This window comes from Fringilla coelebs (genome assembly GCF_963513975.1).
Source record: "Fringilla coelebs genome assembly, chromosome: 12".
NCBI lineage: Eukaryota > Metazoa > Chordata > Aves > Passeriformes > Fringillidae > Fringilla > Fringilla coelebs.
This window is the reverse complement of record NC_140038.1, coordinates 5,174,846-5,312,077: the sequence shown is the minus strand read 5'-3', so window position 1 is coordinate 5,312,077 and position 137,232 is coordinate 5,174,846. Positions and strand designations below refer to the sequence as shown.

The following is a 137,232-nucleotide window of genomic DNA, read 5'->3' as shown; positions in this document are numbered from 1 at the left end:
AAGGCTGGGCTGGATGGGCTTTGAAGCAACCTGGGCTAGTGGGAAGTGTTAACTGCCCATGGCAGGGGGTGGAACAAGCTGAGCTTCCAACCCAAACCAGCCTATAAACACAGGAAAGGGCTGGAAACTTCTGAAACAGGAGTCTCAACATATAAATCTAATGCCTTGAGGAATGCAACAAAATCCTTCTTTTTGTTAACCACAAGCCTTCACTCTTGTCCATACTAGCGGGTATTTATAGTTTTAGCGGTGTGTGCCTTGTCTTTCCTTCCTAATGGATTGCTGGACCACAAGTGGGTGGAAGATTTGTTTGTTTTGGCACAATATTCCCTTTAGATAGGCACGTCTGGAGTTCAGAGCACACCGAGCTGGGCCGTGAACTGTGCAAAGTCCTTAACAGGAGGGAAAGGAGAGAAGCAGGAAGAGTTGTCATGTAAAATTACCTCTCTGAAACTGAACCATCCCTTCAGTTTATTTCCCTGCTGCCTTACAGGCTGCTTCCTCGAGCTGACGTTGCTCCATGGGATGCACCGTGAGCCTGAACGTTTGTGTCAGCACTGCCTGTTCCTGCCACCTGCCCTCCCTGGGTGTGCTGTGGGTTGGTAATCCAGCATCCCTCCTCCAGGGCATGCAGGAGCTCCCTCTGGCATAGATTGTAATGGCTGTAACCAAAACAGCAAGGTGACCTCAGAGAGGGAGCTCAGGTGTTCACTTGCTGTTGAAGTGCCTGTGATTGACCTGTCAGATAAGCATCAGGCAGTGACACCGTGCTGAGGTGCACATAAAGGGTTATCAGTGTCAGTGACAGCAGCTGACATGAATTAAATCCACTGCCATGACCTTAACACAGCAGCATTTCCAAAATTCAGCTTTATAATGAAAATAAATGTGCTGTTGAAGCTGGATATGGCTTTGGAGTTATTGCTTGTGACTTGAAAAATCATGGCTTGTGGAATATCCTGGGTTAGAAGGGACCCACAGGGATTATCAAGTCCAGCAGCTGGCCCTGCACAGGACACCCCAATAATCCCATGTCCCTGAGGGCATTGTCCAAACACTCCTTGGGCTGTGGCAGCCCTGGGGCCAAAACCATTCCCTGGGGAACCTGTTCAGTGCCTGACCACCCTCTAGGGGAAGAATTTTTTCCTAATATCCAACCTAACCCAACCCTACCACAGCTCCATGGTATTTTTCTCACCATGCAGGGATTTTGGGGATTGTAGATGTCCTTGTAGGCATGAACACCCTCTTGGGCACATTGTCCATCACCCAGTGCAAAGGCAGGTGATGTCTGACCACCCCTGTATGTTCAGAAGGGATAGTGATGTCCTAACCAGGCTGATCCTTCACAAATTTAAATTTGTCCTTTTACTGTGAGCTTGAGGGGGGAAATTTGATGACCTTGGAGATGCCCATGTGAGAGTTGGATGGGTTTTGGCAAGAAGATGCCTCTGAAACTTCTCCAGACTGTCACTGTGAGAAACCAGAATGTGTTTGTTGCCATCTCTGGTGCTGCACATGCCACCCAGACGTGTTCTGGTGTGTACAATGGTTTTACAGGAGTGCCAGTGCAGAGACTCCATCTCTACTGATGCTGCTCCACCTGGAGCTCATGGACCTCATCTTGGCATCATTCTACAAAGAAGCTGCACCTGTGAAAGCACAGGTAGAAGAATAACAGGTGTGGGATGGTGCTTCCTAGCACACCTGGAAGGAGCTAAAATACCCATCCAGTGTGGGAAGACTTCTAAGGAGCTGACAGCTTCAAATTTGAGGAAGAATAAAACCAGAAAACCGACCAACAGCACAAACCTTCAAGTATTATGATTTTTTTTAAAGCCATGTGGCTGCTCCTGGAGTGTTGGTGGCTCCTGCTTGGCTTCCCCCTGCGGGCAGGTGCCATGGGCCACTTCTTTGCCAGATTGAGGAAGGAGCTCAGCACAAACATTTCATTTCTGTGAACAAATGCAACTGTTTGTCTGTGTATTTTGGGGTTACAGTGCCTAATTGCCCTACTGAGGAAGTGCAGGTTTTTATGGAGCTGATGGTGTTTGTGTGGGTGTAGCCACCAGCACAGAATTAGACCAGTAACCATGACTGGACCTTGCACTGGGGAGGAGGCAGCTCAACTGCCAGCAAACAGAGTGACCTTTGCTTCATTTAGAAATAAATGAAGAAAAATAAATTGTAAGAAATGAAAATTTAAAAGGCAAGAGATGGGATCTGAACATCTTCTGGGCTGCCTGCAAGGGGGTGTTTTGCTTGGTCTGGATGTAATTCCTTGCACCTTTCAGTTGCATAGGTAATCCAGATCCTTCTGACAGCTGAGATGCCTCATCAGGACACAGAGCTGGGAGATCTGGGAATTACAGGGAGTCTTATCAGAGAGGAAGGAAATGATGGCTCTTTATGTGCCATAAGGATGCTGCCTTGTGGGATAGGTGGGTTTTGGGGTGGGACAGCTTGTTTTGGGGCTGCAGTGTTGACATCATGGAGTTTTTATAATCCCATACCAGGAAGGTGATTGCTGTAGAAGATTTCAGGCTTTGAGTGTAACAGTGCCTTAAATATAAAATTCTGGCAGTTTTTAATGGACATTATCTATCCCAATAAAAACCTTCCTCTCCCAAAACAGATGTGGCAAGTAATCAGGGTGCTGGCAGCAGCATTGGGTTGCTTAGGCTGAAGCATTGATTTATTAAGTCCAAATTAGCAGGGTTTATTACTTAGGGGTTGTGGTTCTTACCTTTCCATCTCCCCTGTGCTCTAAGCCTCATAAGCAGGTGAATGGTTAATCCACCCCCATCTGACAGCAATTCACCTCCACAAAAGCAGCCCATTGAAGGCTGGGGCAGATTTCTCTCCCTGTGTATGTTTCAGGTACATAGTTTCCTCTTCAAGACATGGTTTAATTGCAAACAAAATATGTAGATGATGTCAGTCAAATTCCTGCCAAATGTCTCATTCTATGAAGAGGCAGCGTGGTCTGCTCCTCTCTCCTTGACTGCTGGAAAAGGCAGTATCTTGACAAAAGAGAAGGTAAAGTTCAGGCATTAAAGGGAAAAAACATGTCCATTAAATCATGGACTATCAGGTTTTCTTGTGTTTTCCCTTAATACTCTCCCTCTCTCTCCTGGTGGCATCACCATTACTGTTTTTTTATGAAGTGCTGCTGTTCCAGCTCTTACATCACCATGTTTCCAGTTTATTCCCCAGCTCTTACAAGGAGTTTCTAGTGATGAGAGCCTTGAATGAAGTCTGTTGGGCACTGTCAAGAGTCTGTGGGATGGAATGACACAGACTTGGCAGAGTTCTCTTCTCCATTTGCTGTGGGGCATTTGAGCTTTGCCTGCCAGGCCAGGTCTTAAAGTTCATCTGCAGAGTGTACTTGAGACTTCTACCCACTCCACTGTTCTTGGGCATGTTCCCTTCTTATCTTTTCATCCTCTCTTTTTATGAGGCTGTGTGGTGGTGAAGAACAGCAGCTTGAGTTACTGTGGGGTCATCCTTGGAATCACAGAAGGACACGGATGCACGGTCTCCTACAGCCACAGGAGCTTTGGCTGGTGGCTGCTGTTCATCCCTGCAGGACACACCTGAGCCAGGCTGAATTGTGCCCAATTTGTGGTGCATTTGGCACTTGGTGACTAAATCATCTCACTAAATTAGGTACTTGCATGAAAATCCCTTTCTGAAGCCACTTACTTCTGGTGCACCCTCGTAACTTCGTTCCTGTTGCATGGAAGTGGAATCTTCTCCAAGGCTTTGCTGCTCTGTGGTGCACACCTGGACACTGAGAGAGCCCTTGCAGCATGTTTAGAGCTCAGTGCTGTGAGAGTCCAGATGTTTTGCTGCCTCCTGAGCCACCAGGTACAAACACTGAGCACCAGGAGGCTGATCCTGAGTCTAACCAGTGGTGTCTGAAGATCATTTTAGGAGCTGGTGAGAGATGTAGCAGAAGTTTGGTGTCGTTTTGAGCTGAGGCAGCAAAGAGACCGTTCTGCTTGCTTGTCCTCAGCTTTTGGAAGTGCTCTAGGTATTGGTGGGACAGAGAGGGGACAACCTGTTCCCATCAGGTAACCACAAGCCAAGCCTGGGAACCTGGGGCTTTCTTAAGTTGGAACACAAAGACCCTGCATCTGAATCCCACCTCACTGCTGTTCTGTTAGGACAGTTTTTATGGATACTGGATAGCACTTGACAGGAATGTGTCCTTCCATAGGGGAAACACATACCTGTTGGGTGTTGGATTAACTCTGGACAGGGCCAGAAGGCTCTCAGCACCTCAGGGCTCCCTGTTATCCCAAGCTGGGTTCCACCAGCACAGCTTCTACCCATCCTTGCCATTCAGTTTTATTTGACCCATCTCCTCAACTTCACAAGGACTTGTCTTCTGGTGAGAGGCTTTTCCCCACCCCACACACACTGTGAAAGCTGCCTTGGCTCTAAACTTGATATTTGCATTCCTTTCTGAAGGAGAAGAAAGCACTTCATGGTTTGGAGGCTACCAAGGCTTTTGGGGGTGGGGGGAAGTTGTGTTTGGCTGCCAAGTTCACCAGTCCTTTCAGGCTGTCTGAGCCTGTCTGCAGTTTATCCTCTGTGCTGCTTTTCCTTGCCAGACAGAGTGCAGATAAAACAGTCGTAGATGATTGAGGTGCATCTGTGTTAAATTAGGCTGTAAATCTGTAAAAGTGATGTTGCTGCCAGTGATCCAAGGCTGCTCCAGAGCCTAAGCTCCTGTGGTGGTCTTGTCGAGGACTTTGATACCATTAACTGCAAACTACATCCATCAACCACCATGGATGCACCTGAATCCATGTGCTGTGGATTATTCCTTGATGATGGATGCACATGGTTGTCTAGAAGTCATCTTTGCCCTTTTCTTCTTTAAGAAGAAAGGAAGGGGATGGTATAGGGACATCTGCACCTCTCTTTTTGCTGTTAAACAACCTGGTATTTTAAGAGGAAAAATAAACCTACATGTTTATGATGCCTGGATGTCAGAGAAGGGAAGAGAACTTCTGCAGGGTCTGTTGTAGAGCTTTTGCTGCTGGCAGGTTTTTCCTCATTTCCTCTGTAGCATCCCCATAAATACATATTTCTGCTGAAACCTGATCTTTTGTGGCCTTACACAGCCTGTTTTGCCAGCAGAGATGGTATCCTGACCACCAGGCTCTTTGAGAAGCTGTTCCAAGATTGGACTTGATGATCTTGGAGATCTTTTCTGACCTTAGTGATTCTAAACACTGGATGGTAAAGGTGGGGTCAGTTGCTGTACTGTCAGGAGGTAGATCCCAAAAGTGCTGTGGGTGTGAGTCCCCTCCAGGCAGGGACAGCAGGACCCCTGGGATGCAGGGAATGCTGCCCTGGGGCTGGTGGGGGGTATGGACTGAGCACCTGCAGGGATCACAGGGATGTGAGTCTCAGTCTGCTCAAGCCTCACAAGATACAGAGGCACTGATCTGGCAGTTGCACTTCAGCTTTTACTCTATCCAGCCTAAAAAAAACCCCAAAATATGTAGAGCTCAGGTTTCATTAGGGGATTTTTTCATTTTATTCCAGCATTCAGCTGTTTCTTTAGCTGTTCCAGCGTAACCTCCCTCTTCATAGGCAGCACTAACTCTCCTTTTCTGACAGATTATGGTCTCTAGTCCTTTTTACATCTGTAGGAATGTGCATCCCTGTGTGCTGGCACACGTTTGGCTGGGACTGAGTTCGGGGAGAGAAGTCGATGAATTGATCTCACATCACACAATCCACTTCCCTGGAAAATGCTCTATGCTTTGTTTTGACTCTGCTTTGTTTTGACTCTGCTCATGTGGAAGAACTGAATTTCCAACTAAATTAGTTTTTCCCTTGGAAACATTCCTGGCTTTCGTGCTGAGCTTCTGTAGAGAGGATTGGGAGCAAAGTTCAGGAATGAACTTAGAGAATGGGTGTTTGGATCACTCTCAGTGAAACAATCAACTGAGATCACTTGGAAAAGTAACTTGCCAATGTATTTAGTTAGGGATTATACAATTAATGTGTTTTAGCATGTTCAAAAGGCCTTCAAGGAAAAGAGCACTTGGAAGTTCGCTTCGCTCGGCTGGAAAAAGGCACGAGTTCGTTTGGCTTCATCCCTGTTTGTAAAAACTGTAATTGGAGGATGCAAACTTGACAGTCCTGGGCATCCATGAGTAGTGAATGAGTGTAGTGATCCACAGTTGTCCATCCTTCTCCCTTCCCAGCAATATAGACTTAAATATTATTTGTGTGCCTCCTTATTTTCCTTCTGTGAAGCACTGAGCAAAACTAACTGCACAAGCTGAAGATTAAATTGTTGGGTCAAATGATTCAACAGAAGCAATTCATAATGTTTAAAAGGCATCTGCAGCCTCCAAGGCTGGGAAGAATCTCCCAAGTGAGGGGCATCTGATGTGCACCTGCTTGCTGTAGTTGGCAGCCAGCTTTGTCACTGCTGTTCCCAGCTCTAAATTGCAACAGAGAATTTTGACCTACTTTTTCAGTTTTTCTGTTGTTTTGCACAACATTGAGGACACTGAAACCAGGTCAGCGTAGTGCTGGTTGGGGAAGCACAGATAAATGCTGATCTCTGTGTAGAGGTGCTGCTGGGGTACAGCGAGGGAGTTGGAATACATCCAGTGGAAGATTCTTGAAGTAACCAGAAAGTTCTTGAATGGGAGATGAAAAGGCAAAAAAAACCCTTTTCAACCTTATGGATTCTGTGATTCTAAGATAGGATGTTTGGTAATCTGTTCATTTGTCTCCTCAGGAGCAGGGCAAATCTCAGAACTCTTTATTAGAACAGGAGTAAGTAACAGGAAGGCTGCAGAAGAAGAAAATTTTGTTGTGGCCAGTTGGAAGGACAGAAGCAGGATAAGAAATGCAATGTCATGAAAGCAGGGAGACAAAAGCAGTGGGATGAGAAGGCTTTAAGGGATGTGAAGCCTGTGGAGATGTGTCCATGCAGAAGAGAGCAGAGCTGGGAATGAAGGCTTTCCTAATTGCACTTCATTAAAGGCAGAGAGAGCATTAACACCTTGGAAGCTGTTAAGGCACACAGCGAGGCAGAGCACACAAAGCCAGCTTGATCCTCTAAACTTAGGAGTGTAAGCATAAAATGAGTTGGGAGATGCTAAAAACACGAGCAACACATTGTGTATGTCCTGGTTTCAAAATGTTTCTCCTTACCTGCAGCTTGGCTGCTCTCCTTTTCCAGAGGGTGAGTGCTTTGTCCCAGTCTGTGGCAAAGCCAGTGAAGTTTTCTGCTGCTGAAGGCTCTACTTTTTACACAGTGTGAGGGTGGAAGCTTGGTGAGCTCATATCTGTGTGTTTATAACATGTCAGTTTAGAGCCCTGGAGGATTTTCTAGTCTTTGAAGTCATGTGGGAAGTAGCAGATCTTGTCTGGAAACTGCTCTCCACATCAGGAGACTTACCAGATGTATTTACACAGGCACGTGGGGTGGATGTTGGAAAACCCAGTGGGAAGGCATGTGCCTTGTCCTAAAGCAATGATCTTAGAGCTGCTTTGAGGAGTTGTGGTCCTGTGTCTGTAGAGAGCAGGGTGAGTTCACCCATCCCAACAGAAAATGGGGCTTTCTTGGATGTCTCTTCTTAAAAGATTTTAAAAGGAATTATGGGGCTGAATTCCTGCTTTTCAGGGTGTTGCTTCATCCACCAGGCCTTTTCAGTTTTATTTCTGCCATGTAGTGACACCTCCAGGGATCAAAACCACACACAGACCTAGACCAGGCCTGCTTGCTTCAATTTGAAGAAGGGGATGTTCATTGACTACTTCAGTTTGGACAGATTTCTGAAATTGTGCTACAAACCAAGACTTTGAGAAAACTTGTTCCTGTCATGGAATGGTCTCCAGAGTAACTCAAGGAGGTCAAGGAAGTTCAAGGGAAGTGAGCTTTTCCTTTGGGGAACAAGGGAAAGGGGGAACAAGAATGGCTTTGGCTTCTTTACACCAGTCTCTCATTTCTGATGTACTTTCCTACATCTGAAGGGCTCCCCTGAAAAATTGTGAGGCTGTGGGTTTATCAGTGGAGGAGAGGTTGTGACACAGATTTGGGTCTAAGTGTTTGGGAGCATGTAGGATACAGTGCTGTTGTTTTTTACTTAGCTAACTGTGCTGCAAATAATTTCCTTTCAAGCCTGTTTCTTTCATTAAATAACTGCTCCTGTGTCTCCAACTGTATTGTAGTGAAATCAATCCTGGAGTTGGGCTGATTCACCATTAGGGAAATATCTTCATGCAGCTCTGTTCAAATGGAAGTAACTTTGAGGAGCAATCTTGCTGAGTGGGTGGAAAGGTAGGAAGGAATCATTATAAAAAAGTTTGAATCATGGCAGGAAGTCATCCTGGTGTTCTGAGCAGCCTTTAAATATTAATGTGAGTGACAGTCTGGTCTTCATTCTTCTGCTGCTTCCCCTCCAAAGCCGAGTTCTCTGCTGGTCCTCAAAGGCCATATTTGGTGCCATATTTACACTTTTAGTAGGTGGTAATGATGGTGTAAGATCTTTGTGTGATCCCGTGTGCCGGTGGCTGGGCTCTGCTCCTCGGCTGGGCTGTGATAAAGAGCTTCTCAGAGGTGTGGTTCATTTACCTATTGCTGCTCTGAAATCCTGTTTGCAGGAGAGAGAGGATGGTTAGTGTTTGCAGACTGCCAGGCGTGACCTTTCCATTCTTCTCCCCAGGGAGAGCTGATCCAGATGGGGAGCGAGGGAAGGACGGAGCCGGAGGAGCTCGTACCCGTTAACATCTTCCTTTGTGAGCCACAAGATGTGTGGTGGGATTTGTGCTTTATTTGCCTGAGGATAATGGGGTTGCTTGTCCCATCTGAAATGTGCTGAGCAAGGTGTAAACTCGGCAGGGTTTGTGCTCTTGCTGGAGATTTTTTTTCTGTTTCCATTTCTGTGGTTGTAGGTAGTTCTCTGTCATAAATTATTCAGTCTTGATTGAAATAATGACTTTGGTCTCCAGGGGGAAAAAATTCTTCTCTGGCTTTGGCGGGTTTGAGTGTGTTTTCCAAAGTGTTACTGGGTTTTTACTCATAGAATTCCTGTGTCCTGCTCATCTTTCTTAGTGATCCAACCCTAGGAACACTCCAGCATCATGGAATTATTTAGGTGGGAAAAGCCCTGTGAGATCACTGAGTCCAGCCATTCTCCCAGCACTGCCAAGTCCATGTCCCCAAGTGCCAGACCCATGTGTTGTATTACATGGAAGATGATAGCTTTAACTGGAAATAAAACATGTGGCTGGAATGTTCTGTGTCTACTTCTCTTGCCATAGCAGAGATAGACCAAATAGACAGATAGACTGAAAGTTCCCATGCTTCAGTTTTATTTTTCCAAAATTGTATCAGAAAGACCTGTGTGAGTAAATCTAGCTGCTACTAGAAGTCATTCTCACGTTTGGTGTGAGTTCAGCAGTAAACCTCTGTAGTTTCACTGATGGTTCTTTCTCATGTTGTTTGTTTTGAAGTCAGTCTCTCCTCCCAGGACAGCCTGGGGTGGAGTCCAGTCCAAGTGATTTTCTGATATCTGATAGAGCCTCATCACTGCTCCTGCTGACTGGTTTCACAGGGCAAACACAGCTCTGCTGTGTCTGTGCCAAGCGTGGCAGCTGAGAGTGTGTGGGGATGTCTGTGATGAAAAACCAGCTCAGCCAGTTCACTGGTAACGGATGCTTCCTGCTTATCCATATTCAGTTCTGAGTATTAAACCTGGAATTAATTTGAGGGACAAGTAAAGCTTGGTAATGCTAAATAATTTCTTGTACATGAACATCTCCAGCTCTTTTGTCTAGGCCAGAGGTACAAATGGTGTTTCACACATTGCTTGGGAGCTTCCCACTTGGGTTGATGGCCAAACTGGTGGTCTGGCTGAGACATGGAGGTTCTCAGGTGACCTGGTGATTGTCAGACCTCCTGAACATGCTGCAGACATGCTGTGTGACATTTTCTGTGGGGATCCACAGCTGTCCCAAGTGACAAGGAGAATTCCAGTACCTAAAGGGGACAGACATACAGAAAGGCTGAGGGGCTTGTTACAAAAGCAAGTGATGGGACAAGGGGGCTTTAAGCTGAAAGGATGTGTTTAGATTGGATGTTAGGGAGAAATTCTTCCCTGTGAGGGTGGGGAGGCCCTGGCACAGGGTGCCCAGAGAAGCTGTGGCTGCCCCTGGATCCCTGGAATAGTCCAAAGCCAGGTTGGACAGGGCTTGGAGCACCCTGGGCTAGTGGAAGGTGTCCCTGCCCATGACAGAGGATGAAATGAAATGAGATGGGCTTTAAGGTCCCTTCCAACCCAGAACGTTCTGTGGTTCTATAAATACTCAAGAACTGGAATTTCCAGCTGGTAGTTCCCTGCATTTTGTGGATCCAGCATGAGTGACCCCCACCTTCTATCCTGGTGCCTTAGGTCAAACAAAATGTCTCCAGAAATAGAAGTGTTCCACAGCTAGAGGCCAGGGAAAGCGTCGTGAGATTTCAGAAGGGCTCCTGTTTCTATTCTGTGTGGATGGGTAAAAATCCTTGGCTTTTCTTTCTGGATAACTGGAAGTAGCTTAGCTTCATCCTCTGATGGACCAGAGGATCATCACTGAATGGGTTAATGGTTGGACTCCATCATCGTGGAAGTCTTTTCCAACCTTAATGATTTCATGGCAAAATGAACAGAAGGAACCCTTGCTAAGAGGTATTGTTGCAGGAGAACTGAGCCAGCTGCCTGAGTAGAGTAACTTCTGAGCCCTTGTTTATGTGTTTGTGTCCTTCCATGGGACTCTTGGTTGGGGGGGGTCTCATTGAGCACTTGTGTGATTGCTTTGGAGGCATTGGAAGTAGGACACAAATTTTACTTGTTGGTAAAATTATACAGGAACTGTTCTATTCACATCTGGGAAATCTGAATGCAGCAGTGTTCCTGTACCTTTATATCCTGGGATATGGGGGGTAGTTCCAGGTATGTTTATTCTAATTCTTGCTTGAGAGCTGCACCCCAAGAGTGCCTGATACCATCTCCTGATACAGAACCACTACAGACAAAACACCCTGCAACCTTTCCCTTTATCATGCTGATTTCTTGGGAAGCAAGGGGAAGCTCAAACCACCACGAGGGGAAGCTCAAACCACCACACTGGTACCTCTGGACTGTCCTTGTGGGGCAGGACCTCCTGAGTCCTTGCAGCTCCTGCCAGTCTCCTTTGGTCTTGTTCCTGAGCTCAGAGGAACCACCTGACCTGCAAGGGTTGAGAAGCATCTGTGTTTTGTCCCCTTTAGACTGAGTTACCAGCTTTTAAAAAATAATTAATCGTGCTTTGGCTCTTCATTTTGGTCATCTCTGTAGGACAGCAGTTTTAATGAGCAAAAAATATCTGAGGTCAGTTTGGACTTCAGTGATCCTCATAGGTCCCTTCCAACAACTTAGGTTATTCAAGATAATCTAGATCAATTTGAAAAGAGGTAAAAGGAAGGAGAATTTTATTTAAGTGCTACAAAATTTTCTTCTTCTCTTGGCACCTTTCATTTTCCCCTTTGCATTTTTTGTCTGGCTCTTCTGTAGTACTTGATGAATGTATGAAGTGAGGAAAAACCAAACCTACACTTCACAGGGGCTTTAAAGGTGGGATGTGGTTTCCTCACAGTGCCCACCTCATGTGCTGCTGTAGTTGGAACGGCTTTGGTTACTGCTCGTGGTGTCAGTCCTGATAACTCCAGTGGAATCATGCAATTACAGACTGGTTTGGGTTGGAAGGGACCTGAAAGCTCAGCTGGATCCACCCACAGCCACGGGCAGGGACACTTTCCACTAGACAGGTTGTTCCAAACCCCATCCAACCTGGCCTGGGATACTTCCAAAAACAGGGCAAGTAGCGACAGTGGATGGGCAGCACTTACATTTCTTCATGGCATCAGGGCTTTTTATCAGAAAGTTGTTAAGAAAATGATAAAGTTTTCATATAGCTGTTAAATTCCTTGAGGCCAGGAAAGTTCTGGATGTTGTACCTTTCTCACTTGGTATTTTAAAATAATGATTTTTATTTCATGCATTTCTTCTTTTCCCCAGGTAAGAAACCAAAAGCAACCTGCCTTTATAGAATTCTCAAGAACACAGCCGACCCTTTGGTACATTGTCAAGATGCATTAGGAAACTGGATCTGGTGCCAAAAGAACTCCATGAGTTTCCATGACTCTCTTGAACTCCAACGCGGATACTTTTGGATATAAATTTCTGTTCTAAGGAGGAGAGTGTGTACTCCAACTCCTTTCTGCCAGCTTGCTGGCAGAGGTATTTCACTAAGATCATGGACCATCCTAATAGGGATAAGGATGAAAGGCAGCGGACGACGAAAGGAATGCCGGGAAGGAGCGGGCACGGATCTCGGCCAAGCTCGTCGGCGTCCTCCGGCGTCCTTATGGTGGGACCCAACTTCAGAGTGGGCAAGAAGATTGGGTGTGGGAACTTTGGAGAACTCAGACTAGGTAAGAAGCAAGCATTTTAGTGGCCTGCATTCTGCAAATTAGCATTTCACCACTGGAATATGAATAGGTGAAAACTTACCCTGGCTCGGGAAATGCGTGCGCTGTCTTGTTTCCCAAGTGTTGAGCTGTCTTATCCGAAGCTTCTGACTCAGAAGATGTAACTCTTAGAATGATTTTGATTTGCATAAAGTCAAAGGGAATACACTGGAGAGGCCAAAGATGCAAATTTTGAACAATCCCAACAAATGACGACTGTTCATAGCGCTGAATGTCTTGCCTAAGGTGAAAAAAAAAATCTTAACTGTCAATTGCTAAATCTTGCTCTCAATTTTTTGTTTGTAAGCTAAAACACCCATTTAAAGGGATGGATAAGACTCTTCCCAGTGCTCAGACTCAATTCCATGTCCTTCTCTAACCTCACTGCCCTAATTTCAGCCCCATCACTCTCTCCCTGCTCTGTCTGTGTGTTGGATTTGCTGGCGAGGAGCAGGATGTGCCGAGTGGCCATCTGGCTCCCTCAGCCAGCCCCACACTTGTTCATGGTCTGTTGGTTTCCTGACCACGTCTTGCAGCTGGTTGCCCAAAACAGATGGTTCCACTGATGCATTGTTTGTTTAGGACTACTTAAGAGACCAATGCAGAGCAGTGCACTGGGCTCTTAAGTCATCCTAAAAAAACAATGATTGTGTTTTAAATGAGATGGGGGAAGCAGCTGGTGTTGCTTCACATTACTCAAGGGTCATAACACTACTGATAGTGTCTTTGTAGATTTCTGCTCAGAATCTGTCATCTTAAATGAATCTGTGTGATTTCCCACTCTGAGGTTGGTTATTGCATCAATACATGTGCTGCTGTTCCATGGTGTGAAGATCAACCAGCTCACTTCTGGTGTGTCTCAGTAAATAGGTATTTTGCTTTCAGCATTGCATCAGAGAAGTTTTATTGATTCATCCGAGCAGAGATAACACTCCTAAGGTGGAGAGAAAACAAGGGCAAGGGTGGAAACTCCCACCTTCCTGCACATGAGTATAATTGGCAGCTAAGATAAATTTGGATCCTTACAGTGACATAACATGAATTGCTCTGTTGGATTCTCACAGCTCCCCCCGCCCCAGCAAACGTCAGGATCTCAGGATCCCCAGGGAGATGTTGAACTGCTTTGTAATCCAAGCTCTGCTCTGAGGTTTAGCAGCTGTAGTGGATCCCTCTGGCTCTTGAGTTTATTCAGCTGGTGCCCAAATCACAGACTGGTTTGGGTTGAAAGGCATCTTAAAGCTCATCCCATTGCACCTCTGCCATGGGCAGGGACACCTCCCACTAACCCAGGTTGCTCCAAGCTCCATCCAGCCTGGCCTTGGACACTGCCAGGGATGGAGCAGCCACAGCTGCTCAGGGCACCCTGTGCCAGGGCCTCACCATCCTCAGACAGAAGAATTTCTTCCCAATATCAAATCTAACCCTGCTCTCTGGCAGTGGGAAGCCATTCCACCAAGTCCCTCTCCAGCTCTCCTGGAGCCCCTTCAGGCCCTGGCAGGGCTTTGAGGTTTCCCTGAGCCTTCTCTTGTCCAGGTGAGCACCCCCAGCTCTCCCAGCCTGGCTCCAGAGCACAGGGGCTCCACCCTCAGAGCATCTCCACGGCCTCCTCTGGGCTCTCTCCAGCAGCTCCACATCCTGCTGCTGTTGGACCCTGGGCTGGAGGCAGCTCTGCAGGTGGGGTCTCACCTGAGTGAGGCAGAGGGACAGAATCCCCACTTGCCCTGCTGCCCCCACTGCAGGGAGGCAGCTCCTGCTTCTAGGGTTCTTTTTCACATTTCTCAAAATTTTAATGCTGTTGGGTTTGTGACTCATGTAAAGTTTCATGGCATGGACTTTACAGAAGAGATTTCACTTCTGAAAAAGTGAGTTTACAGGGAAACTTAATTTTAAATTGCAGCACCTGTTAATTGAGTGTTTCTTCTTTTTAATGATACATGTATTGTTAATTCTAGTTTACTAAAAATTTAGGCAATTAGCCACACGTACTGATACCAATTTGTTGTAAGGTTCTTACAGAAGCTGTGTTAACTTTTTTTTTTTTAAATTCCTCTTGCTTTGTGCCAGTCACTATCACTTTAAGAGCTCCTGTTTGCTCAAATAGCAGCTTTTTCTCTTGCACAGCCCATGGTAATTATCGCTGGGGGGAAGGAGAAGCAGCAGCTGAAATCCAAGCACACAAGTCTCTGATAACAGTTTTGTCCTGTGAAGATGAATGATGTGCCCTCTGCTTTTTGCCTATTTTTTACATGGTTTCAGAGCAGTTAAGCAGCAATATCACAGGCAGAACAAAGGCATGCACTGATAAGCAAAGGGAAAAGAGGCTTTTCCAATTCCCTGAAGAATTTCTCTTTTTTGAGGTGTTGTGTTTCTGTTTAAGCTCCTCTTGTTTGATTCTTCAGGGAGGAGATGGCACTCACCTAATGAAGCTGTTTGCTGAATATATCCAGCTCAATGCTCAGGGTTGATCTTTCTTCCTGAAAATGCAGATCACCCAAGGACATGACTTTTTTGGAGCATGTGGGAGCAGCACAGTTGGATTCCAGCCCTCAAGGAGCTGAGATGGGGAGCTGAACACAAAACTTAGCATTTGATAGGACACGGGAAACAGCCACAAGTTTTACCAGGGGAGGGTAAGGCTAGGTATTAGGAAAAAATTTCCTCACTGAAAGGGTGGATGAGCATTGAAGCAGGCTCCTCAGGGAAGAGTTGAAGCCACCATCCCTGGAAGTGTTCAGAAAAGGAGATGTGGTTTAGTGGGAGTGGTGGGACTTGTTTGAATGTTGGCCTTGATGATCTTGGATGTCTTTTACAAGATTGATGATAGTGTGATCTGGCCCGGAGTGATAGACTGAAATGGAGTAAAGCAGTGGCTGTTTCTTCAGACAGCTGCAGAGCAGAGGGTCTACAGGAGCTTTGCTTTCCAAAGTGGCTCAGTGTACTAGCAGGAATATTGTGCCAGTCCCCACATCAGACCCTGCCTGGATTTGGGGGTTCACAGGGATTTGACCCATTGTATGGAGTGCTGTGATCAGCCTTGACATCCAAGATTGGGGTAAATCCCCAAAATCTCTCTGCTGGCTTGCTCCAGACAGCCATCTCCCCTTGGTTTTGCTGTCACTCTGCCCAAGCTGCAGTGGATTACTCTGCCTCCTCCTCCCAGGCAGGACAGGTTTGCACAGAGGAGCAGAGGCTCAGAGGAGACAGTGCCCTGCCCACTGAAACAAGCCCTGAGCAGGGGCTGCACCTTCACTTAGCACAAGCACAGATCTCTAGCACAGTGAGGGGATGTAACTGTGCTGGAAAAAGCCTTTCAAGCTGAGGGAATGCTTTTGATGGAGCAGTAAGTCCATGGCTCAGTTTTGGGCAGTTCCACTGACAATTCCAAAGGAGAAGGGATGCATTATGTCACCAGCATTCATGTGGGAAACCTCCCCAGGAGGATTTCTCAAGGCATTGGCAGTGAGAGGTGGTGAATGTACAGATGGATTGGAGACAGCAGAGAAGCCCAAAAAGATCCATGTCCAAAATAATGCATCTGCACAGGGACCAGATCACTGGGCACTTGGGACATGCCTGATTTTCAGCAGGTGTGAAACTAACAGCTCCTGGTGTGGGTGCTTCCCAGGACCTGCTCCTGCCCTGCCCTACACATCTAACATTATTCCAGTCAAATCATGACTTGTTATTTTGGAATTACAGCCCCAGTATCAGATGCTAAACCAGTACTTATTTTACTGGTTTGCTTGTTTTAAAGCAGAGTTCCTGGCTTCAAACTGCAGCCTTGGGGGCAGCTGAGTGATTCTCACTTTTGGGAGCACCTTCCCAGTTGCAATGGAACTGCTCTGACCTGGCAGCCTACACAGAAGCAGCTTTTCTGCTGGTTTGGGGCCTGCTGCTCTTCTAACATTTTTTCCAGTTTCAAGCAGGGCGAAAAACTGTGTTAACTGCCATTTTTAAATGGTACCTGAAATAATTTTTAAATTCTACACTGTTTTGAAAATTCTAGATAATGTTTCAATTAGAGCAAAAAGATCTAGTCTCCAGTCCACAGCTCTGGGACCCCCAATAGCAGCAGGACATGGAGCTGCTGGAATAATTCCAGAGGAGGCCATGGAGATGCTCTGAGGGCTGGAGCCAGGCTGGGAGAGCTGGGGGTGCTCACCTGGAGAGGAGAAGGATCCAGGGAGATTTTGGGGCCCCTTCCAGTGCCTAAAGGGGATCCAGGAGAGCTGGAGAGGGACAGGGGACAAGGACCTGGTGTGCCACAAGAAGGGGGAATGGCTTCCCACTGCCAGAATGGAATATTGGGAAGAAATACTTTCCTGTGAGGGTGGTGTGCCCCTGGCACAGACTGCTGCAGAATGTCTGCTCCTGGATCCCTGGCAGTGTCCAAGCCAGGCTGGACAGGGCTTGGAGCACCCTGGGCTCGTGGGAGGTGTCTGTGCCCATGGCAGGGGGTGGAATGAGATGGGCTTTAGGGTCCCTCCAACCCAAACCATTCTGGAATTTCCATCTCAGGAGGGGCAGAGGTGCTTCCAGGGAGCAAGATAAAGCTGGAGCTGCCAGTGGGGCTTATTTGCTGGTAGCTAATGCAGAGCAGATAATCCAAGTGTATTTAGATTTCCTTCCCTTAATGTCCTCACATCTTCTTCCCCCCAGCTGCTGGCTGGAGCCCTGGTCTGTCTCAGAGGGTGGAGGGGTTTATCTGCCACCTGCTTTTCCATGGATTTGGCCTGTGAGCTCTTTCAATGCTTCCTGGTGTCAGTGGGTTCCTGATAAAACTGCAAAATCTCCTTTCTACCCTCAAGTCCAGTCTGGGCATAATATTATGTCTTTTTCTAAAAGATGGAAAGAAATACATTGACAGCCACCCTGTGTGTGAGGGGTTAATGCTGGGGCTCAGCTTTCAGCTCTGCTGGCAGAAAACACCCCCTCTGAAGATATTTAACCTCACATTTAAATCCCTGTCCTGTGCATCACCAGGTACCTAAACAGGTTGGAGCTATGATGTCTTCCATTACTGAGGGATGTTAGAAAAATATGCTTGGTGCAGGGAAAGCATCAAAACAAGTTAAATGCAGAAAACATGAAGCTGTTATAAAGTAAACTGAATTTCCTCTGATATTTCAGGATTTAAAGATGACTGTGTGTCTTCTCCCATGTTCATAATGTCTTTAATTTTACTGAGTCTCCCTGTGCTGTTGTATCCTGTGCTGAGGAGGACATGGAAAGGTTTTTAATGCTGCCATGTGGATATGGAAGAGCTGCTCCAGCTCCTGCCTGCTCTGAATGATGTCACTCCATGTCCTGGGCTTTCTCAAGAGCTGGGCTGTCCTGGCATCAATATCTCCATTACAGGAATTAGAAAATAAATGAGTAAGAGCGCTGAGCAAAGCTGATGCTACAAATAAGCCCTGATAGCTTCCCTCCTGGGTTGCTCCTGAATTTTGGAGTTGCTCAGTAAAAGCATGACTTGTGCTGTGACACTGATGACAGAGGTCAACATTTCCCTAAATAAATCCACAGGGAGCTTTTGTGGAGGGGGCTTCCTTTCTCCAAGGGGACAGGGGGACTGGGACAGAGGGGGTCCAAGCATCTTTCCCTGTGGCATCTCTTCCAGGAGAGTTTGCTGTCAGGCATGAGGCAGGTGGAGGTGGAGGGGAGTGATTGCTCCAGTTCCCTGGCAGGGGGAGCAGAGGACGTTGAGTGATACATTAAGTGGCAGTGTCAGAGCACAGGGAGAGATGCTCTGTGACACAGAGCTGTGCATCACTGCCTCAGGTCACTGAGGAGACACAGGGCTGGCTTCAAACACCAGACAGGCTCCTGGAGGAAAACTCCCCTGCAGCTGTAGCACACATGGGTCCCAGCTCTGCTTCAGTGCACCTGGATTTGAGCTCAGCTTGTTGTGCTCATCTCACACTCCTGCCCTTCCTGCTTCCCAGGGCATCATCAACCCAGTGGAACTCCCTGCACATCCCAGGATGAAATTGTTCCCTGTCCAGCAGATCCAAGGCATTTCCAAAAGCAATGACACTCTGACTCTTCATTTTTTGTTCCCCAGACTTTTTTGGCACCGTGGATAATGAAGCCTAGTGTGTCTGGGATACCTCCTTTAACACCTGCATGGAGCAAAAGTGCTGCCATAAAATACAATTACCTTGTGCTGAGTGGAAGGTGTTATTTGCCTGCCCTGCTAAACTGCTGCAAACTGTTAATTATTTTGATTATTTTCAGGCTTATGCTTTGTTAAAGGCAGGAACTTTGGGGGAAATTGGGAAAACAGCCTTTTGGCATCAGTTTCATTATTTCCCTTGAGCTGCAAGTGTTGAATGTGGAGCTAAAATATTTTTTTCTCCTCCCTTTGCAGGTAAAAATCTCTACACCAATGAATATGTAGCGATCAAACTGGTAAGTACTAGCTTCAGGTGTCTTTAAATGACTTATACTTCATCTTAAAAATTCAGACCAAAAGCAAGTTTTTCAGTTTGGGCTCCATGCTGCTCCCACCCTCAGCTGGGAATTACTTGTTGAAACTAAAATAAGTTCTTAAAAGCAGGGAAAAAGCCCATCCTTCCAGCTTTGGAAGGTTTTTGGTACCTAAAGGATCTGTAGCTGCCTTAGAGCAGTGACAGCCTTGTTCCTCTGCCCAGGTCCCAGTGAAGGACACTGCTGGTGGGTTTGCACCTCCTGCTGCTCCATGGCTCAAACCTTTCCATTCAGGATTCTCCAGCTGTCAGAATGTTTGGTTAGGAGCTGTGCAGCCTGGTGGTCCATGTTTTTGGAGTCAAGAGGCAGGAAAGAGGGTGTTCCTTTGGTTAAAATTCCCTGGGGGAGCAGGGAACAGTTTGGTCTGGTGTGGGACTGAGATCCTGCAGACGCAACAGGCAAAACAAGATCCAGTGTGGTGAAGGTCAGACCTTCCTCTGGCTGCCTTGGGTTGCAGAGAAGATACAGTCTCATCATCTGTGGAATCTGGGAGATGGGGAACTCCCTAACTTGTAGCTCTTCAGCACTGATAAACTTACAGCCCAGCAGTTTGTGTTTAGGTTTTTACTTTTCCTATCTGTAAACTCAGACTTTCATTGGTCCCTTGGGGTTTCAGATTCCATGTCTTCACCTGATGGGCTGAGTTCTCATGTGAACACTCTGTAAACATAACCCAAGCCCTAAAATCTGAAGTTAAAATTGTGGTGCTATATTGACACTGCAGCAAACCCCTCCCAGTTTGCCCAGTTGATGGGATCTGGCAGAATGACAGGGACCACTCTGGTGACAGAAAATCAGGATGGATTCGGTGCATTAATTGTGATCACATTTGAGTGCCTCAGATTCCATATTTCTGGCATTCCCCTTATGATGTCTAGTAGATAAAAAATAATTATAGGAGGGACTTGTTTCCACACCTGTTGGCAAATGTGAGAAGATGTTCCCTGAAGTAAATAAATAAATGTCTGCAGAGGAATTCAGGAACACAGCATCCCTCACAGGTTTGGGTATCCTGGAAGGGATCTTAAAGTTCTTCTCATTCCACCCCCTGCCATGGTGGGACACCAAGGTCACCTCCCACTGTCCCAGGTTGCTCTAAACCCCATCCAGCCTGGCCTGGGACTCTGCAGGGATGGAGCAGCCACAGCTGCTCTGGGCACCCTGTGCCAGGGCCTCACCACCCTCACAGAGAAGGATTCCTTCCCAATATCCCACCTAACCCTGCCCTCTGGCAGTGGGAAGCCATTCCCTGTGTCCTGTCCCTCCATCCCTTGTCCCCAGTCCCTCTCCAGCTCTCCTGGAGCCCCTTCATGCCCTGCCAGGGGCTCTGAGGTTTCCCTGGAGCCTTCTCCTGTCCAGGTGAGCACCCCCATCTCTCCCTGGCTCCATAGGAGATGCCCTTGATATGGATGCACATCAGAAAGGAGAATTGTTGCTTTTAGGCCATAGAAAATGTGCTGTGTACACAGACAAGGTGTTTTATTGAGGCAATAATGCTTCTAATTTGCTTCCACAGATAATCCCACAAAGTTGTTGCGCTGGAAACCATAAGTTAAAACAGCTGTACCAGTCCAAAGGGTGCTTTTTTTCTCTCAGAAAAGTGGCTGCAGTGACACCTCTCAGTAACCTGAAGCTTTTCCATATGGCAGGACTCAATGGCATTGCCTCATGGCTGTCTCAGCCTCTTTTTCTGGTCACATTTTCATTTTTCTTACTATTTTCCCCCCCAACCCCCCCAAATAACTGAGTGTTAAAGTTACACTGCACCACTCTCCAGTTTCATTTGCCCTGTTGTGATCCAGGCTTAAAAATCTCAGGTCCTTCTTGTGTGAGGGGCTGGAATTGCTATCTGATGGCCATCCAGGTGTCCATATACTTGTTCTGTTTTGGAGAAGTTTAAGGAGGGGAGCAGTAGGAGAAATGGGGGTTTCTTGATCTCCTAATCTTAGAGAAAATTCCACAGGAATAAGAATGACTCAGCCTCCTCAGCAGCAAATACACTTCTTTTACATGTGGACTTAACTGCTCTTTTCTTTATCCTTCAAATAATTTGTGGATTAGTGGTGGAGTAGCTGTAAGATGTACTTATAGGCAACATTTTCTTTTTTTTTCATTGTTGGACCGAGTCAAAGCACTGCTCCAAGTCCTTCAAGCTGTGAGATCCTCTTCCAGCACTGCAGCCCTGCTGTCTCAGCTATTCCTGCCTCCTATCATGACATTAGAGCTGGGAAATGAGGGAATTGTGTGATGGATACCAAGAGCCCATCAGAAAGTGCTGTGAAATTCCATGCTAATGCCTCATGGTTTCTTTTTGGGACTGAGGCTACACCTTGGAAAACTGCTGGCAGTGGAGTTTGGTCCTTGTGTTGATTGGGGTGTTGTCACCATGTAGCTTCTGGTCCTGCTCTTCAGCTGACTTACTTGGTCAGGGCCATCTGGTTTGTTCTTCTGAGGGTTTTCAGAGCTGCTCTGCCCACATTAGGAATTTCTTCCCTGGGAGCAGCCAGCCTGGTGCCCTCCAGCTGCAGTCAGAGCTCAAGTACCAGGCCATCCCCTGGCAGCAGTGATGATGCCATTGGTTCGAGCTGTGGATTTTCTCTGTTAGGCAGCAGCAATTCAGTTATTTTTACTACAAACACAAAATCTGCCATGATCCCTAAGCCCTTGGCCTACAGGACAACCATCTGTGCTGGTATGATCTTCTCAGAAGCTGCCATGACTCTGGCAAGTGTCCAGAGCTCTGGCTCCAGCAGCTCCTGATGCAGAAGCGGCTCAGGGCTGCCTCCCCTGATTTTGTCACGTCCTGCTGCATCAATCCTTCCCCTTTACATGTTTGCATAAATAAATACTCCCTGAACATGCTGAGCTCCTGTTGCCCTGAATCCCTGTGCTCTGTAGACCCTCCCTCAAGCCACCAACAATTATCTTAATTTTTATATAACAAACTTGTTTGTGTTGCTTTGTATTTGCCTTTGGTGCAGGTTCAGTTTTTCCTCCAGAATATTTTTTCACATTGTTTGCTGAGTATTTGGTCATATTTGTCTTCTGGAGCTTTAAAACATCAGGAATTTGATGACCTTGGAGGCCTTTTCCTACCTCAATGATTGTATGATTAAGCTGAGAAGTAACCAGGAGCATTTGTTCTCCTTGCTGGGAAATGCATGGGATGACTTGAGCTGATGAGGAACAGCTTGGCTCCAAGGCAAATTGCCTGAATTCCTGTACAGAATTTCTTCTCCACACTTAGAAAGAAGCCTTGACTGTGGAGTTCACACCCAGAGCAGACATCAGTCCTACAGTGCAGACTAAAGGTCAACAAAAATTGAGGCCAGTATTAACTCCTATCTCCAGGCTGCCTGGGCTGTTGGTAAACCCACATCCATGCCTATCCCAAGTGCACAGTTTTATTGCAAATGTAATTACTCCAGTCTCTTAATCCTCTCCATATTAACTTTATATTTTTAGAACCTCTGTAATCTTGCACGTTAATGCCTTGATGGATTGTAGGCATTAAGTGTTGTATGTAAAACACAGATGAGTAACAGTTAATGAATGGGATGGTTTGGGTGCATTGCAGACTCACACTTTTATTTTTTTTGTATTTTGTGGATAAAAATAGAATATTATGGAGTGTTTCAAGATGTTTGACTGACAGCTGCCACAAGGAGGGGGAGATTTCTTCATTTTTCCCAACTGCCTGGCTGCACTGTGGTGCTTGCTGTGAGCAACTGTGGTCTGATCTAAAACACACTTGTATGACTCAACATTTTTCAGAAATACAGGCTGGAGACCAGCAGAAGCACTGTGGGCAGTCACAGTGCCCACAGAGTGAGCTGGGGCTTGAGCTTTTGCAGCCTTGACTTCCCTCTGCCAATGCCCAGGGTTGTTCTTCAAGGACCAGGAGCTCTATGGAATGATCCTTGAATTTCACTGCAGTGAATGAGCTTTGTATTTAAATGAGGATGTTATTTCTCCTCCAGAGAGCAAATCTTACTGCCTTTTGTTCTTTTCTTATTTAAATGACATTTAATGGTGAAGTCTGTTGTTAGAATTTCAATTTGGGGTGTTTTAATTATGCACAAATCTTCAAGTATAGGACAGAACTTCTTTTAGTCAAACTGATTTTAACCAATTTATTTATTCCTGTTCTAGGAACCAATTAAATCCCGAGCACCACAGCTTCATTTAGAATACAGATTTTATAAACAACTTGGAAGTGCAGGTGAGTAAACCTACCTTAAGCTTATCAAAAGTTTTATTAAATTTTCCTTAATAAAGGGATTTCTTTATTAAATAAACACCACCATAGTATTTGTTGTGTAACTCTGACTTGAACTTGGGAATCTGGGCCAATTCTTTTTAGCCTCACACAAGTTTTGGAAGCAATTTGGTGAGAATGGGATCATTGGGTAATTGTGTGCACCTAAAATGTTGAGTTTGTGAGGATTTGCTGATATGGAAATACTCCTGTAAGTGTGTTTGTAAAACATAGGAAATGTCAATGGATGGAAAGTTATTTGTGTATAGAACAACACCCCTTAAGTAGGTGATCAAAAGTTTAAACCTAGGAAATTGTTTTCATTTTTACTTGTTAAACCATAAGAATGTCCACAAGCCCCATGGCTCCTCTCTGCAATTATGGTCTACAGCAAACAGGAGAAAAACAGAACAGGATCATCCAAAGGTGGAATTTTTTATACTTTTTTTTTCTGGTAGTCTCTGATTTCCCCGATACAGAGCTTGAATTGTGTCTAATAGTATTTGGATTTTTCTTCCCTGAATTTGTGGTTGTTTTTTAAGCCTGAAGAGCCTTTTAGCATGTGCTGTTTCCCATGCCAAGGATTTCCACAGCCTTGTGCAGGGTGTTCCACTGCTCAAGGAAGTCTCTGTGGAGCAACAACAACCTTCTCTGCTCCTTCTGTGCCTTGATCATGTATTGACTTTGGGTCTTGACAAGTTTCTTACATTACTCTAGTGTTTTTATACTTCTGATTTTATTTTTTCCTGTTTTCCCTGAATGGACCCAGCTTCCATTTGCAGAGGATGTCTGATGGACATCCAGAAATGCTTTGGTAATAATATCAAAATACTAAACTGAACTTCCTGCTGGAGTTCTGTTGGTGCTTGTGATTTCTGGGATACCCCAGCCCACATGTCTTGTGACACATGAATGAATCCCAGTCTGCTTTTTCTACACCACTTGGCTTCCTTCCACACTTTAAAGATGTTATTACAGAATTATAAAATGATCAAAGTTGAAGGAGTGGCTTTATTTTGGTCAGATTAAGTATTTTTAGGTTTTCCTCTGTTCCTAAAGGATTTAAGATTTCCATCCTGTAATACTTACCCACTCAGAGCATTCATGGAATGGTTTGGGTTGGAAGGGACCTTAAAGCTCATCTCATTCCACCCCCTGCCATGGGCAGGGACACCTTCCACTATCCCAGGGTGCTCCAAGCCCTGTCCAACCTGGCCTTGAATCCTTCCAGGGATGGGGCAGCCACAGCTGCTCCGGGCACCCTGTGCCAGGGCCTCACCACCCTCACAGGGAGCAATTCCTTTGTAGTCTTGAATCTGCACTCTTGGAGCATTTGCCAAGGGACTGTTGAGAAGCCTCCTGAGTGGAGGATGTGAACTACAATTCTGGTCTCACCATGAAACCTGGAATCCCAGCAAAACAGATTTTGGTGGAGTCAAGCTGCCAGGAGCAGGGAGACTTGACTTGGGAAGAGAGTCTGGCTGGAAAAACAGATAAATAAGTGCCAACACTGGGGTAATAGAGGGGTTTGTTCTCAGTGATGTTGCTAGTAATGGTCCTTGCTCTGGAACTGCTCAAACAGCCAGGCTTGAACTTCCAGTAGGGATGTCTGGTTACTTGGAATTGTCCTGCACCTGCCAAACCAAGACGAGAAGTGTCCGAACACATGGTGTGCATGACTCAGAGAGAGCAACAGTAGCTTTGCATGTGACATTCTGCTCAATAAATTAGCCAATTAATCCTGCCAAATGACGTGTCTGGCTGCAGCTCCCACTGTCAGCTGAAGGAGGGAGAGCAGAGGGAGCCTGGTTGTGGCACCACGGGAGCCACCTCGTCCCCTCGGTGGCAGCTCAACTGCCTGTGCAGCCAGATGGTCCCAGTGAGCTCTGAGATGTCAGAATTGTCATCACCTGCAGCTTTGGGAGAAAAATGGGGGTTTTGTTCCTAATAAGAAAAGTTTTAATGGTGATTTCCTTCTTGGAAGTTCAGAATAAACATTTTTAAATGGGTTAAATGTGTCTTGGGTAGTAGTCAGAGGAAAACTTAGGCTGGAAGGGACTGACCTACAGTAGCTACTGTACCTGAAGGATGTATGTGGGTATTAATAACCTCCTGCACTTGACATCATCAAAAACTAGTGAAAATAGTCTTTTTTCCCCCTTTTTCTAAGCTATTCAGTCAAGCTTTGCATTTCCCTTGGTGTAGTTGGACAGAGGAGCAAATAACCCAGAGTAGCAAATAGCCCAGCAATTCAGAAGCTAAATCCTGAGGTGAGCTTCCATGTGAGATTTTTCCACATGAACAGAGGATGGGATAACTGCCTCTTCCTTAGCAGTGCCTCTCTGGCTCCCTGTGCCACGTGCTCCATCAGCTTCCATGTTCCAAGACTTTCTGACAGAGCACTGAAGTTGCATCTGTTCCCTCCCAGCAGCTCCAGTTCCTCTGCCTGCCACGTGGCTTGGATGAGGATCCCTAGTCAGCTTGGATTAGCAAAGGAGCAGACTGGATTTCATGTGTCTCAGACATCTTAAGATGCTTCACACTAGATTAAGTGATGGAGCAGGGAGAAGTTTGTCTAAGGGATCTAAACTGTAGGAATGTGGCTCCTCTTGGTGCTTCTCAGAACAGCTCAATACTGGTGGATGGATCCAGTGGATTCAGAGAAAGTCCTGAGTAACCAACTAACAGATGTCTCTGATGTGCTGCTTCAGATATTTGATGCTGTCTCTGATGTTTTAGGGAAACCAACAGCTCCCCTGTAATTCCCTTCCTGTAACTGGAGGAATGTTTGCCCATAGAAATGGATTTTTGTGATTCTTCCTCAAACATTTCCCTCTGCAAAAGTCGAGGAAGGCCCTGCTGCACAGTGACCATCTGCTAGCTGCTTCTTTCTCACTGTGGAATTAAATATCTAACAACCTAAAATAGTGTCTGAGTGCTTTAGCCTCATGTGAGCAGCAAAACAAAACAGCAAAGCTTGGGCATGGAGTCAGAGACCTGATGGTCAGTCCATAGGGTGTCTCAGGAAAGCACATTTTTCCTTTAGGAAATGTAATTCATTTAGGTTTTGGGTAGTCTGGGATAGGATCCATTTGCTCACCAAGGTAATTGAAGGAGTTTTAATCATCTCTGTGCAATCTAGTTGTGTTGCTCTCATCAGTCCCTCTAATGCCAGTGTTGTACTGAACTGTTTAATGACTGGGTTTTGTCCTAAAAGCCACATTGCTCCAGCATCCTGACTGGAGTCAGGATCATTCAAGTCTCCAACACGTTTTTGGTACTGGATAAATCATTTGAGCATGTCATTTGTCCCCTCTACTTTGGAGTTTGTGAAATAAACTGAGTTATTTGTCCATGGTCAAACAGACCAAGATCCTGGAATAATTCAACTTCTTGGGCAATTGCAAAAGGACAAAGCTTTGGCTTTGCTTGGTGTGGGATGTGTAAAAGCAACTGCTTTTCCCATGGCTTGCAGGAGTCCTGCACCAGTCCTGCTGGTGGTACACCAGGGTCTCAGTGATTCCACTGGCTGTGTCCTGTGGGCTCTGTTTGCCTGTGGATAACAGGAATGGTCTTTTTGTTTTGAGGCTGATTCCAGATTAGAAGAATCTAATCTTCTTTTCAGGAGCTGCTGGAACAAGTCCAGAGGAGAGCACAGAAATGTTTCAGGGGCTGGCGCCAGGCTGGGAGAGCTGGGGGTGCACACCTGGACAAGAGAAGGCTCCAGGGAGGGCTCAGAGCCCCTGCCAGGGCCTGAAGGGGCTCCAGGAGAGCTGGAGAGGGACTGGGGACAAGGGATGGAGGGACAGGACACAGGGAGATGGTTTCCCATTGCCAGAGGGCAGGGATAGATGGGATATTGGGGAAGGAATTCTTGGCAGTGAGGGTGGGCAGGCCCTGGCACAGGTTGCCCCATCCCTGGAAGTGCAAGGCCAGGTTGGATGTGGCTTGGAGCACCCTGGGCTAGTGGAAGGTGTCCCTGCCCATGAGGGGGTAAAATGAGATGGACTTTAAGGTCCCTTCCAACCCAAACTATTCTGGGATTTGTTACCACATTTCAAAGCACCTCTGGCATCTCTCCCTGTCGAGGCCATATGGAATGCCTTCCCTGACAGCATCACCTTTGGAAGGTGAAATGGAGCCCTGCGTGCTTGCAGCTTTCTTCTGGCTGCACGGAGCCGATGCTCGAGCTTCCACATAGTGACAGTCTCTGCCTGTGCACATCGTGTACAGAAGTCATGCATTTTTGATTCAGTAGTAGTTTATTTTTACATCAGCTGGCAGATGAGTCACACCTTCCCCCACCCCTCACGGTCCCACCTTGGCACATGGGATTGATTCTCACACGTGGCAGCCGCGCGCTGCGTTCTGTGCCGCGGCTCCGGAGCCAGCGGTCATTCCCAGCACGGGCAGGTGGCACTGGGATGTGGATGTGGGACGTCACAAACCTCCAGAGTGGCGTGGTGGGGAGCAGGAGAGGAGTCTGATAGGCTGGAGAATCCCAGGAAAGCGAGATCTCTGCAGTCCCCAGCCCACGCAGGGGATGAGTCACAGTGTAGGAGCAGAACGTTCTGAGTCAGGGAGGGCTGTGTCAGTGCATATAGAATATTGACGGATTCTGTGGTTTTGTTTTAATTCCTGCTCCGTAAACAAGTTCACCTCTAATGAAGTATGGAGTCTGTGTATTTACTTTGGGATCTCTCTGTGTTGCACAACTCGCCAGAGCGAAGCAGTCTGTTTACTTGTCAGGAGGTAGGACTGAGGGAAATGAAGGTGTTATAAATAACCAATCCTTTGCATAGTCTAGTCAATATTTGCATATATATTCCTCAGTGTGGCTGAGCTGTCTGCTATCCATGCTGCCTATGGAGTTCTCCTGTTGGGATTGCTCGTGGTGAGCAACCTTTTCCTGTGTTGCTCTTGCTTTAGCCACACACACTTTGTATGTATCGGTGAGCTTTATGAAGAAATTCTTTCCGTGCCAGTTGCACAATGCTGTCATTCACATGGCAATTATGGGTCATTTTGGTAAAGCTCGTTATGGGATGGATGTAAACAAGTCTCCGTGGCGGAGCTGCCAACACCACAATTTTATGGGGAGGTCGTTGTGCACAACTCTCTTTCCCGAGGGAGCAGGAGTAACTCCAGGCCATGTGAGGGAGGGTTAGTGCGAGTGGTCCCCACCCTGTTTAATTAAGAAGTGTGAACATACCCATTAACAGTGGCTACAGTCACTGTAATCTTCAGAATTCCCACTGATATTTGCCACCTGGATGGAAACATTGCCGTGTCCAGGAGCTGAGCCAGATCACTCCTCAGCAGGGGCTGGTTTGGGGGAGATGGAGCTGCTGGTTGTGGATGATCTTAAAATCATAGAGTGGTTTGGATTGGAAGGGAGCTTAAAGCTCATCTTGTGGCCATATGGGCACACCTTCCACTAGACCAGCTTGCTCAGAACTCTGTCCAACCTGGACACTTCCAAGGATTGCCCTTTGCACCCCAAAGTCAGTTTGGACTTGTGTGCAGCAACACGTGGCTGTCAGCTCAGGTATTTTATGTCCTCCTTATGGTATGGGTTTGGTCATACCTGTCACACTACAACTCTCTGGATGTGCACTGCAGCCTCCTCCTTTGAAATACTGGAAATATTTTATATTGCCAGTGTTCAGTGACTGTAAGTATTTAATAAGTGACTCATCTGTGCAAGGTGATACAAAACTGACATCTCTTTACAAGGAAACAGCTTTGGGACACATGTCACTCATTCCCTACCTCAGATGCCTGCAGTAGACCTGAAGGTTTTAAGATGTTGGGTTCATTTTCTACCAGCGAGGAAAAACATCTCCATTCTCAAATCCTGCACAGAAGTGTGCCCTTGGCCAGAGGTGGGAGATAGATATTCAGCAGTGGAGATACAGTTTCATTCTACTGAAGATGTTGTTTTTAGGCAAAAATTGGAGGCCCTAATGCTGAGCTGCATTTTAAGGAATGGTGATCAGCAGCTTCATTGTAAAGTCAGAGTAGTCCAAGGAGCTCGAACCTGAGGGATCCTGGCCTTCCAAGCTTTTGAATTGCAGAATGAAATGTAGTGGATTACTGTAAAGTGCTCAGTTAGACCCTGCTGCTTTCAGGGCTGGCTTGCTGTTGATCTCCAGAGAATTGTGTTTCACTGTTTAAAAATACATGGCTTTTCTTTCATGTGGCCATTCCCTTGTTAGGAAGGGCTTCCTGAATGTGCACATTTCAGCATCTCAGCATCAGAAGTTTTGACTTCCTTGGGCTAAATTTAGGTTTTGTCAATTGGAAGTTATCAGATGCTTTTAAAGCAACGCCATTAATATTTGAATATGAGATTAGGGCAGTTTCCTTTTCATGTTCCGAAAAGTCCTCGTGCATCTTCTACTCTTCCGGTATTTGTGGCAGTAATCACAAATCTAACACCAGCAACTCAACTCCAAATCAAACACCAGCAACTGAAGGGGAGTAGCAGGATGCTGGGAAGCTGGAAAATGCCTTTCCTGGAGACACTTTTCCTTGAATCCCGACATGGCCATAAAGCTGGACTCATCCAGGTCATGCCAGATGCCTCACTGGGTTCTCCTCATGGTCAGCAATGCCCACTGAGAGCAGCTCGTGGGTTGTGGGATGTGCTTTGCCCTCAGGATCCAGCAGGACTCGGGGACAGGGACAGACATTTCATCATGAAGGTCTCTGTGCTGCTTCTGGTAGCTTCTAGCAGACCCTGAGCTGAACTGTGCCTTGCTGGCTGCCAGCCCAGGCTGTGCTTGGAAGTGGAATTCCTCAGCCATCAGGGTGGGGAGGTGAAGACCACAGAACCACAGACTGGTTTGGGCTGGGAGGGACCTTGATGCTTGTTTCACTCCATCCCCTGCCGTGGGCAGGGACACCTTCCACTAGCCCAGGCTGCTCCAAGCCCTGTCCAACCTGGATTTGAAAACTTCCAGGGATGAGGAGTCCACATGACCCGTGATGTTTGAAGATAAACATTGGAATTTATGTTTCCATGGAATGAAAGACCCAGTTTGGCAATGAGGGCCAGGATAATTCATAAGGATTAGGAGCTGGTTGGCAGTTCTGCTTGTCCCCCTTTCCTGTCCCTTCTATGAACATTCTTCAAGCTATGGGGATGCTGCACTTAGGAACTAATTGAGGTTTAAACCTATAAAATTAGTTTAGAGGGGGGCTGCTGTGTCAGGTGTTGAGCACTGCCTTGATCCCAAGCTCTTTCCCCTTTGGAAGGTGGGTGCTGGATTTAGTGGGATCCCTTCCAGTGCAGCAGAGGCGTGCTACACACACTGGAGATTTCTAAGGTGAAACACTGAGCTGTGCCAGGGCAGTCCTGTTATGGAGGGCTGCCCACCTCCCAGACAGGCTCTCCAGTGGGTTTGGAATTTGTGTTTTGGAGCTGTGCCCTGCCTGCTATTGAAAAACCTCCTCTCATTGCTAAAAGATAAGCCACAGGCTCTGCCTGAGTGTGATGGGTCAGGCTGGAGTTCTGAAGTTTTGTAGTGATTTATCTGTCTGAAAGTTCCTACCCGCTCTTACTTGACTCTCTTAAGGTGAAGCAGAGATGGTATCTGGAGGTAGGATCTGATTTAGTGCCTCTGAACTTCTGTTTGGCAGCAGGTTCTCCTGCCATTAGAGGGAGTGGGAGGTTTTCCCTCAGGCTGGAAGGACTATGTGGGTAACACTTTCCTACTCATGTGAAAAATCCCTTTTTCCCTCCAATCCTGGGGACTGATGGATGCCAATCTCTTGGTCTGTTAGGAGAGTTTACATGCATTTGATTCTTACCCATCACTTTGATGCTGCTGCAGGGGCAAACCTGCAGAAATCCACCCCCCCAGTGGGACCAGTGCGAGTTCTGGGGGCCTGAGTTGGACCCACAGCTTTGCAGGAAGGTCCCAGCACAGCTCTGGGGTGACACATGGGGATGTGCTGCCAGAAATGGCCCCAGATTGTCCCACCACAGCCTGGTGGGAATCTGGCCTTCAGCTGCCTGAGCAGGGCTGAGCATCATCTTCCTCCTGAGCAGCCAAAGGCACGTGTCCAGTACCACTGTCAGCTTTATCCAGCTGGAGCTGACCCCTGATCTGCCATCCCAGGTGAAAATGCTGCTGGATCCAGGACAAATCCTGCCTGTTATGTGCCAGTTTGGCCTTAGGTCACTGTGCTGTCCTGGTGACACTGTCTGTGGCCACTGCTCAGTGCTGTGGCTGCATTGTCACAGGGGAAGCTGGGGAGGAAGCAGGGAAAAGCTCTGCCTCCAACCAGCAGTCTCCTATGGAGATGAGCTGAAGAAGAGCAGGAGCCACCTGGGACTTTGTGTGTTCAAACCAAAATGGTTCTCTGGCCACCAGAGGAGCAATTCAGCACAAGTAATTTGGTTTTGCTGCTTTCGTGGCATTTTTCATCTGCCCAGAAGTAGCTTCTTCCCTGGCACTGCTTCTGGAGTTAAATTTGAGTGCTGCTGAGCAACCAAGAACTCTTGTTGTTGATTTTTCTTGAGATTATACCTGTAATGTCATTAACACACATCACTTCATGTGCATGATGTGTTGCTAAGGGGCAGTTCTGACCTCTGCTCCCTGTCACCAGGAGCACCACCTGAGGGAATAGTTGGAGCTGTGTTAGGGAGGTTTAGGTTGGATTTTGGGGAATTTTTTTTTTTTTTTGGTGGGGAGGGAGGGAATTTGTTCCTTTGTTGGTTTCTTTCTTTCTTTTTGGTTGGTTTTTTGTTTGCAGCAGAGCCCAGTTGGCCACCCAGATGTGCTCTGGCAGAGCTCACACAGGTATGTGACCTGCAGTGGAGCAGAGTCCCAGAATTGTTTAGGTTGGAAAAGAATCCTTCTCAAACCATCAAGTCCAACCATACCCCAGTGCTTCCAAGGCCATCATGTTCCCAAGTGCCACATCCACGTGGCTCTTAAATCCCTCCAGGAATGTTATTGAGTGGCTCCACCACTGCCCTGGGCAGTTCCAGTGGTTTTCTTTCATCCTTGTGCTTGTATTGCAGGTGTGTGGGAAAAGGTAATAAGGATAGAACTTAAACTAGAACTTTTTGGGGTGGTTTAAAATAACTCTTCTCAAATTATTTACTGGCTTTATCCTTCTTTTAAGGTGTTGTTCTATGTGCCAGCTGCTATCATCAATGGAGCAAGACGTTGTGTTGGATAAAAAATCCACCAGTAACATTGAGATTTGAATGCAGTCATTTCCCCCAAGCCCTAGAAATGTGAATTCAGTCTTTTGAAACTTGAGAAAAATGCAATTTATTGTGCTGTGCTTTGTTTGTCAAGAAGAGAAACAATTTCACTTGACTAATTTAGTTGTTAGAGCTAAGAAACTGCCTGTGAATGGGTGTTTCTGGGTAAATTTCCCAGATTTTGAAAGTTTTCCTGCATTTGACCCTTCCAGATAGGGTTGATTCTCCTCCCAACCTTTTTTTATCTTTATGAATACAAATATGAATGTCTCCTTGGTACCCCCTCTTCAAGTGCTTCTTGCTTTGTGGATGTGAAGAGTTGTCTAATTGAGGGAAGCCATGATGTCAAGAAACCAGCTTGTACCACTCAGGGAAGATTAAATACCACCCTGTTCTAATAACACAGCGATCCTGAGATTTGTTTTTCTGCAGTTGAAGTAAAAATCAAATTGTTTGGATTTTTACCAGCATCAAGAACAAATATGTTCTTCCTTCTGTCCTTCCCCAGTCTGTTTTTCTCCTATTCCTTTTCCCTTACCTTTTCTTTTTGTAGATTCAAACACTGCCAAAATTAAACACAGCACAGAAGGGGTTTAATACATCCTGCATCATCTGAGGTAAGCTGGAGCGAGGCTGGAGTCTTGGAGTCCACATGGAACTCCCTGGAGATGACAGTAGCTCTGTCTCCTCTCAGCTCATACACACATTACCCTGTGCTGGGTGTTGTCTCTTCCCATGAAAAGCTCAGCTCTCTCTGCCATCATCAGGGAGAAGGTGTTGATCCAATACCTTCCTGTGACTTTCCCATCCCTGGAAGTGTTCCAGGCCAGGCTGGATGGGTCTTGGAGCAACCTGGTCCTACTGGAAAATGGCAACAGATCTACTGCCATGGCAGCTTTGAGGTCCCTGGCAGCTTCTGATGTTCTCCTTTGAGTTCTTTCCTCTGGAGTTCAGAGTGTGTTTGAGCTGTGCCTTTTCCACGTCCAAGGCCAGCAGTAGGGCCTTGCTCTGCCTCTCCTCCTCCTCATCCCATAAAGCAGAAGGTCCTGCTGCAGAAATTCCTGCTAGGCAGTGGAGCAGGAGCATTCAGCATTGCTAGGAGAAGTGATTTATTGCCCAGACAAAGCAGGGAAGAGACGCTGTGAGAAGCTGGCAGCAGAGCTGAATGTCTGGCAGCAGCTGGGGCAAACAGCAGGAGGATTTTTGGGGACTGGAGATGTGTGAGGGACAGGTCTGGCTGCTCTTCACCTTGTTCAGGTGAGTGAGAAAGAACTAAAAGTACATTTTGGGCTCTCAAACCACAGTATCAGAGCTCAGGAGAGCAAGGAAACTGTTCAGGAGCGTTACAGGCTGGGAGCACTCACAGCATGGTGGTGTTCTCTGGGGATCACCAGTGGAGCTGACACAGTGCTGGCTGTCCTCCAGCTCCTCCAACCCCTCTTCTCCATGTGGATGTTCCTCTGGGTGTGGCTGTTGGATCAGATCCCTATTTTTATGTTCTTCCCCTAATCTTATGCCAGTTCAAGGTTTGTGAAGCCTAGGAGTGGCTGGTGAGATTGTGGCAGACCTTTTCCACCACCTCTTTTTCCACCTGAAGGTGAGCTGGTGCTGGAGTCACAAATTGCATTTTCTGCTTGTTTTCCTTCACATCTCAACTGCTGTTTCTCAAACAAGAGAAAACACTCAATCACCCAAAATCTCTGTCCTTCCCTAAGCTCCTCCAGGGAAGATTGAAGGTGGAGGACTGTGTTATAAAGCTTTTGAAGGAAGATATCTCTGAAAGGCATCCAATCAAATATATAAAAGACCCTTAGGACCAAGTTATTCCCAGTAAAAAGCCCAATCTCAACTTTTGTCCCATCTTTCTATTTTTCAAGCAGACTATTCCAAAATCTGAAGGGCAGGATGAGTCTCTTTACTTGCAGCTCACAGAAATAACTAACGTGCTCAGGTAGATTTACATGGGACATGTTTGAAGACATTAAAAGCTGAGATCATGGCCCAGTCAATGTTGATCACAAATCTTCTCTTTCAGCCAGGATTTTATTCTGATTTGAAAATTAAGAGAAGGGTAGATCCTCATTAGTGTAATCAGCTTAAATGGGTTGACTACTCTAAAGCAATTTGTTTAATTTGTTTGGAACATGTTTAATTTTAGCTATAGATATTCAGCCCTCTCACAGTTGCTATTTATGGTGTTCATCGTGTAATTTTGTGTTCTGTGATTTGTAAAAATAAACTTTCTGCTCTGAATGAGAATTTTGTGACAATCTACGGCCCATTCATCAGAGCCTCTTTAAAACCACACAGAACTTTCTGTGCACTGATGCTTCTGGTGTGTGTCTGCATCTCTTTCAGTGAGAAAGAGTTCTTGCTGCCCACACAGAGCGTGGGTTTGCATCAAGCATCAGCTTTTTGCTGGCCTTGGATTCCTCCCCGCTCTGGGTGTGGAATTTGGGGCTCTTCAGGAGTGTCTCCCCTCTGCAATAGAGCTCAGTGTCAAAACCTGCATCAGGAGAGGGTCTGAATTCTTCTTTAATTCTTGAAATTGAAGACATCAGCTTCTCTATTTGGCTACACCTCATCCATGGGCAGTGGAAAACAATTCCCCATGGGAGCAAAACCTATGGGTGGTTCAGAAGCTGCTGGTATTGATCACAAGCTCTGGATGTTTCCTGGTGATTTTGCTGTGTGGGGACGTGGCACTTGTCCTTCCATTGATGTAGATGCCACGTGCAGCTTCCTGCACTTGCTCCCTCGTTCCTCCTTGGGTGTATTTTACTTGCTGTTGATGAAGTTTATTCATAGCCTCTCGTGATGCTCACACAGAGCCTCAGGCTCTTCTGGAGCAGGTGGGTTCTATTTCCTGTGCCCTCCGTGCAGGGCAGGTGCTCCAAACTCTGATTTCCCTCGGGCATAACCTTAGATTGGCATCTCTGCCCATCTCCATTTCATAACCAGTCCTGGAAATGGCTTTGGAATGTCTGTGTGCCTGAACCAGTGTGGTTTTTGGGAGTATGTTGGATGTCTGAGGAGTTTTGTGGCCATTAGTCATGCTGTAAAAGATATGGCAGCAGGCTAACATTACTCAAATCATCCAGGGCACTTGATCTTGTGGTGGAAGTTCCTGAAAGGTGTTGCTCCAGGTGTTAATCTGGCTCAGATGAAGCTGTCTGGAAGAGCAGCGATCCTGCTCTTTGTTATTGTTCCCATTCTTGTGTTCAAGCTCAAGCCAAGTGCTTTTTGGGTTGATCCAACGAATTGCTCAACCTCAGAGCATGAGGGAGGATGGGAAAGTCCCTTTTGGTGGCAGCCCAGGAGCAGTGAGAGTTTAGCATCCCCAGAAAGCCAAGGCCAGTCTCGGGAGTGTGGGGGAGTCAAAGTCTTGAGTTTTTTGGCTTTGATGTCTGCATTTGCTCTCATTCCAGCAGTGATGCTTTAATCTACAAAATGCTTTGCTAGGTTTTCGCTGTGCTCAGCTTGAATTTCTTCCAAGACATCACTCTGCTGAAATAGCAGAATTTGCCTGTGGATTCCGGTGCAGCAATCAGTCTGTGTTTATTGGGGTGATAAACTTCCTGTGAGAGTGAGGGTGGAGTGGGCCCTTTTCCATGAGGCTGAGCCAAATCACTCAGCGGCGAGACCAAAGCCGTTAAGCAAATTGAGATGATTTCTGCTTGCAGCAGTCTCTGCTGTAATAAACTGGTTTTCCTCCAAAGGAGAACCTGCACAGATCATGCCTGTATTCTCTTCCTTTAGTGCATTGCTCTTGTTTGATACCGTGGAGAAATTCCTAGTTCTGATGTGATTTCATGCATTAATTGCATTAAACAGATCCTGGTTTGTTCTTCAAGTGTTGAGTTGTACCTTTGAATCCTCAGTATGAGACTCTGCTCTGCTGGTGGCTTTTCATCCCTCAGTCTCTGAATTCAGAGCTGCTCACCTGCAGCATGACACCATGGCTTTGTGTGACCTTTCCAGTCCTCTCCCAGTGTGATTACTTTCCATTAAAAACCTCAACTCCAACTGCCCAGGCAAAAAAAAGTCCTTTTTCCTCCATCAATCTCTTTAGTTGGCAACATCCTTCTTAAGTATTTACAGATCTGCTGGTGATATTTAAGGAGTTCCTGTGGTTCACTGTGACAATGGACTCAGCACCAGGACACAATGCTTTTTGCTGAAATAGAGCCAGGCTACGTCATAAATTATGCAGATGGGCTGTGACAAAAATCAAATTTTATGCAGATTTTCTTAGGCTGACCCTTTTTACTGTTCAGAATGGCTCTGGAGCTGCCTGTGTCTCAAGTTTCGTCCAGTTTTATCTGCCAGCACACCCTTTAATGTGTACATCAAGTTCATTTTTTGAGTTTTTCCTATTTCCAAAAAGATGGTGAATGTTGAGTTGAGTCAGCTGAGGATGTGTTTGCTGAGTCCCTCCCAATTTTATTTCCTTTACTAGTGTGGAGCTAAGGATCCTTGGTGTGGGCTGGGCTCATCAGTGATGCTCCTTGGATCCAGGACACAGCAGTGCAGCCTGGCTCTGGAATTCAGAGATGTTACAGCAGCTTTATCCTGGCAAAGGCAAGAGGGAACTCCTTGACTGCAGAGCTGGCAGTCAAAGAAAACCCTCAGGGAAAAATCGAACCCTAAAAATACGCCTGAAGCCAATGATGTCTCCTGGATTCTGACATTTAGGATGCTTTTTTTATGTTCTTCACTCAGGCCTCCCTTTGCCAGAGCTCTCACAGAAAGCAAAGCTTTCCTGAGGGTTTAAGACAAAGAGGGTAGTCCAAGTTGGGCTGTAAGCTCTGAGTAGGTAAAGCTGAAGGAATTGGGATCCCAGAGTGCACTGAGTGGTGTTGTTTCCCTCCCTACATGAAATCCCCACCTTTTGGGTCTTGCTGCAGTCTTATGCCCAGTAGGAAATTCATTTTAATTGCAATGCTTGCCCCTTACCAAGTGAGGCTGTAAATTAAATGTTCTCATCTTCCCCTGATCTGCAAACAGGATCCTTCACCTTCTTTAAGAGCCTTTCTGCAATTTTATTCTCCTGCATACCTTAGTTAGCAGAGTCCTAACCCTAATTCCTTCCACGATTTGAGACTTGTAGAAATTGTGGTAGAGGTACTCATTGTCTCTATCTAGAATCTGTAATGGGCTCAGGTTTAAAATTTGCATAAAATATTCTGTTACTCTCTTCTTCTCTATTATTATTCTATTATTCTCTAAAAAACAGAGATGCTTCTCTTGGTGTTAGAGGTGACTTTGTAGGTAAGTCCTCATCAGACTTTACTGAAAACCCAGTGGCTCACCGTGAGTCACTTCAAGAGCTGTTGCAATTATTCCAGCCTTCAGCACTAGGCTGGTGACATTAAATTTCCATTTGTGTTGATTTGGGGATATTTGAAAGCATCTTGGAGCTACCTGGATCATATCCCATCATTGTTTGGCTTTCTGAATTGCTTCTGCATCAAACCATCCTGTGTTCCTAGAGGATTTAATGGCTGTGACTGCCAAAAAAGCAGGAGCTCTGTTAGGAGCAGCAACCTCCCAAGCCCAGGTTGGATCAGTGTTTTACATGGGACACAAAACACTGGTTAGGCAGGGAATTCCTGCAATGCTCTGTAATATCCCATTAATGCATCCTGATGACAGATTCCCTGAGCATGTGAATTAATGAGATTAAAACCCTCCTCAGGTAATCTTTGTCCAACTGCATTCTGTTCTTTTGGAGCAGGGCTCGGGAGCACAGGTTCTGTGATATTTACAGTTTAGTGATCTCAGTGCTGCCTTTATGATGTTGTTGGCAGGTTGTAGGGCTCTGAGTGCCATGGGGTGGATTAGCAGGGTTTTCCTAAATCTAGAGTAGGATGTGCACTTGTTGTGTTTCTGACATTCTCTCCAGCCTGGAATGTTTCACTGAGCACCTCACAGAGCTGACACCAAACTCTGCACTTAATTAGTCAAGTATTTTGCTATATCTAACATTGATCACTTATGCAAATCCAGGTGCATGCCTGCACTTGTTTAAAACATGCCATAAAATTAGTAATCACAGTGCTTTCAGGTCCTGTGCACTATAATTTGTGGATCTCTGTGGGAAAAAACATAGCAGTGCTCCCCGTGCTCAGCCTTTACACTGAATAGCAGGACGCCCTATCTTTGGGCATTCAAGCTGATATTTTGTTTTGACATAAGACAAAGCTCTGTATTTCAAAACAAAACCTTTCTGTTGTGTTTTGGAGCTGCTTATGAGGTGTAGACTGGAAATACATGGATATTTAAACATGCTACCCAGCTTGGTGCTGACGCTGGGATGCCGAGGGCTGGTGCAGGTGCTGATTAGCAAAATGAGCAGTTGGGCCTGTGCTAAATTCCTCCTGTATGGGCTGCTGTGGTTTCCTTTTTGACTCAAAGGTAATTCCAGGAGTGCTGTGCAGCTCTCTGAGTCTTCCAACATCAAGGCTGGTTTTTTTCCCTCTCCTTCTGATGCCTTTCAGAAAGCTGATCCACCCAAAATTCCCCTGCCAGCTGAGTATCAACACTCTACTCCCACAGAGCAGTCTGTTGGGTGGGAAGATGGGCTCTGGCTCCTGCCAGTTCAATGTTGATAGCTGTGTGTGTTCATATATGCTAATGACCATGATCACCTATTTTTGTGTGGTGGTTGGTCAAAATTTAAAACTTTTCCCTATTTTATAGGAAAAGGGTTTTTTTCCTTTTTACTGAGTGTAAACTTTGTATAAGGTTGTGCTGAAAAACCAGGGCTGGGTGCTATTTTGGTGACAAAGCAGCCCTTTTTTGGCCATGCTTCATTTTCTCCAAGGACTGTCATCTTCCTAACTGCTCCAGCAAGTGCCAGCCCACATCTGGCTGTTCTCTGCCTGGTTTTTAGTGGAACACAGGGAACTCCGTGTCTTGTTCCCTAAATCCAAGCCTTTAAGCAGCCAAAGCTCAATGCTTTCAGGTGGATTTGTTAATTGCTTTGAAATCCCATTTGTCTGTGCAGGGGTGTTGCTGAGCAGAGCCTGCACTGCTCAGGTTTGGCCTTTGGTTCAGTCACAGTTTGTGCTGGGACTTATTTCCTTGCAGGGCAGCATCAGATAGAACTCTCAAGAAGTGACAATAAAACTGCCTAACAAAAGGTGTGCATGCAGGGGGAGGGGAGTTAACTTTGTCCCATTGACTGATTCCTGTTCTTTTCCTATTCTTCCAGCTGAAGGGCTCCCCCAGGTGTATTACTTTGGACCCTGTGGAAAGTACAATGCCATGGTGTTGGAGCTGCTTGGTCCCAGCTTGGAAGATCTGTTTGACCTCTGTGACAGGACCTTCACCCTGAAGACGGTGTTAATGATTGCCATTCAGCTGGTGGGTGATGGCAGGGCCCTGCCCTGGGGTGTCCTTGGGTGTCCTTCCATCCTAGGGTGGGCACAGTGCAAGGCTCAGGGCTGAGAGAATCTTCTTCCATCAGAGCATCACCAGGTGGTGTTAGTTGGAAGGAATCTTCAAAGATCTAATCCCACCCTCCCTGACATGGGCAGGGACTCCTTCCACTATCCCAGATTGCTCCAAGCCCTGTCCAACCTGGCCTGGAACATTTCCAGGCATGGGGCAGCCACAGCTTCTCTGGGAAAGCTGTGCCAGAGCCTCACCAGCCTCACATCCTCCCCAGTATCCCATCTGACCCTGTGTTCTGGCAGCAGGAAGCAATTTCCCCTTGTCCTGTCACTCCAGTCCCTTGTCCAAGGTCCCTGTCCATCTTTCCTATAAAAGAAAACTTCTCAGGGGTGGGAGAGGAGGACTCCTGCCCAGGAAGGGAAGGTCAGGCTGTGTTTATGAGGAGCTGGCTCCCTGCACAGCAGAACCAGCGAGGCTGGATTCCTACGGACTTGAATTCCACGTCCCCTGCACGCCCCCGCCCCGTACCTGCCCCAGCTCCCTCCCTCTGTTTGGACATCCCAGGAACATCTCAGTGCTCACCCAGACCGTGGGACACCCAGAGCACAGCACCCTCCTCCCAGTTCTGCTGGTTTGGTGCTACTGGGCTGCCCATAGACTGAAACCTCACAGGGCACTGGGAGCTGAGCCCTCCCCAGTGTTTGAGAGCTCTGCTTTTGTCAGAGGTGCTCAAAAATGTGGTCACTCAAATGGGTTTAAATTTCTGATACTTGGAATAGAATACTTCTATGGGCAACATCACAGAGCCTTTAATGTACCTGAAAAGGAAATCCAGTCAGGCTGGAAGGGATCCAGGCTTGGATTTGGGTTTGTGTTAAAAGTGAACAACATGAGAGCTGAACATACTAAATGTGGTGTGGAAACTTCCACAAGTCAGTGGGGCCTGCCAGTCAGTTTGGCTTTTTTGGTTTTCACACTGGTTTGCAGATTCCCAAGTACTTAAATATCTGCAGATATCCAGATTTTGCATAGCTGGACCTTGGGATACTCCACAGCAGAGTTGGGATTGTATATTCATATTAATAGCTCTGTGGATAGAAGCGTGGGAGGGAAGAGGAGATGTAAGGGATGAGGAACTTTCCAGATAAACTGAAGTTTGACACAGAATCTCAAATGGAAAACTGAACTGCAGAAGTTTGAACACAGCACCTGCCTGGTACTGAGGCCTCCCACAGCAGAGCAGTCAAGTTCTCCTAGTTTTGAGTGTTTCTTTATCAATGGAAAACCAATTTATAGTATTGGCTTTGATTAAATCAAGTAGCAACAGATGGCAAAGCCTCAGATACAGCTTGTGTGACCTTTGCAGGGAAAATATAAAGATGTAAATTCATTCCCAAGGGACTGCTGGGGAAATCAAGATTGTCACAGCCATGACTGCTGCCTTCTGCTGTGTCCTGGGGCTGCAGCTCACCTCTGGGCTTGGATGTTCTTCACTGGCATCACCTGTTGATCTTGTGGGCAGGCTGCAGCTCACCAGGGCACAGGTGCCAGGTGGAAAACACAGGCTGAGGCTGATGCAGAGGGGCAGCAAAAGCAGTTGGAAGTGGAGGAGCTGATGTTCTCTCTCAGGTGCTCCTCTGGCCATGGGGAGATGCTGTAGGGCCTTCTCAGTCTCCTCAGGGGGGTTACATGAGTTGCCAGCTTGGAGTGTGCACATCCAAGGGGACAGATGAGACATCCTCAGGTGTGCCCCATCTCCTGGGGCTGGCACTTACTGCTCAAATGAAGTGAAAACACTCTGCTCTAGCCACAAGGCTTTAGGGAAAATCTTTGTCCCACACTAAATGATTGCACTAAATGATTGTGTGAGACACATCAGAAAGGTAAGCTGGACTCAAACTCCTTGGGCTCACATCCATGAATTACATTTCATTCCTGCTTCTGACTGGCCAAGTCTGCTTAAGCTGCTGTAATTCTAACCTTGGGCATTTGTCCCCTGATCTTTCTCCTCATACTTAGGATGATCCCCATGTCTGTAGGAGCATCCAGTCCCATGGTCAGTTTTTAACCAGAAAGCATCCTGGAAAGATATTTTTTTAAATGTATTTCTGCTTGGCTGGTGTGAATGAGCTTGACAGGTTGCAGCATCTCAGGATTGGGGTGTATTCTTTCCAGGTGTTAGAAAAGAGGAGGCTCTCTAGGAAAAACAAGGGCAATGTCTCTTAAGAAGTGCCACGTGGGATTACAGGAGAATTCAAACATAGTTTTACACCAGGAAGGCTCTCCTGGGGCAAGAGAGACTGGATGACAATGAGTCTTGAAGGAAGGCAGCCTGTTTGGGAATTGTTCAGACTCAAATTGCTTCCTCCATACTCCACATGCACTGAAAACATCCAGTAGATCAGATCCAGTGGGTGAAGCTCCTGAACAAAGCCAAGCTTGGCAATTAAAGTGTGGTCACTATGTCAGTCCCCACAGCCCATAAATCAGGAGAGAGTGTTTTTTTATTCAGGCTTCTGTTTTTCACTCTTGGCCAGGCCCAGCCAGTACAAAGCTCACTGACAGCTTACAGCAAGCTCTGTTGTGCCACCAGGCACTGGAAAAATACTCTGGATGTGATCTGGACCGAGTTGTGGCAGGATGTTTTTCTACCAGTGACCATCAAAATTGTCTTTGAACAAGATTAATTTCATTCTCTGCTGATCTGATCTATATCTAAGCAGGTGATGTGTGGAAGAAGGGCTCAAATTTATCAGGAAGGTCTAGAGAGGGAGCTGCTGTCAAGATCAGTCCCCTAAGAGTTACCTTTCTGGGATAAGAGGGTTTGTTACACTTGCTGCCTTGGCAGGAGGAAGGCACACGAAAGCACAGGTTTCTTTGGCACCTGCTAAATGTCACAATATCCTCTCATTTCTCCAGCACAGCACAGGGGTCCTGCTGTGTGCCAAGGGATTCTCCCCCCTCCTAAAGGTTTCTCTGACATCTGAAATGGAAATTTATGGCTCCAAGGATGGACTCAGGTGGCCGTGGCCATGGAAATCCCTCTGTAATTTCACAGTCTTCCATCTACCCCAGTGCTCCCCTGCTTGCTGTTTTTCCACTGTTACAGCAATTCCAAGTTAGTCCCAGTTCCTCGAGTGGTTTCTCTGCCCGTAAAAGATTTAATTGGGAGTGTTTGAGCCTGTAGCTCAAACCCAAAGGAGTGTGCACTGCACGTGTGCATCCAGCACATTTCTGGAGTGGAAGTTCCACCTCCCCTCTTCTTCTGCCAGGCTTGGTGCTGAGGTTGTGCCCCAGCAGGGCTGCTCGTGTGTGCTCAGGCAGAGTCTGCGAGGGAGATGCAGCCCAGACACTCCACATCACAGCAGCCAACAGCAGGGAGAGCGGCTTGTCAGGGTGAATAAAGCATGGAAGCTACTCCAAGAAACATCTTTCTGACTTGGGGAGTGTCTTTCAGCTGCCATGGCTGAGCAAAGCTCTCCAGCATGAAGAGTCCAGGCAGGTGGAAGTAAAGAAGGAATATGAAAGACCCCACAGCAGCTGTGTGTGTGTGTGTGGTGGAAGCAAAAAAGGCAGGTGGGAGGAAAAAAGGCAGGAAAATAAGTACCCTTGATTGCTGCTGGAGCATAATGGCTCACCTGACACCTCAGCTGTCCAGGCTGTTGTCCTGCCTGCTGCAACTTGCCGAGAGATTTTAAAGAAGAAAAAAATGGGCCCTTTTCAGGCTCTCTAATTGCTGTTGGGATTTCAACAACTGAGCTGCTTTGGTAGCAGGAACAAATCAAATGAGCCAGTCAGGCTCCACTTGGAAGCTTGTTATGTGTGGAGAGGCGAGGAAACTCTTTGTTCCACTTTCAAGGGTTGCATCTTCATTTGAATTGCCTCCCAACGTGGCTTTTTGTCTCACGACCTGCTGCTGTGTCCTGTAGGTGATTCAAAGTGTGAAGAATGACTGAAGAGCATCTGCTCTGCTCTGCACCAGCCTGTAATTGATTGGAAATAATGGCTGTTAGCCGTGAAAGCCATTTTCTCTGCACACAGGAATCAATCACTGCGTCGAGGGGAGGGAGCGGCAGCACGTGCTGTTCCCTTCTTTGAAGAGTCTTGCAGCAAATTCTGGTTTTTAAGCCTGATTCACCTGCAGCCAGCTTTTTCCTGTCTGCTGCCTTCCCTGTGCAGATGTGTATTTTATAAGGAGGGCTGCCCCCTCCTGCCTGCTGCTTCTTTCTGAGAGGTGGAAATGCAGCAGATTTTTCTTTAAAATGTTGCATGATAAGGGTCTGGGAGTGTGATGGAGGATCACATGCATGTGAACTTTTTAAAACAGGTGTGGGTCCAAGATCTGTAAAGAGAAAGAATGGTCTGGGTTTGCCAGCTGGGAATGTGTCTGGATTCAGTGAGAAATGAAGGAGCAGTCAGGGTCTGCCAGCCCAACAGAGTGAGCAGGGGGCTGGAGGGGGTGACCAGGGGTCCCTGCTGCTTGGCTGGGGGAGAGCTGGCTCAGTGAGCAGAGACTCCAGCCTGCAGAGCTTTCCCAGCAGGATCCACCCACTGGGGGTGACCAGCTGGTGGCCCTCAGCCTGGATGTCCCTGTGCTGTCCCTCGCAGCGGTGTGGCAGTGACCTCTGGGGACTGAGGCTCGTTAGTGCAAAACTGGGAGGTGGTGGAACTTTGCAGAGCTTTTGTGGCATTGCCAGCCCACAAATATCTGGGTCAATCCCAGTAGCCTTTCCAAGGAAGCATCTTGTTTAAGCCACTGTGCCCTTTGGCATGCAGGGCAGCTGCGACCACGACAGCCATAAGTGGGGGCTCTTGTGTGTTCATTTGAAACATATAAAGGCAGTTAAAGGTAATAAATTAAATGAAATTGAGAATTATTTTCCGTTGGAATCATCTCCTAAATTCAGGACCCAAAGGAGAACTGCTGGACAATACACCTGCAATATGTTTGTTTTCAAAAGCAATTTTAATGATGATCTTCTGAATAAGGTGTGTTGTTAGAGGCACTCTGTCACCTCAGAAGTGGAGTTCCTGCCCTTCCACCTTCCCATTCAGTCAAACTTCCAGAAAAACACTAGTCAAAAGCTGAAAAATATTCCAGCTATTCCTAGTTGACAGCAATGAGATTAATTATTATTTTAGTCAGCTTTGAAGATCGTAAAGCTTCTGCCTGCCCAAAAACCCCCCTCCACGAAGAATCTGGCATGTCTAAGACAACATATGGGTCGAGGGAGGAAGGTGGTAAGACACAGAGCAACAGGGGAAGGAGGTGGGCAAGGGAAGAGCTCTTGGTAACCGGTTTAGTATGTTTAAAATCAATACAAAAAGGCTGCTGCAGCTCCCCGTGGCATCCTGCCAAGAGCTGCATCCCAGTGGTAACGCCTCAGAAACAGCCTTTGCCATTTCCGTGGGAATAAAGCAGGGAGCACAGCGTGATAGCCTTGGAAAGGAGGGGATGACACATTCCTCTTCCAGCTCTGCTGGGAGCCAGAGCTCTGCTCACAAGTAGCATTTCCCTCCTTTTGCAGATCTCTCGGATGGAGTACGTGCATTCCAAGAACCTCATCTACCGCGACGTCAAGCCGGAGAATTTCCTCATCGGCCGGCAGGGCAACAAGAAGGAGCACGTCATCCACATCATAGACTTTGGATTGGCCAAGGAGTACATTGACCCTGAAACCAAAAAACACATTCCCTACAGGGAGCACAAGAGTCTCACTGGAACAGCGAGATACATGTCCATCAACACGCACCTCGGCAAAGGTTTGTCTGCAACCTTTGGGGGGAGCTCACAGGGTGTCCTTCAGGCTGCAGGAGCTCTCTGAGGTCACCGAGTCCAGCAATGGACCAGCACTGCTGTGTTCACCTCTGAACCATGTCCCCAAGTGCCACATTGACCTGTCTTTTGAACAGTTCCCACTTGAGTGACTCCACCACCGCCCTGGGCAGCCTGTTCAATCCTTGACAAGCCTTTCAGCGAATTATTTTCTCTAATATCCAATCTAAACCTTCCCTGGTGTTGCTTGAGGCTGTTTCCTCATGTCCTTTGTTCCTCTGTCCTTTGTTCCCTGGGAGCAGAGCCCAGCCCCACCCCCCTGGCTTCCCTCTCCTGTCAGGGAGTTGTGCAGAACCCTGAACCTCCTTTTCTCCAGGCTGAGCCTCCCCAGCACCTTCAGCTGCTCCTGGTGCTGTAGCTCCTTCCCTAGCTCCAGTCCCTTCCCTGGACACATTCCAGCTTGCCATTTGAATCCTGCAGACCTCCCATAGCATCTTGGCTGAGCTCTCTTGTGCCCCTGAAGCTATTTGTGAACCTCCCAATGCCGTTTACAGTTGTGTGCCTTTTTTTTTTTTCCTCCCTTCTTTTGAGGAATTGAGCCAGCTGAAATGTTGGAAGCCTCATAATTACAGTTTTTATTAGGAACTAAATAACTGGGAGCAGCCCTGCACTGATAAAAGACAAGCAGGCAGGCAGTGATTGCTGCACTGGATGACAGACAAATAGATTTTTATAGCACAGCACTGTCCCAATGCCTTCCAGTTCCAGGTGTTAGAGTTGGATGTTCCCTGACCTAGTAATTGGTTGGAGAAAATGAATGATTTAAATAACTTTAAACCTGGCTTTCATCTCTTCTCCTCCCTGCTTTCTTTCCTACCAGAAGATTACATTTCTGTGGCTGAAAGGCAAAAAATAACTTATTAGATGTTTATATTCTCTTAAATCCATACAAGCAGTGAGATAATGGAATATTTTCCAGGAGGCCTCCCAGCATGTTGGCTCCCACTTGGAGAGCTCACTGTCTTTGGGGAGTAAGGAGGGATGAGCCTGGTTTCTAATTTTGGAAAGTGAGGAGTCAGGCAGGGATGGAGGAATGGGAGGGTGCAGTGGGAGCAGGCTGGGAAGCTGCTGGTGTAGGGGAAGGGTGCAAATCAGTTCTGGGGGAGTATTTGAGGGGGCTGTCCCTGCTCAGAGGGGTTGTGAGGAGACCAGCCCAGGTGGAATCAATCCTTTCACATTTCGAACTCAAGGGTCTGCAGTTTTTCTGATAGACAATTGCACTCAACCATCTTCCTGGAAGTCCACTAAATTTCCCAGGGCATCCTCCTTTTCTCCCCTTTTTATCAGGATAACTGCAGGAACTGTTGTTTCAGTTCCCTTCTGCCGAGTGTTCCCCCTCCCAGCATCTCCTGCAGGTTGAGTGGCTGCAGTGCCGTGGGCTGGATCTGCTCTGGATCATGGATCATGTTGTTTGGAGCAGGTGGGGTTCAGAGGAGGGGAGGGTGCACCAAATGAGTCCACAAGATCAAGAGTGCAGCTCAGCCCAGCCCAGTGTTGCCTCCACATCTGTTGTTCTCTTCTATCCTCCCCTGAGGTTTTGGACACATTTTGGCTGCTTGTTTTAGGATATTTTTCCTTTGGCTCCGTGCCCCTTCCCCCCCCCTTCATTTATAATTACAACATCTGCATGTGGCAGCAGCAGCAACTGTTCCATGGCACTGGAAGGAGCTATTTTTGATCTGCTCTGATGAGCAGCAGAGGAAATTGGGAAGGGGTTGGCACTGTGCAAGGGTAGATCCCTGCAGCCGGTTGTGAGTATCCCATTCCCATTTAGTCCAGAGGAAATGATCCAGCACCACATGGCACCACTGGCAGTGGCAGGTCAGAGAAGAATTGAGGCACTGCTGTATTCCTCTGCAGTTAAGAGTTATCCTCAGGCTGGATGTATGTTTTGCAGTTCCCATGTTACCTCACGGCTTCTGGCTGATTTTACACATTTTCTGGCTTTCTGAAACAGCTTCTGGTTTTGCACAAGATCTGAGCTGCAGACAGTGAGTGAATGTCCCTGTGGTACCTTTATCTCAGGTACAGGTGTGGCTGCTGCTGAGATCTCAGAGCCATTTCTGCTTCTGCAGCAATAATTTGTCATCTCTTCTCTTTCAGAGCAAAGTCGTCGAGATGACTTAGAAGCCCTTGGCCATATGTTCATGTATTTCCTCCGAGGCAGCCTGCCCTGGCAAGGATTGAAGGTAGGTTCAAGCTTTAGGTTTTGTCCTTTAAAACTTTGGCTAGTCTCTACCCAAAGGAGAATCCACTGGGGAAACATTGGCAAAATCCAGGCAGAAACGCTGTCCTCTCCTTTGTGTCCTTGCAGCCCGACACCGAGGCATTAAGTTTAGCTGCAGGGAAGATTTTAAGGTAGAAATACTTTACCTGGCACTTGGAATTGCCAAATTGGTACAATTTTGGAGAGAAGGTTGAACAGAGAGACAGGAACAGCAGTGAGAGAGCTGTGATTGGAAGCTGCCCCGAACTGGAGCGTGACTGGGACACAGTGATTGTTTATGAAATTCCAGTTACGGCAACACAATCCCCCAGCTGCATCTGTGATCCCTGTTTATAATGGAGCAGTTTGATGCACAGATGGACTTCAGCTTGAAAAACTGGTTTTCTGGCACAAGTATTGGACTTGGCTTCCCTCCAGAGACACTGGACACTCAGTGCTGGGGAGTTTATGAGATGCTGTGTACAATGTGGAGAGCTGCGAGAAATTGAGTTCCCGACTGCCGCCAACATCCATCAGCTGAGCTAACAAGGAGTAAGTCATTTGCTGGCTCCAGAGCTGTTGGAAGCTGCATCTTCACTTCTCCATCACCTCCCTGATGATTAAGCTACTGTGTTCAGCTTTGGCATTGAAGGGAGTGAAGGGACTGATCAAGTTAGGCTCATCAGGAAAGACAGGAGCTCCTGTTGGAAAAAGGAGCCAAGGAATCCTGTTGGATTCAGGAGCTGCTTGGCAGAGCTCTGCATTGGTCAGTGGGTACAGACCCAGCTGGGTTGATAGAACTTTTTCAGCTGTTTTTTACCACCTATCCAGAGTTAGTCTCACCCCAGCCTCACCAGGCACATGCCAGAAATGTTGACAAGAGCTCATAAAAGCAAAAAAGGGTTTTTCAAGCATGAAAGGGATTGTGAAAGAAATAAGACTCTGATTTTATGTCCACGCCTCTCTGTAAGTGTGTTATTCTAGTATATGTTTTCCTTCTGGCTTAGTTGAACTCATCTGCTTTAAATTAATCCTGTAAATTATTCGAAAATAATTCCAATTTTTTACAAGGTTCTACAAAAGTTCCTCAGTTCAGTGTTAAACTTGATAAGAATTGACTCCTTTTTGAGGTCCGGGGCAAACACAGAGTCTCCAGCTGGATTTAGAATGTGGCATCTTTGCCCTTCTAGGTCTCCTCGGCTTAGACTTTTGGTCTGCACTGTCAGGGCTGTATCTGCAGAGGATGTCTACAGGGCTAATTATGCTGCTGCCAGGTCTAACTGACATATTCTGAAATGGAGGCAAGAAACCCCACTTTTAGGGTGCCAACTGGAGCAGAGTTCTCTGCCTTGGGTTGATTTAGGTGGGAAATCCAACTGCAAATGGTTTCATTTTCTTGTTGACCAGATATTAAACCAGTGCTGAGTGATGGATGCTTTGGGGGTGAAAGGAAAGGCTGTGTGGGAGCAGCCTGGGATTTGGGAGAAGTGTGACTGATAGAGAGTTATATTCAGTGTGGTAACATCCTGTTGCACAGAAGAAAACCCAAATTGCTGTGAATTTCACCCAAATTGCTGTGAATGTGCTGTGCAACTGCTGTGCAGCTGTTTGTGAACAGCTCGATGGCCCTAAGCCTGGGGAGGTCCAGATGTGCCATCACAGTTCATGCACAGTTTATTTCCTTCTCCCATGAAACCTTCCCTGCAGAGTCCTCAGGAGTGGGCTGTGAGACATGAGCCTTGTAAGACACCAATAAAGGTCCTGCCTTTCATGAACGAAGATGTTTTCAACATCCTTGGATGTTCTCTCCTGTGAAATATTCCTGCTGGTGTAGTCCAGGATGCAGTTCAGTTACAAGTAGCATCTCCTGATGTCACCCAGAATGGGCATTAAATACCTTGTTTTTCTTCCCACACAGCATGTCCTTTCTCACATGGTTGAACTCTTTCTCCATAACTGTTTTGTCTTTGTGCGCTGCAGGCTGACACCTTAAAAGAGAGATATCAGAAGATTGGGGACACAAAGAGAAACACTCCAGTTGAAGTTCTCTGTGAGAACTTTCCAGGTAAAGCCCTGATGGGATCATGTGAGTGCAGCTAGAGGTGGCCATACCTTGTTAAATAGGATGGGCCTGCACTCCTCTCTCAGGAACTATTGGATGACCTGTATCCATCATGCTGGCAAACAACTGAAGCTGCTGCTATAAATTAGCAGGGCCTGAGGTCTTAAAAAGAGCAAAACTCTTCTCATCAAGGAGGCTGGACACTGATGAAGGGCTTTGTATGCCTGTTTTACTTCCTGGCTTCCTTCCAAAAGAGCTCCTCATTATTTTCGCTCTCCCAAATGAGCGTGCTGGAACTATCGAGTTAATTCTTTTCCAAATGGAAGATTTTACAGGTGTTGCAGGTGTAGGTGGCCAGCTTGGAAGATGGGATGGTGTGTCTGTCCATGAATTCCACCTTCTGGGAGCAGTTTTAAGGAGAGTGTTACTAAAGTGTGCTTCTAGCCAAGCCCAGCACCTGATCTGCAGTTTAACAGACCTTGGAGCTGGGAGAGCAGGGTACAGAGTTAGTGCTTTCCCCAGGGTCCCCTGGCCACAGAGTGGGCTTGGGAGGTTTTGTGGAGTGTTTCTGAAGTCCTGACACCAGGGAGAGCACCCACAATTAATCCCGTTCCTGTAGGACCTGTTGTGCCACATGTCTTTCCCAGCATGAGGAGCAGCAAACCTGGAATGGGATCATTGTTCACTCAAGTCACTGTAATTGCCCAGATGTCTCATTCCAAAATCCACCTGGTTCCAAGCAGAACAGCTTCAGGTTGGCTGTTCTCATCTTTTTGCCAGTACTCCTCCTCATAGCTCCTTCAGGTCTGGGCTGATAGGAGATGAAAGAACTGAGTTCTATGCCTTCCTTGCCTGAAACTGGTTGTTCTCCACCTTCTGGAGGTACTTAAAAGAGAGGATTCTTTCTTCTCCTTTTTTTTCATCCCTCTTTTACCTCCATGGAAGCCACAAGCCACAGACAGAGTTAAGTATCAATAAGCAGTTCTATTCTTGGTTTGTCACCTGAAGTCAAAGCCATGATCAAGAGAGAGCTGGGAAAAGGGAAGACATGAGCTCCTAGGACTCAATATTCTGTGCATGCAAAATGCGACCCAGATGCAGGAAAGCAATTAATTATCTTAACACCAAACCCTGGTCTGTAAATTAACCCTCTTCAGGTAAATGAACCTTGGAGCCTCCCCCTCTAGTGTAGTTTTGAATATTCAGGTGCTGCCAATGTCATGATGGGACACCTTCCACTATTCCAGGAAGTCCCATCCAGCCTGGCCTTGGACACTTTCAGAGATGAGGCAGCCACAGCTTCTCTGGGCAAGAGCATTCTAAATACCTGTGAGCAGCCTGTTGTCAGGTTCAGTGAGCTTATTTCTCACTCTGTTTATTTTTATACAAATGTATAGAATAAATCAAGGTGTGGAAGTCAGATTTGAGCAGCGGTGGGACTTCCATCTTTGCTTGAATTGTTTTCTGCTGAGGACTGTTGCTAAAAATCAGGAGAAAAGCCAGAGGTAGCACTGGCAGCCCAGACATTGGTTTCTAAGAACTCATTTGGGAGATTGAGGATAAAATCTGCTGCTTTTTGCCTTTTCTGACAGAGGAGATGGCCACGTACCTCCGCTATGTGCGGCGATTAGACTTCTTTGAGAGACCAGACTACGATTACCTACGGACCATCTTCACGGAGCTGTTTGAGAAGAAAGGCTACACCTTCGACTACGCCTACGACTGGGTCGGCAGGCCAATTGTGAGTTGTCCCTGCCAGATCCCATGCCTTGCCTTCCAGGTGCTGCTTCCCCAGCATTGCCTTTTTGTTCCCAATAATCCCAGTTAATGCCAGTGAGTTTAGGATTGAATCAAGTCTCCACACAGCGAGATGTCCTGACGTTGTGTTCAGGGGTTTTCCTGAGGGACAGAGGCCCCAGCCACCTCTCTGGACATTCAAGTCCCATTTTCCCATTTGTGACAATGATCTTGATGAGACTGAATTCCCTCTAGTGTAGCACAGGATTGGAGACCAGTATCTAAAATCCATCTTAAAGCAGGAGAATCACAGAAACCCCCTGTAAGGGTCATGTTCCCATTGAAAAGGTACAGGAGATCGAGGCAGGCTTCTGATGAATGTTCAGTGGATAGAATCCCAGAATGGTTTAGGTTGGAAGGGATCATTAAGGCCCCTTTGTTCTAACCCCCTTCCATGGGCAGGGACACATTCTACTATCCCCGGTTGCTCCAAGCCCCATCCAACCTGGCCTTGGACACTTCCAGGGCAGCTTGGACAGCTCCTCTGGGCAACCTGTGCCAGGGCCTCCCCACCCTCACAGGGAGGAATTTCTTCCCAAATATCTAATCTAAACTTGCTCTGCTGAACTCAGAATATTTTGGAGGACACTCAGAGGCTGAACCAGCTCTGTACAGTACATGGCAAGAAAATGTGGGTGAAACCGACCTCCATTTAGCAGTTCCATGACTCCATGTGGACCATCACCCTGATCTCATTGCATGACTTTTGCCATCAAAACCCAGTTAAACTCAGGAAGACCTTGGCCAAAGGATGTGTCATGGGGAAATATGGTAGAAGAATCTAAAGCTCTTTGTTTTGGGTCATTCTGCTCACAACCCACCCCAAAGAGCAGTAATGACATCTGTAAATGAATTGTCACTGGTGCCAGATCAAATGCCATCAGTGCTAAACTTGGTACCTCTGCTGGTGCTTTAGTGTCCCAACTATATTTAGCGTTTCCCATGCTTACTGTGCTCAACAGAGTTCCTAAGAAATCATTCCTTTTGTGAATCAAGATTTTTCTCTTCATTTTTCTTTAATTACAAAGGCAGTTGATAAAGAGCACCTTGTAAGACAAGTGTGCTATTGCTGACAACCACGGTGGTTGCCATGGAGATCTCGATGTTAGGAGCAGGGATTATGACTTTGGTGAGAAGAGAGCAGATGAAGCTTTAATTTTAACACGTCCTGTTTCTATGCAAGCGTGATTTTTACAAGTGCTGAGACAATGGGACGAGGAAAACAAGTCTGTATATTTTCAGTTGTAATAATTCTGTGTGAGACACACTAGGTGTGATGTGACATGGAGACAGGCACCTAACTGTATTTTCTTAATTAATTTTTACACAAGACATTCAGTGCTGGTATCCACCATCAAATTTCATGTCTGTAAATCACAGACATGGCTGTAATTCTCCTTGGCTCCTTTGGGCAGTGTTTTGATGTTTTTCTTCTTGCTACTGGCTTGACAGGGTGGATTTGTGCACGTGAGAGTCTTAGCCCTAACCAACACCTTATTTTCCAGCCTACTCCCGTGGGATCTGTCCATGTGGATTCTGGGACCTCTGCAGTGACAAGAGACAGCCACATCCACCGGGACCGGCCATCCCAACAGGCCCTTCGCAATCAGGTGCATTGCTTGGCTCCTCTCCCAGTTCCTCTGGCCCTGAACAAGCAGAAGCCACATGGCATCATAGATAGCTGGGGCTGATTCTTGGTCATAGCAAGGACAAATCCTGCTTAATTCAGAGATGGTGATTTGAGGAGAATTTTGTCAAAGCAGCAGGTTGTTGAAATAAGGTATCAGCCTGTGGAATTCCTCAATATCGTGAGCTAACCAGAGTCCACTTTGGAATGGGGTTGTTTTTCTGTAGTTTGTGGGTAAACAGGTTAAAGTCCATCATCCAGCATGGTTAGACTCCCTGAGTACCACATTTTTGAGGTGCTTTTAATCATAGCACGTGGACTGTGGAGCAGACTGAGAGTTGTGCTGATAGCAGCCTGTTCCCAGGTGCCCTCTGCCCACAGAGCTTGTGGCTGTGGCAGGGAAGTGTGTCCCAAGAACATCCATATGTCCTTCTTAGAGTGTCCAGTTCACAGTGGGAGTGAAAGGACAAAGGACAGGCAGGGCAGAACCCTCAGGAAGGCATCAACAGTCTGGATGAGCTGCCACGGGGAAAAGGAATTTCCCATTTTTTCCTTTCCCGTTGTACTGTTTTGTTGGTGTTGAGAGTTTGGGTTTTCTGTGTTAACAGAATTCTCAGACTTGCAGTAGATCTCCCAGCTGGAGCTGGAGCTGTTCTTATTCTCAGAGAGTGCTTCCAGGCTTACTCTGCTCCCCCAGCCTCCAGGTTCTGCTCAGTTCCTCCAGCTGGGGTTTGTGGGTGCAGAACCAAGCCTGGGGTGTAACAGCCTGTTTGGGCTCAGCCTTCCTGGGCTCTGAAGGGTCACACAGCTAACACAGGGTAGGATACATCCCAGTCCATCAGCTACAGTCAGGATAACCCCTCCTTGGGCAGTGTTGCTGTAGGGAGCCGGGTTGTTTGCAGCATTTATACACGGTGATGAGTGTGGGCTGGTGTGTGATCTCTGATACAGTCATCTGCTTTAATAAATACCCTGATGGATGCAGTGACCCCCTGGTTTTGGGGGGATTGTTCAGCCAGTCTCCTGTTGTCCACCTTAACCACAGACCTTCACATTGTGTATGTGTGAGACGTCGCTTTTCCTTGACAGCACAGTGACACCTGGCTTCGTTTTCAGGCATTTTAGTTCACAAAGGCACAAAGAAATTCCAAAATATGCAGGCAGCCTGCAGGCCTTGTTCTTCTGATCTGCACAGATAGTCCAGTCCTGGATTGCACAGCAGCTTTTGTCAAATTTTCACCTAAACATTACTTAGGATGATGAATTGTTTAATAGGCCATGGAGGAAATCAGAGCAGGGAGAGAGGGCTCTCGGTCCCGGTTTTTCCCCTGAGGTGCCCAAGTAGGTGCTCCTTTCCAGTTCGATCTGATGTTAATAACGTCCCAGTCCTACAAACAAAGACTCTCCCCCAGTAAGGAAGAAGCAGTGCAGGGCTGGGCTCCAGCAGTGGCAGGGAATTCTCCCCACAGTAAGCAACAGCTTGAACGTTCTCCCCGAGAGGGAAGCTGCACCCAGCCCCTTCCCTCAGCCTAAAATCTCCGGGTAACTCTGCCCTTCCAAAAGAAACCCCTCAGGTAAGAGGGTAGCCAGCTGCACACTTTCCCCTCCTCCTCCTCCTCCCAGCCACGTCTTTTGTTCTCTTAAGTATCTTAGCAACAGATGGGACAACATTCCCTGAGGGAAAGAAACAAAAGGAAAAACCCTAACCCCCAACAGTGACCCACCTGAGCTTCACGTGCAAGTGCAGAGTGATTCTTCTAAGAAAATAAATGAAGTTCTAATAATTTAAATCACCTGGTGTTCTTCTGTTGGGGGCAAAGAGGAAACTTGTTAGCCAGAATATCTTATCTACTTTTCTGCAGAAACCCAAAAAGCCCCCAGTCCTCTCTCCAGTCAAGCAGGTGTGGATGTTTTCTTCTGCACTGCACAGGTGAATCAGTGTGTGGAAGTGCCTTTGGGTGAACTCAAATGTTTGGCTTTGGTTTATGTTGCAGATTTTAGTTTAAAAATATGTATTTGAGGGAGGTTGAGCTTTGTGAATCCCATCTTACTGCCGTGCCAAGTGCTCTGGTGTGTGTGGCCTGACAGACACAGTTGAATACTGTCAGTGTAATTGTGGCTGTGCTGAAATACATGGAAGTGAAGCTGTTGTAAAGAAATTATTTCCAGAATAGATCTTTCCTTCATTCTGCAGCTAAAGGTGATTAAATCCACTCCCACAGTGGATCACTGCAGTCATGGAAGACTGGAAGTAAATAATGAGGTGCAATTGGTAAAGAGGAATTTTAGCCCAGCTGAAAGTGTCAATGCCTTGCTTTCTGCAGAGAAACTAACTCACTAACCAATACACCTTTATTTCTTCTCCTCATTTACCTTTTGCCCTCCCTTTGTTTCTTTCATGCTCCTGGGCTCCTGAGCAGGCGTCATCGGATCGCCGAGGGGACTGGGAGATCCAGCCGAGCCGGCAGACAAATACCTCGTACTTGACATCTCATTTGGCTGCAGATCGACATGGAGGATCAGTGCAGGTACCTCTTCCTTCTGCTGTGTGCAGCCCTTGTGTCAAACCCCCCGAATTCTCCTCAAATTCCAGCAATGTTGTGGCCAGGAGAGCAGTTTCACCGGTGCTGTCCCATACGTCATGCTCAAGCCGTGGTTTGGGAGAGACTCAGACTGTGATGGCCAACACCATTGCTTTTACTGTTTCAACAAAAATTTTTAAGCTGTTTTGAGCCCAAATTTGTTAAACTGAAAACAAAAAGGAATGGCATTAGTAGATCTGGTCCATAAAGTACCCTCTGCCCTATGTTGGAGGTGCCCTGGGGCAATACAGGCAGCTGAAGTAGGATTTGTTGTACATAGTCCCCATTAATACTGGGAAAAGAGTTGAGCTGTTCCACAGCAGATCTCCACCAGTCTAGGGCACAGTGGGCACAAGGTGGATCTCCAGAGGGTTGCACTGGAAGGAGATGAGCAGAGGATGTGCAACAGACTGTGTTGGAGCTGGCACTATCAGTGTTTTTAAATTCCTGAAAAGTTCCTATTTGTGAAGCCCTACGTGTCCTGGTTGTCACTCAGGCTCGCTGAGGGACCTTCTGGCACTAAAGCCAGAGTGAGCTGGCTGGACAAGCTGGAAAGAAGGTGCAGGAGTCATCCAAGCAAACAAGAACTCTGCTATCACTGCTTCTTTGGCACAGCTTTGCTGTGAGAGCTGGCTCTGCTGTCAGACACAACACCCTGAACAATGGCTCTGGTGAAATGGGAATTAGTGCTTGGAGCGGGACAGAGCTGAGCCAAGGAGACAGGTAGTGCAGGATGTCCCTAAGGAAAATGCAGATTAGGTTGACATTTTTACTTATTCTTGATACTTAGTTGGGTTTAATGTGGTTTTGGCTTGATTAGCCTCGGTCCTCTTTTCATTTAAAGATATTTTACTGAGTAACAGAAAAACAAAAATAAGGAGGACCTGATGAATGTGTACCCTCTGCTCTCAGATGTGAACAGAGTGTAACCTGTAGAAGTGTCCAAGGTCAGGTTGGGTGGAGTTTGGAACAACCTGGTCTAGTGGAAGGTGTCCCTGCCCATGTCAGGGGGGTGGATTAGATGAACTGTAAAGGTTCTTTCTGACACAAACCAATCTGTGATTGTACAGCTTCAGCACTCAGCACAGAGTAGATGTTTTTATTCATATTTTTTAATGAGTGTCCCGTTGCACAATAAAAGGAGCCTACAAGCCCTACAAGTGAGTCCCCACTCCCTCGTAGGAACCCAAAGCAAAATGGCTTTCCTTGTGTTGTAGTTAGGTGCTTTTATGTGTTGAGTTTCCTCCCACAGCCTGAATTCCCCAGACATTATTCACGGGCAAGTGGGGAGAGGTCACTCACAGTCCCATCCTTGAGGCTTTCTCTGCCCTGACTGGCTGTGAGAAGCCTCCTCAGGGACAGGGCTGCTAGCACAACAGCTCTTACAGGAATCTTTCATCTCATGTATAACGTATGTTGAGGCATGAATAAAAATCAGATTGGTCCCTCTCAGTGAGGGGAATGTTTCCTTGTGACTGAAGCAGCCCCTAGGAATCAGATGGGAAGAGTTGCCAACCTGAGCAGTTTACAAGCTCCTTGTGCCACTGTAAGCACTAAAATTCTGCTTATCTGCAGTTGAGAACAGGAAATGTGCTGTGTGTGGCTGCTAAGCTGCAGAGGCTGGAATTGTTCCTCAGCAGATGCCCCAGCTCATGCTGGACTTTGGCAGCTCAGCAGCTTCAAGTCCCTATTCCCTTTAAGCCAGAATTTGCCACATGAAAATGAAGCGGTGGCATGTGAAAAGCAAGGAGGAAGATCAAAGCCTTTTGCAACATGGAATTTAACAAGTAGCTGAACAAAGTGTGGGAAGAGCCCTGGGAACAACACAATTAAGTGCCAGTGCTCTGCAGATCTGCTTGGGAAGCATGCGGGTCTGGAGAACCCGGGGCAGCCCAGGCGTGATGAGGGAGGGAAGAGGTGAAGACCAAGGAGTTGTCACTCGAGGAGCCAAGTTCTAACCAGTCCTGGTAGAGCCCAAGGGGCCTGGTTGGCAGAAACAGCAGCTCCTGGTGTTCAAAATTAACATAATGTGCTGACTAGGGGACATCTGCTCCAAGGGCTTCCTTCCCTTCATCCCTCGTGGTCAGATCATCTGGAGCCACCAGGAGTTCTGGGTACCACCCCTACCCCCACCCCATGGGAAATGCCTCCTTTTACCTTGTAGAAAGGCTAAGAGGAGGAACAGAGTGGGGAAACCAGGCGGCCTTACAGCTCTGGAGCCAAGAGCAGCTCCCAGTTTTCACAGCAAGACGCAGGAGCCTGTGCTAACATCCAGGTGAAGCACAAAAGGGTCAGCTGGATTTTCCTCCCATGCAGGATGCTTTGGGGGTTGTCGTAGCAATGGATTAATGATCAGTTATCCAAAAAATTGTGTGGATGTCTTGGTTTGAAAGACAGGTGGGAACCTCCCTTGGAATGGAAAATATGACCCTCTTCCCTCCCAATTATTATAACTTTGAAATAAAGGGGCTTTCAGGCAGAGATGGGGACAGGATGAACAGTTCTTTAGCAGTGTGTGTGTGTAACAAGGCACACAGAGCCCAGCTCTGGTGCTGACCACAAATCTAGCACAATCCCAGCACCAGCCTCTCCACAGTGGCAGCAGATTCTCCCCGTGGTTGGAGCAACTCTATTGCTCAAAAATCTTGTGCTGTCTTTGCCAAGAGATAAGCCCCCAGCTAACAGAGTAGGCAGCTGCAAGCTTTCCCCTCATTGGCCACTTCTTTTGAGCTGGATGGTAATCCCTGTAATGGAAAAGCTTGAGTGAGCCATCATCTCAGGTGTGAGGCAAAAAGAGATGAGAGACCGTGTCAGTAACTATGGAGCAAGGATGTAATTCCCAAAATTAGCTGAGTAAGGAATGAGGCTTAGGGATTGAGGCTTCTCCCACAGTACTGTCAGGCAACAGGACTGAGCTGCTCACCTGTAAAAATGTCAGGAGAAAACAATCAGCATGGTACAGCTCATGTGTGTAGATAGGGCTGGCAATCAGTGCTCACACCAGTGCTTGCACTCCCAGAGGGGCCTCTCGATGCCAAGTCATGTGCAGGGCACAGGACTGTGAGCAGGGGAGCACACACACAGGCCCCTGCCTGCTGCTCTGCCTTGGCTGCCCCAGCCTGGAGACTCCAAAGTACCCACAAAATTCAGCAGCCTCCTGAGAGAGTGAAAAGAGACAGGAGTAAATGGTTATTTGTCAGATTTCCCATTCCTCAGCAGCCCTTGCCAGGGAGCCTCGTGAACGGGGTGTTCCTTTGTGTTGCAGGTGGTGAGCTCAACCAACGGGGAGCTGAACGTGGACGACCCAACAGGAGCACACTCCAACGCACCCATCACAGCGCAGGCGGAGGTGGAGGTGGTGGAGGAAGCTAAGTATGTTTGCTTTACAACAGGCTTTCCACTGGTTGGTCATTATCCTTCTCCTGGGAAGCAAGTGGGGACATTTCTCTGTGGCAAAGTCCTCAGTGCTCGTGTCCCATGCCCTTTTCCTTGCGTATTGCTGCTTTTGTGCATGGTGCCTTCAGTGCTGCTGCTGCTGCTGCTTCTCTTTGACACTTGTCATGCCTGGAGAACATAACTCTTACTCAGAGCATGTATTGCCAGATAGACATTTCTGGAGCACAGATAGCAGAATACTGGGAGCTGATCTCAGGAATCCCGGTGAGCAGCCCCCATTGCAGAGGGAGAACACGCTGTGCTTTTGTGCTGAGAGTGTAGGAGTAGCTTGAGCAGAGCTCAGCAAAGAGATCATTGGTCTGAGAGTTGTCACTTCATTTCTGGCTGTGAGAGGTGTGTGACAGGTCTCCAGAACAGTCTGGAAGTAACTCTTGCAGGGATGGGTTGTTCTCCCTGGGGGTTCTCTTGGTCCAGCCCTGAGAAGATGAGTGAGAGGATCCAGAAGCAGTTTGTGGAGGAGAAAGTGCTCCCTCTAAGCTGACCTCTCCTGTAGCTTGTGGTTAGATGTGAGAACTGCTGTCAGAGCTGCTGCTTTGACCATTTTGGCTCCTGTTCTGTATTTGGCACCATCATGTCACCTTTTGCACTTTGTCACCGCCTCTGAACTAAACCAGGTGTCACTGCAGGGTCACCACAGGGTTCTGGCACTGCCCTAGTGAGGGGCCAATGGGCCCAGGGCTGCCTTTGAACTGGTCAGTGCTGAGACATGGCCCAGCTGCCTGGTTATTATTTGACTGGGTGATCCTGGTGCCACTTGTCCCCCATTGTTTGCCTCAAGCTGTGCAGGCACTTCTGTATGAAAAGTGGAAGGTGTATGGATGGCAGGGTGTATGGAGGAAGGGTGTGTGGATGGAAAGGTCCCTCGGTGTGTGTCATCTGTGCTGGTTGTCCTGAAGGTCTTCTGCTCTCTATTCCCCACTCCCTTGGGGATTCCCCAATCCCTCAGGAAGCTGTGTGTGGGATCTTGTTCACTGGTAGGTGGCCTGACCTTGATCCCAGCAGCCACAGACACACCTTCTCCTCCCAGCCCAAGAAGCCTCAGATTTGCTGCAGGCTCCTCATCAGGCTGGGAGGGTGGGGGAGATGTTGAGGAGCAACTTCCAGAGTGGGCAACATTCCTCTTTGATATGGGTTGTGTGGCCAGCAGAGACCACCAGCTTGGCATCACGGGCTCTGAAGGGGGTTCCCACGGGTATGTGGCTCCTAGGATGGAGCAGATTGTCATCCTCAACAGTTCTGATCCAACAGCCCAGTGCAAGGAAGAACCAGAACATCTCCAGCCCATGTTTGTGCAGCGAGGCCAGGTCCAGCCCCCACTCTTTGTACTAGGGAGATATCAAGCCAGGTGGGAAGGAGCTGTGCTCCCAGATCGGTTTTGGAGGTGCTGGGAAGCAGAGCATATGCTGCTTGGCACTGACAGGTTTGGGGTCTCTTTTGTACTTCCCAAGCATAGATCACTTCATTCTGTTTGCCACAGGGAGGGCTTTGTCTTTCCTTACATCTCTGATCACATAAGAAGGACAAAGGACTTTGGGATTCTGCTCTGCAGAAAAGGGTGCCAGAGAGAGCTGGCAGGAGCTGGAGCTGGGCTCTGTGTTCTGAGATGCTGTGCAGTAGTGGGATGGGCTTTCCCTGGCACTCCACAGGCAGAACTGTGCCAGTGCTTCTGCTTGGAGTGTGCTGGGGAAAAGCTCCGGATTCTGGCAGTGGGTGTCACTGGAGGGCAGGTCCCAGGCGTAGATCCATCATCAGGCCCTTCTGCTGCTGGAGCTGCAGGGGACAAGAGCTGATGGTGGCCCGGAGTTCCTTTCTGATTCCAGCCCCAGATAAGAACCTGAGGGCTCCGGTGCCTCCGTGGAGCGGGTGTTTGTCAGGGGCCTCGTGCCCTGGAAGAGGCGGCGAGGGCAGAGTGGTGTGAGTGCCGGGGCGGGCGGCGGGCAGGCCTGGTGTGTGTCTGCCGCTCTGCACTGCATGTTTGCATGGCTGCAGTGACTCGCTTCCATCCCACCTCTGTGAACTAATCGCTCTTTCTTCCTTTCTGTGTTTTTTCTCTATACTCTCTGTAGCTGCCTGAAAATGCTCAACTTGTGGTGAGTCCCTCTCTCCAGTCCACATGCAAGGGGGAGCGGACCAGACTAGACTGGGGTTGGCAAAACCAAACCCACCAAACGCTAAAAAGGCACAAAGTCAAAGCCAACCCAGAGCTGTTTTGATTTTAGGACCATTTGCAATATTGGGGAGGGCATGGGCTGTGTCTGACCGGCCACACTAGGCTGAGGGATTTGGCTGATCTCTGAATGGAGGGATGCAAAATCAGATTTTAATCCTTTCCTATTTGGCTTTCCATCTCCCCCAAACGTTTACGTCTGTGAGCAGATGATGCCTGATGGAGTCGGGCAGAGTCAGGCCTAGGCTGGCTGAGCCTCTTGCAGGAATTCCTCACGCAGACGGTTACAAAGGGAAAACCCTGCACTGAGTGTTGAGGAGAAGGGCCAGTGACTTCCTTGGGAAGTCTCCTCTTGGAGAAGCACAGGCCAGAGAGGATGGAGAGACAAGGCCAGGGAGTCCTCATTAGTGACAGAGCCCCTACTGAGAGAGGGTAGGTGGGAGGTGGCTCCTTTCCAGCCAGCTGAGGTGCAGGTGAATGGGCTTCTCTGGGAAAGAAGAGGTGGAAAGGTTGGGATTAGCACTGGTCCAAGCCCAGTTTGGGGCTTTATCAGAGCTTTGAAGCTGCAGCTGTTGTGTCCCAGTCTCAGGTTGTCCCAGGAGGTGCCCCCTGGGGAAACCACGTACCCAGTAAGTGAAGGGCCAAGCAGACACTCAGATGAGTTTGCAGGTTCCAGGGTGGGCTGATGGGTGGAAATGGCCACAGAGCGAGGGGGCCAAGCCCGTGTGCGGCGAGGAATGTCCTTGTTGGATGGGAGACTGACTCTGCCCTGCTCTCCATAGGCATCGCCTCCAGTACCTCTGGCATCTCTGGCTTCTCTGTATGTCGTAGTCTGGGGCTGTTCTCTTGGGCATCATCTGCATGCAGAGAGATCACGTTCTGTAATTGTCAGCCTGCCTTATCCTTTTATTTTGGTGTTTTGCCTCTGCCTGTCTGAACTGCCAGGACTTCCTTTCCTGAACCCTTCCCTGGACCTCTGAGTAAGAGCCTAAAAAGACAGTCACAAGGAAAACCAGCCAGAAGTCAGTCAGCTCCCTTTGTTTGGTGCCCAAGGAGTCGAGTGCTGCTCAGCCCCTTCTTCCCTTACCCGCTGCATGCAAAACCATCACTCATGCATCCTCCATCCTCTCCCTGTGACGTCCCCCTTACTCACCATCGCACAAGCCATGAAGGAAGGTGGCTACTGTGGGAGAAATACTGCAACAGGCTAAAGCAGGAGATGGTGGCAGATGGCCTGGGACAACAAAATGCCAGAGCAGTCCTGGGGTGGGGGTTCCAGCCTGGGATGGGGGTGCTGAGGTGGCAGACAAACACCTCAGGGTGGGTGGGCAGCAGTGGAGGCATCACTTGCCCTGCAAGGACAAGGGCTTTTCATTTCTCCCCGTCCCCCTGCCAAACTGGGCCTTTTCAGGAGCCTAGAGACAAATCATGGACATCAGTCCATGCACTGGGAGGGGTCCCTCCTCTTGAGGGGCTGTGGGGGCTCTCCATGTCACAGGGAGAGTTGTTTGTTCTCCCAAGCAGTCGATCTGTGCTGGCTGGTTGTGCTCACACATTGCTTTTGCACCCCAGAGTGAAGCTTGTGCACCCAGGGACAAGTATCTGGGTGAGAGTTCTTCCAGCTGTGAGAGGACAGGGGTGTAAAGCTGACACTCCATGAAGGACCCAGTGAAAAATAGTTTGGAGATGTTAGAGTGGTTTGGAATGTTTTTAGCCTACAACAGATGGTTGTAGGAAAAAACAGTCTTTGCATCCTCATGTTTGCCTGCCAGAGCTCAGGAAGCATTTGAATGACACACTCAGGCACATGGTTGGATTCTTGGGGCTGTCCTGTGCAGAGCAAGGAGTTGGACTCAATGATCCTTGTGGGTCTCTTCCAACTCAGGATCTTCTAAGACTCGGTGGTCTACTCTGGTTGCTTATCCAGGCATCCATTCCAGCAGCCTGAAAGAGCAGTCTTCCAGCATCACCCAGGCTTCTCCAGGGACAGCTGTCCCAGCAGATGGAGAAAGACACATAGCTTGGGAGGACTCGCACAGATGTGCAGAGCATTCCTGACAGTGGGCTCAGGGTAGAAAGGTAGATACATGTTCAGCACCAAGGAATTCTGCAGGAAGCCAGGAGGAGTTTAGGATCTGGATGACTGCTCCCAGTGTATCCCACAGGGAACCCACCGCTCCTCACGGTTCAGCTGCGTTGGGCGTTCCTCTCCCCACCTCAGCCTCCACTCTCCATCCTTCTTGCTTCCCCTAATCCTGTGCACCACCCTCACATCGGATGGGGGAAGAAGCAGGGGTTCTGCATCCCGGCACTGAGTGATTGATCCAAGGTGGAAGCTCTGGTTATCGTGAAAGGTTCAGTAAAGAAACCTGGTCCCTGAGCCAAGGTCTCTTTGGAACTTGTTTTGTTATAGTGAACAGTAGTGACAACCGTGTGTCTTGTGGCTGAGAAAAGCAGCCAGAGCTCACCTTCCCAGTCCAGTTCCTCTGGGTGGGACACAGGGAGTGGAGCACCCGGGTCCCTGTTTTACTGCTTTCCCAGATGGCTCCTTGCGTCCCAGTGGAGCCTGGGGTGGAGAAGCCCAGCTGAGAGGGAGAGGCCTGGCTGGCGCTCTGGGCCTGGCAGTGAGACACCCCAGCTGGCCGTGCCTGGTCTCCCATTCCAGGCTGGTGGTGTCATCCACCCAGCAGTACCTGCCCCCCATCCTGGCAGCATGGTGGGGCCCAGGCTGGGCAGGCAGAGATGCTGTTGCATGAGGACGAGTGGGGGGATGGCAGGGACATCGTGGGGACATTGTGGGGACATCACGGGCTGCCAGGCACGGGGCTGACTCTCTCTCCTTGTCCTTTGTGTCCCAGGTGCTGCTGCTTCTTTAAGAGGAAACGGAAGAAGACGGCTCAGCGTCACAAGTGACCGGTGCCTCCTGGGCCTTGCAGGAACCACCACGCCTGCAGCTCCTGCCCTGTCTTACTGGAAGGGGCTTCTCTTTAGGAGGGAGGAGGAGGCATAGGAGGAAGAGAGAAAAATGAAAACAAAACAAAACAAAAAAAACAAACCAAGTGACATTTTAAACCAAAAAGAGAAGAAAATGTTCCAAAACAAACCACTCTGGGGTGGATCTGCTGAATGGTCTCCCTCATTCACTCCAAGCCTGAAGCTCCTTTTGGGACCAGGACTGTGGCTGGCTCAGGTCTTGGTCACCCTGGGAGGGGGGCTGGCTGGCTGACCCTCCTTCCCATTGTTTACGGTGAAGGCATCGTTGACGCAAACCTGAGGACTGTGCTTAGTTCTGCTCACTTTCCTCCCCTCCCTCCCCTGCACTCTGCTCCTCTGTCCTCCTCCCTCCTTAATTAAGTGAAGAAATTCCATAGGCTCGATTGGCTGTGGAGAGGGCAGGAGGATGCGGGGCAGGCAGGAGAGTTGCTAGGAGAAGGGCCTGACTGCTGCAGCAGGAAGAGACAGGTTCTCTCTGTGGCTCCTTGGGAACAGTTACACTGTAATGTGCAAGCTGTGAGAAATTTGCAATCTACTGTTCCAGTTAGGGTTTTTTTTCCGGCTCCCTTGACACCTCCCTCCTGTGACAGTAACAGAGCAGTGTGGATTGTTTTAAAGAAGCTGACGTCGTTGCACTTTTTATTATTTTTAGCATTTACAGATGCACATTGTATCTGTGGATCTCTGCGTGGCCACGCCAGCGCAGGCAGACATCCAGCGGGGAGGATGGTGGGGTGCACGGAAATGCCCTTGATTGAGTGGGGATGTCCACAACCCTCGTGCCAGTCTGGGGCTCCTGACGCCCACCTTGGGCCGCGCGCTGAGGAAAGCATACTTGAATTTCCAATCACCCTTCCTAGCTGCCAGTGAATGTCCTTTCCATGGTTTCCTACACCGTGCCTGACCCAGCTGGTCGGGAGAGGCGAGGCTGATGCCGGAGGGAGCAGCACGGCCTGGCCGAGCCAGAGAAATTTGTGCTGATCTAAGAGATCAGGATTGAAGTTCCTGGGAAACAGCCATTTCCTGAAGCGTGGGTGTTTCTCGGTGTGGGTAGCCAGGCAGCCTTCCCAAATCCCTCCTTGGGCTGGTTGGGAACCTTCTGCAAGAACATATTAGTGGGAGGAAAGCATCCCCAGCAGGGGAGAGGATACTTCATGCCTTAACACTGATCCCATCTCCCGGTGGTCAGATAGGTTTGACTGGAATCGCCTTCACATCCTCTCTGTGAGCGTGGGGCAGGTGCAAGTTCGCCCGCACCATCCCACCCTTGCAGCAGCCACGGTTCTCCTGCACCACTTTGAGCCAAACCAATAGCAAGGAAAGGGCTTGGGGTGCTTTGCACACCCAGAAAAACACTGAAATCTTGCATCCAACTGCAGTGTTTCTCAAATTGGAGATGAGGCTGCCAAGGGTTACTGGAGAAGTGGCAGGGCTGTGGGAGAACTCGAGCAGCTTTGGGGAGGTTGTAAAGTAGTTCGTTGGACTTTGTCTTTCCATGTGTGACACCAGATCAGGCTGGAATAGTTCAGTTGTCATAAACTTGGGCCTGGCTTACCCAAAAATCATGGAAAGCATGAAGGGAGGAAAGGCAGAAACTAGATCTCATTCTTGTTTATTCGATTTACTGCTAAGCCGTGCAGCTTGGAGTTCACAGAGCAACATTGCCAGGAGGTTCAGTTTTCCCTGGCTAAGTAGGAGCAGGCTTAGAGGGCAGGAGATCAGCTTGGGCAGCAAGCTCTGGGCTTGCTCCTCATGCATTCCTGAGTCAGGCAGACACTGGTGTTGTGCCAGGGTGGAAAAGCCTCCCTCCTGGCCAGGATCCCCGCAGGGCATCTCTTCTCCACTCTCTGCTGCGTTCTCTCCATGCCTTATCCCAGTGAGCGCGACGGAGGCGCAGAGCCCTCGGTTCACGCATGCACCTCCTTCCTTCCCCCTCAGCGAAGCGCTTTCCTCCAGCCAGGCCGTGGGCTGGGCTGGGAACAGGGCAGGAAGGGCACCGCTCACCTCCCACAGGCACGTGCCAGGTGTGCAGCCCTGTCCCCTCCTGCCACAGGGAGGACACGGCCATGGGCACATTCCACCTTTCTCCCTCCAAACTGCTCCGCCGCCAGTGGTTCCCAGAAGCTGCGTCCGTGGCACAGGCATTCCTCTCTCTGCTGTAGGAAACCATGGTTTGGCATCTTGGGAGGGTGTCCGGGGGCACGGGCGCTCCCCGGGGAGCCGCCCTGCCCGCTGCCGACAGAGCTGGCCCTGAGACACTTCCGTTGCTGCCCTCCCAAGCCCCACTAAGTGCCTGTCACCAGAACTCGATTCCTTCTGCATCTCCTGCCGTGTTTGGTCATTCCTCGCTGCCTCCACTCAAGGAGCAGCTTGTAGTTGCAGCATATGTAAGTGTTTGCAGGGTGAGGGAGGGCGGGGGGGAAAGGGGCCATCTCAACAGGTTTTGTTCCTAAATGTTTTTGGTTTCTTTTGTTTCGTTGGTGTTTTGGGGGTTTTTTGGTTTTATTTTTTTTTAAGTGAATGTATTTGATCGTTTAGAAACTTTCCCGACCTTGTTTTTAAGTGGGTTGGTTTGAAAGCTGTTTCATGGTGACCCACTACAGCTTCTCTCCGGAGATACGGTGTTCTTTTAATCCTACAATGATGTGTTTGTAGGGGAGGACTGTCCCCCCACGGCATGCTGGTAATGCTCACTTGTACCAAGCCCTCTTGCACTATAATCGTACGTTGGACTCTTCAAAAAAAGGGCAAAGATGTGGGGTGGCTTTTTAACAAAAAAAAAAAAAATTAAAAAAAAAAAAAAAGAAAAGAAAAAAGAAAGCAGGTTACCAGCAAGTCCTGTGCTTGAGGGAACCACTGTCCCCGGGGAGCTCGGAGGTGACAAGGAGACACAGTCAGACTGAGCCAGCCATTCTGTGGTAGGATGTAGGGCATTAACCTGGGCAATCCCTCCTCTCCTTGCTGGCAGCAGTTGGCAGCCAGGAGACCCCAGGCAGGGGAGGGCTCCTGGGGGCTCCTGGTGCAGGTGCCTCTGACGCGGCTCTCGGCCCTCCAACGTTGCGATGCAGTCTTCTGAGGTATCAAGTGAGATGATTTTTTTTTTTTTCAATAAAACATTGCACTGCTGCATTGTTCTCCATGAATAGAAGTATTTATTACCTCAGCCTGACCATGGCACTTGTGTTTTGTCTCTTCCTTTGGCTCTACTGGGCGCTTGTGTCACCCTCTGTTCCCTTTGGAGGGGACAACGCGTGGGTGGGACCTTGTGGGACCTTATCAGTGCTTCATGCTTCACAGCCATGGTTGGTTCACCACTATGGAGCTGGGCCCAGGCATGGTGGTACTGATTTCCCTTCTCCCTGGGCACACACATTCCCACTTCAGCCATCCTGGAATGCAGGATGCCTTGTCCTGAGGCAGAAGGGACCACAGGGGGAGAGAGGTACTGGGACATGCCCCCTTGGCAAGGCTACGGGATAAAAACTGAAGGAAGGAGTGAGAAAAGCCCTAATTCATCTTAAATACCTGGAGAGGCCAGGCTGGAAGCCCACAGGATTTTCTGTGGTGTTGCAGATGCCTATGTTCAGCTTAGCACCATCACTGAAGGTGTGTCACTGCCCATGGCAGGGGTTAGATTTGTAAAGGTCCCTTCGAACCCAAACCCGTCTGTGATTGCAAATTCCTGCAGTGTAGGAATTAGGTTTTCATCAGGTCTGGGTCACTGTCAAGCCCCAAAAAGATAGATCTCAAAGGTGAAGATATGGGTCCCAAGGGGTCAGGGAGGGAACCTTTGAGGTTCATCTCCTTGTCAGAGTGCACGTGTCCTCGGACAAATTTTTGGGAGTGGGAAATAAAAGTTCATGCTAAAAATGGTACATTTAAAGCTGGAATTTAGGGGGGAAATGTCACACGAGAGAGATCGGAGTGTGGAGCAGGTTCCAAGTGTGGGAACGCTTTGGTCCAGGCGCAGGTGTCTCTGAGTGGGCACAGTGCCAGCTGCTCTCCAAGGCGCTTTGGCTCTCGGCTGGCATCGCTGCAGCGCGCCCGCTCAGCCATTGACCCGCAGCCCGAGCTCGCCGGGGGCTCGGCTCGTCCTCCCGCCGCGGGCGCGGCCACCGAGCGGTCACCGGCTTCAGGAGCTCGATGTCCTCCTGCGCCGGGGGCCGCGGCTGCTGATACCGGGGACGCAGCGGGCCCGGAGGACACAGCGGGACACAACAGGGACGCGCCGGAACAGCACCCCCGGCCTGCCTCAGTCCCCGCCCTCCGCCCGTGCCCATTGGCCACCGCCACCCTCGGTCCCGCCCCTCTTCCACCTCCTCCCCCTCAGTGGCCAATCATCGCGGCGTTCCGCCCATGATTGACAACGCCGCGGCCGCCCAGCGAGGGGCAACGTGGCATACGCCCGCGCTCCGCCCGGCCGGAAGGTGCTGCCTTCTCCCCCTGTGGGACCCTGTTGGTCGCGTCCAGGCGGGCGGAGCGGGCGGGCGAGCGGAGCGGGCGGTACCAAGACGCGGGGCGGGCGGGGGTGCGCGGCGGGCGTGGCCGGATGCCGGCGGCGCGGCGGGCGCTGTGGCCGGGCTGCGAGCGGCGCAGGATGAAGGTGCTGGTGGCGGCGGCGGCGCTGGGCGCGGCCCTCCTGCTCCTGCTGCCCGCGGCCTCCCGCGCCGACGAGCGCAAGAAGGGACCCAAGGTCACCGCCAAGGTCGGGAGGGGCCAAGGCGGGGCCGGCGGGGGGGATCGGGAAAGACTCGGGAAGGGGGGGGAGCCCGGATGGGGCGGGGGAGACCGGGAGAGGGAGAGGTTGGAGTGAGGGGCCCTGGATGGGTCTGGGATTGAGGGGGCCCGGACGGGGAGGGTGGGGTGAGGCCGTGAGGGAGGGGGATCGGGGGCACCTGAAAGGGGAGAGGCGGCCTGGGGACAGCTTGGCTCAGCTCTGGGGGGGCTGAGGTGGGGGGCCGGGTTGGGGGGTCCAGCTGGGGTGAGGGGTGAGGCTGCTGGGGGGATGCAGCCAGGGCTGTGGGGCACCAACCAACCTCACCTTGGGAGGTTTTGGGCCTGGGTGGAGTTGGTGAGTTGGACTTTTGGAGGTGGGTTGGCCCAGCAGGGTGAGTCTGGAGCCCCTGATCTCCCCCTAACCTTCCTCCGCCCCCCCAAGGTGTTTTTCGACCTGCGGATCGGTGAGGAGGATGCGGGCCGTGTGGTCATCGGGCTCTTCGGCAAGACAGTGCCCAAGACGGTGGAGAACTTCATGGCCTTGGCCACCGGAGAGGTGAGGGGCCCGTGGCACCCTGGGGCTCACCTGCCCCTGCTCGGGTCCTGCTTGGTGCCCCAGGGCAGCACTGGGGCCACGGTGCTCTGGTCTGCCCCTTGGCCTCACTCCGTGTTCTCCCTCCACACCCCCAGAAAGGATTTGGCTTCAAGGGCAGCAAGTTCCACCGTGTGATCAAGGACTTCATGATCCAGGGAGGAGACTTCACCCGTGGCGATGGCACTGGAGGTAACTAGGCAGATCCAAGCCACTGTCTTGGAGTGAGACAGCAGCTGCAATTCCAAGCACTGCAGGGCTGTCCCTGGGACCAGTGTAGAGCTGGAGCTTGGTGGAATCAAGTGGGCACAGAGCTCACAAAGACATGGCCTCGGGGCACAGCTGAGTGCTGGGGTAACTGGGGTGCTGGGAGCCTCCTGCTCCAGTCCCTTGGCATGACCCCCCTGCCCAGCCCCCGGAGTGCTTCCAGCTCCCTGCAGCAGCCCATGTCTCATGTATCCCTGTGGCATCAGTGCTAGTCCCTGCTCTGGAATTGCTCATTCCCCCACCCACCTCATGTTGGAGCTACCGCCACCACCACCCCTACCTGACATATTCCATGAGACCACTGTGGCCTTTTTGTCCCCCCTTTAGGAAAAAGCATCTACGGGGACCGTTTCCCTGATGAGAACTTCAAGCTGAAGCATTACGGGCCGGGCTGGGTGAGCATGGCCAACGCTGGCAAGGACACCAACGGCTCCCAGTTCTTCATCACCACCGTGAAGACGCCGTGGCTGGACGGGAAGCACGTGGTGTTCGGCAAAGTGCTGGAGGGAATGGTGAGGCACGGGAGAGGGAGAGGGGTTGGTGCTCTGGAAAGGGCTGGGCTGAGCTGGCTCTGCCCAATGTCCCACTGTGCTCCGTCAGGACGTGGTGAGGAAGGTGGAGAGCACAAAGACAGACAGCCGGGACAAGCCCCTCAAGGACGTCACCATCGTCGACTGTGGCACCATCGAGGTGGAGAAGCCGTTTGCCATCGCCAAGGAGTGACGGGACCAGGCCCTGCCAGGCTGTGAGGGGCTGTGGGACGGGGGCTGCTGTGCTTCCCCTGCCCCTGGGGCCCGCTGTGTCCCAGTGCTGGCCCCCCTCCCTGCTGCCTCCAGCCAGTGGGACAGGGCACAGGCTGCTCTTCCATCACTTTTGTAAGAAGCACATGCGCCAATAAATGTGACCAATGTGTTTTTTAAAGAGCTGCCTCTCTCCTGCCTTCGGAGGGGTGCAGATCACTCTGCATCCCTCTCCCAGATGCACCCCTCAACCTTCCAGCCCCCCCTTCCAACCTTCCTTTTGTATCATCATCTGATCCAGCTGGGAGCAGTGCCACAGTTGGCCCTGGGTTTGCTTTGCAGAATTGCACAGCACAGCACTTTGCCAGTCAGTCAAATCCAGGAGATTTATTGCACCAAAGCCTGGATGCAGAGAGGTTTTCCAGCACCATTCAGCATCCAAAGGCTCATACTGCAAACCCACAACAGCAGGGGGGAAGGCAGAGCTCCTGCTCTGCCAACAAAGGCACTTTGTATGGTGGTGGGAGAGCAGTTCCCAACATCCCTTTGGCTTCTCCCAGCAGGGAGGAGTGAGTTTCACCACAAGGATCCTTTCTCTCACCACTGCATCCCTGAGTGCTGGGTAGAACTCATCATTCCAGAGGCTGGGGGTGCTGCTGGGCCGGGGACACAGCTCAGGGGCAGGTAGAGGCCCTGCAGGACCCCGCTGAGGACGATGTTGGGGAGCAGCTCTGTGAGGAAATGGGGGTGATGTAACAGCTTGTTCCCTCCTGGGCCCCACTGAAGGAGAGGCACCTTTGCAGGGTCCAGAGAAGCCTCTTGGAGGTTTTGGAGCCCTGCTCCTTACCCGGGCTGTGTGGCCGCACGTAGGGATCCGAGCAGAAGCCGACAACGGGGCACTGGGGGGGCAGGAGTCTGGTGCTGCTGGGGAAGAGGGGACACCAGTCCTCAGCCCGTCCCCACCATCCCCAACTCCAGGTACTCATTAGGGGTGCCCAACATGGGGCAGGGGGACAATCCCAGTGCCATGTGGGATAACCCTGGTGCCGGCAGAACTCATCTACTCACGGGGAGCTGCTGGCCTTGGGCCTCTGCTGGCACCGCCGCACCTTCAGGAAGTCCAGGAGGTCTTGGGGCAGCTCCTCGTTGTGGTACAGCACACCCTGCAATGTTCCAGGGGGGTCAGCATCCCAAAAAACCCCTCCCAAACCCACCACCACATGTTCCTCACCCCTAAAATCCCAGCCTGAACCTGCCATACACGCCTCACCTGCAGGTAGACCTCCAGGCCCTGCCGGCGCTGCTCCAGCACTTTGGGCATCCAGTTGGGCACGTGGCGTGGGGGGAAGTCGGGCACCTTGCAGGTCTTCTTGATCTGAGGAAGGGTGTGGGGCATCAGGGCAGGCCAGAGAGGATGAGGCCAGGCCTCCCACGTCCCCTCCTGCAGAGCTGGGGGGTCTCACCCGCTTGTGCAGCGCCTGGAACTCGCTGTAGCGCTTGGTCACCGTGTGCCGCCGGCCATTGCACAGCACCTCCACCCGGAACACCTGCATGGCACAGACAGCGTGCTCCTCATCAGCCACAGCCCCATCCTCGTTGTTCTCACTGTCTTCATCACCTTCACCATCCCTCATCATCCTCACCAGCCCCAGCCTTAGCACCCTCACCATCTTCATCAGCCTCACCACACCCATCAGCCTCCCAGAGGAGGGAGGAGCTGCGAACTCACACACTGTGGGAGAGGATGTGAGACCCTCCACCCCCACTTCTCCAGGACAGGCAGAGACCCCCAACCTCCAGGGCAGACCCCCAACTCCCCCATGGCCAACAGGACCATGGGGGACCAGGCAGGACGCCCACAAGCAGATGGGAGACAATTCTCCCCTCCTGAGGGGAGCACAGCAAGGTGTGACTCCCAGCTCCCACCAACCCCCACCAGACAGGGACCCTGGGGCTGGCAGGGACCCCCAACACCTTGGGGTGTGCAGGGACACCAGGAAGGGACACGTGGGGACCTCAAACCAATGGGACAGAGGGACACAACCCATCTTTCCCAAAGGCAGGTAAGCCCCCCTACCTAGGGATAGTCATGGATCTCCACCTTTCCCCACACAGGCAGGGGTCCCCCCAGCCTCCACTCCCCAGGACCAGTGGGGATCCCCCAGGCCAGGGACAGCTCCCTCTTTCAAGGGTGGGCCCCTGAGGACCGACAGGCCTCTCCATCCCACAGGGACCCCCCAGGCCAAGGTAGAAGGGCAGACCCACCTCAGAAAGGGACCCTGTGGGGACCTCTGCCCAGCAAAGTGGGGACTCCCTGGGCCAGGGACCCCCATCCCCTCCCCTTCACGGGCTTTGTGTCCCCCTCCCCAGAAAGGGATCCATGAGGACAGCTGGGGACCTCTCCTCCTCGGGGCACATGGTCCCATCTGCCCCTCTCTCCCCCTGCCTCCTCTCTCACTGGCTAGTTGGGACCCTGGGAGGAGGTAAGGGCTGCTGGGAGCCCCCAAGCACTTGGAGCATGAGGGGACACCCCGGTGGGCACATTAAGACCCCCACACCCCCCACCATTCAGGGCAAGCAGGCCCCCTCAGGCCCGGGGCAGAGGGGCACCCAGAGACAGACAGGGCCCCACCAACAGCCTGGAGCCAGGGGACATTCCATCCTTGCCATCCCGGGTGTAAAGAGTATGTAAGATCCCCAGAACAGGACCTCGGGGTGGGCAGGAAGAGCCTCCAACCCCTGGGGCAAGTGGAGGCACGGCTGGGATGTGGGGACCCCTGGGAACAAGGCAGGACCCTGCACCCCCAGGGCGAGAGGGAAGCTGTGGGACAGACACACTCCCGACTTCCAGGGCAGAAGGTGCCTCCGGCAGGGACCCAGGGCAGGCAGAGACCCCCGGGGCAGGTGGGCACCACCCAGGGGTACTTGAGGACCTCAGCCCTCGAGGCTGGGACACTTCAGGGTCGCCTGGGGGAACGAGGGGACCTCCAGTCCCAGAGCTGGTGGGGCAGCCCGGGGAAGGGAGGGAACCCCCAGCCATGGGGGCTACAGGGACCTCTTCTTCCCTTCTCAAAGGTAAAGGGTCTGTGCTCCCCCCGGCTGGGACCTCCAGCGACAGGCAGAGGCCTCCAGCCCCGTGGCCCTCCCCAGGCCAAAATAATCCCACCTTGCCCACGTCCCCCATCCCCTCCTTCAAGGGCAAAGGGTCCCCATCGGCAGCGACCCCCGTGGGGATCCCCGCCCGGAACCCCCGGGTCAGGGATCCCGCTGCGGCTGCCGGGGACTCTCCCGGGGCTGTTTGGGGTTCTCTAAGCCCAGGGCCAGTGACACCCCGACCCCGGGGACAGAGGGCAGTGCTGGAACGAACAGAACACGGGGAAGGTGGGACATGAGATCCCTCCAGCCCCTGGGTTAGGGTGGAAGCACCGCCGGGCAGGCAGAGAGGCAGAAACCTGCAATCCCCGCAGCCAGCGGGGACAGCGGCACGCAGGATCCCCCACCCCCGGAGCAGAGACAGCCCCGGAGCAGAGACAGCCCCTTTCAAGGGCAGGGGGTCTGCCTGCCACCGGCAGGGACGGCCCAAGGACACGCAGCGACCTCCACTCCCAGGGCACGTGGAAAACTCCTGGGACAGAGGGAGACAAATTCCCCGGGACCATCGAGGGACATCCCCGACACCCCGAGGAAACTTGGGGACCTCCAGTCCTAGGGCAGATGGGACCCCCCAGAGCAGGGACCCCTGAGGAAAGGCAGGGACCCGCACCCCCAGGAGGGGCGGGGGACACTTGGGCACAACCGGCGACCTCCAGTCCCCGGGGTGTCACCCTCACCCCCCTTCCCTGCGGGCACAGCCGAACCCCCACCCCCGGCGGGGCCCCGAGCCCCGCTCGCCCCGTCCCTCACCGTGTGCGCCCGCTCGGGGCTGCGCTCAGCCGCCGGGGGCTCCGCCGCGGGGATGGAGACGGCGATCATGGCCCGGGGCACGGCGGGGCCGCGGGCGGGACCGGCCCGGAGCGGGGCCGGGGCCGGGGCTGGGCAGGGACCGCCCCGGGCGCTCACGGCGGGGTCACGGCCCCCGGACAGCCCGGGGTGATCCGGCGGCCCCAGAGCGGCACACGGGGAGGGAGCCGCGGAGACGCCGCAGGGAGCCGGGTTACAGGGATAAGGGGAAAGGAAAGAGGGAAGTCAGCCAGAGCTGCCTCTTCGCTTTTTGAACGGGTATCGGTTTTGATAACACGCACACGCGAGGCTGGGAAGCAGCAAACCTACCCCCGGATAAGGGAGGGTAGGAGCACCACAGCCCTAAGAGCTCCACCGGGGATTTCTGGGCAATGCCACAGAGCCCCACTGAGCTCAGATCCTAAAAACGGCTTCCACTGGAGGGAAGGCAGAGAGCCAAAGCCTAATCAAGAGCGGGGACAGGTGGCCAGAGCAGCGTCCAAGGTCACCTCTGTCCCGTCACAACACGGGGGAGGCTCTGCTGCTTCCCTCGCCTCCAGGGATGCACCGTTACCCCTCCCCACTCCCACCCTCAACACCCAGAGCCTGTTTGCCCTGATAGAAGTTTTATTACAGAACTTTAATGGCACTGCAGGAGTAAGATAATTCATTAGAGCCTTAAAACCCAGCCTGAAAAATAGATATTTGCCAGATCTCATTAAGCCCCTGGCTGTGGGTCTGGTCTGGAAGCAGGAAACTAGTTTCTCTTCAGTAAGAAAATATATGTTGCTAAATGAAAAATATACAGTTAGAAGAGTTACTGGCTCACAAGCTGTTCTTCTGGGGGTGACACCTCTACCAGCTCCAGCATGTGGAACGAGGGGTCGATCACATGGAAAAGAGGAGGAGGTATAGTGTATATAAAAAAAAAAAAAAAAAAAAAAAAAAGGCAAAATTCAGGTTTGTTTGCTCAGTCCAATTAAGAAATGGCCTTGGCTTCGGGCAGGAACGCTTCCCAGTACTTCACCAGCTGCAGGGAGGAGAGGGAGAGAGTCAGGAGCCTTGAGGATGGAGCTGCAGTGCAGGGGGTCATGCTTGAGAGATTCACAAGCATGGCCTGAACTTGGACATAAAATCACATCAGGGAGCACTCACCTGGTGCTGAGAGTTCAGTAACGTCTCAAGGTATTTCGTGACGTGGTTTCTGAAGTCCTTAGATTTCTCTTTCTGCAAGAGATGGGCATGAGGCTGGAGCAACCACCAAAACCCTCCAGAGTCTGGGAGGGGGAAGGAGAAACCACCAGGATTTTCCTGTTCCTCCTGGGGTCCCGTGAGGAGACCAGGACATGGGACACAGAGGATCTCTGCCCACCCAGCTTCATTGTAAGATTCCCCCGTGGGGAAGCCCCCTCAGCAACACCCCAGCTCACACAGGCTGGGATTTAGGGATGCTGCTGTGCCAGGAGGAGGGGCAGGAGCCCAGGGCAGTGCCAAGGGCTGCCCCAACATACCTCAAACCGTATCACCTCCTTGCGGATGACGGCGGAAATCCGCTCAAAGTCCCGCTCGTACTGCGTCACCCGGGACTCCCACTGCAGAGACAGCAAGGGCACTGTGGCACAGCAGAAGGAGCTCCTGCCCCCTCTCCCTTCCATGGGGGGCTGGAGCCACGACTGGGCACGTGAGAGGTGCTGCTGGAGCAGAGCTCAGCCCCTGCCACCACCTTGGCAAGGAGGTGACAGGAGGCAGGAGCACCAGCAGCCCCTCCTGCAGCCTCACTCAAGGCTGGCTCAGCCCTTGGTGCAGCTCGGCCACAGGCACCTCTCCCCAGCCCAGGAGGCTCCTTCCCCAGCCCAGGAGGCTCCTTCCCCACTGGAGCAGGGAGGGCAGGAACAGAGCAGAGACCCCACACTCCGTTCCCTACCTCCGAGATCTCATCCTTGGCCTGCTGCAGTTTGTCAGGTTTGTTTGCCCACAGCAGCCTGGCCTCCATCTCCCTCTTCTTCTGGAGCATGGTCTGGGCATCCTGCCACCGCTGCCAGGTCTTCATGCGCTGGTCAAAGGCTCCCTGGAGGGAAGGAGGGGCACAGGTCTCCTAAAAAGGGGACACTGGAGGTCCTGGACCAAAGCTGAGCCAGAACACAGATTGGGTGCTGCTCTGGAGCATCCACAGCTCCTGTTTGGACCAGTGGACCAAGGATATGGTGGTCTGGCCTTTGGGGCAGGAAGGGGTCAGCCTGCTGGACTTGCTACTCCTGTGGGATTGCTTCTTCCCGGTGCACCAGGTGGGCTGTGTGGACTCAATGCCCAAGCTCAGGAACACTCAGGCTCTGACACAGCAAGCACCTGGCAGGTCAGTTTTCACCCCCTGCATCACAGGTTACCAGCTCACAGCTTCAGCCTTCACCTCTGGAAGGGCTGGGGTCACCCACAAGCCATGAACTTGCTCCACATTCCCTCTGGAGAACAGCAGCACAGCCAGGCCTCACCTACAACCATCTTCCAACCTAACCCAGTGCACACCTGCACAACCAGCAAGTTTTCCCTCTGCCTGAGGAGGCCATGTCCTGCATGCCCTCTGCTCTGCCCTGTGGTGGAGTTTGGAAGACCTGCTGGCATCCCTGAGCCCACGATGGGTACAAGGAGCAGGAGCAAAGGAGCCCTTACCTTCACAACCGAGAGCAGGCGGATGTAGTCCCCCAGGAGCTCAGCCAGGAGGAAGAAGTCATTGTTAGCCTGCTCATGGTGCAGCTGCTCAATCTTCTCCTCCACCTCAGCCAGCTGGGACAAGGCTCGGGACAGCGCCGTGTTGTCCTCTGAGCTCCCCAGCATGGCCAGACTCTTGGCAAACTGGGCTGTGTTCAATGCCAGCTCTGGGGAATGGGATGAGGGTCAGGAGAAGGGCCTGGCTGCACCAGGAGCTCCCCAGCAGAGGGTTCAGCCCTTGGAGCCCTTCCCACAGCTCCAGGAAATACCAGCTGAAGAGCCAGCACTGGCTCAGTCAGAGCTGGCAGCTTCCAGCCATGAGGAAAAGGGAAGCAGCTGAGCAGGACAGGCACAGCTTTGCAGAAGTCAGTCAAAAATGCAGAGGAAGGAAAATATCCCCAGTCCCAGAGGTCAGCTCTGCTCAGGTTTGCTACAGCAGCCTTCATGAGGATAGGCTGAGGGAATTAGGGTTGATCAGCCTGCAGAAGAGAAGGCTCCAGGGAGAGCTCAGAGCCCCTGCCAGGGCCTAAAGGGGCCCCAGGAGAGCTGGAGAGGGACTGGGGACAAGGGATGGAGGGACAGGATTGGGAGAAATGGCTTCCCACTGCCAGAGGGCAGGGATAGATGGGATATTGGGAAGGAATTCTTCCCTGTGAGGGAATTGAGGCCCTGGCACAGGTTGCTCAGACAAACTGGCTGCCCCATCCCTGGAAGTGTCCAAGGCCAGGCTGGATGGGGCTTGGAGAAACCTGGGATAGTGGAAGGTGTCCCTGCCCATGGCAGGGAGGTGGAACAAGATGGATTTTAATACTCCTTTAGCCCCCAAGCCATCCTGGGATTCTATGATCCCACAGGACACAGGTTCCCTTCCACACTGCAACCCCGAGCTGTGGAGCTGGACAGAAGAACTGGGGTGACCATTTGACATCTGTCTCCCAGGGAGAAGGAACAGAGGGTCCTTTACAGCACTGTCCCAGCTCCTTGGAAGTGTCCCTGGGACACCTGGTGACCCTCTCCAGGCAGGCCAGGTGTGACAGTCCCAGCCCAGATGTCCCTCTGTCACCTTTGCGGTGGTTCACCAGCGTCTCCACCACCGCGTGCAGCTTCCGCAGCCGCTGGTCCTCGCACTCCACCTCCTGCAGCTTCTCCTCAAACCACTGCAACGGGTAAATGCAGGGCTGGTTCCCACAGGGGGGGCTTTCCCTGCACCCAGAGCTGGAGCTGGGGAGAGCACACAGCTCTGGAGTGAGGACAGGGATGCCCAGAGCTGCCCTGACACTCACCATGTCCGATTCGTTCATCTTGATGGTCATTTTACTGACTGCATCCGTGGCTTTGTTGAACATCTTCATTATTCCTGCTCCACTCAAGGTCTGGGTTCCTACTGCTCTCGGGAGCTGGAAAGGAATGGAAAAGTTTGCTTTGCCATAGGAGATGGAGCCAGGCTGGGAGAGCTGGGGGTGTTCACCTGGAGAGGAGAAGGCTCTGGGGAGATCTCAGAGCCCTATTGAGTGCCTAAAGGGGCTCCAGGAGAGCTGGAAAGGGACTCTGAACAAGGCCTGGAGTGACAGGACAAGAGGAAATGAGTTTCCACTGCCAGAGGGCAGGGACAGATGGGATATTGGGAATAAATTCTTCCCTGTGAGGATGATGAGGATCTGGCACTGGTTGCTCAGAGCAGCTGTGGCTGCCCCATCCCTGGAAGTGCCCAAGGACAGTGGATGAGGCTTGGAGCAACCTGGGATAGCAGCAGGTGCTCCTGCCCATGGCAGGGGGTGGGACGGGATGGGCTTTTTAAAGTCCCTTCCAGCCCAAGCCACTCCATGATTCGATTTTGCCCACGAGGTGCCTGCTGAGTGATCTCTCCCTGCCCTTACCTCAACCCACAAGCCTTTCGTTGGTTTTCTCCCAGCTAAAGGATGGTTCAGCAGCTTTGGTGAGCACCGGGTGCCACTCTACCACTCCCCACTGAGCTTTGTGGCATCCTGCCTCATTAACTGCTCAAGGACCATTTCCTTCAGCATTTCCAAGGATTCCTCACTCCACCCTACTGACCTCCTCCTTCTCCAAGAACTCCCTGACGTCCGGGTCCTGCAGCATGGTTGGATGGCTGACCACTCTCCGTAGGTACCTATGGGAGAACAACTCCAGGAGTTACTTTGGCTGTAGCAAATCCAGCTTTTGATTTTAAATCTGTCCATCACAGCTTGGTATTTACTCCAGAACAGCAGTTGGGGGGCTGGAAATCAGAGCCAACAGCTGTTCTAAGTCACCCACCAGTTCTCCCATCTCCCTGGGGAATTTGGAGGTGCCACCATGAAGACCAGAGCTCTCTGAGGTCCCTCACTCAGTTCAGGGACAGCTGATGGGGTCATACCTCTCTAGAGCAGCCCGACGTTTTTCTAGGAACTCTGCAGAGGAGGAATCTTCTTTCCCAACTTTCACTTTGGTCATGCCTAGCACAGAGGGAAGATGTGATTAATGAGCTGCTCTAAACTCTACACACAAGGTAAAGTGGTTTATTGCAGACTATCAGGGTGACAGCGGAGGAGAGGAATCTTACAACAGGAATTAGACTTTGGAAATTTGAAATCATCTGTACCCAAGGAACTGACATGCAGGAAAGAGGCAAAGCAATGGGCTGAACTCAAGTGAACAGCAATTCAGTGACACCACTGAGGCTGTACACTTCACCAAGCAGGTGGGGAGGCATCTGCCAACTCCATCAAGGATTTAAGTCCAGGGCTCCAAGTATGGAGACAGAGCTTTGTCTGTGCCACAGAGCCCAGATTAATTTCCTTGTCTACTCTACAGCTTCCAGTCAGCTCTGAGACTGCTGCAGGGCAATCCTTGGGCACAGAGCTCCCATCAGAAGGACTCAGGAGAGCTGTGGAGTGGCAGCCCTGGTGCTGTGCAGCTCCTGACTCACCTATGAGGCTCTTCTCGGGCGGCGGAGGGACGATGAACCCGTTCTGGGCGTGCTTCTCCGACAGCTTCTCATAGAGCCCCAGGAAGTCACTGAACCTCCTCTTCACTGAGAACTGCTTGCTCCTGAACATGGGCATGCTGGTCTGGGGAACACATGGCACTTGGGTCACACTCCCCCAGGAAAGCCTGGCCCTGCTGGCACCTCTGGGGTGAAATGGGACAGCACCAGCTCTGCAAGACCTGAGCAGTGAGCAGAGCGAGTTTTGGCCCAGGTTTTCCACAGTTTCTCTCCCAGCTGGGTTCTCCCTGGAGCCAGCAGCAGAATTAATGGCATTAAATAACAAACAGCTGTTCCTGCAGCCATGGGCTGCTTAGTAAGCCCTGCCCACTGCCTAATCCCATCATCCCTGCTCCACACAGGAACAGGGACACACCCCTCAGGCCACCTGAAGACTACAGGGGCCACCAGTGCTTTGGACTGAGTTTGCAGAGCAGGAATTAAGGATAACAAATCCTCTTGTCTCAGACCACAGGTTGCCTGTAGCCCAGCAGCCATGGTACAGGCAGCTGGAGCAACTTTCCAGAGCCGGACTCCAAAGCATTCCATCAGCTGCATTTCTCATGGAAACTGAGGGGAATGGTCCTGATGTGAATGCAACTACAGCAGCAGCTCTGCAGAGAGTGTTGAGCTCAGGTCAGCTCAATCTGATGCTGCCACTGGCACAGAACCTTCAGCAGCAGCCCCAGGCTCAGGGACTCTCCCAACAGATGTCATTCCTGCTGTTCCCTCCAATGCTGAGCATGCCTTCAGACAAGGCTGCAAAGAGGTAACTGGCTGTGAAAACAAAGCCAGTCTCCTTTCAAATAGATTCCAACCCTATTCCTCTGCTGGGCTCATCCTTTGTGGATTATAACTCCTGAATCCACACAACAAGGCATTCAGGCCTCCTGTTTATTTAGGTCACTGCTGGCTTGGCTAAGGACACACAGTCCAGCTGCCTTTAAGCATGGAAAAATAATGGAAAATTAGACACAGAGGGGTTAGACATACCTGTGTAGACACTTTGTAGGCTACGTAGGCATTCATGCCATCCCCTAAGGAAAACAGAAATGAGGTGGTGGGATCACAACATCAGAACTTTCCACTATTCCCTGAACACAAAGCACAAGGCTCCTGACCTTCTCCTGCCTCAGTGATCCTGATTTCGGGTCTGATGGAGCCCTGGATCTTCCTGCAAAACCAGAGGCAGCATCCTGCTGCGTGGCCCTGGACTCCTGCCCAGCAGCCACTTCCCAACCTGCTTTTGCCTCCCCACACTTCCTACGGGAGCCAGCACTGACAATTGGGCACTTGTTGTGCCAGCAGCCTCTGGGCTGGCTCCACACATCTGCTCAGACCCCAACAATTCGGGGGCTGTGGGGCACATGAAACAGTCTATTCACGGGATGCAAGTCAGCCTGGATGGGGCTGGATCCTGGAACACCACAGGCAGTTTGCTCCAGCTCACACAGAAATCCCCTTGTTCACCTGGCAGTTCATCTGAAGGGCATCCTCCCAGCTCCAGTGCTACCCTTAAGATACATCTGATTTACACCTCCCTGCTCCAGAGATCACAAGCCATGGAGTGGGAACAAGCTGCCACTCGTGGGGCTGCTCTGCTGGCTGGGATCAGATGTCCCCTTGGGTTTTCTGCACCCCAGGAACTTCCACGTGGCTGGTCATGGCACTCTGACCCCTCTTTCAATAGACAGAAACACTCTTGCTTCTCATTTTGAAGCCAGAGTTGTTTCCTTGGCAAGCCTAGCTTCCAGGGAATGTGCCAGAGCATGGAACAATGCACTCAGTTTCAGGTTAAGGGAATTTTGCTTACCCCATGCCAGCTCCACACAGGGCAGTGCTGCCTGGAGGTCATACCAAGTTGGTCACCACAGTGCCAGGCACCAAGAATCCCAAAAACCTGGCTCTGGGCTTTCTAGAACCTGCCTCTGCCTGGCTCATCCTCACCCTGGGCTTTGTGCAGCATCATTTCTTTAAAATGCCAGAGGAAGCCTTGGAAATGTTATTCCAGGCTCAGGTTTGTGCTTAGAGGCAGGAGCTGCAGGCCCAGCCTGGCTCCCCAGCCCTTTCCCCTGCAGGACCATAACTCACCAACTTTCTCTGGGTCACTCACTCCCACAGTCAGGTCAAATTTGTCCTCCTGCTCCTCCTCCTCCAGCTGTTTGGAGAAAGCAGAGAGGGACAGCAAGTCAAAACAGGAAACCAGGGTTCAACCCACCCCAGACCATCTTGGTGAGCTTGTTCTGGCAGGACTGTTCTATAAACCCTTCCAGCTCCTCCTTCTGTCCAGGCAAGGATCCCAAACTGGGTTTGTTGTTCCTACCCCACTCTCTGCCCAGACTGATGCACAAACTGCTCAGCCCCAAGAAGAACCTGCAGAGCTCCCATTCACAGCTGGGACCCTCAGGACCAGATCCACCACTGTGACAGCCCTGGAAGGGATCTGGACCTCCACATGAGCAGGAATGCCAATGCCACCAGGCTGACCTGAGCCCCACTCCAGTGGTATCAGTCTCAGACTGATGGCCTGAGATACAAATCAGGGCATTCAATAAGGCAATTACATATTAATGACATCATTTAAGATTCATGTTTACAACTGAGTACACAGAGAGGTTCCTGCCAAAGACAGTTTGAAACCTGCAGGACAGTTTGGAATTCTCACCTCCTCATAGCTCTTTGAGAGGTTTCTAGAAGAACTTGCTGCTACATCTAATGAGGGCAAAGGACTGGATGGTTTGGCCACCTCCTTCTTCTGGTTGTTCTGAGTGTTATCAAGGGACAGCTCCACAGTGGCATCTGTCAAAAGAAGTTTGCAAGGGTCAGCCTCTCTCTTGGGGTCTTTGGAAAGGCAATTGCAATATTGTCTGATTCGTGGGACCCAGGAAGTAAAACCAGCCTTAATTAGCAAAGAAATCCATGGGGAGAACACCTGTAAGCACTGGAAGAGCACAACAAAGCATTGTCACTGCAGTAAGAACATTTGATCAATCCTGCTGGAGAACATCATGTTAATCCAAGGAACTTCTTATTCCAGAGGGAGCCAGGCATCACCTCTGACTGATCAGCTCCTTGCTGTGTGCTTGAGGAGCTGCACCCTGCAGCAGCCAAAGCCAAGGCAGATTTTACCTGGGAGGAAGGCTCCTTCCCAGGCCACCTCTCCACCTGGAGGATGTAGCAGGATGTAGCCTCTTAGCATAAGCATCTAGAACTGACTCTCAGCCCATCGTGCCAGGGCTGGGGAATGTCTGGCCCTCCTCATTTTCCCCTGCTGAGGGGAGTTGTGTTTCCTGTTCCTTGGGAACAGCCAAGTCTCTTACTAGAGATGCTTCTTCCACTGGCTTGGAGTCAGGAGAAGGTGGAGAAGGAAAACCCTTTAACTCTGAGGAGACACTCACCACAAAACAAAAGCAACAAAAGCAACCCTCCTTTTAACCTCTTCAGCTCCCAAGCAGGTACTCCTGTGGCAGGACTATCCTAGAGACCTGGCAGGGGCTGCTCCAACCTTCCTGAACACAACACCAGAGCAAGTGGACTCAATTATGTGTTTGAGATAAGGACTTATGATCTGCTTTGGTCATGGGTATTTCAGGACTATCACTCCAGGCCTGGGGCTGAGAGAGGCCCAGCACACACACACACACTCACCTGCAAACAGGTCCTGATCATCCTGCTCCACATGAACTCCGTTCTCTTTGGAGGAGCTGCTCACAGGGAGAGGAGGTTCTTCTTTCAGGGCCGGGGAGCTGCTCTGTGAGAGGATTAAAAGGTCAAAGACAGGTCACTTACACTGAGGGATGGAGGAGCAAACATGTCACCCGCCTTGTCCACCACCCTGTGCCCCTCAGCATCACCCCTTCTGCCCCTTTTAAGGACAACAAGTGTCAGAGCAAACTCTGGTGCCACTTGCCACCCAGAAAGGACCATCCTGGCTGCTGGGAGCAGGCTTGGGGACAAGGGGACAGCCCACCTGAGAGCTTTTATGCCAACCAGTCCTCCCCACCAGAAGACAGAGCTGCTCCAGCACTCCTGTTACAGATGCCTGCATCCCAAACCACCCCTCATTTTGCAGGCAGACAGATATCCCAAGGAAGAAGGGGACAGCAAGTGCTATTCTGTAGGTCCCAGCAGAGAACAAAACAGGTCTTTGATGGGCAGTAAATGGAGCTCTATTAGAGACTCCAAAGCAGCAGCTCCTTGGCACTCTCTCCAGCAAGGCAGTGCCACTGGATCACGTCGCTCCTGAAGGAGTGAAGCCGTCTGAGGCAGCCTTTAAGGTGGTAAAAACAAAATAGCCATCCAGACACTCACTTGATGGCAAGAGCTCCTGTATTTTAGGATTTTTTCCTAGAGGAGGGACTGCTCCCAGCATGAGCTATGTGTGTTAGTGATGGAGAGTGGGGAGCAGAGACCTCCATGCCAAGCATGCCCCCAGGGTCCTTCAGACTAGTGTCCAAGCCAACAAGAGGACTGGTACCAGTGGTGACCTCTGAGGAAAGGGCTCACACAACTCCTCTGCTCCCCCAGGAAGTACTCAGGCTCAAGAAGCACACTGTGCATGGACAAAGTGGTTTTCTGATGCAACTGCTTCCCAGTTTGCCTTAAATTTAGTTCCTCAGTTCCTTCAGTTCCTCCTCAGACATGAAAGCACCCCGCCCTGTTCCTACTTCTCCATCTGCTGCTACAGAGGCTGCTGCTACAGAGGAGCCATGGCCTGGTTAGATCAGCCCACACAGGACACCAGCCATGTCTGGGGGATTCAGCATCCCCCAACATCACACATGCAGGCAGAGCTCCCCCTGAGCCAGCCTGACCCTCACCACAGGGAAACAGAACTCCTTTGGGAAGGGCTGATCCTTGGAGGCAGCCCTGGAAAGGGCCGTGCTCACACAGGGATCCAACCTCTGCCAACAGACAGGTGAGGTCCAGCTCTGGTTCTGCTCAGGTCTGACCCAAATGCTGCCCTGCTGTTTGCCCAGGTGCTGCTGAGCCTCCTGAATGCTGGCAGCCAGGCAGATCTGCCTCCCCTGCTCCCCACAAAGTGTTTTCCTAACGTTCAAGGGCACAGACAAACAAAGCCACCAGGTCACAAGAACAGGCCTGCATGAGTTACGACAGTGGCTTCCACAACAAAGCCAAACACCTGATAAGCTGCAGGGGCTCAGCAGCCTCCCCTTCCAGCACAGGGATGTGTGATTCCCATGAAATCCCATGGCACTCAGTGCTCACCCCTCTTGGTGGGACACAAACCATCAGGCCACCTCCTGCACCCCGCAGCTCCTCACCAAAGAAAGCTCCTGAGAAGTTCCAGACCACCTCCATGACCTGGTGCCTGACACAGGTACCAGCACCTTCCTCTTGCAAGGCCCAGGGCTGGGCTTTCCCAGGTTTCCAAACAAACCCAGCTGCTGCTCTGCCCAGAGCAGTGTGAGTTCCACCCTCACAAGGTCACAGTCTATCCACAATCCCCCAGATCTGCCTTTGTCCCTGCTGCAAAGCACCAGCACAGCTCGCAGACACCAGGCAGGAGCTGCTCCAGAACCAGGGCAGAGACAGCTCTGGCTTGGTGTCAGTGGCAGGAGAAGCTTGGCCAGGCCATTCCCAGCAGGTTCATTTGGTCATGGCCACAATCTCCTGCTCGAGGCCTCCCTAGGCTGGAAAACTGCAGAACGTTCCTGGAGAACTTCCTGCCACAGACACCAACTCCTCCTGTGCCTCCAGCTGGATCTGGCAGGCTGGAAAAAGTCAGGGTGAGGTGGGCAGAGGCTCCCAGAGCTCAGGGAATCAACCCCACAGCATTCCAGCCTCCAGAAACAGCTTCTGTGGCCCCTCTAGCTGAAATCCTTGCTCCATGAAGATGCTGATCCCAAGAACCAGAGGCTGACTGGGGAAATTCAGCTTGGGAAAGCCCCAGTCAGTTTTAACTCCCCTCCTGCCTGCTGGTCACAGCCTGGAGCGAACCTGGGACAATGCCAGCAGGAGTCAATACCAACAGCCTTCATCAACCAGGACCTGCTGCACAGGAGACTGCTGGACACAAGGAAAGCTGCTGACAGCCTTCACACCTCCGCCTTCAGCACAGATTTGTGCAGCAGCACCTTGCTTGCTAAACAAGTACCACCAAAGGCTCCAAAGCCCTCCTGCAGCCCAGCACGGAGCCCTAGTGAGCAGGGGACACTGTCACCTCTGTCACCTCACCACCCTCAATCTCAGACTGAAGGTAGCAGGGCAGCCCCCTCTGGATGCGGAGGGGATCGGAGCTGATGATGCCGGGGAAGGCAGACGGGGCTTCTTCCCCCGGGGAAGCCTCACAGTGAAGAGACTGAGCTGTGGCTGCCGCTGTGGGATGGCCGTGAGGGACCTTGAAGCCCACCTCAGTTCCACCAGTTGCCATGGAGAGGAACACTTTGCACGCAGAGCAGGCTGCTCCGAGCTCCACCCAACCCGGTTCTGCGGGATGCGAGAGGGAACAACGCGGGCAGCGGCCGCGCACAAGCCCTTCCTCAGTCCACAGCCACGGGAGCCGCTCCGAGCCCCGCCCGGGCTCCCCCTGAAGGGACACGAGACCAGAGGCATCGCCCTCCCCCCCTTACTCGGGGGATTTCGGGTGTTCCGCACTCTTTTCACCAAGCCAGGAGGATGCCCCGGGCAACTCCTCGCACACGGGCCCGGCCCCGCAGCGCCCCCGGGGCGGCGCGCCGCCCGCGGCCGCACTCACGCTGCCGGTGAAGATGTCCTCGCCCTCCGAGTCGCTGTCGGGGGCCCCCAGCCCGCGGTGCTCGGGGAAGGGCGGCGGGCGGCGCTCGGCCGGGGAGGGCGAGCGGGACCCGTGGCTGCCGCCCGACGCCATCGCCGCCGCTTCCGCCCGCGCCCGCCCCGCCGGAAGCGCCCGCCACGCCTTAACCCGCGGGGCGGGGCCTCGGCTGAGGGCGGGCTGCGGATTGGGCGGCCTCCCTGTCTGCCCCGCCCCCGCCACCAGCGACAGCCAATGGGCAGCGCCGCTGGCAGGCGCCGCGTCGTCACCATGGAAACGGGGCGGCGGCCGTACCATTGTGGCGGCTGAAGGAGGAGCGCGGCCCCGCCGCCCGGCGGGAGCGGGGAGCTCAGGGCGCCGTGTCCCCGCAGAGCCCCGGCTGAGGGGGCCGCGGGACGCGGACAGTGAGCCCGTGTCCTCTCGACAGCCCGGGGAGTGCTCCCGTAGCGCCCAGAACACGCCAGGCTGTGCCCCTTTTCCCCCCCTCCAAAATCGCAGGATGAGCCCTGTGCCTTGAAGATGTCCCAGAATTAGCCCCATAACCTAGAGATGTCCCAGCATGAACCCCGTACAAAGTCCAGGACACCCCAGAATGAGCCCTATACCACTCCAGCTATCACAGGGTGAGCACCACAGACCTTGAAGGTGTCCCAGGATGTTCCAGGATAAGTCCCAGACCCTGATGATGGCACAGGATGAACCCCATATATTCACCAAGACTTCCCAGGATGAGTCCTAAACCACTTAAGTCATCCCAGGATGAGTCATATACTCACTAAAATTTTGCAAGATGAGCCTCAGACCTTAAAAATGCCCAGAATGCACCCTACACCCCACTGAGACATCCCAGGATGAGACCCATACACCTCAAAGCACCTCAAGGTAAGTTGTACACCACCAAAAACATCCCAGGATAAGCCTCATACCCTGGAAGTAGACCAGGATGAGCCCCATACCGTGAAGATGCCCCCAGGATGAAGCCCATACACCAACCAAAACCTCCCAGGATGAGCTCCATAACCTCAAGACATCTCAGGATTAACCCCATACTCCCACAAGACATCTCCAGATAAACCCTGTACACACCCCCCAAGACATCCCAGGATGAAACATACACCTTGAAGATGTTTCAGGATTAACCCCATACAATACCCAAAGACAGCCCTGGATGAGCTCCATACACCCCAAAACATTCCAGGATGAGCTCCACACACCCCAAAACATTCCAGGATGAGCCCCACACACCCCCATCACAGTGACAGCCCATGGTCAGGGGTCACCACCATCCTGTGGGGCCCACAATGCTCTCAGGAGAGCACCAGGAAGAGCTGGGCAGGTGAGACACCCTAAACTTCCATCAGCTCTGGATTAAGGGAGAACATCCAGATGCAGCTGAATGATCTGGGGGTCCCTGACCTGCAAGACACCCCTGAGCTGGATTAATTCCTGGGGATGCCCCATGGGGAGGGTCTGTTTCTGCAGGTGGGAAGCACTGGGTGCTATGGGAGAGTAACAAAGAGATGGGTTTTCCTTCCTTGCCCTCAGCTTTCTCCTGTAATGGAGCAGCAAAATCCAGCAGAGATCTCCAACCTTCCATGCTAGAGATCCTGGTCTAGCACACATTTGCAGCCAGGCCACATTTTCATCCTTCATCCACACTGGCACACAGGCAAGGAGCAAACAGAAAACAGAACACAGAGTACACAGCTTATCTTTATCTGAAGGACTTGCCAGTGTCCTCCCCAGTTCCTGCTATCAATGAGCAGCTGCTAATTCCCTCCTGCCTGAAATTCTCCCTGGGATTTGCAACAGCAAGGTCTGTTCTTTCACTGGCAGGCGAGTCCCCACACTGGAATTCTCCCAGATTGCCTCAGTGGGGTTGGAACAAGGGGCTCACCCCATGGAGGACCTGCCAGTGTCACTGTTTTGATGAGGATGGCTAGGAATGAACACAGCTGCCCCAGAAAACTCCCTAAGAATAAAGCATGAGGAGCATGTATGTCCTTTAAGATGAGAAGAAGAGGCAGCAAGAGGAGATACAGCTGCCAGGAGGATTGGGAGGTCCTGCCAGCTGGACTTTGCACTCTCTGAAGAAGAAGAAACTGAGCTACTTTGATGAGCGGCAGAAATAAATCCCACCCAAGCCCCCAAAGCCTTATGCTCTGTAAATTCTCTCTTTGGCCCCTGAAGGATGCCCCTTTAGAGGAACAGTTTTATCCACTTGGGGTTGGAGCTTGGGCAGTCTGAGGATGAGACAACTTTCTGCTGCAAACCTCTTTTGAGTACACACCAGGCTTTGGGTGTCAGGTTTAGACCTCTGGGTGGGTGGAGGTGGCCCAGTTCCAGCTCTCCCACAGGCTTAGGGGAAGTCCCACCATAAAACCAGGCAGGAGCTACCAAGATTCCCACAATAGGAGCAGACATTGCACACACTCAGCCTCAGAAACAAAAGTGAGGATCAGCTTGGGGGGGTCAGGATTGCTTAGGAAGATGCCTTAAGGTACTTCATTGTGTCCAGGACTGGAAGACTTCACACTAAATAGCCTGTGGGAGCTCATCAGAGACAAGAGGTGCTTTATTGCCCACCCACATATGTTTAAGACCTCCCCCACAATATCCTTCCCATGTGTGCAGCAATCTCTACTTCCCTAACAAAACAGGCTCTGACTTATCTTCCCCACCACATCCCTTCTTTCCCAGCCCATTCCCCTCCCTACGTGCTCAGGTGTACGGGGCCTCTCATCCCCTCTCCAAGCATTCCTTTCTCCTCCTTGATCCTCTGAGCATCCCTTCCCTTCTCCTTGCCTTCTGCCAGATCCCTGTCCCAGGCCAGGGGTCTCTCTGCCCAGCAATGCCCATGGGACCACTGTACATCCAACATAAGCTACCCCAGGAGCCAGAGGAGCTCATTCATCACCTTTTTATTTTACTTCAAGCACTGTACAGAATGTGCCATAGACAAAATCCACCCCCAGGTGCTCCCAGCGCCCCTGTGCCCTGCCTCGGCCCCTGCCATGACCCAGCACCCACCACTGCCAGGGGGGAGGCTAAAATAAGTTACACCCACCCACCCCCGTGCTCCCGGGCACCGGGACAAGGCGGCATCAGCCCCTTGGCGCCAGCCCTGCCCCGCCCGTGTCACCCAGAGTGCCCCGCACCAGGGTAAGTGTTCGCTTCCAAAGCCGCGGCATCGGGCCCTGCCCATTCCCGGCACCGCTGACCCCACCCCCAGCTCCCGGGGCTCAGCAGAGCATGTCAGCCTCCGTGGGCAGCGGGGAGCACCTGCAGGGAAAGGATGAGGTGGGAGTGTCAGGGTGCTGATCTGTCCCGAAGAAGTGGGAGCAAAGGCACCAGGATCAGCTCAGCCCAGTAGATACTGGAGATAATTCCAAGGGGTGATGGCAGCAGTGAGCTCCCAGTGCTGCCTGCTCCTGTCCCCCTGGGGGATCCCCAGGAGAGCATTCCAGGCAGTACTCACTCAGCCATCTTGGCTGCCAGGTGGTAAACAGTCTGCTTGTCCAGGTAGCGGCAGAAGAGCAAGACAAGGTTGCTGGGCAGGAAGAGAGGCTCTGCCAGCGAGGCCGTAGGCAGGCGTGACAGCTCCTGGGACATCAGGTACACCGTGTCCGTCCTGGGGGCACCAGCACAGCGAGTGAGCACCCCAGGGAGCAGGGACAAACCCTCCCCCCAGCTCACACCGTCCCTCACCATGCCTCGAAGTCCCCTCTGCACGGCTTCAGTGGCACATGTGAGGACAGGAGCCTCTCTCCATGGCTCAGGAGGGAGTAGAGCAAGGAGATGCCAAACTGCAGGAAAGCAGCAGGAGTGTCACAGCCAGCAGCAGTGGCATCCCAGGGACACAATAAGGCTCAGGGCCAAGTACCTGGTTCTTCAAGGCCATGGTGAGGGGGAGCTCCGAAGACTCGGGCAGAGGCCGGGTGAGCTCCTGCAGGACCTCGATGAGTTTGCTGAAGGTCATCTCACCCACCACCTCATTCAATGGGCTGTAGAGCAGGGGGAGAGACTGGGCAGGGGAGAGGGGAGAGCAGGAATCTGAGATCCTTTGACCTGTCACAGCCACACCCCCATCCCAGCACTTGGAGGGGAGGGTCACTGCCACCAGGACTGCTGGTGGCTGACTCCTGGAGACCTTCTCCTCCCCATGGATGGGAAGGGGCTCCTGTCTCATGCTAATCCCACAAGGCAGGCCCCCCTCATTGCCCAGGGTGCCACCCCCACCAAGAACAGAGGAGGAAGGAGACAGCCCAGGTCATCCTTGCCCTGGCTAGAGGTGCTTGCCTCATCCAGCATGTCCTTCTTCATGAGGAAGGGCAGGTGGTAGGCGATTGTCAGCAGGATCTTCTCCCTTTGCTCTCCAATCAGGTGGGGCAGCAGCCGAGCCACAAGCTTCTTACCCTTCCGCACACACAGCAGTTGCAGGAATTCATCTTCTGCCTCCCTGGGAACAAAGGCCCCATTGGCACAAATCCCAAGGGACCTGGAGCATCTGTGTCCATCCAAAAGGACCAGCATCAGCTCCACTGGAGGACAAAGTTCACAGGCAGGGTCAGCACAGGCTGCAGTGACACACGGAAGGAAGGACCCAATCCTCCTGTGACCCAGACCTGCTCATCAGTGACCATCTCAGATCCACAAGGACCAGGACATGCTGCCTTCTCCCCTTTCCCACAGCACAGACTCACTCTTCACTGCTGCAAGCCCTGATTTTCAAGGCTTGGTAGATACTCTCCACTTTTTGGCTCTTCTGCTCCTGCTTCTGTTGCTCCCCCAGGGACATTTTCTGTTGCACCTCCTCTACTTCCAGCAGCTGCAGGAAGAGCTGGAGAAATGACACAGGGTGAGGAGGAAGCTTGGACATCTTCTACCAACTGGCTATCCAGGACCCTGCCTAAGTAGACATCCCCTTAGAGAAATCCCTAGATGAAAACAGAAAACCTGGACCACGCTGCCCTTCCCCAAATCACCACTCACTCACCTTCTCAATCCTGTGCAGCGCCCGCAGCCTGTTGGTCCCTGCAGCCTTTGGGAGGGTAGAAAGCAGAGCACAAAGGTTACAGCCATCCCCAGCCACTGCCACCAGCCCAACACTGGGCCAGCTGCTCCCTGGGGATCAGAGGCAACTTCAGGTTACAGAGCAGTCCCATGGGGAAACCATGGCCAGAGCCAAATCCCACCCCTTGGCCAAGCACAAGCTGCCACTGCTGAGGTGGTACCTCCTCCAACTGTGTGCCCCATCCCACTGCTCAGGGCAGCTCCTAAGGCAGCACTCCTGGCAATTCAGGGCCCCAACCAGCCCAGCTTCCCTTCACCTACCTCCTCCTCCACAAGGGCGTGGTGCACAGCATCAATGGCCCGGCGAGGGCTGTAGCAGGTGGACACTGTGACCTGGCCCAGCGACCCCGCGATGCGCACCACTGCGGAAGAGCAGAAACACGGTGACACCACATCCCAGAACTCCTCACCCAGCCCCCCCAACGCCTGCCCCAGCCCCTCACCAGAGTCATAGGTCTCCACTTTTTGGATGAACGGTGTGACCAGCTTGGGGGGCTTGTTGCGCCTGCCCAGCAGCTCCTCCTCTGCCTGCTTGCGCTCCAGCCGGTGGTAGTAGGTCTGTAACAACAGGAAAAGCCAGGAGTCCCCTCCACCAGTCCTGAAGGGTTTCTCCAGCTCCCAAAGCCCCACCCTGAGGGGAACAAGCTGCAGGTGCTGCCAGCAGGAGCTCACCTGGTAGTAGTAGTCATCATCTATATTCTCACTCTGCAGCTGCATCATCTCCACCTTGACAACCCAATCCTTCTCCTTAGAAGTCATCAGCCCAGCATAAGGGTCCACTTTCTGAGACCACAGCTTCTTGGGGGAGACACTGGCACAGGAGAAGAACTCAGACCACTGTGCCCACCCAGAGCCCCCCTGCCCTGCAACCAAAAGACCCCCATACCTCTGCACCTGCCTGCCCTGCCGCTGCATCAGGATGCGCTGGTGCTGGGGGTGCAGCTGGGTCATGTGGCTGGGTGTGCTGCAGGGGACACCAGACAGGGGTGAAGGAGGGTTTCTGACACCTCCAGAGTGAGGTGACCCCCAGCTGCTTTGTAGGACCCCTCCAGTCCCACCCCAACATCCCACTCCTGCTACCTGAAGTTCAGCTGACCCATGGCTGAGGGGCTGAAGAAGACAGCAGGCTCCAAAGAAGAGGCCATGGGACTGAAGTGCATGCCCAGGGTCTGTGGTGGGCTGCCCACGGTGGGGGACCCAGGCTGGAAAGGGCTTGGAGGTGCATACCCTGCTGTCTGAGAGGGAGAGAGGAGAGCAAGGGTCAGAGCCTTCCCCTCTGAGCATGCCAGAGGGGTCAGCCAGCTCTCATCCCTCTGGCAAAGTGCTACCTGCAGACACTGCCGCTGTCCCTATCCCCTGCCACTCCAGGGCCACCTCAGTGGGGCCATGGCAGTGGCTCAGAGCCCACCACATTACCTGGTTGGGAGTGAAGAGTGCAGGGGGTCTGCAAGCCGGCGGGAAGGGCTGAGGAGAGCACGGGGAGCGAGGAGATATCAGGGGTGCCTGGTGCAGAGCAGGAGACAGGAGGTGCCACTCAGACAAGCCTGTCCTCGAGGCTGCACCTCCAAGGAGGGGAGGCAGAGAAAGAAGGGATGCAAGAGCACCTCCAAACCTGTTACCTGCTGGAGAAAGCACTGGGGGAAAGGCTTGGGGGACATCAATCTTAAGTCAGGGCACTTGAGCCGGGAAGAGCCCCCATAGCCCCTCTGCACAGGGGAGCCAAGGAACTCGAGAGCCATGTTGGTAGATGGTGGAGGTCTCTCCAGGACCTGGACGATGGCTTTATCCTGGGGGGAGGAGGCAGCAGCAGGTGGGAACAGGGCACAGCTGGGAACAGTTTAACTCCCTCAGCAATAGTCAGCTCACTAAAACCTTCGGTCACTGCTCAACCAAGACCAGCTGGGCTCCCACCCTGGTAATGTGGAGCAGCTAGAGACCCATGGGAACACCCAGCATGGGGATCCCAGTCACCCCCAGTCTCAACAACTTTACCTTCAAACCCAGGCACTGCTTTGGGTGGGCACTCACAGCCTTGGCACCCAAGACACATCTGTGCACCTCCAGAGCCATTTGGAGATGCCCCAGGAGTCCCAAATTCCCTGTGTGACCCTTGTTCCAGAGCAGTGGGGAGCCCTTAGCCACTCCCTGAAGGGCTGGCTGGAGGTACCCACCTCCAGCATGAGGTGGCGTGGGACACTGCCAGGGCAGGAGCCCCACGCCATGGGATCCATCGCCAGCTGGAAAACAGGGAGATGTTGGCATGAGGCAAGTGAACAGGAGGAGAGAGCAGGGGACACCACAGGAGCCACCCTGCCTCATCACCAGATGGGTGGGGACATTTTTACCATGTCCTCCTTGTCAAACTCTTCCCAGCAAGTCCCAATCCCACTGTCCAGCACCGCTGAGTCCTGGCTCTGCAAGGAAAGGGGAGTTAAAGGTCTGCCTCCCTGCCCCAGTGCCCCCTGTGGGACAGGACCCACAGGGCTGGGGATGGAGGGGGGAGCAGCAGGACCCCCTGTCTGCTCACACATCACCTCCAGCGTGGGTTTGCTCCGCACAGCTCTCATCACTGCTGGGTCTCCCAGTTCACTGGGCTCCTCAAAGCACTCCTGATCTTCCTCCTGTTCCTCAGTCCCCAGCTCCTCTACCTCTTCCTCCAACTGAGAGTTAACCTGCTCCATCTCTGGCTCCATCCCACCTTCCTCCTCGGCCAGCTCCTCCTGCCGCTCAGCTGCTCTTCCAGTTGCTTTGGCCACCTCAGGGCTTATCTCTGGTACCACCAGGAGTTTTGGGACATCCTCCTCTGTGGAGTCTCGGTCTTAGCGGGGGGAAGCAGCGCACAGCAGGGTGGGTGAACACCTAGGCAATGCCCACCAAGGTGTCTGCTCCCCCCGAATGCTGGCAGGTCTCTCCAACACCAGGACTCCCCTGAGGTCTTACCTAACCCAAAAGTCATCTCGTTGTACAGGTCGAGCTCCTCATCCTCCTCAGCCATCTCTTCCAGAAGAAGTGCATCTTCCACCAGCAGAAAATCTTCGATAATCTGGATTTGGAAGCAGCAGATTCCTCGCTAAGAGAGAGGTAACCCTAGCATACTCCCAAAGGGCACCCAACCTCACTCTACTGATGGTGCCAGGCACCCCCCAGGGCTCACAGCTGGAAAAGGGAAAAGCAGGAGCCAGCGGCACTGCCAGCGAGGACGGGACGCGCAGCTCAGCCCACGGATGCTGCCGGCACCAGCGAACGCCGGCAGGGAACGGCACCAGCGCGGCTGGGCTGAGACACCTTTAGGTTTCAGAGCAAACACCCGCTACGAGGGCACGGGCGACACGGGAGCACAACGCAGGGAAGAGCATCCCACCAGCACCTCCAGAGCAGAGTCTGCTCCGAGACCAACCGCGCCGGGGAGCGCCAGCCCCGGAGAACGAGCACCGCAGAGGGAGCGGGACGCCGGGAGGCGGCAGCGGACAGGGGTTAGCGGAGCAGGGCAGGCACTCACAACGCGCTCGCCGCCCTCCGCCATCCCGCGGTGCCGCCTCCTCCCGCTCACCCACCCTCCGTCCGTCCCGGGTCCCTGTACGGGGCCACACTGCCCCCGCCGCCCCTTTTATGGGCCGCCCCCGCCGGCCCGGCATGCGCCTGCCGTACAGCATGGCGGCTCCCAGCAGCGTCCTGCGCCTGCGCACTGGGCTGCGCGAGGAGCCCCGCAGCTGGGGCAGCAGCGGCGATGGAGGGGTTCCGTGAGCGCACCTGCGGCTCTCGGGGCGCAGAACGGCCCAGCCCGGCTCTACCCGCTGCCCCCGTTGGGCTGTTCTCAGAGCTGATATCCCTCTGAGGAGTTATGGAAAACTGGTGGGATGTGGTCTGTCGGGTTTGAAGATTCTGGTAGGTAACGCCGAGCACAGGTGTCAACACTAACATTATAAATGTGTGCATCCCACAAAGCATAGCGGGTTCCCCTTATCCCCCTGAATACCAGGAGCACCTTGGTCATGTCACCCAATCCCAAATAATTCTCCTAATATTCTGCTAATAAAAGCAGAAATGTCCCAAAGGTGGAATATTTGGCTACTCTAACCAAATCATTGTGACTTTTGATAAACTTCACGTGGAAGAGTTGTACTTCTCTTTACTGGGAAATTCTGACAGGTGTTGTGGGTTACAGCAGAGTCATTGACAGGGATTCACATCCCAAAGGGCCCATCGAAAGGATCCACATCCTGCCATCCTCTCCCTGAGTGAGGGGAGTGTTCACATGGGCAGAGCCAGATTCACCCCTGGGACAGCTGGACTGGGGACTCCTGCTGTGGTGACCCTAACAACAACTCTGCCACCGATGGAGCGCTCAGGAATTACTTCTGCCAGAGCCCTGAGATCTCTGATAAGGCTCTGGCCACAGCTGCATCTGTTTATCCCACACTGAGGAAAACATTGAGTGTTTTCAGCTGCGTGGCTGGCACTGCTCACTGAGTAGCTGGCAAACCCAGCAGGAGCTGGTCTAGTGGGAACTGATAACAGGTGTTTTCAAGATTTTCCTTTGCTTGGCCTCTCCTGATTTACCTGCTGCCTTGGGGGTGTTCACCATAAATGCTTTATTAATTTCATTTGTGTTTTAATGAGGTACATTAAGAGGTCCTAAAGGGACTTAGTGTTTTGGTACTCACACCATGCTGCTGTTTTTTCTTCACCAGCAGTGACTTGAGGTTTTTTTCCCTTTATTTTCCTTCCAAGCAGCACTACTGGGACACTCAGTGGCATTCCTAGCCTTGCTGGGCTTTGGTGCTCACCATTCTTCTGAGGGAGGCACCAGAAAACCTGGTTCTTTGGTGTCAGAATTCTCATGTTTTATGTCAGGGAGTCTTTGCTGTGCATCAGCAACAGTCAATTTCCCACCCTGCAGCTGCTGGAATGAGACATACCGCACAGGTTTTGAAAGAGGTTAAAAAAGGAAGGTGGATGGCTTGCTCCACCATAGGCTGTTGGTGTAATACTGGCCCTGGATGCAAAATCTTCTGCAAGAGGTGACTTTTACCCCCTTTTAGGTTGGAAAAGCTCTCTGTGACCATCAATTCAAATCATTCCTACAGCACTGCCAAGGCCACCACTAACCCACGTCCCCAGGTGCCATTTAAATCCCCCAAGGGATGAGGACTCCACCACTGCCCTGGCAGCCTGTGGCAAGGCTGGACAGCCCATTCAGAGAATAACTTTTCTCTATGATCCAATCTAAACCTTTCATACTTGAAGCTGTTTCCTCTTGTCCTCTCCTTTGTTCCCTGGGAGCAGAGCACAACCCCACCTGGCTGCCCCCTTCTGTCAGGGAGTTGTAGAGAAAGAAGGTCCCCCCCGAGCCTCCTTTTCTCCAAGCTGAGCTTCCCCCAGCTCCCTCAGCCGCTCCTGGTGCTCCAGCTCCTTCCTCAGTTCTGTTCCCGTCCCTGGACACGCTCCAGCCCCTCAAGGTCCTTGGAGTGAAAGGCGCAGAATTGACCCCATGATTTGGGATGTGGCCTCAGCAGTACCCAGCACAGGGGACGGGCGCTGCCCTGGACCTGTGGCCACACCAGGGCTGGTCCAGGGCAGGTGCCCTTACCCACCCGGGCTCACGTCCAGCCGCTGTTGCCCGACGGCCCGGGGTCCCTGCCCGGGTTTCTCCCCCCACCCAGCGCGGAACTGAAAGCGAAAGCGCGGCAACGCTGGCTCACACAACCCCAGAGCTCCCGTTCTACCTGGAAACTGATGATGTAGAGGCCGCTCCGCTTTACGATTGGCCGTAGGTTCCGGAGGCTATAAAAGGCGGAGTGCCGGGAAGGGGTGGGACATTCCGGGAAACGGCGGGGCAGCGACGAGCGGCGATGGCGCGGGGGGCCCTGGCGCTCGGGGTGCTGGCTCTGCTGGCGCTGCTCGGTCTGGGGGCGGCCGCTGGTGAGTGCCTGGGGCGACGCGAAGGGTCCTGATGGGGGTGAGGGGCTGCGGGGTCCCGGCGGGTCCGGGTCACTGTGCCCGGGTGGGTGGGCGAGCGAGTGTTGGCATAGAGGCGATGCCCGCGGCAGCCCCGCTTCTCACGCGCCCTCGCCCCTCTCTCCAGAGGCGCCGAAGGTGGAAGTGTACGCTCGTTCACGGGCCGAGGAGGGAAAGGAGAACATCCTCCACTGCTTTGTCACCGGCTTTCACCCACCCAAGATTGACATCCAACTCCTGAAGAACGGGGAGCCCATTCCCGACGTCAAGTACGGGGACTTGTCCTTCAACGAGAAGTGGCAGTTCCAGCGCCTGGTCTACGTGCCCTTCATCCCCACAAGGGAGGACATCTTCTCTTGTAGGGTGGTGCATTCCACCATGCCGGGGGCAGGCGTTTACAAGTGGGGTATGCTGTGCCTTCCCTCCTGCTTTATGTCCATGCTGTCTCTGTTCCTTTTCCTGGGAATTGGGGTGTTGTAATGGAGTGGGGTTTGAATGTCTTGTGTTAGAGGTAGAAAGCTAACTTGGTTTTAGCTGAAAAGGCTGTTACATGTAGCTGTGAAGGATTCCGGGAGGATGCATACTGGTGTTAATCCATAGGGATTTGGTGATGCTGTGTCACTCGATCTTTGCCTCACTGAATTTAACTAGAAGGTGATGGGTCCTGCAGTGAATTTTTGCTTTATATTGTGTGAGTATAAAGAAGGATGGAGCAGTCAGGGCTGATGGTGTTAACTTAGCCTCAGCTACAGCTGAAGGTAACTCTGCTTGCCACACTGGGGCTGTTTCCAGGGGAAACTTTGTGGGGACCGGGGATGGGGGGTGCCATTAGCCCCCAAGTCTAACGCTCTGCTTTTCTTTCCTGCAGAACCAGACTTCTGAGCTGTGTCTGGGATAATCCTTGGTGAGTTATTCCCATGCTGTGTGCCGTGCTGGTAAGGGAAACACAGACCCATTTCTGTAGGGAGAGGGGTTTGAAAAGCTGAGGAGCAGAAGCAGCCACACCCAAAAAGTAGATCGTATTTGGGACACAAAAAAACCTCTTCCCACACCTTTTCTGCCCACTATTTTGGTCTGGTTTTGGCCATCCTGTACCTACAAGAGTCCTTTGCTGCTAAAAAAGGAGAACTTTGGAGAAGATCTTCCCTGCGTGTCGTTGCTGTGTCAGTTAGATACTGCAGAGAGTTGTCGCAGGTCCCCTAAAGCTCCCTCAGGCCCCAAAGTGCTGTTTCCTGTCAGGGGAGGAGGAGGAAGTCACTGTACCCAAGGTCCCTGTGCCTCAGGGTGGGTTAAGCCTGTGGCAGAGCAGCGCCCTGTGGGATTCATGAGGCACCAACCAGAAACACTTCCAGGTTTACTCACCGGTGTCTCAGCCCCAGGGCTCCAAGTTCTTCAAACTATCTGTGTGTAACTGATCTGGATGTAGCAATGGGGAAATTCTAGTTTAACACTTGATAGGGAAAAGAAACTGAATATGTGGCTCAGCTGACATAACCCTGGTTGAAACAGCTAAATTATGTGCTATGTTAGAGGCTGGATAATGATTAACTGTTCCTGGGACAAGCCTTGACAGGGCCCTTATATGAAATGCCCCGGTTCCTGCAGAGCTATACAAAGTTGTGTAGAGTCACTCCTCTGGTCTGTCACTCACCTTTGGGCAGTGGGGTTGTGAGCCTGTCCCCAAGGCAGGGTCTGGAATGTGCTGTGCTCACACAGCACCATGGCTTTGGTTGGTGGCACATTGGTGAGGAATGCCAGGTCTGGTTGGAGAGGGGACGTGGGTGACTTCACTGTGATCTGGGGACAAGGATTTACTGAGCTGGCATGGAAAGAGTTGAGAGCAGGACAAACTCCTCCCTGGGGTGGAGAACAATGATCCTCTTGACTGGTTGAACTCTGAACTCCACCAAGGAGGGGACAGAAAAGTCCTGCAGTTTCTACAGGATTTTTACCTGAATCTCACTGGAAGGTGGTTCTGCAGGGATGCTGCAGTCAGACTGCTCTGAGGAAACTGGTTTTTACTCCTAAAATAATTGCAGTTGAAGGTATCACTAGAGTGACTGATGTCAATCTACTCTCTCCATGCAGATTTGAAACATTCTTCTTGCAAGTCAAAGTCTTCTTAAGCTTCTGTCCATTCTTCATCATAGCCACAAGACTGATCAACTTCCTTTCAGAAATTTGCTAATAAGCCTTTTTAAAAATATCACTTAGCCACAGCATCAAGGGAGCTCTGCAGGTTTTCTGAGCCAAATAATGGCCCCATTACTGCTTAAAAAATAATGGTATCTTTTCACTGCTCAAAATTTTGTGGGATTTTTATCCCTTAATAAACTGCTAGTCCTGAAAATGTTTCTTCAGAGTCACTCGACAAGCTGATTTCACAGGCTCTGATGGCCTCTGGGTTGTGGGTGGATTTGTGGCCCTGGTGGCATGATGGGGAGTTATGCTTTTTTTATCCCACTGAGACGGTGCAAGAACACTTTTCCATCAATAAAAGAGAATTAAAGATTTTTATTTTTTTTTTGCTGGTGTGGTATCTGCCTGGCTGGAGGCTCCTGCTTGGCTCTGAAGGGAAGGCACAAGGTTTAAAAAGGGAAGAAGAGCCTTGGGGACACGGAGGGGACACACAAGGAGTGATGGCAGGGAATGGTGCTTACTAATGGGGAGAACTCTGGCAGATGCATCTTGGAGTGTTTGGTGTAAAGCTGAGCCTGGGGGAAGCAGATATGGGTGTTGGTGAATTTCAGTTCTAGTTTTTCTCTGTGCTTGAGCCCACAGAGAAGTGCAGTTGGGGCCAGTCCTCTGTTACACTGGGGGATTCACGCTACCAAAACTCATGCTGCTGCCATCAGGTCATTTTTATTTTATGAAGAAATCAGAGTGATTGCTTGAGGAATGTTGTATCCAAATGGATTTAACCAGGATCACTTGTATGGGATCAAGTGTTCCTGGTGACTCAGGGCATCTCATGTGTCTTCTTGGGTATATTAAGATTTGCTGTGATGGTCACAGATCGTACACTTGAGATTTTTGACAGATACTGTCTTGTTCCATAGCTATTTTCATTATAACCAATTTTTTTTGTTGGGGATTAGGCAAATCCAGGCTGTTGCACATCCAACACCCACATGGTAGGTTGCTGAGGAGCCGGGGCCCATTATGGGGATCCCTTTGGGTTCATCAGAGGGGTGTTCAAGGCAGGACAGGCAGGGCTGTCGTGGCTGGGGGGTTGTGCACGGTGCTCACGTCAGCATGGGACAACAGGATACAGCTCAGCCTGCAGCACCAAATGTGCTCAGGCAGCCACAGCAGTGCTCCCTGTGTGAGAGAAGGTGGCCTGGGAGGGGGGAAAAGGTTTTAGCTTCTCTCTGAGACACCCCAGTGGAGCAACACGGGGTGCTGTGTGAGCCCAAGGAGCTGTGGAACATGTCCTGACCTCCTCCCCTGGATCATGAAGGGCCACCAAAGTGCTTTCCACCACCTCAGCTCCACCTTTGCTATCCTCAAGAGCACCAGAATAATTGCTGGATAACCATTCTACCAAGAGAGCTTCACCCTAATTAGGACAGGAGTGGAGAGAACTGCAAGAACTGAAGATTCAGTGGTAGCAATGGGAAGTGACCGCATCATCGTCTTCCCACACTGGGAAGGTCTGTTCTGATTGCATCCGTGGGATTTTTCTGTTCCTACTTAGGAAACATTTTGATGGTTTACTCAAAAATCCCCTCTCTGTGGGAGAACAACACGTGACCACACCACAGGCTGATTTCCTTTAACTGCTGGATTTCAGGACCATGTCCAGATATACCTTCTCTGTTTTATCCAGCATCCTTGGGGTTCCGAGGTACTGAGGATCTTGCTGTGCTGCTGCTGCTGGCAACAGTTCCCAGGGGATGGGTTATCCTGAGGGATATCTTGGGAAGCTTCAAGCATGAAACAAGCCTCATTTGTGCTTTATGAAACAAAAGCAAATTTTCTGCAAGCAGTTTCCGGAATCAGCAAAATGCAGGGCTTTTCTGAGAGAAGCTTCTAGGAGAACAAGGATCTAGTCCAGTTCTGCTCGGGACACCCCAAACCCCCACCCTGTGCCTCATAGTGTTGTTCGAGTGCCCTTTGAGCTCTGTCAGGCTTGGGGCTGCCCTGGAGAACTGTTCCAGTGCCCGGCCACGCCGTGGGGGAAGAACCTTTCCCTAATATCCAGCTTAAAGCTCCCTGAAGCAGTTCCAGCCGTTCTCCCTCTCTCCGGGCTTTCCCACCACCGCTTCCCCTCACGGCCGTTCCCGCCCTCGTCTCCCTTTAGGGCGGTCCCCGCCTCTTTTCCAGCCCCTCAGGGCCATTCCCCTCAGGGCGCTTCCCGCCTCGCCCCAGCCCCTCATGGCCGTTCTCCTCAGGGCCGTTCCCGCCCTCGTCCCCCCTCAGGGCTGATTCTGCTTCCTTCCAGCCCCTCACGACCGTTCCGCTTAGGGCGGTTCCCGCCTCACCCCAGCCCCTCACGGACGTTCCCGCCCTCGTCTCCCCTCAGGCCCTTCCCCTCACGGCCGCCCCCGTCTCCCCTCAGGGCGGTTCCTGCCTCCTTCCAGCCCCTCAAGGCCGTTCCCCTCAGGGCGGTTTCCTCTCTCGTCTCCTCCCCTCAGGGCGGTTCCTGCCGCGATGTTCCGCGGACACCGTGCTTGGTTCTCGCAGAGCGTCAGCCCGGGCCCGCGGGGGCTCTGGGGTGAGGGGGCCAGAGCCCGGCCAAGTCCAGGGGAGCCCCGGGGCACGGAGCTGGCAGGAATCCGCGGGGCAATTGGCAGGGGGACGGTGCTGTCACCGCTCAGGGGGAATTAGGAGGGGAGCACAGCCCATCATTCCTCAGCAGGGCACAGCAGTGGGGACACAGCCCTGTCACCCCTCCGTGGGACTGAGACCCACACAACAGAGCAGAGCACGAGCTTGGCCAGTCCGCAGTGCCGCCACACTGGGGAAAAGCCCTGAACGACCCTCAGGGGAGCAATGGGAGTCCCACAGCCGTGGGGAGCTGTCACAGCCTCCACTTCAGGGTGGCCCCAGAAGCAGCTGTCCCCTCCCCGGGTCACCCCCAGGTGGGAACCCCTGGGTGCCCACGCTCACCCGGCTCCCTGTCCCCTGCAGCAGACGGTGGCGGGACCATCGCCCACTGGCTGGATGCCGACTACCTCTTCAGCAGCGATGCTGCCCACCCCGACACCCGCAGGTGGGAAAAGGAGGCTTTAATGTATTTTGTGAAAAGCGTTTCATGGATATTGACATCCTGTAAAAATCAAGGGTGTGTTTTTAAAGTCATGACATGGATCTAGCATTGCCCGGTGGGCTCAGGAAAACTCACACCCACACTAAGCTATAGATAGAATAAAGAAAAACCATCCATGTGTTGAGAATGGCTTAACTGTGATATAAATTAAATTAATTGTGCTGGTTTCTCCCTGGCTGTGAATTATCTGCTGGAAAATCAGCATTTGAAACAGAAGTGATACAATTCCCAAGGAAGGAAACCGGTGCTAAAAAAACAGTGTGAATGAATGCTGAAAGGAATCACTGGGGTAAAAATGGACAGAAAAGGACTGAAATGCTTAATAAAAAAAAAAAAAAAGAGCTATGGAACATTTGTACATATATAAGGAAAGTCTTAAGGATCTTCCTCACTTCCTCAATATCTGTGAGTATTTGTATTTATTCATTATTTAGTCATGTAAACATATGCATGGGAAATGAAGCTGCGATGTTTCTTTTAGGCTTTGCTAGGCTGCACTAAGTAGTTTGTTTTTAACACACCAGTGCTTAAAACTGGCTTTGAATTTTGGAATCTTTCAGCCACCTGCTCCAGCTAAGCGAGGGGAATTCCAGTAAACACAGAATAACAGCTTTTCTTCTGCAACAGCGTGCTGCCAGACCAGCCTGCTTGCCTTGCCCAGGGGAATTCTGGATAATTTATATATATATATATTAATTATATATATATATATATATATATATATAGAGAGAGAGAGAGAGAGAGAGAGTATATATACCATATATATAGAGTATACTATACTATATACTATATATACTATATAAAAACATATATATACACTATTACTAATTATAAAATTCTATATTCAATATATATATATATATATTCAATGTATATTGTTAGATAGTTCCTTGTGAAAATATGCAATCATTATACACATCCTTAAACCCAACAAACAAGATTTCATTCCTCTCCAAGGAGGACAGTGAGGGCTGGAGCACCCTGCAACTTCACTTCCTTGCTCAGCTGTGTGAGCAGGAACCAGTGTGGTGAAGGATAATTGTAGAAAGATCCTGTCATTGCCCTCCCCGAAGTAGTTTCACCTCGAGGGCAGAGTGGGACGGTGTAATCCCTAAAAATATGTTTACCCTTGTCCCTCCTCCAGGCTGCCCCTGGGAGGTGCTGGCAGTCAGGATGTGACTGGTAGAGTCTCACAGGTAGAAAATCACAAAAAATTAGGTGCTTTTGGCAAAAAAATCAGAGCAGGTTTCATGACAACACCCCTCTAAACGTTTTGGTTTTGGTTTGCTTCCAGGTTCTCTTTGGAAACCAGTTCTCTTTCTCTCTTCCAGCATACACGAGAGCCTCAGTTACCTGGAGGGCAAGGCCACGGTCTTTCACTCGTGTTACCTCTCAGTGTGTGCGAGAACCGGAGCTGCAGAGAGGCCCTCGGTGGTTCTGGGCCACTTCGTCCTGCCCCCTGCCTGTCTGCATGAAGGTCAGGCAAAAACAATCATCTGGGGATGTTTTCCCATGGAAATCCCCCATGAGTACAGCCTTGGTACTGACAGTTACTTGTCTGCAGGGAGGGACTTTTCCTTCTGCTTGGGAGTGGCTCTTCCTCCCAGAGGCCAGAGTATGATCCATCTATTATCACAGAATGGCTTGACCTTGAACATTCCCCGGGAAGGGGCAGCCACAGCTGCTCTGGGAAACCTCTGCCAGGCCCCCACCACCCTCACAGGGAAGAATTTCTTGCCAATATCCCATCTAACCCTGCTCTCTATCAGTTTGAAGGCTTTCCCCTTGTCCTGTCCCTCCATCCCTTGTCCGCAGTCCCTCTCCAGCTCTCCTGGAGTCCCTTCAGGCACTGGAAGGGGCCCTGAGGTCTCTCTGGAGCCTTCTCCTCTCCAGGTGAGTAGCCCCAGCTCTCCCAGCCTGGTTCCAGAGTAGAGGGTCTTCAGTCCTTGGAGCATCTCCACAGCCTCCTCAGGACTCTCTCCAGCAGCTCCGTGTCCTTCTGCTGTTGGGGATCCCAGAGCTGGAGGAGCACTGCTGCTCCTGAGAGGGCCAGAGGGGCAGAATCCTCCCCTCACCTGCTGCCCACACTGTAGGACAAGCCCAGATCACATGGCTGGGTGATATGCATCACCTTCTCATCCCCCAGCAGCCCCAAGTCCTTCTCCTCAGGGCTGCTTTCAATCCACTCTTGCCCACCCTGAATTTGTGCTTGGGATTGCCCTGGCCCAGGGGCAGGCCCTGGCATTTGGGGTACCTGCAGGGCATCACACTGGCAGCACCTGCCACAGCCCTGTTTTTCGGTGCTCTCAGAATCACTAGTTTTGTTGTTCTTGTCAGAAATCAGAAGGAAAATCGGCCGCTTTATTTGGGAGAAGGCAGATGCCCTTGAAGAACAGGTAAGATGAAAAATTTGTACTACACATGTATGTGCTGGAGGATGAGCTTGTGCTGAGCAGGGAGTTTGCACAGGAATTCAGGGGAAAAAAGAGCATATATAATTTTTGGGAAAAGGGGCAGGCAACTCAGGAAGTGTTTAAGGATGTCCTTAGGTCATGCAGAAAGAAGAAAATTAGAGAGGTGAAAGCTCAGTTAGAATTTAATCTGGCCACCTCTGTAAAGGATAATATTTTTATAAATTATTAACAAAAGGAGGGCCGAGGAAAACCTCCATTCTTTATTGCAGTGTCCATCTCCAAAGACTGGGAAAAGGCTGAGGTACTTAACACCTTCTTTGCCTCAGTCTTCAACACTAAGACTGCTTGGATCAGGACAAACGGCCCCCTGAGGTGGTCAACAGGCATGGGGAGCAGAATGGACCCCCAGGAATCCAGGAGGAGGCAGTCACTGCCCTGCTGTGCCACTTAGATGCTCACAAGTCCATGGGCCTGGATGGGATCCATCCCAGGGTGATGAGGGAGCTGGAGGAAGAGCTTGCCAAGCTGCTGTCCATCATCTAATCAGGCCTGGCTCACTGGGGAGGTCCTAGATGGCAAGGGACAATGTGACACCCCTCCACAAAGGCTGGAAGGAGGATCTAGGGAATTAAGAGACCTTTCAGTGTGACTGGTTGTAGGGAAGGTTATGGAGCAGATCACCTTGAGTGCCATCACCTGGCACATCCAGGAAAACCAAGGGATCAGACCCAGCCAGCATGGCTTTAGGAGGGGCAGGTCCTGATTTCCTTTCATGATGAGGGGACCCACCTGGATGAAGGAGAGGCTGTGGATGTGCCCATCTGGATGTCAGCAAAGCCTTTGACACCATTTCCCACAGCATCTCCTGGAAAACTGCAGCCCACATTGGGGACAATTGGTGTCTGGTCACCAGTGGTGTCCCCCAGGTATCAGTGCTGGGCCCAGGCCTATTCATTACCTTTATTGAAGATCTGAATGAGGAGACTGAGTCCACCATTGGCAGACAGGTGACACCAAGCTGAGTGGCAGTGTGGTTCTACTGGAGGCTAGGAAGGCTCTGCTGGGCAGGCTGGATCAATGGACCAAGGTCATTTGTGGGGGGGGGTCAACAAGGCCAAAGTCTGGGTCCTGCATTTTGGCCACAATAACCCCTGCAGAGCTACAGACTGAGTGGCTGGAAAGGAGCCCAGCAAGAAAGGTCCTGTGAGTGCTGATCAACAGCAGCTGAACATGAGCCCAGGTGGCCAAGAATGCCAGTGGCACCTGGTCTGTGTGGCCAGCAGGACCAAGAACTGATTTTTCTCCTGTACTGGGCACTGCTGAGGCCTCAGCTTGAGTGCCATGTCCAGTTCTGGACCCCTCAATTCAATTCAAGGACATTTTGGTGCTAGAGAAGGTCCAGAGAAGGAACTGAGCCAAGGAAGGGTCTGGAGCACCAGGAGGGAGCTGGATGGGCTCAGCCTGGAGAAAAGGAGGCTCAGAGGGCATCTTCTGACTGTGCACAACTCCCTGAGAGGAGGGAGCAGCTGGGTGGGGGCCAGGCACTGCTCCCAGGGACCAAGGGACAGGATGAGAGGACACTGCCTTAAGCTGCACCAGGAGAGGTTTATGTTGCACATCAGAATTTCTTGCCAGAAGGACTGATTAGGCACTGGAATGAGCCACCCAGAATGACTGGATGTGTCACTCATTATTGCTCTGGTCTGCTTGGGAAGGTGCTGATGGGTCACTGGGTAGACCCAAAGGCCTTTTCCAACCCATTTGATTCTGATTCCTTGTGCTTGCTGTGCTGTGTGTCCCTCCCTGCATGACATCCTGAGGGGGACAGCACTAGAAGGACTGTCTCCCTTGTTTAGACATGTCTAGTCCCCCAGCAGTGTGCTGTTCCAGGGATTCCAATTGCCACAGGCTGAGCTTAGCCCTTTGGTGTGGTGTTTTCTGTCCCCATGTCACTGCCCACTCTCCTCTTAAAGCAACTTCCCAGCACTTTTGAAGCAAGAATGCCCTTAAATTTAAAATTTAACTCTCAATTATGCTAAAAATCATGAGCCCTAAAAATTCATGCACTGGGAGTATGTCCCAGGTGCTCTGCAGGGCACCAGGGCACAACTGTAACTCATTCTTGTACTGATATTCACAGCCCAATGAAAATCTGACAGAGGAACCAGAAGCAGCAAGAAATAGCTGTGAGGAAGAATCAGAGGAGGAAATGCTGGACCTGGCTGAGAGGTATTTTCCTGCCTTGGGATTTGGATGCGCTTCCACCTCCAAGCAATCCTAACACAGAGATTTTTTTTTTTTCCCTCCTGATACAGCAGTGAAGAAACAGACTTGGAAGCACCTGCCCAGGGAGAACTTCCATACCGTGCCCTCCAGGAATACCCAGTAAATAACATGGTGACAGGTAAATAAATCCACCTGGAAAGGGCTGCTGCAGATGGAGCAGGGACCCAGTGAGCCCATTCTCCCTCCACAGGCTATGCCTCTGCACGGGACATGAAGAAATATGAGGGGGAACTCCACGACTTTATCCCTGGCACCTCAGGCTATGCAGCATACTGGGTTCAAAGCAAATGTAGCATTTACTGTGAGAAGACCAAAATGAAGAGGAAATGGCAAGGAGCAGGTGGCTGGAGCAGCAAAAACTTCAATGTAAGAGCTGCCAAATGATTTATAAATTATGCAACTGCAGCTCAGAGCATTCAATGTTATTTAAGTATTTTCTATATAGCAGTATTTTCTTAAGTAATTACTTAAAAAATTCACAACAAACATAAATACAGACATTTTTCCCCAAAACACATATATTTTCTTTTTATCGTGGGGCAGGGGGTGGTGGTTTAAGCTGTGCTTTAACTAGTTTAAGCAAATTTTTCTTGAAGGGACAATCCAAGGTCTCCTCACTTTCATTTTATCAAAGAATTCTTAGACTTTTCCCTTTCATTTAAGCACTTGGAAGTGACCAATAGGGTCGCAAAAAGCAACTTTTATTATGGTACAGTCTGATCCTCAGGCTATTCACTTGGAGGAAGCCCAAGAAAACCTAGGAGAGGATCCCACAAGCTCCATGGAGCCACCATGGTTGTTCTCCCACTGCCCCAAAGGCAGGAGAGCCTCTAAAATAACAGCTTTACACCTCACACCCCAAACTGCCAGGAAAGAGCCCAAAAACACGCTGGTACACGTGAAGGTGTTGAGTCCTCTGTGTGCTCCAGTGTGGCACCCCGAGAACCCACCCTCCCTCATCCCTTGTGTGTCTAAAGACCAGGCAGGCTGAGATGGTTTCCTAACGTTTATTGGAAAAGCGACACACAGGGACAGACTCAGAGTGCTCCTCGGGGCGTCTTGAAGTTCATTCCCACTGTAGGCTGTGTCACCTGCAGGTTGGACAGGCTGCCAAAATCCTGGAAAAGAGCACGGAAACAATGGGATCAGTCACAGCATCCTGCCCACTGACAGTGGAGGCAAGTTCCTCTGGGAAGGTGTGGGAAGTGGGCAGGTGCTGTGGCAGCACAAAGGGCAGATAAAAGTCTCCTAAGAAGGGGAGGCCATCCTGCTCCAGAGATGGACTCCTTGGAGAGGGAATCATCAGAATGGAGGGCAAGGAACATCCTCACCCTGCTGGTGGCAAAGCCCCCATGCCTCTGCCCTTTCAAAAGCCGTACATGAACTAATCCTCCCACAGGACCCAGGGCAGAGAGATGCCCTTGATACCATCCAGCCACTCAGGGCAGCAGGAGCTGTGCCAGGGACATGCCAGCAGTGGGGCAGGGAACAGTTGTGGCCACTAACCAGGAGCTTCAGCATTTCCTTGGTGTCTGGGTCCACTTCAATGATCTCCTGGTCAAGGGCAGAGACCTGGGGACAGAGGGGAGAGAAAAGGTGTGATTGATAAAGCCCCACAACTACCCGGGTGTCCCCACTGCCACATGGGTCTCATCCCACTGCTGTGGGGAGCAGTTCCAGCAGCAGAGCCAGGAGCATCCTGAAGGAACACAGCTTTCCTGACTGAACACTGCAGGAGGCTACTGGCAGTAGAGGGAAAAGCCTGTTGTATGGCAAATCTTTGGAAACTGAGGCCCAACCTGCTCCAGGCCAAGGCTGCTGAGGAGCTGGCATTGGACCCTCAACTGCACCAGTCCTGGCAGTCATCAGTGACTCTCACAGCTGCCTTGTGACACAAGGCCACCATGGTGCCAACAAAGCTGGTCCCACCTCCAGGACACCTGTGCTCTCCTGCTCTTTAATCCCAGCAAAACTTCTGCCAGCCCTCTCCAGACCCCAAAACTCTACCTCCACAGGTTTCCTTCCCCAAGAGCTACATAACACCAGCATTTTTCCAAGAAACCACAAATAGTACAGGTTTTGTGCACTGACACTGCACCAACAGCTGCAGCACGGACATTCCTTCCCTGTAACCCCTCTCTGGTACCAGCACAGAAACCAGCAGCTCTGCCAGGAGCTGACTGGGAAGATCTGGGAAAAGGGCAAGATGTGCTATGCCTGAAGGCTACAGAATTTAGGAGCAACAGGGTCACATTCCTGGAACAAGGGAAGCCCTCCTGGACCACCTCACCCAGGTGAGCTCTTGTCCAAACAGAGGGTTAAGGCAAGGGAGTTTTACCAAAACCTCTCTCTGGGGATTCCACCTGCAGGACAGATTTTCAGCCACTCTGAAATATCCTCCTGCTTCCCATCAAATTATTTTTTCCTGAATGTTAAGATAGGAAAACCAAACCAGAAGAAGCCAGCTGCCCTTCCTATCCCGGTAGCAGCTTTGGAGGGATCCACCCTGGCCTCCTTGATCCAAACCCTCCTCAGCTCCTCCTGAGGGTTTATTTTAAAAAACTTGGGAGCATTTGTGGAGATACAGCGAGGCAGGATGGAGCGATGGGGAAGCTGGGGCCTCACCTCCGGGACGTAGTTATCCCTCCTCTCCCTCTCCTCCTCCTGCAGTTTGATGGAGATGCCACGGACAGGGCCCCTCTGGATTCGCTTCATCAGGTGGGTGACGTACCTGCGGGGACACGGGGGTGTCCTGCCCTTTCCCAGGGTTCACGGCACCCTTCCCCACACCCCAAATTCCAGAACCACAGCAGGATGAGGACAGCTGTCACCATCTACCCCGGCAATATCCCACCACCTCCAGAGGACATCAGAGACAAAGTGTCCGACAGCAACAGGGTTTGGGGGAGACACAGACCCCCCCAAACACGGGAAAACTCTCGCACTCCTCTCCCTGCACTATCAATGACCCGGCCACAGGCGGGACCGTAATCACTTTCGAATGCAGGAACCCCCAAGGCCGTGCCCGAACCCCCTGCGACCCTCCAGTGCCCAAAGCCCCGCCGAGGCCCGCAGTGCCTCACCCCGCAATCTTGTTGCGCAGCTTCTTGCTGGGGATGATGGCGATCTCCTCGCACACGCGCTTGTTGGTGTGGAAGTCATTCCCTAGGCGTGTGTAATACTTCTCGATGATCACCCGCGCCGCTTTCTTCACCGTCTTCGTCCGAACGCGTCCCTAGGCGGGGTGGGCGGGAGGGCCGCCGGTCAGGCTCCGCCGAGGCCAGGCCCAGCGCCCTCCGCCCCACTCTCCCCCTTCCCCAGCCATCCCGGGCTCCCAACGCCCCCCACTGCCCCCCGCCCCGGTCCCCTCCGGTCCCCACCGCCGCTCCCCGCCACGGGGGCGCGGGCCCGCCCGAGGATGGCGGCGGATGGCGGGACCCGGACCCACCATGTCGGCGGCAGCCGCGGAAAAAGAGCGGAGGATGGCGGGAGGCGCCGGAAGCCAGCGACGCCCACCGCGCCCCCTGGCGGCTCGGAGGGCTCCGGCGGAGGGGAAGACGGGCGGGGCCGAGCCGGGGCGGGGAGCGGCCTGAGGGGGGCGGGGAGCGGCCTGAGGGGGGCGGGGAGCGGCCTGAGGCGGTCCGCACCGCCCCGCTCCCCGGAAGAGGATGGAGAGCCCGGGAAGGGAATTGGAGAGAGCCGTGGTGCCAGCAGCACCAGTCCCTCCCACAGCTGGCCCTGAGAGAGGACACGGAGCACCTGCAAACTCGCAGCACCCAGCCCCACAGGAGGAGGGGCGAGCACCACAAAGCTGCTGCAGTCACCGCTGTGGGACGGGGAAGGAGCCCAGAGCCTGCCCTGCTCCACGGTGTCCTCTGTGGCAGCCTAAGTCCAATTCAGCCCTCCCCGGCCCCACAGAGAGGAGCCCTGGGTCACTCTCCCCTGCCACAGTGGGGGAACACACGGCAGCACAGGCCCCTCGGATCAGCCTCATTAACTTCTTGTTAATTAGGGGAGCTCCAGCTGGAGCCTAGGGGCCTGCAGGGACCTCAGGTAAGTGGGATCTAAAAATGCATCACCCAGCAGATAAGAGCTCCCTCCCAGCTGAGCCACCCACCAACAGCATCCACAATTCATAGCTCCATCCATCCCTCCCCCCCAAACCACATCCATACCTTCCTCCACACCTCCAGGGAGTGACACCACAGCCTCCGAGCTGCAGAGATCTCCCATGAAGCACACAAGGCACAAGAACATTTTTTTTTTTTGCTGCAACATGTTTATTATGTGCCAAAAACTACACCACAGCTTACTCCACACGTCTGTAGGAGAGTGCAGTCTTGCCTGCATATACTACAATGAGGTAGAGACTTCACACACAGCTTCACAAAACCCCACAAAGAGCAGCTGGGATATGCAACAATGCAACATCAGCTCAGCAGGAAAGGAAAAAAAAATAATCATAGTAAAGAGGGAGAAATTATGACACTGGTTCTTTGGCACACAGCTTCCAATAGAGGGGAAAGTAACAAAATAATAATGATCAGCATAATTAAGGTCTCAAATCCCAGCAGCAGCATTTCAGTCGACTGCACTGATACTCCAAACATCTCGGGAAGGAAAGGAAAATTACTTGTCCCCTCTAAGAGAAAGGGCTCCCAGGAACCTTCATCGTCCACCAAGACGCAGCCCTTTTTTAGCTTGTTACAAAAGAAAAGGTAAGTCCTGTGACTTTGTGTGATTAAAAACCTCTATCAACCCCCCATAAGTGCAACTTAAAAAAGTGCAACAAACTATTTAAAACTATATACAGCAGCTCAGAGATCCTCATCCCGTCCAGTTTCAAATCCAAAAACAAAAAAAAAGCCCGGCCTGTCCCGTTGCAAACCCCTGGATTTACAACGTCCTGCCATCAGCCCCCAGACACAAATTGCAATAATGTTAAAAGCTGCCAGGAAAAGAAAAAATCTCTCATTTCAAACGACTTAAAAACTGTTTTTAAGAGTGTAAAAAGGAACTCGTAAAAACCCTCGAGCGTAAAATATGAAATATGATTTGGTTTAAATGAAGAGCAAAGTCTCCTTGTTGTTACAGTAAAAAACGCCAGCTGAACACCCAGGTCACACCATCCAGGTGGGGGTAAATGAATGGAAAGGCACTGTATGGCAACGGCAAAACAATGACCAATGAGACCTGCGCTCTCTCCACCAGTATTGCAAGGAATGTAAAAAAGCGCCTTTAAAAAATAAAAAAACCAGGGCGGAGGCGCCTGCGGCGACGCCTCCGCGACACATGGCCCTTGGTTGGTTGGGTTTATTAGTTTTCAATTTTTGCTTCTCGTCAGCAAACCAGGAACCAAAGTCTGGGAACTGCAGAATGGCTTGAGGGGCACTCCCCCCCTCAAAACACCCCCAAACAAACCCCAACAAAACTCACTGTGCATTAGTGCAGAAACAAAAAGACCAGCAAGTGCAAACATGAATGTAAGATTTTTGTTTTTTCCCCATCAGTCCTCAGGAAGAACGTTCCCAGCCGGGCCTGGCTCCGGCGGGCGCTGCTGCGCTCTCCTCGTGGCAGGCTCTCCCAGGACTCTGCCCGTGCCAGCCCCGGGCCCCGCGGCGCCTTAGCTGGAGTCCCGGTTCTTCTGGTTGCGCATCAGCGGGCGGTGGTGGCGCAGGACCTCCATGGAGTGCTGCCAGTGCCAGCACGAGCGGCAGAAGTACTTGAAGCAGATCTGTGGGCAGAGCACAGGGGCAGCACTGGGGTGACACCAGCAGAGCCACTCCTGCCCTTCACCCCTGCCCAGCTTTGCAGCCCCTACCAGCATAATGGATCTGTGGGTTAGGGAGGGGGAATGCCAGCGATGCTGTGGAGGGCTTGTTCTGCCCAGCTTCCATCTTTTGAATAGGTTTGAAAATCACAGACTGGGCACTGGGGTAGTAGCTGGGCTCTGCCAGGGCTCCCATCACTCCCATGGCATTCCTGCCCCCTGCTCATAGCCCAGCCAAGCTCCTTTGCCTGCAGCCAGCCCCAAGGGCATGCACCCCAACCCCAGCCCACCATGGCTCACAGAGCAGCAGTTCCCCTCCCCTATGGGGAACCAGTCACTCCCACACTGGGTGTCAGTGCTGGCACAGCACCAGCAAACTGCAGTACCCCCAGCTAAAAAAGCCAAGTGGACATTGCCTGCCTGGGCCTCCTGGCAAGCACCAGAGTTGTCCTCCCCAGGAGGGCTGCACCTCCTTCATAACAAGGTTATCCTCCCATCTTACCCCCTGGGGAAGAACCAGTGTATATATATATCCCCAAAACTCAGAAGCAAGGCCTGCTCCTCGAGAAAACCCCTGAGCACAGGCGGCAGGAGAACTGGCCTTACCTGGTCTCTACAGAAGAATGGGCCAGGCTGGGCATTGCACACTTGGCACATGGAGTCCTCCAGATATGGGTCGATCTGAACCTGCAGGAGAATGAGGCAGTGGGCATGGAGCAGCACCAGGCTGACTGCCCTCTCCCTGGTACCTCAAATCCAAGCCCTCATGGCTCTGGGGCAGAGCAGCAGCCCCACTTCCCACTGCTTGAGCAGGAATATGGGGCAGGCTCCATGAACACTGGCGCTCCCAGCAGCACCACCCATCATGCACACCCCTCCCTGGCTGTCCCACCAGCCCCGCTCACCTTCTTGGTAAACTTGGTGGTTTTGATCTCCACAAACGCAGCAGTCACAGCCTTCAGGTAACTGCGCTGGTTGTTGAAGGTGACACGGCCCGACCCTGCAACGAGCCAGACCACAGATGTTAGAGAGGAACAGCAAGGGGGAACCACTGCCAGCACCATCCCCTCCCTGGTGCCACTCAGACAGGGAAGCAGCTTTGACAGGGAGATGGCATCCAGGGCCCTTTTCCTGCCTCCTTCTCCAGGCACCACATTCCCAGGATCAGCAGAGTGCTTCACGCTACACCTGAAATGCACCAGTGCTGAGACAGCTCAGCAGCTTTTATTCCCAGCCCCCCCTCACCCCAGAGCCTTGTGTTTTGCAGCCTCATTGCTGGTCAGCAGCATTCCAGCACCACTTGCTTCCAGCCAAGGTCTATTAAGTTTCAGGACTGACACTGGCAGATCCCTACAGCTCAGCCACAGGACAAAGTGCCACCCAAAACCCATCCCTTCCCCTCCCAAAGCATCACACAGGACACCGGCTGGAGGGCCTGGATCCAGTCTGGGGTTACAGGAAATGCCCTCAAGCAGCACAACCAACCAGGGCACAGCTTAGTCACCAAAACTGAGCTCTGACTGCTGTGACTTTAGGACAGCTCTAAGGGTGGAAGTGCCACAGAGCTGTTTGGGAGATGGATCTTGCCTATGTGGAGCAACCTGGGCTCTGCATGAACCACAGGAGGCTGGGGTCACACAGTGGCATCTCACAGGGCCAGCAGAGGGAGGTTCTGTGACACCTCATCCACACTCACACTGAGAATTTGCCTGAAGTCTCATACTGCCATTCCCACGCTCCTTGAGACTGTCCCCCTGAAGGCACTTCAGGGGCTCTGCAGCACAACATGCATGTCCTAAACCTGAGCCTTGCCCAGAAAAGCCTGACTGCTACCCAAGCAGAATGACTAAGCTCTGACACTGTTACTGCCTGGCAACACCAGGAGATCCACAGTCTCTCCAAATCTGCTTCAGCCTGAGCCTGGAAAGCTGGTCCTTAGGCACAGGCTGTGGGGCTTTTCCAACAGACCAACTTCCTCAGTGCTGTCCCCTGGCCCGTGACGTCTCCAGGGATGTACAAATGTCATGACACACCACATTTCAGCTCTGGTAACAAGAGCCCAAGAGGGGGTTAAGACCCGCAGCTGTCTCTGCCCTGGGAATAGAAAAGCAGCTACAGCAGCATCCAACAACCACTAACAGCATTGAACAAGGACAGAGAAACCTTCAGCAATGCCTAAAGGCATATTCAAAACCTCAGGCTGCTCTGGAATGATCCAGGACCTTCTGAATCCCCAGCACACCAGCTCTATCAGCCCTCCCCAAGGCTGGTCTTGCCTCCCCAGGGCCAGGAGATGAGAAGCACAGACTGCAGAGGAGGTTGGACAGCATCTGCTCCCTGAGCCTGGCACCTGGGCAATCCTCCAACAGAAGGACAAGCCAAGGGCACACCGCAGCCTCCTCAGAGCACGGCAGGGACAACCACCAACCCCAGTGGAACCACCACTTACCTATGGGATACTTGTGCTTGTCGGTGTCGATGCCAGCATAGACCACCCCTCCAAAGAGGTCGTACATGACGGCTGCCAGGGCCTCAGCGTTGAGCATGCCGTGCAGGGCCCCCACAAACACCGTCTTGCTGGGGTCCAGCCGCTGCGAGGGGCTGCGCACGAAGTTGCTGTCGGCCAGCACCCACGGGATCACCTGCACCTGCAACCAGGAGCACCCCTGAGCCTCAGACCTCACCCCGAGCTGCAAATGTCATTTGTTTTCTATTGCTGCTCAGGGTCCACATCCATCTAGAGCTACAGACACCTCCAGAGAACCCACACAGGGACAAAACCAACTCTGCTTCTGGACAAACTGAAACCCAAGCCAGCAGTGACTTGGGGGTGGCAGTCAGAGGACAATCCACATCCCTCCACCTGCATTTATGGCCCAGTCAGGTACCTCCCAGCACAGGAGCCTGTTGTTGGAGGGGGCCACTGGAATACCACCCACTGCCAGCTCCATCTGCAGCTCTGCAGCTGATGGAGGGCTCTGGAGAGAAGCTTCTGGCAGAACTAAATCATCAGGCACGGAAGCTCTGCCAATTGACAGACACCAGGAGAGCTGTCTAGAGCACAATTAGTTTGTGCCTGTCTAGATTAAGAGCTGCATCTCCATCATGTAACTCCCTGAACTCAGGCAGTTGTCCGTGATCTGAAGACACCCTTTCCCATATGCCCAAATGGAGCCTCTGGCAGCCCCAGCATCCCCAAAACACAGGTCAGCCAGCCAAGGCCACACTGAGGAGCAGCCTGGGATCCAAAACATCTGCCTGCTGAGGGTGAGTTACTTGTTCTGCAAGCAGAGGAGGCCTAACAAAGCACCTGATGGGTCCCACTCTGCTTCTGCAAGCAAAAGCGTGATGGAAGCAGCAAAGAGCAGTCAAATCCCAGTTTCCATGCTCTGTCCCAGCTAGCTGAAGCCTGAAGGCAGGGTCTGCCACCAACCCAGGAGCTCTAGGTTGGTTTGACATAAGCTGTTGCGAGGGACACAAACACTGAGCCGACACATCCCTACCACAGGCACAGAACAGTCAAAGCCAGCATGCCTTCAGCTGCTGTTCCAGCCCTGCTTTCCTTTCCTCCAGGGATGTCCCTCTGCATCCCCTGCTGCCCCACCAGGCTGCTCTCCCAGCTCTGCTCACCTCTTTGCAGCGCATCCTGCGGCTGGACATCTTGAAGTAGTACTCACTGAGCCCGTCGGGGCTCAGCAGGTCCTGGGAGCACGCCTGGAGCAGCGCACGCACCGACTTCTCCGACTCAAACACCAGGTAGACGTAGCCTTTGGAAGGGAAGGGAAAGAAGCAGCTGTTAGAGCTGTGGTGGAGGAGGAACAGATTATCCCAGTTTGAAGATTTCCTCATAATCACTCTTGGGTGCCACCTGAAGTAGCTGTGTGGTAGCTCTTGCTGTTCCCAGCAATATTATCCTCCTAATATTTAAGCCAAGCTGGAAGAGCCCAAACCCAAGCTCAGCACGAGGGGCAGGATGCCCAGGGCCATGTGGGCCACTGTCCATCATCCACAACCAACATCTGGATATGCCAGGGGGGCACCACCAGCCTGGCCACAACGAGGTCTGCAGAGAAATAGACCCTGCTATGTGCTTAGGATGGCCTGGCTCAAATACAGTCCAGGGTTTTAAAGTCCCTTCCATGGAGGCCAGTGCTCTACCTCACACTGCTCTGGTGACTGAATGAGGCCATCAGGCACTACAGGGCCTCCAAACCAGCCACTTCCTACCCTGTAACTAATTCCTGCTTACACAATATGCCAGCCCAGCTGCACATGCTGGCAGTGGGATCAGCAGCTGCTCCAGAGCCACAGCCCTACATGGAGCTCCAGAAACACCCAGAGAGGGTTCCCCAGCCCACAATTCTGTCCCACACTGCTATGGACGGGTGAGGACGCTGGGTTTGGGGTGCCAGTGCTCCGCAGCCCAGGTGCAGACCCAAGTGAGGGCAGGACATTACCCCAGGTGCTCTGTACCAACCAGTCACCAGCATGCAGCTGTACCATCCCAGCATCCGTGCTGTAACATAGCATGGGAAAAAAGTAACCCTACCGTGTTCGCTATTACCTTTAGGCATATTACCTTTGGGAGGACAGCGTGGGTGTTTGCCATCCTTACCAGGCCACTCCACACTCAGGGAGCCAAAAACACGGAAAGTGTTGATCAGCCCAGCTACAGAGAGAATCAGAGAGGTCAGTGTCCCCCACAGAAAGATCCATCCTGCACCCTCCCAATATCAACATCCAAGGACTTGGTATGGGGCCTCACTTTCCAGGGCTGCTCACCTTCTGTAATGTCCCATGGGACTCCTCCCAGGAACACTTTGCAGGAGTAAACGGGGTTCTTGTAGTTTCGGGGAGGCAGCTGTCCGCTCCAGGTGCAGGTTGCTTCATTCACAGCTTGTAGAAAACACCAGTAATACTCAGTACAGGATCATTTCCTTCCCACTCTCCCACAGGTCTCCCCATATTCCCCAACTACAGGCCGAGCAGAGCTGCACAGCCACAGGCAGCTGCCCTGCTCTCTCAGCAGACAGAACCAGAGTCAGGCTTGGGCCTGGAGCAAACTCTATGTTCAGCCAGTGTCTGCATAGTGGCCATCAGCCCCCCCAAGTGTGGGACTGTCCCCTGGGCCCCCTCCCAGCTCACCCCTGGGCCCCCTCCCAGCTCACCTGCTGCCTGCCGATGGAGCCGGGCTTCTCTCTCAATACTGAAGGGGTCTTCCGGAGAGTCCAGAAGATCCCAGGAAGGCCACGCAGATGCTCCAGGCCATCTTTTCGATGCACTGGCTGGGGAGGAAGTTACTGCAGCCAGGGCAGCTTGATCTTGATCCAGCTGGGATCCCACTCCCATCTTCAAGGGGTCTCTTGACACCCCACTGAGAGGCAAGAAGGGCAGAGGAGGGGAGATGCGAAGGCTTGACTGCAAGAGAAAGGCCATGTTGAAATCCAGCCCCGAGTAAGAGCACATAATGCCAGTGGTGAAGCATCACACTAGGGCCCTACCCTTGCCCATGGCAGGAGAGGGAGCTCTCAGGGATCTCCTGAGACCCTCTAAAGCCCAGCAGAGGCAAGAAAGCAGCAACCCCAACACATCCTGGCACCCTAGAAAAGCCCTGGGCCAGTCTCCACTGAACCCGTGCCCATGCTGAGCAGCAGGGATCATTAAGCAGGAGGCACTTCAGAGACCACCAAGCCAACAGCTACCCTTGGCTGTACAGCCTCAAGAACAGTGTCACCCCTGGGGAGCATCAGCCACAGGCTCTGTGCTGTGCCTGCAGTGGGCAGGGCTTGTTGGAAGTGCTCAGGGACTGCAGGCACCAGCTGGATCTCATCCTCACAGCCCAGCTCCAGGGCTGCCTGACCAGGCAGCAAGCACCATGGACCACAGCTCCTCCCAGGGCTGGAGGAGGGAAAGCTGGATTAATGGAACAGCAGGGAGGCAAGATGCTGCACAGCTCAGTGCCAGCTGCGCTGCGGATCCGTGCCTGCGCTGCCACGGCAGCCGCCCACGCCAGGCCGTGCTCAGAGTCGTGCCCTTCACAAACAAGGCCAGCACAGAGCCCTGCACCACCTGCCACCATCGCTGCCTGGCTGCTGCAGTCACTTAGCACATCCCGATCCTCCAGGGTGGATCACAGCAGAATCAACCCCACATCCAGTCAGGTCTGTCCTTCACACCCACCCCAACACAAGGGTCAAGGCCATGGCAACACCACAGCAGAGCCTGGAGCAGCTCCTGGCTTTATCCTCCTGTGCCAAGGCCAGCCATGCAGCAGCATCCCAGAGCTGGCTGAAGCCAGGCTGCCCTGCTGCCACCCAGAGCTGCCACCTGCACCCACCACAGACCCATCAGAGCAGACTGGGGCAGCCAGCCAGACACTCACTTGCTCCCTGCCTTTCAAATTTAGCTGTGCTTTAGGGAATGGGAGCAGGCCAGACCCAGTTTGCTCTAGAAGAAACCGCCCTGAGATGGAGAAGTGCAGTCAAATGGGAAGAGCAATAAAAGGCAAGGACAGTAGCTCTTCAGAAGTCCAGGCTGGATCAGCAACCTCCCTGCTGGGATCAGGGCATAGACACCACCCTGCCTCACACCAGCTCAAGCACTCAAGATCCCTCTGGGAGCTACTGTAACCCAGCAGGGCTGCAAGCACATACCCAAAAGGCCAAAATATTAGCTTAGAAGAAAAAAATATGAGGATACTGCTGGCTTGTGGTGAAGGACTGCATGTGAGCAGCCTTTCTCCCAAACTCAGGGCTATGCCAGTGTGTGCACAACAGCTCCTCTCAGCATCCCCTCCCATTCCTGAGCAGGCAGGGCTCTGGGCTGGCAGCTCAGCTGTTCTGTGCTCCCCAAAAAACACAGCAAGACCCCAGGACCCAAACTTACAATCAAGTCTGAGAGGTGGTCAGAACCAGAGCTGAACCCACTGGTGTCCGAGTCCGAGGGGCTGCTGGAGCGGGAGTCCAGGAGGGAGCGGGAGTTCCTCAGCGATGGTGTGGAAAACTTTTCTGGCAGGTCTGAACCAATGGGGTCTAAAGGCAGAAAACCCAGCGGGGGCTTCCCCAGGACATTCCCAAGAGGGTTACTCAGCATGCTGAGAACTGCAACAGAGAGGGACACAGTCTGTCAGGGCTGCAGCACAACACTGTTCCTTCCTCCTGCAGCCCAGGAGGCCACCAGGCTCCTGTCAGCCCACAAATGTCATGGCTGGGAGGTGGCACCTCTGGTGTTTGCCATCAGTTGGGCCATGGTGCTGCACAGAACCCACAGCAGCCTGGTGTGGTCGACAAACATGAAGGTGGGTTATGAGACAGACTGGCCAGGAGAACCCAGTTCATGTGGGAGAAGTTCAGAGATCCGACATCCCAGATTAGAGACCTCAGAAGTGCTCTGGGACACAGCCCTCTGCTCAGTCCATGCCATTCCGTGCCACTTGTCCTGGAGCAAGCTGGGGCTCAGGGGGGGCAGCTCACCAGGGATGGGGGCACACACCAGTGGCAGGCACACCTGGCCCACCAGCAGGAATTTCCAGGCTCAGAGGCAGGACCCTGCTCCCATCATCCCTGCCAGGAGCTGGCTGTGGGCAGCTGGGAAGGTGCCAGCCTGGGCTGCTGACAGAGAGGCTTCGCTGTCCCTGGTGTGTGCTCACAGCAAGTCTGTCTGGTCAGGCCTCTGCCCCAGAGCCTGCAGACAAGGATGTGTCAGACTGCTTCCCTCACACTGCAGGTTTCCCTCCCACTGAGGAAAATCCAGGAAAATGTCTCCCTACAAAGAGAGCTGCTTCTGAGCAGAGGACCAGGCCATTCAAAGGTCAGAAAGTCATATCCTGGTCAGTTATGTGGGGGCAGCTGCCACCCACAAGGAGAGGGAATGTAGGGCAGAGATCCCACAGGGGCACACCACCAAGCAGTCTATTCAAAAGAGCAAGTCTCAGCAAGCTGAGTGCGTACCAGAACCAAGTGAAAAGAGCAAAGCATTCAGAAATGGTTTTAATTATTCACAGGCTGCAAAACAAGGCAGCTTGCCCTGAAGCTTTCAGTTTTCAGCAAAGCAAATTTGGGATCCACTTGAGATCCCCCAAGCCCCACCTGATCTCAGCAAGCTGAACCACAAGGTTTTAACCTAGATTTTCAGCAGCTCCTATGCAGATGAGGATTAACAATTCAAACCACCAGCCAAACCAGGAGGGTGACAACACCATGGTGCTTGAGCTCGCTACAGTCAGACACCAGGACAGCACGGTGTCAGCGCCAGGGAGAGCTGCTGAGCACCACTGAGGCAACATGCTGGGATGTACCTATCCCAAGCTGCATTAGCCAGTGGCACACCTGCTGTGAAGCTGGCATCTCCAGCCCCACACTTGGGGAAAAACCTCACCACCCCAACAGTACACAGGTACAGGTAGGTCCTTTACTTAAACCATCTCCCTCAACTCAAGGCAGAGACCTCAGTGACAGTCACAACATCTTCCCACATTTGCAGAGCCTTATCCCTGCAAAATTCCCCTATTCAGGCTACGTCACAGGACTAGGAACTCACCTCTGACCACACTGAGAAAGGGACCTCCTGCCCCTCGCTCTCCTGGACAGGCAGTACCTGTGTTCACACCCAGCCCTGCAGCCACAGGAAAATACCAGCCAGCCCAGCAGTCCTTACCTGGGCAGAGCCCCGGCAGCAGCAGCCCCGGGACCGAGGGAATGTGACACAGCTGGGGAGGAGCTGCTCCCTCCTAGTCACAGCTCCGAGCAGGGCACAGCATCTCCCAGCCCCGGCAAGCCGCACTTGCTGCTCTGCTGACTTCTCTGAAGCCACGTGATGTGTTTAAAAATACAGCCGGCGTATTGTTCTGGGGAGACAGCTGAATCTGTCCGACAGGCTCCAAAATCTGATTAGTCACTAAACAGCACAAGAGGCAAAGCAAAGCAGCTGATCCCACAGCCCAAGCCTTGCTGCCAACAAATGCTCCCGCACTGACACCCTCCTCCTTGCCCAGCCAGTGAGGGCCGTGGGTTTGGAACGCCGCAGCCCCGTGCTGACCCTGGCTGCACAGCATTCCACAGACCTGGAGCAGCTAATGCCAAGCAGGCTGCTACCAGATAATGCTGCCCTGCCCCATACCTCCTGGTTAGCAGAGATGTGGAACCAGAAGTCTATTTAGGATGCAGCAGCAAGGGTTTGGGGCTCATCCAGAGCTCCCAGTGGCATTACAGGGTCCAGCTGCTCTGCCCTATTTATGACATCCTCATTTCTGCCACCACATACACATCCCTCCCATGATTTCTCAGCTCTCACAGCAGCTACAAAACCAGTAAGGCCAGCACTGAAGTGGCAGGATTACTGGCCTTTAAAAGGATCTACTGTCTGGGCATTTACCACCACACAAAACCCTGCCAGCTTCAACTGCCCCAATCCTAACCTCATGTCCTGGAAGTGCTGACATCCTGCTGTTAACACAGATGGATTCCATCCAGTCCAGCAATTTTGACAGCTCTGCACTGGCAGCACTTGATTACACACTCTGCAGGACAAACTGAGCTCGTGGGAGACCCCACATCACCCCAGTGGGCCTGACTCAGCTTCACCTGGTACCCACAGCCACATCGGGAGGAAAAGCCATGACTCAAACTCCTCTTTTACCCTTGCTCAGTGATCAGGCTGTGGGCCCTGATGCCAAGCTGTGCAGGCAGCCTAGGAAACACCTGCATTAGACAGCCAGATCTTATTCCCCAGTACTATCCCAAAGGCATCCTGATCTAACTCCCTGCTCCAACCCACCAAACCCCTCCTGAGGAATGGGACACAAGAGCCCAACACAGGCTGCCCACCTAAAAAAAGCCTTCAAGACACTGGGGCCACACTTCTTCCTGGGGGAGTTGGCCTTGTCTCCCCTTCCAAGCAGACAGCTCACGTAAGGGAAAAGTCATTCCCAACACACATGCAAGATGCATCAGCAATTCCTGGAGTTAAGAGCATCCCTTAAAGGCCCAAAGTGAAAAAGCAAGTATCATGGAACTATTCAGGGTAGGAAAAGAACATGAGTGCAAAGAAGTATTTTTCACACCTAAGGGGGAAATTTTAACTTGGGGGTCAACATGACTCCCATTCACCACTCACACACCAGGAGCTTCTGGAACTTCTCCCACCTCTGCTCAATGCAGCAAAGGAGGCACATGGCAATGCTCCTCTGCAGGGGACAGCAGAAAAGGAGCTTTTAATAGAATCTGGGCACTGACTTTTGACTCACTGCTGCAGCTCTAATGCCTGACACAGAGGCAGTGCACTCTGCTCCATCTCTGGGGGTGCCTGCCCAGCACTGGCACCTCTGGGCTCTGTGGAACAGCCATGACACCATATGGCACTGCCAGGTCCTGGCCACACAGGCCACCCCCTGGAGAAGGAGCATTTTTCAAACAACTCCTCTCCCTTAGCTGAGCTTTCCCTAGTAGCTGCTGTTTGGATAAACCATTATTCCTGCATCAACCCAGCACCCCTAAAGAAGCTCAGGGGAGCACACTCAAGACTTTCAGACCCATCATACCTGAGCCAGACGCCTGACAGAAACAAGCAATGAGCCCACAGTGCTGGTTTCAACTCTTGAGGTCACCTCTACCTGCAGACCCCAAATTATCCTTTAAATCCCAACTACCAACCACTGAACTACCCCACTGAATGTGAGTTTACACTAACAAGCAGATCACTCCCCCAGCACAAGCTACAATTCAGAGCACACTTTGGGAAAGTGTCCCAACAGCAAGATATCCAATCCAAGCACAAAGAACAGCTTTTACTACTCCATCCACCAGTTAAGACATGCAATTTAAGCACCTGCCCAGGACCTTGGAGCACACAGTTCTTCCCTGTACACTGTAATTTGCAGCCATTTGATATTGCAGACCTTCCTAGCAGCTTTGCCCATGCCCATTCCTTAAGACAGGAACGTAAAGATGAGCCCCAAGGATTGCTGGTGGTGGCAGCTCAGGGAAAGAAAGGCTCTGGGAAAATAACCCCTATGCTGATGACAAATGACAGTTCATTGCCTTGGATAACACCCTAAGAGCAACTGGATCATTTAGGGTGGAAAAGGCCTTCAATATAGAGTTCAACCTTTGACCAATCACCACTTTGCCAGCTAGACCAGAGCACCACGTGCCACATGCAGACATTTCACATGGAGCATCCACTGAGTTTATGCCTGATGGGCAGAGCTGACCATAACCACAGCTACCTCCACACTGCCCTTTGAACAAAATGCTTCAGCTCAGCTCCGTGGGAGACCACCCAGCCACCAGCACACGAGATCTGTGCCGATGCTCTTCACCCCTGGTGCATCAGTTTAATCAAATCATCGAGAAACTGAGTCTTGCCCAGAGCAAAAATTCCCCTTATCCAGCAGCTGCCCAGGTCCTTCCACTCAAGTTTTCTCCACACTCAGAACATCAGTGGGAGCTTGCCCATGGCTGAGAACAGCTTTTGCTACAGGGCTCTGTAGACACTTGGAGAGTGGGCCAAGGACCTCCTGCTGCAGGAGCAGTGTGCCAGGCCCAGTCCTTGAGCTGCCAGCTGTGTCTGGCACCCACAGACTTTGTGCACAGGCTGCTTGACACTGCCCTGGCCACAGCCCCAGGGCCAGAGGAGTGCAGACACTTTCAGAAGTAATGCTCTGGAGAGGTGTTCCAGCCTTTAGAAACTCGCTGCAGGGCTGAAAAAGACTACTTTGAAAAGTCCAGGACTTGTCTGAGCAAGGCCTTCACCTCCAACAAGAGAGACATTGTCATCTCCAGAATTTTATCTGCTCAGAGATTACTCAGCACAAGAAAGAGGCAAGGCTGTTAAGACTTCCTGCTGCATCCACCAACTACTACATAGGCTGGAAGTTCACCTTTCTGCCTGGATCTCCCCACAGAACAGGAATACTCTTTACCAGGAGGAAGAGCCAGGTTTCGGTGACACCTGCCATGCCCACAGGCTGCAGCACCATATACACATTTGGGGCAGGGCAGCAGAGGAGAGAAGCAGTGTGATTGAGGCCCTGGAGACTGAATACAGTGCACTTTCTTTTGTCATGCATCAAATAAGCTTGTAAAGTAAAAAAAAAAAAAAGCTAATGTCCTAAACAATAGCCTGCTGCAATTCCAGAAAAACAGCTCGTCTGCAGTTTTTACCACCCAGCCAAGCTCTGCCCTGGTGGGGTGGGAGCAAGCTGAATGTTTTAGTCAGCCAAAAAGCAGCACCTCCTACAGACACTGAGAAACTCCGTGGCAAGAGAAACATTTGCATGTCTGAAAAGCAAATGGGCACCTCAACCAGCTCCTACAGCTGCAGTTCAGCAGTGACACAGCCAAACAAGCTGCCAGGCTGAGCAGCTCACCCTCACACACACCAGCACCAAACAGCTCAAAGCTCATGGCAGGGAAGGGGTGTCCAACACTCCAGTCTAAATTTCAGCACTTCTCACCTGCAGCTGTGGGACCTGGAGCTGCCTGCAGGGAGCCTGCACAGGAACATTGACTGAAAAGTGGACAGCAGCAGCTGCAGTGGCAGATGTGGGGCTGAACACACAGGACAGGGACAGGCTTTGCTTGGCACAGGGAAGGCAGACACTGGATTCTCCCTGATTACCAAACTCTTACAGGGGCACAAAAAAACCCAGGAAAAGTTGCAGCAAGAGCAGTGACACAAAATTGTCTTCCTCTTAAGTGGAGCAGCCATGGGACAAGAACAGTGCCCCTAGAGCCCTGGAGCTCACCTGAGCAGCACACTGAATACATCCAGAGGATCTGCCCAGCTCAAATCCTCCAACTTTCATTACATTCCCATTACTCCACTGAAAAAAACAGTCAGTGCTGTTATTAGAGGAGCCGTGCAAAGTCCAAGGCACACTGTCCTCTCCAAGCTGTATCACCACAGAAGCCCCAGTAAATCTTGGGCCAACTACCAGCTCTGGAGAAAAGCACCTCTCAGAACTGCAGATGTAATCAAAGCAGCAGCAAACACCATCTAAGTAGGACCTACAGCACAGCCCATTTTTTTTTCCCTGAACTACAAAAGAGGAACCTCTGCCCTCACAGATTCTTCATTTGGGGCAAAGAAAAACTGAAGATATTCCGGCAGCTATTTCTGGTTTGCTAAGAAGGGGGCAGGGAAATAAAAAAAGGCAGCATGATCCCACAGCTGAACCACAGAATTAGAGTCAGGACACCTGAGGTCTATTCTTGGTTCTGGCACCAACATGGTAAGTCACTTGCCCTGAAAAATGGAAACAGCAGCATAACTGGGAACAAGTAGAAAATTATTGCAGTAACATCTGAGAGCACTGGTCCTCTGCTGGCACTGAGAGCAGGGCCCGGCTGACAACAAGGCTCACAGCTTCCTGAAGCAGAGAATTTATCCTGTGTGTTTCTAGGAAGAGAAAACAGCTGCCCAAGGTAAATATAAAAATCAGAAAAGACAGCTAAAATGCAATTCAGGATTACAAGTGCCCAGGTAATTGCATTCACTAAGCAGGCTGCCACAACCAGAGCTGTCTTTAAAAAGATCAGAACACTGAAATACAGCAGGTTTTAACATGTATCAGTCCCAGAGAGATTTAAAAGCCAACATATTCAGGTCAAATTCTGCACAACAAGCTTCAGCTTTGCAAGCCTCAAGAACAAACACTTCTATATTTAAGTACCAAACTCCTCTCAATTATCTGCTGCAACATCTAGGGTGCAAACTGTGCTGTGTGTGTTACCTGATGTGATAACAAGGGTGAGTGACTCATCCTCAGCTGCATCACAGTTTGGGGGTGTCAAGGCCAGGATACACCTTTACAAAGGTGACTCTCTGGAAGGGAGCAGGGTGTTGGCTAGACCCCTCTGCAGGCTGCAGTGAAGGAAAAACAACTGAAAAAAAGACAGACTTTAGTCCCAAACTCAATTTTCCTTGGGAAATGGCACACCATCCTCACTGAGGCATAAAGCCACTGCCAGACTGGCACTCCCAAACCCCACCAGTGATGCAGGTTCCCAGTTACTTTCTAGAGGTCTGTACCCCTTAGCATCACAGCTTGGGAGGTTGCCTCACCTTCTCCTCCACACTCCTGGGGAGAAAACCAGGCAGAGGGGCAAGGAGGGATTTCCCCATGGCCATTTCAAATGTGTGGCAGCAGCTGCTGTGCCCGAGAGCAGCCTCTGTGCTGGCAGCAGCACAGACAGCACCTGTGATTCAGCTGTTTTGCCATCACCTAAGGGACCAGGCACAGGAGAAGTGAGCTTGCAGATGTGGATAGAAGGTTCAACCCTGGCTGGAGATGCCTTGCCCACTGCCCCAGCCCTACAGAAGGGCCACTCAGCCTCTGTGCAGTGACAGCTCAAGGACCACAGCATCCTTTGGAAGGGGATGAGTCCCAAGCCAGCTCAGGGGAGGTACACACTTAAAAGGGCATTTTTGTGGACATAAGAGGCAGAATTAGTTTCTGGAGCCCCCCGGGCTACATTATTTCTGCCCCTCTCCAGCAGCTTTCCTACACTGCTCTGATTAAGAGCTGGGCTGGATAACCTCAACCTTCCACCTGGAGCTACTCTAAAAACCCCAGCCTGCCAAGGGCACTGCAGAGGGCCCACAAGCCTCTGCTACAGGCACGCTGGGAGAGCAGATCCAAAAGCTGTTTCCTAACCAGCTCCATGTGGAAGCACTCATGTCAGCACATGCTGTAGAGTTTGCAGTAAAGGCACCAAGACAAAAACACATTCAAGACCTCTTCTAGAAAGCTCCCATGCTCCTGATGGAGCTGCAGCACAGCCTTTTGAGTCAGTTCTGCCCAGCAAGGAACCCTCACATCCACTGCTTAAACATGCAGCAGTGCAAGGGCTGGAGGAAAACCTCATCTCTCATTTGACTGATGCAATTTTGGGGATGAATCCTGCTCCAGGCTAGGGCTTGCACACACTAAACCACTCTCCCTGCTGCTACCTCCATATCAATCACAGAAAAGACTAAGCCATGAATTACCTAGGGCAGTTCAACCCACCAAACAGCAGCTCCAATGCTCTCCCTGGAAGGGAATGTGCCTTTTAAGGCTCAGTTCCAGAGTGAGCCAAGAGAAGTGTTCTCCAAATCACCACTGAACAGTGCCACAGGGCTGCTCCAGAGGCCACAATCAAACAGCCCTCCCTGGCAGAAGCCAAGGGGAGGGTTTTGGGTGGTACATGCCTGCTCCCACAAGCTGCCTCCAGCACAGGACTGGAGCTGCCCTGACCAATTTCAGGTCTGGCTGGATACAAGCAGAGATGCTGGTTGGGTTCCTGTTCCAGTTACTCCTCTATTTGCATCTTCTGTTTTACAGCATCAGCGCAGATAAAAATAAATCTGTTTTAGGAGAAGCGGCTCAAATGGAAGCTTTAAGAGTTGGATTGAGAGCAACTTCCTTCAGAAACCAATTGCAAGCTCAGGTTTGATACTTCTTTTACTTATTTGATACATATTTTATTCTGTTAAGGATCAAATGCTGCTGCCACATGAGCAGTGTGCAGCTTTTAAGTGCTTCCCACTCCCCAGCACGGGTGGCTGGAACCAAGCACTGAGGAATCAGACCACTGAGCATGAGCAGCTCTTAGGAAACACATTCAAGGAACAAGGGCCCATTAAGTACCCACATCAAGCAAGTCCTTAGAACAGTGCTACAAGCACTAGGATGGCATGGGACAAGTTCTTAGTAAGGCTGTCTCAGGTACTCCTGGAATACCAGCACCAAGCAGGAGACCCAGAGAGCCAAATGACCTCCCAGCTTTGTGCCCTTACACTGTTATCATCCATAACCTTCACACAGAAAGCAACACCACCACTACATCTCTGCTTCCATTACTACACTCTGAACATCAGCAAGTTGCTCCCAAAGAACCAGGCTGCTGGGAAAGTCTGTCCTCCTTTCAAGGGAACAAAGCATACCCAGAACACGTAATTCAGGACCACCACCAAAACACTAGATGCCTATTTACCTGAACAAGGCACAGGTCCAGGGTCAGCAGAAGCTGCCCTTCCCTCCTCATCCCAGCAGCACAAAGGAACCTTTCACTGAGTTTCCTCGGCATACTTGGGCTTAGATGGAAGTAAGTATCACTCAGGTGAAGTGCTCTCCCCCCACATCCCTCTCATTACAGAGCAGGAAAAATCATCCTTGGATATTCTGATGCCAACCTAGTGTTGTCCAGACACTGAGCTCTCCGTCAGGATGTACCTCTGCAATCTCCCTCTAGCATAAGGAGAAGGATTTACACACAGCCAAGCCGGAATACACAGGAACTGAGGACACACCTAGCTCAGCTGAAGCCACTTGCCCAAAAGACAGCAGGAAAAACAGCAGGGAGAGACCTGGACGTGCACAAAAGAGAGCTCTATGGAGCTTGGCATGGCTTAGCCAAGCAGCAAATTAAACAGATGGAGAACTGGAGACCCAAATCCTCTGCCCCAAGCTCTGCATCCAACCACTCAAACCAGCTTGAGGAAAGCCAGTTATTGCCATGCTGTATTTATAAACAGCCACCCCAGGCTGAGCAGCAACACTCCCCTGGGGGGCTCAGGTGCCCTCCACCACACACAGCATTTGAGGAGACTCAGAAAACAGCCTGACCTCGGGGAGCAGCTTATGAATCCCTCCTGCTGTTATCAAGAAGAAAGGCAAGGAGTCCATGACAACAACCGTTCTTCCTGTGCAACAGGTCTTTTCTTTCATCTTTCAGATGGGGTTTTGCCTTGAAGACTTCAGAGAGATTTGTGCTCTGAGGCCTCACTATCTGCCAGGCAACACACAACAGACTGCCCGCAGCTCCAGCCTGGCAGATTTTAAGCAACTACAGATAAGCAAGCTTATTGCAAAAACGAGTTGCTGTGCTCTGGGAAGCAGAAGAGCCAAGGGCTGGAAAGATTCAGCAGCATTTTCCTACCATGGGCCATTTCCCCAGAACCAGAGCGACAGGAGCTGCAACCTTGCAGGCTGGAGAATGAGACAGCAGCAGCCACCCCGCAGAGGGCACAGATGAGGCTGGAGCTGCAGTCTCAAGAGCAAATCCAAGGAAAAGCTCAAATCTGTTGCTGCACCAGCAGCTTTAGGGTCACACAACAAGCAGAGAGGCAGATGCAGCAAGGGGCTCCATCAGATGCCAGCAGGAAGACCTCACCTTGAGAGCCCAACATCCTCTCCAGAGGACCTGATCCTGCTAAGAACACTCCCAGGTTAGCACTGCAGTCTTAGTGTTAACAGACTGGTTTTAGGATGATTTCCCTGTGGGCAAGTCTGCTGTCCCACATAGGGACAGCTCCCAATGTAGGGCAGGACAGACCAGCCAGACTGAGCAGCTGGCACGCAGGCTGAAAGCCAGGCAGGGAGACCCAAAATCTGCTGTGCACCACTGCTCTCCAGGCAAAAACTGGATTGAGGCCCCATTTGCCAGCACCCCTTGAGAAACAGGGCAGTGAAGGTAAAGGATATCATCAAGGGCAGGCCCACCTCACTGCCTCTTAACCCCTCCTTGCCTCTGAACTCAGAGTTCCCAGCACACCTGCCCACCTACTCAGAGGCTAAAGACAGGGAAACACAGCCTCAAGAAACACAGAATGGCAGGACTGCAAGTGTTAAAGGCCAGCTTCCTGCACAAGTCCCTCCCCAGGTCACAGAGCAGGTTGCTGGGACTTGCTCAAGTACTTCCAGCCTGACAGATCTAGTGGCAGCAAAGGGTTTGAGACACTTTGCCGGCTGTGAGACAGCAGTTCAATCCTACAGCCAGGAAGTGCCAGCAGCTCGAGCCTGCAGCAGCCACTGCCTCCAGAGAGCCTCTCCAGGCACCAGCAGTGCCTCTGGCACACTCCCCAGAACTCAGCACACGCCCTCTGTGCATTACAGGCCTGGTGCAGAAGGAAAACTCACAAATAACCCTGTCTGGGCACAAGGGGCTCAGCAGCCCTTTGGGAACGGGGGATATAAGCAGGACTGGGGCATAAAAACCAGCCCCACTGTTCTCTGGCCTCCAATCAGCTGGCATGTGCTCCTACTGCACCAAGCTGTGTGGTGACAACGCCCTGGGAGCACAAGGTGACACCAGAAGGCTTTGCAGCCAAAGGTCCTTCCCAAGCTGAGGAAGCTCCGTGCTGGCAGGGACTAGACAGAGGAGAAGAGGTAGGTCCCAGCTCATCAGTACTCAAGCACAGCACTGCAGGGACCACATCAGCAATATTTTTAGCCTGATTATTAGCTATTTTGTTGCATTTCCACCTTTCCAGCCACCTCTCTGTGGGTCCGCACAGCTGAGTCACTGCTGGAACCTTCCAAAGGCTTGGGTGCCAGCAGCACAACAGTTTGCTTGGCAGTGCCAGCCCTCCCCCCTGCCCAGCACTGCCGCAGCCTCACCTACCTGCAGGACACCCCGATGGAGACCCCAGCCCTCCCAGGCCTCAGCAGCACTCAGACACAGCAACATCCTCTCCGTATCCTCCCCCTTTCCATCACAGCATGCACAGGCCACCTGGAAGCACCAGCATCTGCCAGCTCCTCAGACCCACAGAGCTTTCAGACATGGGACACTTTTCTGCCACCCAGAGTGTTCCGCAGCCTTTCAGAAAACACTTCTGAACTACAAGCCCTCTGCTCCCAAGGAGCTCCATGCCACTCCTCCAGGGCCCTGAGGAAGGGCTAAGGCTCCACAGAGATGGGAGGTGTGGGTGGCTGCAGCAATACAAAGCTGTGCACAGGACCAGCCTTTCACCTCCCCAGCCAACACATACCATCCCCACAGCTCTCTGATCAGGAGATGAACAGCAGCCCAGACCATGAAGCACTCCTGGCCCGGCTGCTGCTCGCCTGCAAAGGGAGTGTGGGAGTGAGAAGGAGAACATTGTCTCAGGATCACAACACCGCCAGCCACAGGGCGCTGGATCCTCTGCACAGCCACTGAAGGCCAGAGGCTGCTCTGAACAAGCAGTACAGCTGCACTTGGGCAGGTCTTACACCCCCCAACTCCCTCTCTGTGTACTAATGGGAATACCAGGAGTCAGAAGTGAAGAAACAGGCCTCTTCACACAGCACTGGGTGCCATCTTCCACCAGCTGTTACCACGCTCGTCACAACCACCCAGTGGGCCCAGATCATCAGAGCCCAGGGCTGTGCTTGAGGCAAGATCTTTCCCACAGCTCTATCCAGGCCTCTGCGGCAGGCAGGAGCTCCAGCACAAAGCACTGCAGTCAGTGGGGGCACCTGATACCAGATACACCCTTCTGCGAGCAGAGAGGTCACCAGAGCACCTTCAAATCCTCTCCAACTCAATCGCTCTCCTGAAACCAGCAGCCCTTCCATCCCCTTAGCAGTAAATTCCCGCCACCAGCAGGGCCATGCCAGCCCCACCACCCAACCTCTGAAGCACAGAACCCGCCCAGGGCCCATGCCAGCACTGCTCGCCTGCTGCCGGAGCACTGCGGAGACATGCACGCCTCTGCCAAGGCAGGCTGGCAGGAAGCTGGCCAAGAGAGCTCTGGAGATGGCTACAGAGGAGCAGGTGGAGCTGGGACATCCGCACCGAGTGGCTGCCCCCATGTGTGACAGCCTCGCTCCGCAGCGCGCTGTGCACCGGGCCAGCGCCAGGGCTGTGAGCAGCAGGGTCACTCCAGGGGATGTCACCCGCTCCAAGTGTGCTCTTCATCCATTCAAGACCCTGTGACACGGGGAACAGCAGGGCTCCAGTCTGCCAACAGCCAGAAGGGGCCCAGAGCAGAGCTCTGAGGCACCTGGCTGGCCCACTGCACACTAACAACTTGCTTCTCCTTCCTCCTTCGAGGTCTCAGCTGGCAATGAAAGTACAGGCAGGAGTGTGTGGTATTCCCTGGTTCATTAGGGGAAGCCCACAGGACCATGTGGAGGTTTGCTCACTGGAGCAGAGCAAAGCTTAATAAAACTACCGCAGCTGGGCTGCAGGCAGACCTCAAGTGCCCATGCCAGGCCCCACATGCCAAGTCTTGTGAAAATTAAATGCAGAAACTCAAATGAGCTGTGCAGATTGAGCTGTTCAAACTCTGCTACCCCACTAGAACTTTTTTTTGCTCGTTTACAACTCATGCAGCAACTCAGGGCTGTGTCCCAGAAGCTCTTCCTGTGCTCAGGACAGCACCCCCTTGCCCCTCCAAACACTTACACAGGCAAGCCCCACTGCCCAGCTCCCCCACCCAAGAAGCTATCTATACTCCTGTCAGCACCAACTCCATGCCTGGGGCCTCCGTGTCACCCAAGTCTGTGCAGCGATGCACTCCCCTTTTAACAAAGCAGCAGCATGCTGCTATAAAGGGATGAGTTTCTGTAGCAACCAGGCTGTACTTGTACAAACTCTGCCAAAGCACTAGATCTTTCCACAGACTGATACTTAAATGAACACACTGTTTGTGAAACTGGTTTTTACATGCCTCAAAGGCCAGCAAGTGAACTCTTCCCTGTTTTACCCCTCTGCTCCAACACCAGGCTGCGAGGATGCATTAAGTTTGTGCATGCAGCACTCCTTCCTCCTGGGATTTCACAGGGAAGGCCAGTGTCTTAAACAGTTAACTAGACCCCACATTGCTCCAGGGGGGGCACCCAGCATCCCTAGAATCCCCCAACTGCAAAAGCAGACTGGAGAGGATCAAGGGGGAAGGGCACACCAGCCAGCAGTGCATGGCTGCAAGCCCACACCCTGCCCATCACGTAGGTTTGCGCTGGACCAGAAGAGTTAAAACAAGAAGCCATTCCACTGCATCTCCTGCAGCCCACTGCCAGGCACAGCCCGCTATTTCTAGTTGAGCGTGGGAGTGGAGAAGGAGCCCTCCAAGTCTCCCACCCAGCCCCAACCTGGCTGAAGTTGCTGGGTGCTGGCTGTACCACACCCCACAGCGGAGTTGGGCAAGTGAGGCTGCCGGGACTTTGGCAACTGGGCACAGGGGGGACCCTCTGCAAGCACACCCCTCCCCACCTGCAGAGCTCCCTGCCACCAGGGATTTCCTCAGGTTGCTGGAGCGAAGTTCAGCCTCACTCCTACCCAGCGTGTTCAGCCTCCTGACACCACACCCCCCACCCACTCCCTCCAAACACAGCAAGAGGATTTCTCCTCTCCTGGTGAGGTTATTCCTCCAGCAGCATTACAGCTCAGAGCAAAACAACCCCGGGCACTTCTCATCTGCAGTGAGCTGACAGCAGAGCAGAGGGGGCTGTGGCACAGGCAGCCACAGCCTCCCCAACTCAGCTGTCACATTACACAAGCAGCACGGCTCGAGAAGCCCCCATTAGCCGTCGCCAGCGCCCTGTTACACAAGCACATCGCTGCACGTTAGCCTGAAACCAGCCAAAAACACACACCGAATCCAACAACTGTTGCTGCATGTGTCAGCAGACTCACCGGACTGTGTGCTGGTTTGTGCTGCAGTGTCAGAGTCCTGGGTGCTCCAGGGTCTGTCCCACCCTGTCAGGTTGAGAGACTGCAGGCCAAGGCACAGATCGTTGGTGTCTGGGAGGCCACGGGAAGACTCTTGCGTGGATGTAGGGAAGAGCATCCTGCTTGCCACTGCTTCTTCAGAGTCCTGGATGTCTGCTCGGATGGAGAACAAACAGAAGCTTGAGAGTTCAGGGCTGCTTTTTTCTTTTTAAAGCAGGAGTTTTCCAAAGCATTAAGCCCCAAGCCAGGTCTCGTGTCGCTCTGAAGCCACAGCTCCTGCAACCAGCAGTTGCACCCCAAAAGGGAGGGCTACCATATGTCCAGAATCCAGCCCCCCACCCCCCTTGGCCCCTCCACCTTCCTATCCCGTCTGCATTACTGACTGGGTCAGCATGTGACCAGGCTGCTGATGCTTACTGTGCTGACAGTGACGTCACTCAGCCATGCAAGAGAACTGCATCAGCTCTTACAAAATAAAGGTAAAAAGAAAGGAGAAGATTTCCCCTGACAGACAAGACGGTAGCAGGAGGAAAGAGGAGCAGTTCCAGTAATTCAGGGGAGGCAGGCAGCACAAAGCAGGGCTCGTCGGCACAGCAGACACCAGGCTGGAGGCAGCAATCCCCCCAGCAACGACGAGAGCAGCAGCGACAGAGCACAGTTAGTTTTAGAGCTACCCAGCTCTCCTGTCCCCGCCTCCCTCCACCCACAAAACCCAAAAACACTTTAGTCCTGGCCAGCTTCCAGCTGCTGGCTCCGATTCAGAGCCGATGCAAAGCTTCGCAATTCTGCTGGCATAATCTGTTTGGTCGAGCCTGGCCACTGTGCCTCACTGACTCGGCATTGTTTACCCCTGAGTAACAAGAATAACCTTCAACCCCCGCTACCCGGAGAGCAGCCCATCAGCCCTGCTCCAGCCCAAGCGGGCACATCCCACTGGTACAGGAGGAAGAGGACCAAGCAGACCCATTTCACATCAGGAATGTTTCATGGCCTGTTTACCTTTCGCCCGCCTGGTCCCCCCCTTTCCCAGCCCTCCCCTCCCTTGCAGGGTGTTCACAAGCCTACAGTACTGGAGATGCGGATTCTCGCCTCGGTTTAAACCCGTGCCAACAGCCTAAGGAAATGCAGCAGGTTCATAGTCTGAGAATTCCAGTTTAACGCAGGGATCTGGGGGCTGGTGAAACCACAAGATGCTCAGCTGTGCTACCCGAAATCTGAGTCAGAGGGCATTTATAAGCCGACTCCCAAGCAGCAGCAGCTGTCTCCTCCTCCTCCCCCTGCCCCCACAGCCTCCCACTGTGCCATCAGATGTACACCTCACTCCACACACCGCTCCCGGCCCTTCCGCAGGCGCTGCAGTCGCTCCAGTCTGTCACATTATCCCTCACGTGCAGTCCCAGCCATCCCAGACAGCGTTCCTGGCCTCCTTTTCCACATCCCATGCCACTCGGATGCCCATGAGCAAAGCCCAGGCAAAGGCTGGCGGCAGCTGGGTAGCCTACGTGTGACACAGGCCACTGCTGCCAGAGGCAGGACCCTTGTCCCCACCCCACAGCACTTTAGGAGCATCAGCATGCCCAGACCCCTGTGAGGGGACAGAGGCACCACAGGCAGGATCAGAGCATTTAAAACCATAACCTGCTGGCAACACGTCACCTTCCCCCCTCCCAGTCGCAGCCTCCTCCACAGCACTCCACCAGGATAGCA

At 51.8% G+C, this 137,232-nt stretch overlaps 9 protein-coding genes across 15 annotated transcripts in view; 4 read left to right on the top strand and 5 right to left on the bottom strand.

Annotated features, from left to right (window-relative positions):
* The window catches only part of CSNK1G1 (casein kinase 1 gamma 1), a 91,157-nt gene extending 26,430 nt beyond the window's left edge, over positions 1–64,727 (top strand). The window contains exons 3-14 of the mRNA XM_084213642.1: positions 12,081–12,496; positions 18,903–18,943; positions 23,174–23,243; positions 39,722–39,873; positions 45,432–45,666; positions 47,843–47,928; positions 49,926–50,010; positions 51,600–51,748; positions 53,310–53,414; positions 55,852–55,959; positions 59,279–59,385; positions 64,495–64,727. Of these exons, the coding sequence (XP_084069768.1) occupies positions 12,319–12,496; positions 18,903–18,943; positions 23,174–23,243; positions 39,722–39,873; positions 45,432–45,666; positions 47,843–47,928; positions 49,926–50,010; positions 51,600–51,748; positions 53,310–53,414; positions 55,852–55,959; positions 59,279–59,385; positions 64,495–64,549 (1,371 nt within the window). The 5' untranslated portion in view covers positions 12,081–12,318 and the 3' untranslated portion in view covers positions 64,550–64,727. The remainder of the gene's footprint in view (positions 1–12,080; positions 12,497–18,902; positions 18,944–23,173; positions 23,244–39,721; positions 39,874–45,431; positions 45,667–47,842; positions 47,929–49,925; positions 50,011–51,599; positions 51,749–53,309; positions 53,415–55,851; positions 55,960–59,278; positions 59,386–64,494) is intronic.
* A 4,421-nt stretch (positions 64,728–69,148) lies between these two features.
* Positions 69,149–71,105, top strand: PPIB (peptidylprolyl isomerase B). The gene is made up of 5 exons (XM_084213884.1): positions 69,149–69,335; positions 69,789–69,902; positions 70,037–70,130; positions 70,533–70,717; positions 70,806–71,105. The coding sequence occupies exons 1-5, from the start codon at positions 69,180–69,182 to the stop codon at positions 70,926–70,928; spliced, it is 672 nt and encodes a 223-aa protein (XP_084070010.1). The 5' UTR covers positions 69,149–69,179; the 3' UTR covers positions 70,929–71,105.
* Positions 71,106–71,314: 209 nt separating this feature from the next.
* SNX22 (sorting nexin 22) lies at positions 71,315–75,144 on the bottom strand. Of its 2 annotated transcripts, none has more exons than XM_084213756.1 (6): positions 74,849–75,144; positions 72,409–72,492; positions 72,216–72,320; positions 72,014–72,108; positions 71,793–71,869; positions 71,315–71,676 (listed from the first exon to the last, which is right to left on the bottom strand). In XM_084213756.1, exons 1-6 carry the CDS (start codon positions 74,915–74,917, stop codon positions 71,543–71,545), a joined length of 564 nt encoding a protein of 187 aa, XP_084069882.1. In that variant the 5' UTR covers positions 74,918–75,144; the 3' UTR covers positions 71,315–71,542. The 2 variants fall into 2 exon arrangements, with proteins under 2 accessions (XP_084069882.1, XP_084069883.1); XM_084213757.1 differs by having other exon boundaries at positions 71,793–71,866; positions 74,849–75,142.
* A 367-nt stretch (positions 75,145–75,511) lies between these two features.
* On the bottom strand, positions 75,512–87,454 carry SNX1 (sorting nexin 1). The gene is made up of 15 exons (XM_084213516.1): positions 87,295–87,454; positions 84,225–84,327; positions 83,242–83,375; positions 82,668–82,734; positions 81,570–81,613; positions 80,520–80,661; positions 79,968–80,046; positions 79,646–79,721; positions 78,874–78,987; positions 78,654–78,747; positions 77,552–77,757; positions 76,809–76,952; positions 76,396–76,476; positions 76,040–76,111; positions 75,512–75,914 (listed from the first exon to the last, which is right to left on the bottom strand). Exons 1-15 carry the CDS (start codon positions 87,424–87,426, stop codon positions 75,864–75,866), a joined length of 1,539 nt encoding a protein of 512 aa, XP_084069642.1. The 5' UTR covers positions 87,427–87,454; the 3' UTR covers positions 75,512–75,863.
* Positions 87,455–90,572: 3,118 nt separating this feature from the next.
* PATL2 (PAT1 homolog 2) lies at positions 90,573–95,926 on the bottom strand (the record flags this gene model as incomplete). Its single annotated transcript, XM_084213543.1, has 19 exons — positions 90,573–90,612; positions 90,809–90,961; positions 91,039–91,136; positions 91,214–91,354; positions 91,630–91,789; positions 92,034–92,170; positions 92,327–92,371; positions 92,665–92,765; positions 92,847–92,961; positions 93,076–93,214; positions 93,290–93,367; positions 93,484–93,638; positions 93,820–93,906; positions 94,023–94,190; positions 94,575–94,640; positions 94,749–94,817; positions 94,938–95,221; positions 95,344–95,446; positions 95,903–95,926. The coding sequence occupies 19 exons, from the start codon at positions 95,924–95,926 to the stop codon at positions 90,573–90,575; spliced, it is 2,163 nt and encodes a 720-aa protein (XP_084069669.1).
* Positions 95,927–98,227: 2,301 nt separating this feature from the next.
* B2M (beta-2-microglobulin) lies at positions 98,228–100,878 on the top strand. Its single transcript, XM_084213507.1, has 4 exons — positions 98,228–98,325; positions 98,489–98,767; positions 99,230–99,265; positions 100,450–100,878. The coding sequence occupies exons 1-3, from the start codon at positions 98,256–98,258 to the stop codon at positions 99,241–99,243; spliced, it is 363 nt and encodes a 120-aa protein (XP_084069633.1). The 5' UTR covers positions 98,228–98,255; the 3' UTR covers positions 99,244–99,265; positions 100,450–100,878.
* A 1,096-nt stretch (positions 100,879–101,974) lies between these two features.
* On the top strand, positions 101,975–109,337 carry TERB2 (telomere repeat binding bouquet formation protein 2; the record flags this gene model as incomplete). Its single annotated transcript, XM_084213447.1, has 10 exons — positions 101,975–102,014; positions 102,784–102,910; positions 102,999–103,078; positions 103,495–103,576; positions 104,965–105,110; positions 105,971–106,029; positions 108,188–108,276; positions 108,363–108,451; positions 108,524–108,699; positions 109,311–109,337. The coding sequence occupies 10 exons, from the start codon at positions 101,975–101,977 to the stop codon at positions 109,335–109,337; spliced, it is 915 nt and encodes a 304-aa protein (XP_084069573.1).
* On the bottom strand, positions 109,325–111,890 carry RPS17 (ribosomal protein S17). Its single transcript, XM_084214113.1, has 5 exons — positions 111,782–111,890; positions 111,417–111,568; positions 110,959–111,064; positions 109,840–109,905; positions 109,325–109,451 (listed from the first exon to the last, which is right to left on the bottom strand). Exons 1-5 carry the CDS (start codon positions 111,782–111,784, stop codon positions 109,371–109,373), a joined length of 408 nt encoding a protein of 135 aa, XP_084070239.1. The 5' UTR covers positions 111,785–111,890; the 3' UTR covers positions 109,325–109,370.
* A 712-nt stretch (positions 111,891–112,602) lies between these two features.
* On the bottom strand, positions 112,603–136,119 carry CPEB1 (cytoplasmic polyadenylation element binding protein 1). Of its 6 annotated transcripts, none has more exons than XM_084213650.1 (11): positions 135,943–136,119; positions 135,490–135,678; positions 120,989–121,203; positions 119,272–119,521; positions 118,886–118,999; positions 118,668–118,772; positions 117,734–117,870; positions 116,553–116,751; positions 115,009–115,103; positions 114,710–114,790; positions 112,603–114,067 (listed from the first exon to the last, which is right to left on the bottom strand). In XM_084213650.1, the coding sequence occupies exons 2-11, from the start codon at positions 135,641–135,643 to the stop codon at positions 113,957–113,959; spliced, it is 1,461 nt and encodes a 486-aa protein (XP_084069776.1). In that variant the 5' UTR covers positions 135,644–135,678; positions 135,943–136,119; the 3' UTR covers positions 112,603–113,956. The 6 variants fall into 6 exon arrangements, with proteins under 6 accessions (XP_084069776.1, XP_084069778.1, XP_084069779.1 ...); XM_084213652.1 differs by having other exon boundaries at positions 118,683–118,772; XM_084213653.1 differs by having other exon boundaries at positions 118,719–118,772.
* Positions 136,120–137,232: the final 1,113 nt, after the last annotated feature.

What these genes read in the sequence shown, in the direction of transcription:
- PPIB (XM_084213884.1), top strand. Translation starts at nt 69,180, where the DNA reads ATGCCGGCGGCGCGGCGGGCGCTGTGGCCGGGCTGCGAGCGGCGCAGG. An exon ending in GACCCAAGGTCACCGCCAAG is followed by an intron (nt 69,336 to 69,788) that starts GTCGGGAGGGGC and finishes CGCCCCCCCAAG; the next exon opens with GTGTTTTTCGACCTGCGGAT. An exon ending in TGGCCTTGGCCACCGGAGAG is followed by an intron (nt 69,903 to 70,036) that starts GTGAGGGGCCCG and finishes CCACACCCCCAG; the next exon opens with AAAGGATTTGGCTTCAAGGG.
- B2M (XM_084213507.1), top strand. Translation starts at nt 98,256, where the DNA reads ATGGCGCGGGGGGCCCTGGCGCTCGGGGTGCTGGCTCTGCTGGCGCTG. An exon ending in CGGTCTGGGGGCGGCCGCTG is followed by an intron (nt 98,326 to 98,488) that starts GTGAGTGCCTGG and finishes CCCTCTCTCCAG; the next exon opens with AGGCGCCGAAGGTGGAAGTG.
- RPS17 (XM_084214113.1), bottom strand. An exon ending in CTGCGCAACAAGATTGCGGG is followed by an intron (nt 111,065 to 111,416) that starts GTGAGGCACTGC and finishes GTGTCCCCGCAG; the next exon opens with GTACGTCACCCACCTGATGA. An exon ending in GGGATAACTACGTCCCGGAG is followed by an intron (nt 109,906 to 110,958) that starts GTGAGGCCCCAG and finishes CTCTGTCCCCAG; the next exon opens with GTCTCTGCCCTTGACCAGGA.
- CPEB1 (XM_084213650.1), bottom strand. Translation starts at nt 135,643, where the DNA reads ATGCTCTTCCCTACATCCACGCAAGAGTCTTCCCGTGGCCTCCCAGAC. An exon ending in CCACCAAGTTTACCAAGAAG is followed by an intron (nt 114,791 to 115,008) that starts GTGAGCGGGGCT and finishes ATTCTCCTGCAG; the next exon opens with GTTCAGATCGACCCATATCT. An exon ending in CATTCTTCTGTAGAGACCAG is followed by an intron (nt 114,068 to 114,709) that starts GTAAGGCCAGTT and finishes CTCTGCCCACAG; the next exon opens with ATCTGCTTCAAGTACTTCTG.
- SNX1 (XM_084213516.1), bottom strand. Translation starts at nt 87,426, where the DNA reads ATGGCGTCGGGCGGCAGCCACGGGTCCCGCTCGCCCTCCCCGGCCGAG. An exon ending in AGGACATCTTCACCGGCAGC is followed by an intron (nt 84,328 to 87,294) that starts GTGAGTGCGGCC and finishes ATCCTCTCACAG; the next exon opens with AGCAGCTCCCCGGCCCTGAA. An exon ending in AGTTCTTGGAGAAGGAGGAG is followed by an intron (nt 78,988 to 79,645) that starts GTCAGTAGGGTG and finishes ATTCCTTTCCAG; the next exon opens with CTCCCGAGAGCAGTAGGAAC.
- SNX22 (XM_084213756.1), bottom strand. Translation starts at nt 74,917, where the DNA reads ATGATCGCCGTCTCCATCCCCGCGGCGGAGCCCCCGGCGGCTGAGCGC. An exon ending in TCCAGGCGCTGCACAAGCGG is followed by an intron (nt 72,321 to 72,408) that starts GTGAGACCCCCC and finishes ACCCTTCCTCAG; the next exon opens with ATCAAGAAGACCTGCAAGGT. An exon ending in CGTGCGGCCACACAGCCCGG is followed by an intron (nt 71,677 to 71,792) that starts GTAAGGAGCAGG and finishes ATTTCCTCACAG; the next exon opens with AGCTGCTCCCCAACATCGTC.